Source organism: Durio zibethinus, chromosome 18, assembly GCF_047325235.1.
Source record: "Durio zibethinus cultivar Kanyao isolate XHJ-2024 chromosome 18, ASM4732523v1, whole genome shotgun sequence".
Lineage (NCBI taxonomy): Eukaryota > Viridiplantae > Streptophyta > Magnoliopsida > Malvales > Malvaceae > Durio > Durio zibethinus.
Genome location: NC_143179.1, coordinates 2580431 through 2724609, shown reverse-complemented (window position 1 = coordinate 2724609; position 144179 = coordinate 2580431). Strand labels below are relative to the sequence as shown.

Genomic DNA, 144179 nt, shown 5'->3' with positions numbered 1-144179 from the left:
GTCTTGCATGACAAAAAAAAAAAGTAAACAATCTCGACTTAAAAAAAGCTAAGCATTTTGGCACTAGTAGCCTACAACAAAAAAAAATTCAAAAGTTATGGTCTAGCAATAGGATAGTATGAGAAAGAAGAAGAAAACAAAAGAGAAGTTGATGTTTTGGCCTTTTATATATAACAAAGAGTTTATTGAAAGCCAAGAGGGGAAGAAAAAATTTGAAAAAAAATGAAAGTGAAAAAAAAAAAAAAAAAATATTGAGTTGAAAAGAAAAAAAATTAAAAAAAAAGAAGTGGTTCAAAAAAAAATAGAATGAAAGTTGAAAAGATAAAGAGAGAGAGAGAGGTTTAGCAGCCTAAAAAAAATAGATGAAGGGAAAAGCTTGAAAAAAAAATTAAAACTTGATCGAAAGAAAAGAAGGTTGTAGCTTTCAGGGAAGTTTTATAGAAAAAGGTAGTTCTTTCATTTCCCTTATAGCTTGTTTCCATGTATACGAATACTATTATCCTTCCTATGTAGAGTTTACAATAGAAATACAGCCTTAAAGTTTTTTATATGAGTTTTGTATGCTTAAAAACAAAAGTTCTCTGATTTTTCTTTTAGGGTTTAAGAGCATATATAGGTATAATGTTTTAAAATAATTTATACATGATCATATAAATATGTATTTGCATTTTCACATTGGATGTTATATATAAGAGATTCACAACCTTTTTGTATGTTTGCTAGTTATGATATTAAACAAAACGTGATTCTTATTTGAAAAACCAAAAACAAAGATAAAAAAAAGAAGAAGTGCCTTTAACAAAAAAATGGGTTTTGGCCTTATTCTTGCGTCCATAGAGTTGTCTTTATTTTGTTATAGTTTGGTTTAGGCACCTAGCTTTGTTTTCTCTATATAAAAGCCCTTTTACTTGTTTGAAAGTCACACCCTTTATTAGAAAAAAAAAAGAAGGAAAAATTGGTTAGAAAATTACAGTTGTAAGGTTCCTACTCATTGTTTCTTTCCTGCCGAAGGTGTAGTAAAAATACCAGATTTCAATTTTTTTTTTTTATGTACGAATACTGGTAGAATAGGTTACATATTCCCTTGTTGTCTTTAGGGCTAGTATTTTCCTACTGTTGGCATTAAGAATGGGAGACTTTTGTTAGTAGAAGATTTGGCTTATAAAGACAAAGGTAGATGGAAGTTTATGGGAGGCTCTAGGCTTTGTTTCAATACCAAAAAGTAACATATTTTGTAGTTAAAAAAAAATTCAATCTTTCATCATCAAGAACCTGACCATTTGCAGTTGTTCTTACAAAGGTTTTATCGAGTGTAAAAAGATAAGCTAAAAAATAACCAGTGATTCCCGTGAATTTAACCTATAATATGGATAAATTATCATGGTATTGCATCACAACAGCTACCTCAACATACCACCACTTTAACTCTTCCGTTCTGCCCTCTGTCACTCCTCTATTTATTGTTAATACTTTCAGACCTCTCTTAATATTAAAGCCCTAACATTTTATGATTTTTTTTTGCATGAAATTGATATACAAGAATTTAAAGCTCCATCTCTTGCATACTTCTAGTTTGTCCTGAATATTACGGGTCATTGTCTACATGCCAATATAATAATAATAATAATAATAATAATAATAATAATAATAGTAATGAAAATCTTCGAGAACGAGATTTTAAGTAAGTCCGAGTAGTAATTTCTTAAAATTCCTAGGTGAGAATTTTTTTAAAAAAAAATACTATCAAAGTAATAGAGTATTTAAAAAAATATTCAATATAAAATATTTTCATTCATTCATTTTCCTAGAATTATATTTATAATTAAATGATGGTATAAAAAAAAGGGAAATAATGAAATTAATATAATGATACTTGAATATTATGATTAATTATTTTTTACTTTTCAATAAATTATAATTAATAAAGATAATAATAAAAATTAAAAATTAGAATTAGAATTAGAACAAAAATTAAATAAAAATAAGATGAAAAAAAAAAGTAAATGAAATCTCCAAGGATAGGATTCTAAGGAAGTTCGAGTAGAGATTTATAAGAAATTCCTAGGTGAGAAAGTTTTTCTAAAAATACCATCAAAATATTGGAATATATATTAAAAAAAACTTTCAATAAAAAATTTTCTTTTCTTAGTTCGCTTAAAATTTTTTAATAATAATGATTATTGAAATAATTAGGTGATTAAGGCAAAATTAAAATAAGTAAGGAATAAATATAATATAAGAAAGATAAGTAATGTGTCTTTTAAAATATATATAAAGTATATAATAAAATAAAGTAAAAAAAATAAATGAAATAAAATAAAACAAAATAAAATCATATGCACATTACACTTATCACTTGCATTACATAATCTTAAAAATAGCATGAGTTTCCGATGATAGAATTTCAAAAAATTTGAATAGCGATTCTCGAGAATTTTCTAAGTGAGAAAATCTGTCTAAAATATATTGTCAAAATATTAGAATATTTAGAATAATTTTCAATACAAAAAACTGTTGCTTATTTTTCACTCCTAAAAATGAACTTTTATATACTACAATCGCATCACAAATTAATCCATGTGCATCATATTAAAAATATATATATATAATAAATGAAATTCTTAAGGATGAAATTTTAAAGAAATCGGAGTAGTAATTCTTTAAGAATTTTTAAGTAAAAAAATTTATCTAAAATGCTGCCAATATATTTAAGCATTTAGAATAATTTTCGATAATGATTTCTCATTTTAGTATAAGAAATGAATTTTTAAAAAATATTATGTGATCTTAAATTATAGATATCATATGTTACAATATATTTATTAAATATTAATCTTAAAGATAAATATGAACCACCAATAATGAGATTTTTGAAAAGTTTGAATAGCGATTCTTAAAAAATCTTTATGTGAGAAAATTTCTCTTAATATTGTCAAAGTATTGGAATAGTTTATGGATCTTTTAATATGCAAGATTCTTATTTATTTTTCAAGCAAATAACTAAAAATATGTTTTTTTTCTTACAATAAAAAAATTTTAAGAAAATTAAATTTTAAATACCAAAATTAAGACTTTTTTGTCAAAATTAAAAAATAACATATAATTAATTGGTACTTTTCTTTAAAGGCGTTGTGGATGTGCTAATCTTTCTTTATATATAACCGACTTTCAAATTTAAAACGTTTTCACAAATCTAAAAAGTATATTTTAAATAAATTTTAATTAATTTTAAGATTTTATTAAGAGATTAAGTTTTAATAGATAACTGATAATATTTAACCAAAAAAGATTGGTGATGACTTTTTTTTGTTTTTAAATTCGTCTAACGTTCTCAAAAATTGTTATGACAACTCTGAATAAACTAAATTGGCACAAATACATTGGTAGGAATTATCTAGAGGCTAGTGCTGTAATTTTGGATCTTGGTTAATCAATTTCAATAGAGCTCGCTCTTATAATAATAATAATAACAACAAATAAAATCAAGTTATTAACTATACAATTATGTTAAATTTACAAAATTAAGAAAAATAAATAAACAAATACCTTGAATGAATCGATTACATGACCATTTTACATATTTTCTGTAACATGAGATTTGAGGCATTTTAGGATAGATGTATCCGTCAAGCATCCAGGAAAGGCTCAGACAGCTCCTCCGCATCATCCCCGTCCTTATTATCATGCTCATGGGTAAGAGGTTCCTCCTCAATCAGAATACCATCCTCTAGACGGTCAGCAATTGCCTCAACATCAAGTTGTCGGACTAGCCTTTTCTAATAGGTAGTCGGACGTCTGCGACTTATACTTGGGACCTCCCCCCTCCTCTATGCACGCCACCTCCTCTTATTTATGCCTTATATGTTACATATAACAAAAGGTTAACAGTTTCTCACTCAACCATTCCATTAAAACAAATTCAAAGCTAAAGTACTAATGAACTTTAAACCCTTTTATATTATCTATTATTCATGTAGTTCGTGTGCATATTGAATGTAATTTTACTATTATTGAATAATATATAAATTTAGATCAATACTAGTATCGAAATAATGAATTAAAGAAAGACAGATATGCATATCAGTTTCATGTTGTTACCTACGAATATGCATATCTATGAGGGTTCAAAGACATATGAATATACGTATTTATATATGTTTTGAAACTAACGAATATGTATATCCGTAAACTTTTAAAACTATATGGATATAAATATCTGTCAATTTCAAAACATGAATAGATATGCATATTCATTGGCATTTAACTATAACTAGAAATGAGTTTCTGTAAAGTTTCAAATAAGGATAGATATGCATTTACATCCTCTTTTAAAGTATAACGGAGACATATTTCCGTAGGTAAGAATAACAAACAAAAATCAAAGACAAGTCCAGATTACAATGAAGATTACGTTTGTTTTGAATTGATTTACTTTCAACCGTTGATTTCGTCCAAATGTTGCTCAATATCAAGGGTAATTAAAGTTTTATGATTGAGAGTGAGTTTCTGAGATTGATAAAAGTCCATGAAGATTAAAATTTTTGGAGATCTAAGGTTAAAAGGTGATAAGAGTGTGAAGATAAATGGATATGATGAGATTTTGGCTGTAAAGTGTAAATCTTTTTATTTTGCATTTAAATTTTGGATATATTTAATATACGGGTGTGAAAAGTAAAAGTATGGCTGAATTTAGAATTTTGCATCCAAAAGCTATACGCTAGTCATGCAAAACGGCAGCCTCTCCCAAAGAAAGAGAAATAAAAATCATGAAGTGTTTTAGTGATTAGGATGGAGATTGCACCATCCGATTAAAACCCGCCGAGGGAGCATATGAGAAAAGAAACAGGTTATCTAAAGTACCCTGGATGTAATAAAGATGGGCCCCGTAACGTGGCCTTTGCCAAACGAATATATTCATTTTCAAAGAATAAATTCTCTAAGTACATAAAGATGCTTGAAATTCAAGCAAACATGGCCTTAATACTAAGCCACCCAACTTTTCCGTTAGGCTATGGTTTTGAAACAAAATGAACGAAAAGTTAAAATCAAACTTTGCTTGATTATATTAAAAACGGACAGATATTATACCATACCAGTCTAAAGAACCTCCAAATCTAATTGAAATTCCTCCTTTTCGTGCATATGGATAGAGGGTTTCCAAAATATAAAGCAATTATACATAAGCAATAGGATGGTGGAGGGAAGGCTTGAAGGCGGGTTTGCGATACTAGATCCACATCATTTTGATATTATTATAATATTGTCTCAAACCAGCTTGACTGTATCTTGTTAACAATGATAGATGTATTTATTGATTTTCTCTTGAAGAATTTATTTTGAATTTCATATTCTTTGAGAATTTTATAAATGTATGACCAAATTGATTTTGAGGGTGTCCATAGTCTAAAATGATATAAATGGAGTCCAAATTTGAAAACCCAAACTTGAAACAATATAGTAGCTCTAACAGATGTAAGATTGGCATAACTTCATTGAAGATCTATAATTTATTTTGACTTAAGAATCTTGCTTTGATTGTCAAAGAAGAAAGCATATATTCCCACTAGGATTGGGTAAACATCATGCATTTTTTTCCTTTAGATTTTTATCACCTCCAATCACATTTGACCTCTTTGCATGGGCTTTACATTTGGAAGGAGAAACAGAGAGAGAGAGAGCTTTTACATACATACATACATATATATATATATATATTATTCTTAATAATCTTGATTTACTAGTAGTTCTTTTGCTATAGGTGGGGCCCTGTGCCAATTTGTTGGGTTTGACCCATTGGCATTCCAGTGTATTTTCTTTTATTTGGTTTGTATGGGAGCTAAAATGCATGGGAGAACAATCTTCAGTTCTACAAAAGTGATAAAGGGATCGAGTGAGAGGAGAGGTCCCCTACTCCATTCTTTATGGATCGATGTTCATGTCCTCACATTATACCAACGATACACCATAAAGTTATTGGTTCCTTATTTTCTTCTCCTTAATTTGCTAGTTTCTCATTAATACTCTTATTAGTTACATTTACGTGCTCTATTTCACTTCCTAATTTCTTCAACATTGATATTCAAGCATTTGATTTAGTTGTTGATACATGATTCACTGTCTAAATAATAGAGTTCTATTCCCTCTCTTCTTCGAATAAAAAAATCTTTAAAATTGTTTTTATATATTAGAGATAATGCAATTGGGAATCACATATCAATGTCAGTGATATACCCTTGATTTCAAATTTGAATCTTATTGATTATGGAAAGTACAAAATAGATTTGAATAAATGCAACTTCAAGAAAAAAAAAAGTGTATAATTTGCATAAAATGACGGAAATTGTTTTACTCTATTATTTACATTAATATTATGACTGAATCTAAGTTCACCAACTAGAATCTTCCTTACAAACAATTAGATTCCGTTTATTTTGTAAAAATTTAATTCTAAAATATTTTTTAAAAAATAAAAAATTTTTATTGTTTCAATGAATTAATAAAAAATATTTTTTATTATTTGCTTTTTTTTAAATTCAGTTTTCATTTAAACATTATTGACATATTTATTAAAATATTAAAAATTATTTATTATCAAAATTATTAATATTCAAAAATAGTTATAATTTACAACTAATATTTAATGTTAAAATATAATATTAGCAATAAACACTTAAAACAAAACTGATTATTTTTATACTTTAAAATATTTAAATACTATTGTTGTTCTTAAAATATTATTTCTATTAATATATTAATATTAAAATAGTAATATGTATTATTAAAATATTAAAAATATTTATACTATTAAAATAGTAATATAATATATTTGTAAATAAAATATAAAATAATATATTTTAAATTTAAAATATTAAGAAATGATTAAAAGTATTCATATTATTAAAATAATATTAATTAGTAAAATAACAAAATGTTTTTTACTTTATTAATATTTATTATTTATTATTAAAATTGTAATATAAAACTATTTATTATTCAATATTTAAAATAATTAATATTAAAAATATTAAAAAAATTTAATTTTAATGTTTTATTTTTTTAATTGAAATTAAATGAAAATATTTTTATTAATATAATAATATTTCGGGTGATATAAATTAAGTTTGAGCTTAGCCAATCATGCCCATAACTCGTCTTGAATATAACTATAAAAATATTTAAAATTAAATATTCGAAGACTTTTAATATTGAGATTTTAAAAATTTTCATTACAATTAAAAAAATTATTAGAAAAATATTTGGATAAGATCAAATTAAACCTAAGCTTAAAAACTTATGTTCAATGTCTGATTTGAGTAAAATTATGTCCATAAACTTTATAAATAATCCTACATATAGACAGTTTTTTAATAAAAAAAATTGTTTTGCCCTTTTCAAAAAAAAAAAAAAAAAGTGGACAATTTCTAAAACATGACCTCATTTTCCTTTAACTACTAGAAAGTAATTTTTGTTGATCAATCAATTTTCTAACAAACAAACATAAAAAAAAAAAAAAATACAAAATTTGTTTTTTTGAAAATTATTTTTTGTGAAATATAAGGAAAAAACTTCACAATTTATGGAAAGATGAAATTTTAACGGTCTTGATTTCTAACTAAATATGTAATAAGTAACCAAAAAAAAAAAAAATCCAAGCATACCTCAGTTAAATGGTTGCAATCGGGATAGTATATCTTTTTCTTGCACATGGGGAAAGGTTTTTTTTTTTTGGGTACTACGAACAAAGGAAAGTAGTCCAAGACTCCAAATGGCTGCAATAGATGACTCTTCCAAATTCAAATCGAATAAGTCACATGAATTGCAATACATCCAAATGATGTTCCACTTCCACCCACCAAAACTATATCTGCAGAGCACTACTAGAAAGGCCAAGTGGATTAACACATATTTGAATCACTTGAAATTGATCATCACCGGCCTAATCTGTTTGGTAGAAAATAAAGAAAAGGACAAAGAAAAAGAATTTAATCTAATGCTTGAGTTACATAACATCTGTTATTATACATATAGTTCAATCACTAAATTAAAATTTTTTCTTTTCTTACCCCTTTCTTTTTTTTTTTTTCCAGGCAAATGATATAATTGGTAACAAAAGTTCAAGAATCTAAGAAGTAAATTGTTGCATGATGTCATTAAATTATAATAGGAATTACAACTGCTTTGTCAGTTTCTTCGGATATTTAAGCAAAAGGCCAAAGCTAAAGAAATAAGACATAAAGAGTGGGATATAAAAGGGGAATAATTTATATAAAATTTTTTATATGAAGTTTGTAAAGTTTTTTTTTATTAAAAATGATTTAATAAAAAAATTCAAATCATCGATTTATAAAGTTAAATGAAAAAATCAATAATATATAAAAAAATTATTAAAAATGCAGTTTATAATTAAAATTGATTAATATTTATTTAATAACAGTAAAAATTTTACCAAAAATTTTATTAAAAATGCTTATCTAAAAAAAATATTAAAATTTTTTCAAAATTTGCATTCTTGGTTTATTTAATAAGAACTTTCAATTTATGGGATTTGATTTTTGGGCTTAATTACTGACTGTTTTTTTTTTTTTTTCTCAACCAAGATTTGATTTTATTCATAAAGGAAGAATAATAACAAAGCAGCAACTCGAGCTGCAAAGTGCGACAAACATAGCTCCAAAAAGACAAATTGTTTAAAATATATACTTTCAAAACGAGAATACCTATCTAAATCCAAACATAAAATATCTTCAGTTACCTACTAATTGATTATCGTGCATGACAAAACTTTGGGTAAGAATATATATGTTAATCACAAAATTTTGCTGTCAAGAATGATGACAACTTTTTCATGGTAACGACTTAAAGGATATATATGTCTTTATCTTCCAAACCATCGTTCAAAGCCCATACAGATTTTAAACTTCATTATAATCTAAAAAGGGAATTGTACCATAACCAACAAAATGAGTCATGCATGCATATAATATATGGATATATAGCATATAAGAAGAATTAAATATATATAAATAGTAATTTATGAGAGTGAGATGGGCTGATGTAAGAAGGGTAAAAGAGTATGTCCATGTACATATTGGTCGTCATGATGATTGCATGAGGGGTCTCTGTCATATTGTAATACTCAAAAAGCTTTCACATGGTGTCGAAGAACAACTCCACAAAGTTATACACTTCCTTTGTTGATGACAAAAGATAGATCACTCAGTCTCGGACATTACAGATTTGTGCATTCCATCAATATTTCTGTAAAACTTTCCCACTCATCTTTTCTTGCAATTCGGCAGCTGTACGTAATACCGCTCTGTATGTCTGTCGGTCGGTGAGTGTAAATTGTAATGTAATGTAATATTTTATTGTACGTACGGCGATGATACAATATTTAAAGCTTCTTTTGAGGGGTTTTAAACTTTAAAGGAATGGGCCGCTGCATGTTAGAATAGCTGCACTTTAATGTTTTCTTTGTTTTTGTACCACATAGTTTAGTATTATAAATTTTGCGTTTCTTTTTTATGAAGAGCGAACTTGGGCTTATATTTTCTGCTGTAGTAGAAAAACAACCCAAACCCTCTCTTCTCTTCTTAAAAAACGCACCCCATTCCTCCCTATTTGCATCGCATTTGTTCTTGAATCTATTTGAGTAGTCTCGCTGCCGCTTAGAGAGAGAGAGTTGTGAGAGAATGTTCCAACCCAAGAAACCGTCAACTATGAATTCCCATGATAGACCCATGTGTGTTCAAGGCGACTCTGGTCTTGTGCTCACCACAGACCCCAAGCCTCGCCTGCGTTGGACGGTCGAGCTTCATGAACGCTTTGTCGATGCTGTTACTCAGCTTGGAGGACCTGACAGTACGATAACTTTCTCTATTAACTAACCCTTTTCCTTCAAGTCAGTTCTATTCATATCTTCACATATCATTCTTATGATCAATTAATTGACTTTGACAGAGGCCACACCAAAAACAATCATGAGAGTTATGGGTGTGAAAGGTCTTACACTTTACCACCTCAAGAGCCATCTCCAGGTTTGAATACAACAACCATATTTCATGCTTGCTTTAGCTTTTCTTCCATCCCTTTTACGATCTTCTCGATGTAGGGTTGGCTCGATTTCCCTTTTCTTTTCTTTTCTTTTCTTTTTTCTCAGCCAAAAGATTGTTATTTTATTCATAATTAAAGCCCATACAACGAGCCTCTCCTTGATAGTAGAGGCTATTATTTCTTTTCCTTTTTGTTATTTAATTTCTCTTCCTTTTTGCTTCTTTTGATTACAATAATTATAATTCTTCTTACTGGATTAGAAATTCAGGCTTGGAAAGCAACCTCACAAGGAATTCAATGATCACTCTATAAAAGATGGTAAGAGATCTATAGGATTTTCTTTATCTACACTTACAGTACTGTTTTACGTTCTTTTGTCATCAATTTATTATACTATACAAGTATATATGCAAGAATTTATGTAGCTAAATGCTTTTTTTTTCCTGTTTTCTTGGGAGCTTCGGCGCTAGATCTTCAAAGAAATGCTGCATCTTCATCTGGTATGATGGCTCGTAGCATGAACGAGTACGTATTGATTCTTTTGATTTTAGTTTTTCTTTTTTTTTTTTTTTAATTTGAAATTGTCGATTGAACTTTGTTAACAGGAATTAAAAGTCTAGAACTAATACTCTAATACTAATGTTGTTTTAGTTTCAAGATTCACAACTTGATAACTTTACTAGACAAACATATATTTAGAGGTATTTTAAAAGGTATAATATATAAGAGAAAGAAATCACTTAAGTTTTCCTTTTATTTTTCATTCTTGTTTGGGGGTGTGGGGTTTGGATTTTCTTGTGGAATGTATGTGTGAAACTGTATACATATAAAAAGCTGTAACTCGCACATGGTTGATGCGATTAGGATGCAACTGGAAGTGCAGAGAAGACTTCATGAGCAATTGGAGGTATGCACAGACACTTATCTCAACAGATCATCTTCAATTACTAGTTTGTTCACCAGATCAGTATATAGGAATCTTCTTGGGGCTTTCTGTGTATAAATCCTTAATGGACTTATCGTGCCTGGCAGGTACAAAGACACCTTCAATTGCGGATTGAGGCTCAAGGGAAGTATATGAAGTCCATATTGGAAAAGGCTTGTCAAACCCTGGCGAGCGAAAATATGGCTACTGGAGGCTATAAGGGTATGGGAAATCAAGGAGTTCCTGACATGGGAGCAATGAAAGATTTCGGTCCTCTCAACTTTCCACCATTTCAAGACCTCAATATTTGTGGAGGTGACCAACTTGATCTTCAACACATGGACAGACCATCAGTTGATGGTTTCATGCCAAATAGCGATAACATTTGCTACGGAAAGAGGAGGCCTAGCCCTTATAGTAGTAGCGGGAAGAGTCCTTTGATTTGGTCTGATGAGCTCCGATTGCAGGACTTGGGAACAGCTCCACCATGTCTAGGACCTCAAGACGATCCTTTCAAAACTGAGCAGATTCAAATTGCACCACCTCCTATTGATAGAAGCACTAAGATAGAATCTATATCAGAGATTTACGAAGCAAAGCCGTTGCTTTCCGGTGATGGAATAGGTGAAAAGAAGTTTGAAGCATCGCCTAAGCTGGAAAGGCCATCGCCAAGAGGAGCACCACTTCAGACAGAGAGGATGAACCCTGTGATAAATACTGGTAGTGTGACACAAGGGAGAAATTCACCATTTGGATTATCAATTGCTAACATTTGACTTATTAGACCGCAAGTGACTTAAGATTAATTATGCTCCTGTGAATCTGATATTTCATTAGGTTTTAGAAAATTATAATTACAATGGGGTTCTGTCTCAGGTATAGGATAATGCAAGCCATGCATGCATGCATGGCAATCTTTATTAGTTAAAATTTTTATGAATTTAATACATCAATTTGTACTTCACTTGATCCTTAATTATATGACATCGATAATTTCTACTGTATATATTCTGCACTTTCATAGCTTCTCTATCTTATAGCAGTTTTTTTAGTGCCATGGCTATTTTCACTTAAAGAAGCTGGAAGCATTTTATATATATATATATATATATATATATATATATATATATGTGTGTGTGTGTGTGTGGGGTTACAGGGCGGAGGCAAGTTATAAACTAGGGTGTTCATGGACAAGTTTTAGAATTGGAAAATAATAAAATTTGAATGTTTATTTCTTCATAGACACCTCTAAAATTATGTTTATTTTTTCATAGACACCTCTAAAATTTTTCTGTGGAGACCCTTAAAATTTTTCATTTTTTGTTGAATAATTGATTATTTAAATATATTAAGAAAGATATAATTGATAATGTTAGTAATGATATAATCATGTCTTTTTTCAAAATAAAAGAATTCGTCGTGGACAATTAATGTAATATTATAAGAAAATTTATTTTAATTTTTTATATATTATAAGTAAACATGACATTCTAAAATTATGCCCTCGTCCACCAATTTTAACTCAAATTTACTCATTAATTAAAATTTTTATCTTCAACGCCATTGGCACTAGAGGAGAAGATTTTATGTTTTCATCAATTCAGTATCTACAATCTTTGCAGGTCAAAATTTGAATTTCAAATCTTTTATTTTATTTATTAATTATTTGGATGATTAGGGATAAGAGCTAGGGATTTTAACTCAACTCTTTAAGAAAGGAGATAAATGTACTCACAATTGAATCAAATTTTCATGTGCATGATCTCAAATAAGAATAGAGGATACAACCAAACTACTTGATTAAGGCGTTTGTATTACCCTCTTTGTTCTCAATATTGTTTAATATGCCCTTTCGGTGTATAGCTTTTTGGCTATCACAATAACAGATGGGTTCAAGTTCTTCCTATTGCTTAAGAGCAACTATCACATATTTATGTTTCTGAAAATCATGATGTGAAAGGAAATTTTCAGCTTAAGTTAACTAGTTAGGAATTAGTATGTAAGATTCTGTAATAATTGGATTATTATGATTCAAATCTCTTTCCTTGGATAAAAACTGTATAGCTTAATATTGGGTGACATTATCTTTCAATACACAGTATGGGATCTAAGCCAGAGACCCCACCATTATACATGGATAAATTAATGATCATCTTTGGTCATTGACTGTCTTCTGGGTTCCAGGTTACTCTTGTTACAATGAAGTGAACTTTTAAAACCGTTGCTTTTAGGTTAGTTATTTCCGATCATTGCCGACAAAATCATCGGGAAGAACGAAGCTACGCTAATTAAATAAAAAGGAAGCCTTGATCCCATTAAAGCAAAAGATCAAGGGCTTGGTAGGACATGCCGCAGCAGCAAAAGCAGAATTAACTATATTATTAATGCATTATTGATATAGAATTAATTATATGAACTCTAATTAATTAACTATATTATTAAAAAATGAAAACATTTTAGGAAACGATAAAATGTAATTTATTACAATATATTCTCTCCCTCTATTTATATATATCTTTACTTGAGGACTTGGACAGTGATAAATTCAAGTTTTTCCAAAAATTTTTCATTTTTAATATATATAAAAAAGTTAAATAAAAATTTAAAATGATATATTGCTATATTATTATTATCGTTCACGAAAAATTCTCGTATATTGAAAACATTATAATTGCGATATTATTAATATTATCAAATGCATTATTCTTAAAATATATATATAACCAAATGATCTTTCAACTAAGAACATTGCTAATATTATAAAATAAATTTTATTTCTAATGGATTTACAAATTTTATTGATAAAAAAAGGAGTTTAAGAAAAAATTATGGAGATATCCAAAATAGAAATTGTCAAATTTTATTATTTTTCAATTTTTACATAAGCTCAAGTGACAAAAATAGAGCAAGATACCTATAAAAATTAGTTTAGTTAATAAGGCGTGGAGTTTATCTTTTATTAATGAAGATTTGATTTTATTATAGAATATTTTTAATAAAATCTTAAATGCACTAAATTAATATAAAAGAGTATATTTTTAAAAATATTGAAAAAAAATTAAATTCAAACAAAAATGGAAAACATGTTGATTCTATTACCAAATAAAAAAAATGATAGAGTACGATTGCAGTAGAGATCCTTCTGTTCCGATCATATGATTTTCGTAAAGACAAGATATTTTTGTATATAATATCTATCTATTTATGTTGAATGGTAATCTAAGCTATCAGATCCATGTTGCATAGAGTAGAGGCCTTCTTTTGCCGAGGATATAGAAAAAGATGTTGTTGCCACCTCCCTTTATTGGTTGCAGTGAAAATTTTGGGGACAGCTAGTTGTCGAAAAAGCTCATTGTCTCCTATACATACCCATAACTAAAACACACAATCAGGGAGATAAAGGCGAAAGCCAATAAAGCCTAAAGAAGGGAGGAAGAAAACAACGCACTCCAGCGAGTGCACATATCGAGGAAGCTTCTATCTTTATGTTCATACAATAAAGTAAAAAGATGGTAGGAATTGGAACTGATAATTGCAAATATGTCCCATGCAATTATCAAAATCAAAATAAAAGATGGTGTAGTTCGAGCTAGGCACGTTCTTCCAAGTAATTGTAAATCACTTGCATCTCTGTCCACAGAAAGCGCTTTGGATTCTGTTTGCTTACTCATTTGACAGCTTTAGGATAATTGTGCATTTCACGATTTTCCTGTACAAAAAGTACACTACCCAGTCCAGAAGCTTCTTCTGTCTGACTCTTTCCCCACCCCACTCTTTCTTTCTGCCGTTATCTTTCAAGTAATTTTGCTTTTAAGTTGAATGCCATTGTTCTGGTTTAATTTTATTTTGATAAGAGTTTTCGGGTAGTTTATAACTACCCATTCACACGTTAAGTAACTGAGGCAACAAATTTACTCAGGATGGTTAATTTAAGCATTTGTGGACTGTAGAGTAAGAATACTTAAAAATTTGAATAAAAAATTTCATCTAAACACTTTAAAAAAAAAAAATTTGACATTCTTTCGTAAATAAAATTAATAAATTTATCAGCATTATATATATATATATTGTTAAAAGATATTTTCGAAAAAAATTTTGAATCTCACATTGTACTTAATTGACAAAGAGTTTTTTTTTTTTATTAAGTTCGAATATGTTGAAAAATTATGTGATGAGATAATTTTTTATTTATTTATTAGATTAGACATAAATAAGCTTATTTAAACCAACCCAACAAGAAGAATCAAAATAAATTTTAAATAAAATCTTAAACACAACATCTCCTAAGCAACATCTATGGGTTTTTTTTTTTTTTTTTATATATTTGTTTTGGGCTTATGTAAAGGAAAAGTGGAAGATGAAACAACAATAGTTTTAAAGATTTCAGCGACAGGTAAACTAAAATTTGGGGATTAGGAACAGCAAGAGATTTGGACATTTTTCGTTTAATGACGATAGCTTTTTCATTGATCTTCAGGATCAGAGATTCAAAGTATAACTGATAAAGTTTTTTAAAAAAAATTAATGAAAATAGAAAAATAAGGAATAAGTAAGACGAAGAAAATCGTTTTTTTGTTCAATAGATCTTTCCCCTAATAATCATGAAAAGATTCAAAGAATTTGTATGAATTTTAAAAGAAAAAAATCTTTAACAATAAAGCATAACAAAAAAATGGAAGAGGAAAATAGATGGTTCATCAGGATGAAGGCTGGGGATGAATTTCCCAAAAAAAATGAATTGAATTCAACAATATGAAAGACGAAAGGCATTGAAATACCGTGATTAAAGATTGAATCATTCCCCTAGTACTAAACAAATAGAATTGGAAATTTAAGGTTTAATGAGTGGAATACTAATGGAAATCTAAAATTGAAAAAAAAAATGGAGGCAGAGGGTTGCAGATGTTTTAGTCTTAGAAGCTGACATGTGGAATGCCTATTGACATATGTAGAATCAAATAAATTAATGTTAGATTAACAAACCTATTTCACTAATTATAGTTTGAACGATAAAAATTTTGATAATTTAATCGAACTGAATTGATTTTTAAATTTAAAAATTTCTCTTTTTTCTTCTGTACTCCTATTAAACCTACTGTCAAAAAAACTATTTTGCCTCTTTTTCGTATAATTGTTTATTGACTTTGTCATTAGTGTGTGTTTAGGTGACGTAGACACCTTATAATAGTAAGATCAATTGATCCCACTCAACTTTTAAAAATTAATAATATATAATATATATGATTAGTATAAAAAATTAGTATTTTCTCTATATTGACATCAATAAATTTTACTTAAAAAAGGTCAAAAATAAATTTTATTTTCATTTTAATTTAAAAAATTTAATAATTTTCTTTCACTATAAGTATAAGTCCGAAAAATTTGTTAGTATGTATTTTTATTAATTTTTTTTATTAATCATAATTTTGATTTTTTACTTATATCTTATTGAAAATTTTTTTTCACTTTGTTGTCATCATACTTATCTGTTATAATTTTTTTTCTTATGAGCTTGATCCAATTTATAAATGATTGGTTTCATATACTTGACTTAATAATTATTTCATAAGTAGTTAGTTATTTGATAGTACAAATTTAATCTCAAATAATAAAATATTATATCATTTATCTTTTTGCATTATTATCTAACATTTTGTTTGGCATGATAGGAAAATAAAAAAAAAAAAAGTTTTATGTGGCATAAGTAATAAAATCATAAAAATAAATTTTATTATGAATAAAATGTAAAAAAGTATGTATTTATTTAAAATGATATTATATTATAAACACTTAATTTTATCCAAAATATTTTATTATTTTAATATGAGTTTATTTTTATAATTTGGGCTCGATCATTATTTCTCGGGCTCATTATACAACCCATTTTTATATGGTTTAATACGAGGCCTAATGTGGGCTCCATAAGGAGATCTATTGCTTTAGCCCAATAAAGGACCCATTAAATGGGCTTGATAAAAGTTCATTCTTAAAAGCCCATTAATGCCTCATTGTTGGTCATTAAAAAAAAAATAAAGTAATAAAATAAATAAATAAATAAATAATATAAAAATATAAAAACATATAAAGAATACATAAAAATTTATAAAAATAAATTATATATATAACTATATAATAAATGAGAGCTAGGCAAAATGAAATCATAAAAGTATATGAAACATGACCCAAACCAAGCAAAATAAAGCCCAAAATCACTTTAAAAAAGAAGAATATGGAAAGAGATGAGAAAGCCCGTAAGCTTTGGGTCTCATTTTTGGCCCATAAGTAGAAAACATAAAGAGGGCATATTGAAGATTTCTTGCATCGAATAAGAGAGGCCCGTGTGAAGGTTAAAAGAAAGGTTGAGGGACATGAGCTAGGGAGGTGGAAAACAAAGAAACTGGTGCAAAAAACTAAAGACTATGTGAAGTTCGTCGCTTGGGGTGGTGGAGCGGAAAAAACTTAATAAAAAAAAATTAAAAAACTGGCATGAAAAACTAGTAGAAAAAAAAAGAGGAAGGCAAAAAACTGCAAAGGAGGAAGCACCGGCAATAAAACAAATAGACAAAGAAAGGTGACATAAAAAGCAAAAAAAAAAAAAAAAGAAAACAGAAAACATAAGAGAAATAAGAAAGTTTTCATGCTAGGTGAAAAATACCAACTAGCAGAAGAAAAACTGTGCAAGTCTTGAAGCAGGAAAAGAAAAAAGAAAAGGAAAGCAGGTGGAACCGAACAAAGGGTAGGCAACAAGGAAAAAGAAAAAACTTGAAACGGCAGAATGCAGTAGCGAAGGGCAGTGGCAGAAAATTGAAGAGAAACATGTAGCAAGCAAAAAAAAAAAAAAAGCTGGCGAAAACAAAAGAGAAAAAAAATAAAAGAGTCGTGAAGAGCAGAAAACTGGATGAGAGATGCACAGCAGCCAAAAAAAATTACAGACGAAAAGTGAAAGAGAAGCAGAAGAAAGGAACTAAGAAACTAGAAAACAAAAAACATGCTGAAACCAAAAAATGAAAAAATAGGCAGGAATGAAGGAAACCAGTGGCAGTAGCCGAAAAAAAAAGGAAGAAAATGGAAGCAAAAAAAAAAAAAAAACCAGTGAGCATAAAAAGAAAAACGACAGCAAGAAATGAGAGGTACTCTTTTTTTTTTTTTTCCATTTCTTCTTAACTGCATAAATTTGTGTTTGTGGAGCTTTAAAGCTCCAAAACTGAGTGAATATACCTTTTTTTTTTTATGTTTTGTTTATTTGTTAGCCTAGTGTTTTTATTTATGCTTGGTTTCGTCTTGGCTATGCAAGATTTGCTTAAAGCTTCATATCTTGTTAAGAAAGGAATAGGGCTCGGTCTGATTCCTGGTTTATAGAGTTGTATTCCTTCTGTTTTGGTCGTTTAATGAAAAAGAAAAGGAGATGTTTTAGAACCGAAAGGCGTGAAGGTTTTTGTTTTTAAAAGGAAAAGAGTTGAGGCATTTTTTAAAGGAATGAGAAGCTGTATTTTCCTCTGTTTTGTTTAGTTAAAAAATGAAAACCTTGATTTTGATTCCCATTGCAGCAGAAAAATAAAATCCAAAATAGGAAATGATAATGGTTTGCACGTAAAAAGGTTTAAAGCTTTTGTTTTTCTTTCTTGGTTATTGTTTTTACTTATAAAAATCTAAATAATATAAATAATAATAAAAACATAAATCTTATGAATAGATAGCTTTTTGCATCATTTTGGTTATTATTTTTACTAAAATATAATATTTTTAGCTTATGTTTGATCTTGGTTGCTTAATGGCTTTGCATAGGTATTATGTTATTAATTGACATGTTTATATTGTTTTTTATTATTTTCATGCATCTTAATTGTTATTTACAATTTTAAAATCTCCTAAAAAATAATAATAAAATAAAAAAATGTAAAAAAGATTTTAAAATATCTATCTAAATATTGGAGGAAATAAAAAATTATGTTTTAAAAATATATATATAATAATTCTACCTTAATATTGAGAAATTATTAAATAATAAAAAAATTTTATTAAAAAAGAAAATATATCAAAATATAAAAAATTGATTTTTTAGGAAAAGTACAAAATACGAGTTTATCCTTAATGTTTATTTAAATGTTGAAAATTTTTAAAGAGATTCGTAAATTTTTGAAACTTTAAAGCAAAACTCTAAATGAAAACCTAAATGAAACCCTAAGATTAAAACTTTAGATAAAACCTAAATCTTAAATGAAACCCTAAACTATAAGCAAACCCCAAAACCCTAAAGTAAAACCATAAATTTACTTGAAATCCTAAAATCATCTCAAGATTCAAGGGTTTATATGAAAACCTTTTGTGAAAAATCTTCCATGAAAAAAGTTTGTATGCATGATTGTTTTTAAAGGTGAAATTTTTAATTTCTTAAAATTGAAAACATTATTGTCTTTTATTTAGAGATTATTTGGATTCAATAAATTATAGTTTGAGTTTTCTTTAAAATTGATGATAATTAAGTGTATTCTATGTAATTAATTTATTTTATTATATTAAAATATATAAATTTAAATAAAAATGATTATATAAGTTATGAGTTGTTCATTTGTTTCATAGCTTATATTATCATTTAAAAAATTTTATATTTATATGAAATTTATTGATATATAAATATATTTTCGTGCATCGTACAGATCTAAAGCTAGTTGATTCATAAAATGTGCAAAAGTTAATCTATGAAGTTTTAATTCTATTCCAGAGCCATAATGTTACGTGGACTATTAGTAATTTCTTATGAATTTCCTGCATATTTTCAGATTTCCCCAAAATGCCTTTAGGACTTCCAATACAAAATATCGTATATGTTTTCTTTATACTTGAACCAATTCCCCATTTCATTTTTTTTAAAGAGGAAAATCTATAATGAGTCAGATTTTTATTTCATTTCACCCAGATACGTCTCAACCTTGTAAGGAGCACCACATTGTGAAACTACGGGTAAATTCTGCTATTTTTGGAAGACTTCTTTTAAAGGAAGTACTGCAAAGTTCATAAGAAGTGAGATTTCCCAAGCTTTATAAGAATTTTTCTGTGTCGTTTATCAAAGGTTGATTCAAATAATAAAAAAGTGTGCTTTTATTTTTGTTATCTAAATTCAAATAAGTTAGAAAGTGATAAAAAATAATTTTTTATAAATTCATTAAATTCGATTTAAATGAACCTGTTTGCATCAACCCAAAAAGGAAACAGAGTGGGTAAAGCTCAAGAACCCTTTGTGGTTAAATAAAAAAATTTTGTATCATTTTATTTTTTCATTTTTTGTATTATTGGACATAATATTTCAATGGGTTTTTTAGTACTTGGGTATTTAATTCTATATTTAAAACTGTAAAATTTTTAGTTGATTTGATGTGGACAATAGATTAATTAAATTAAAGAAAAAATTAAAATTATTGTAATTGTGTACTTAATTTAGGAAAAAATTTAAAAATTAAAGCCAGGTTAAAATGTCCATAATTTCTGTTATTTGTTGTCCAGGAATGTGCAGAGTAACATAACATATCAGGGGCCATGCGCGGCTCAAGGCCCTTTTGAAGAAAAGAATTTCAAATTATGTATGTCATATAAATCTCAATAGCTAGCTTTTTATTTATTCAATTTATCTGTTATTGAAATTAATATTGATTTTATCAGTTATTACTATTACAATAAAAAGTATTTTCAACAATAAATGTTCTGAAAATTCATTTGAGCAATTTAATTGGAGATCAATGATCAAATGATAATTTAATTATATATATTAAAAAGATGTATTCAAAATATTAATAGCAAATCTATTATATAACATTTTTAAAATATGAAACCCTTTCAAGTAAAATTATAAAATTTTTAATAATTTTGATTGGATATAATTTTTTTTTATTACTTATATTATTATTGTTGTTGATATTTTTTATTATTTAATATATTTAAATTAAGTCCATACTAGATAAAAATTTTTATTTCGTCACTACCAAAGATATAGTTTCATTTTTTTAAGCTTGAAATGTTAGTTTCATATGTACACCCTATGGCAAAAATTTTATCATTTTTTATATTGACCTCATTAAAATTAAATAAATATCTTAAAGAGGGGTCAAATATGTATTATATTTTTCATTTTTATATTATGAGAATAGCCTTAAAAAATCTTTAAAATTTGTTTTATATATTTTGTATTATAAATATGATCATACATGCATCAAATATTTTATTAATATGTGAACAGCAGCATACTTTAAATTATAATTGTTGTGGACACTTATTTTGTCTAAAATAAATAAATAATAATAATAATAACAAAAAAAAGTAAAAAGTAAAAAAAAAAGAAATTGGTTTCAAATTTGGCAACTGAAATCACACATTGCCAGAATGATTTTCTTTTTTTCTTTTCTGCCACATGCCTAACTTTACAGCACCAAATTCGACGAGTGTCAACCCCAAAAGTATTTCACAATCTCTTAAAACATGAGATTTGAAGACTCAAAAGGGGCTCGATAAATGGAGCCAGAATAATGCAAAAAAGGAAAGAACATAGGAAAGCAAAAGCGAAAAACATTGCAAAAAAACGAACAGAGCGCTTTTTTTGGGCAACTACTGGGTTCAAAAAACACATACAAGTACCAAAGAAACAACACAGTTCTTCAGATGAGGAACTAGCAGCAAAATAAAAAAAAATAAAAAATGAAAAAAGTTTTTTGAAATCCTCGATTCAGGCCATTTAAGATTTTTCTAAAAAAATCTAATTTAGGGAAAGTGTTTAGGAGAACAAAATGATTGTTTTAAAATTTTTTGAAATTTTTTTTTGAATTTTTTTTAGGTCTCTAAAAATTGAAAAAGTTTTAATTTTTTATAGCTGGTTGAATTTTTCAGTCACTGGATTTTGAAAAATTGGTTGGCTTTTAAAAATTTTTGAATTTTTTAGAGTGTTTGAATATTCCAACCACTAGTGCATGGCGGTATCTGACAGAAATTTGGGCTTCAATATGGCAGACGAGTGAAGGGAGGTTTCCAGAAAGAGTAGCTTTGGATTAGAGAGAGAGGAGAAAGGAATATAAAAAAAAAAAATCTGATTTTGAGTCTTCTATAGACCCTTCAAAATGATGCCGTTTTGGTATCCGGATCCACACTAGACCCACACCTAACCCGATCCGTTTGGTAAGTATTTCCTTTTCCTTTTCTTTTTATTTTTTGTTTTGATTTTTATTTTACTTATTTTATGTTGATTTTTTTGTTGTTTTTTATGATATTATTGTTATTATTATTTTATGTTATTACTAATATTTATTCTTTTAGAAATAAGAAAAAAATAAAAATAAAATGTAGATTTGTAAAATAAAATATGCATAAATCTTTAAAAGATAATTATTAAAGGAAAATTGAAATTTTGTTACAAGCAAAATATTTCTTAAATTTCACCAAAGTATTGAAATAATTTAAGAAATAATTTTTATTAAAAAAATAATAAAACATAAAAATAAAAAATAATGAATTGTTTAAATGAATTTTTTAAATATAAATTTTAAAGAAAACTAAAAGAGTTTGATTTTCTTTAATTATTGCAAGTTAAAATAATTTTTTAAATTTCACCATAGAGTTAGGATAATCTAAAATTATTTTTACTAGAATAAAAGTTTATTTAAACAATATAAAATAATAAAAATAAAAGTGCTTCTTTAAATAAATAGCTTAATTATTACCAAAAATATATTTTAAATTTCACCAAAGAGTTGGGACAAAAAATTTTATTTTTTACTAAATAAAAATTTATTTAAATAATAAGAAAAAATGAAAATAATAATAATAAATAAATAATAAAAAATAATTGTTTATTAAATCTCTTGGGTAAAAATTTAAAAAAAATTGAGAAAATCTCATTTTTCTTAATTATTATCAATAAAAAAATAAATTTTAAGATTTTGTGAGAAAGTTGAGATGATCCTAAAATCTATTTAAAATTTTTAAGATTTTGCTAAAAAGTCATGATAATTTTAAAATCAGTTTAATAAAATTTTAAGATTTCACAAAAGAATCGAGATAATCCTAAAATTAGTTTTAATAAATAAATAAAATATCTTATGAAAAAATTTTGAGAATTTTGTGAATGATCAATTTTTTAAATTTATTTTTAAATAAAATTTTTTTATAAATTCTGTCAAAATGTTAGAGAATTTATATAATATAAAAATAATAATAATACTAACTTCACAACAAAAAAAATATTTTTCATAAACAAATTTAAGGAAATCAAATTTAAATATAAAGAAAATTATATCATCAAAATTAAAAGTTTAAACATATTTAATTGATATTGTTCTTCAAATGAACAACGTGAGGGTCCTAATATCTTCTTCACTCATAATCGTACTCTCAAATCCAATTGTGATTTCGTAGACCAAAACGTTTTTTAATAAATCTTAATTAATTTTTAAATTTTTATTAAAAGATAATATTTTTGGGTGATAAATTACATTTTACAAAAAAAAATTGATGACGACTTCAAAATTTTTTTATCAAGTTTAATGATTGAGTCTCTGGATGAAAAATCATTATGACAATTATTTTATATAAAAATTATGCACTTTCTATTATCTGGTTTAAAAGGAAATTAACATGAATTATTGTAAAATTAAAATGAAGGTTGGTATAAATGCATGCCCATATTCAATAACTCTTAGCATGAATCTAAAATATATATATATATATATTCTTTTGTTGTTGAATGATTAATTCCTAATTTTTCATAGATTTTATTTTCATGCAATCTGAACAGAGTAAATAAGAATCAAACATTTTTTAAGGAAAATCTTAAATAGACTGTACGTTCTGATTAATTGGTTAACTAATTAATACTAAAAAAATCAATTTTTTAAGCGACAAGGTCAAAGTTTTAGGCTTTACCTCATATCAATATAAAATGATTTATTTACGTTAAACTTAAAAAATTTATGAAAAATTATTCACTCTTAGTTTCTCAACAGATTTAAATTCAGATAATAAAAAAAATACTCTTCTTTTTTTTTTTTTTTTATAAGAGAAACACGTTCTGTTTATAACTTAAATAAACCATTAGTATTAAAAATTCATTTTTCAATTAAAGCAAGAAATGTTTGTATATTCCCAATTTCCAGCTATTCTAAGTAAGAGAGAAAAAAAAAAAAAAAAGAAAGGAAAAACCCAGGTAATGTTTATGGGCGAAGATGGTAGTTTTATGAAACCTAGCATTATAAAAAATTAAAAAAATAAAAAAAAACCTGGGTAGATTCTCAATAAACCTGACAATTTTTATATTTATATCATATAAAATATTTATAATTTAAGTATTTATAATATATTTTATATAAAAATTATGTATTATAATTTGTATTAATAAAAAAATACAAAATATATAGTTGGTTTTATTAAACACATCTATTATTTTTACTAAAATTTATATTTTTATATTATTTCATATCATATTAATTACTTATCGTGTTTTAGATTGATTGTTCTAATTCTAAAGCATATGAACGCTCTTTTGGAGGAGACTGTTGAAACCTCTTTTATAATGCACTATGGCATTTTCAAAGTCAAGTTCTCATTTCTTTTTCCTTTTATATATATATATATATATATATATATATATATATTAAAAGGAAAAAAGAAAAAGAAAAATTCTTCATGTCAAGCACTCTAATTCTCAAGTTTTTATGGCCTTGAAATGTTGATTCTGCGCTTGTCCACTTGAGATATATAGCTGTAGTGAAGTACTTTTGACTGCCATATAACCATATATTTTTGGTCAGGTCTGAACTTTGGAATTTGTAACCCTGAAACCACTGTAATAATATATATTGCATTTTGATTGGTGAAGTACTTTTGATTACCATAAACCATATATTTTTTGGTGATGCCTAAACTTTGGAATTTATGATGGAGAGCACCTTGGAAGGTCACAGAACTAAGTATGAGAGTAAGAAAAACTATTGGATCCATGTAAAGCGAATGATCAACTCAAGTAGTGACCTCAACCTGCATTAACGCATCCCCTTTTTTCCCATATATGTCACAGTCATTTCCTTTGTCTTTCAACTAAAAAATTATGTCATTCCAATTCCGTTATTGTGGTTTGCAAACGGAAAGCAAAAGGGAAGTGGACAGTAGATTAATTTTACAATAAACAAGAGTTTTGATGCTACTTTTTTAACTTCATCTTGTTCGTTTCTGAAATAGAGGAAGCCTTCAGCATAGCACACTAGATGACATAAGTCAATATATGGCTTCATTAATCTAATTTGATAGAAAACAAGCATTCATTTTCCTCAATTCAATCGATACCGCACACTAGATGTATATAGGTGTGGCAATTTGAAGGGTTAGCTCACATTTGGATGTGAATTATTTCAAGTTTCAAATTTGTATCAAATTGAGTCAAACTGCATTTTCAAGTCAAATCTTATTTTATCGATTTTAATTAACTTATATTTAAGGTCCAATTTGGTGATCTTGTGGAACACCCTTCAATTTTTTATTTTTTTAATTTATTTTTTATGTCATAAAGTTAACAAAAAAATACACTAGTAGAACTTTATATCGACGGCAAGAAAGAGGTCATGCAATCTTTAGAGATTGCATGTAAATTTTATGTTCGCATGTTGATTTTTTTTTTAATACATTCAAGGATGCCACAAGCTTTTCTTGAACCTAATTTTCTCTTAATAATTTTAAGAGCGCACTTCCTACATTGGTTCCCCGTAAATTCAAGATTTTATTTTTGGAGTGCCCTTTGCAAGGATCAAATCTTGATTGACTAAAAAAAAAAGGTTTTTCTCTTAATAATTGGATTAACTTTTTGAATAATTTATTTGTTGATTATTAATTTTTTCTTGAATGTAATATTTATGTCATATGCATATGCATATGCTGCATTAAATAATAATTTTTGCTTCTACATTTTATCTCATAAACAAAATCATTAGATTATATTGAAAGATAAATTTAAAAAGCAATATTATAGTCATATTAAAAAATATTAATCTTTGTTTACTGATTTTGATCTCAAACAAATCATTTAAATTTGGGTTCGATTTGCCATCTTTATGTAAAATGGATAAACCCTCAAACTTTCCTCCTCCTCGTGTTCATATGGATAGTTTTACTCTGAAGTGCTAATGGATCTATAATTTATAAGATTGAAAGGAAGAGGAAGACTGAAAGAAAAAAATAAAGAACAAGAAAAATGATTTTCTAGCATTTAGTTTAAAATATCAAATTGTAATAATTAGGCAGTTTTCTGACTTAATTAAGTCGTAACTTTTGAGTAAAAAGAAAAAGGGACAAAGGGATCGAGAACAAGCACATGAATATGTAGTAAAAAGAACCGCAAAAGGGAAGGGCATCAACAACCAAAATTTAAGCCCATTTGGCCAAGACAGACATGGAAGCTGTCCCAACAAGAAGTGAAACATTTACTCCTAGTTGAAGCCTAACATTGCTTTGCAACCTTGGGCTCATGAAATCCGTAGCTAGTAGGTCAACAAGTGCCATGTAAATCAAAATCCCAGAAGAAGCCGAATTGAAAACTCCTTCAACAATTAGAGCAGTTGGGCTGTTGCCATTGTAGAAACTTGAAATTCCAATACCTATTGCAATTCCCAAAGGGGTCGTTAGGGAGAAAAACGTTCCCATGATCGCCACCGACAGAGATTTAAATTGAGCCTACATGATGAATGGCCAACAAAACTTTTAATTAGGCTAATCAGGTATACCCTCAAGCAGCTAGTATTTGATCAGAAAATTATGGATTAATTATAATTGATTTAGCTTGAAAGTTATGAACTTGAGCTAACTAAAACATCCAAGTTTAGAATTAAATATAAAATTATTTTAGACCTGATTATTTTATTGGTAGCATTGTGTATTTTCCTCAAATAAATAATCAAATATATATATTTATATAAGTGCAGATGTTGCCACAATGACAACATTCTCCATCCTATTTATTCTTACTATAACATTTCATGAAATAAATGCAAAGAACTTAATTTATCCTCTAAAAGTCCTCCCTCATAAAAATTAAAAATAGAAAAGAAAAACCAAGTGGTTGAAGCCTTTGAGCTGTGCTAGATATATATAGCATACTCATACCTGAGATATGCAGCCACCAAGTCCCATTCCTTCAAAAAACTGATGGAAAGACAGGGCTGCCAGGAGTGGCCTTATTGTTTCAGGACTCTCGGAAGCACCTAAAGATATCCCAATAACCACTGAATGAACCACAATTCCTACCTCCAATACCTGTAATATACGCAATCAATTACCTTTAATTTAAATCCAATACCATTTATGAAGGATCAAAAGGGAACTTAAAATTAAGCTTAATTTACTTGGGATATGAGACGCTGACGGATGAGCTCTGATAAAACCAACTCTTGAGATGATGAAGCAGAGCCATGAGAATGACCATGAGTGGCATGTGTATGAACATCTACATAACCTGCATGTTCTTCATCTGCATTAACCTGCTTATGCTTACTGAAATATCGCCTCTTATAATACCCAGTCGCAAATGCATCTGCCATTAACGTCCCTATCGCAGACATCATGGCAACGAAACCTGTAAAAGGAAATTTTCCCCATGTACTTTCTTTAAGGCAAGGTGAAGTTAGGCTTTCAAATGCATCCGGGAGGATATGAACGAACCCTGTTGCTAGGATAACACCAGCAGCAAAAGCCTTGATCGTGAAGAATATGTCATTTTCGGGCCTGAACGCAGGGATTCGCGTCCCTAACAATGGGAGGCTCACTCCAACAGCACCAGCTACAAGAATAGCAGCAATTGCACCGAGCTTATATTTGAGTGCTTCTCCTTTATTTTGTTCTACATCCTCCACTTCACATGAACACTCGCTAGAGACCGTTGCAGGGTAGAGAAGAAGAATGAGAAGAGAAGAAATCTGTAAGATTTTGAATGAACAAACGTTAATATTAGCCATGGCGATGGTGGCTATATGAGAGCTGAGAGAAAGGGGCGAGGTTTATAGAGAAAACTTAGATGTTTTTATATGGAAAGCAAGAGAATTTGTAAAGCAGGTGTTTGAACTTAACCGGATGGCTAATAACAACAGAATCAAAGAAGCATAGACAAAAGAAAATGCAGCAAAGGAAAACCGCTCAATTGTTTATTTATGATAGCATGGGCTAGATGCCCTCGGGCAGCCCACAAGCATTAAATTTTACCTTTTTTTTTTGCCTTTGATCCACTCGATATATATGCTACCATAGTTGATTATTACAAAGATGAATTTCGAATTTGAAGAAACCTGAAGGTGTCTGGACACATTAAAAAAATTTGTTAGATGAGTTGGCCTGCTACATTTGTAAACGACATTTTCTTAATTCATCCTTTTTCTGCACCAACGTCCACTAAATCATGAATTAGTTAATGTTTAGACAACCAATAATTAATTTTTGACTTGAGAGCATTTCTTGTTTTGCTCATCACTCTGGTCTTAAGGGAATTTGTTTGTTTCGCAAAAATCGATTTTCAAAACAATTGAAAAGTAATCTCTCAATGATTGATGGAGTTATAAATATTATTTTACTAAAACTTCGCTAACCTTAAATTTCATTTTTACTATTTATTATTACTATAATATTTTTATATTTAAGTGGGTATATATATATATACTAAATGATTATCTATAGATTGGTATTAGATACTATTAATTTGATTTGCAATTGATTAATTTATCTATTAAGTTCGAATGTCTTCCTATATGTCAATAGATTATTCAATATATGAATGATACTTAAATTATAAAAAAATAAATTTCGTGAATAATCATTAAATTATAATAAAATATTTAATATAATTTTAAAAATTTCTAATGGCATTAATCCATTATGAAAAGATAGCATAGAAGAGTTTTGCATGCAATTGATAAAAAATAAATAAAAAATACTTTGAGATTTGAAAAGTAACCTTTAGTAGACTGTCGAGAAGCATTCATGGATTCATGTAGACACGATGTTGTCATTCAATCACCTTTTAACAAAAGAACTTTCACTTAGATACGAACTTAGAGAGACTTTTTTAAGACGGTCAACATTGAAATGTCGACATAATAATGTTTCAATCTCTCATTAGATCTTTGAATATTAATTGTATTCATATGTCCTTACTGTTTCTTTTTAATTTACATTTTTATCTTTTAGCTGTTCATTCGTAAACACTTACAAGTTACAATGCCAAGGTTACATAGACTCTCGGTTTGGTTTAGGTAGATTTGTAGGTACAGTGAATTATCTTCAGCAAATGAGTTCACAATTACCTAGTTAGAGGCACGGTAGTTTATTTGCCATCTGATAAATGGAGGTAGGCCAACTTGACTATAGGAAGAGACCAAGAATGATACAGATGGTGCTCAATTTTTGTCAATTTTGACTATTTCTTCTTTGCTTATCTAGTGGTTCACTGAAATACGGTCGAGCATCGAAAGAATAAAATGTCGTTTGAAAAAGTTGGCAAACAACAAAGAGCAAGGGAAAATAGAAGAGATACAAAATTTACGTGATTCAATCTTTGAATGACTTATCTTCACGGACGAATGAGGTGTAGCAAACTTCACTTTAGGTGTAGACATTCTATTTAGGTTGATATCCAAATTAATTGGACTTGAATTCGATTCAAGTTCGATTGTTAAATTTTATTTTACATATATATATGTATGTATTTTTTTATTTTCAACTTTATTGTTATATTTATAAACTTTATTTATTTATTTTAATTTCATATATGCTTTTTAATTATTATTGTTGTTTATATTTTAAGTTAATTTAATCATTTGGTTTTATTTATCTTTTTTTTATTGATTAATTATCTAATTATTATTTTAAAAAAAAAAAGAGAAAAGGAAAACCAAAATTTAAAATTTTATTGGCTAGAGTCTTAATAATCTCATGAATTAAAGATAAAATTTTGGAAGATAATTCATGTGTTTTGAAATTCTATTGAATCCTAAACTCTTATTTCTAAAAGATTTTTAACTCTATAAATAGATCTGCATACACAATGAACAGAAAAGTGAGAACAATTGAGAAAAAAATAGTTAGACAATAGGTTTTGGTATAGGGAAATTTATTTTTTTAGGAAATTTTTTGAGAGTTTGATTCGATTTTATTTGGCAAGAATCAATTCTTTTGAAAGATTGAAAAGGTCTAAAAGTGTCAAATTGAAGTTCTAGCATTTTTGTGGAAATTTCTTAAAAAAATTTTAATTTTTTGATGGACTTTGAACTTTTTGATGAGATTTGTAAATTTTGGGAACTTTTTTATGAACACTTAAAATTTTCAGTGTTAATTTTCAAATCATGATGGGACTTGGCGTCACTAGTGATTAGAAGTCTAGAGAGAAAGTAAATAGAAGTAGGAAGAAAAAGAAAAAAAAAAGGAAAAATTGAAGAGAAAGCTTCGTATAGAACATTTATACTGCCACAAAACGATGCCATTTTGCCTTAAAAAACTTTACAAGATTCGCACGTTGACTTGTTAGGATTTGCACACCGACCCATTCTGTTGGTTTTTTTTTTTCTTTTTTAATTTCATTTTATTTATTTATTTTTATGAGCTTTATTTGTCTTTATTTATTTATTTATGATATATTTTGATTGGCTATGGTTTGAGTTAGTTGACCTATTTGGATTTTAAGGTTTTTAATTGATGAGGCTTGGTTTTGAATGGTTACATTGTTATATTGCATTAATTGGATCAACATCTCTTCAAATTTTATTTTCTCTTCTTAGGATGGATTGTATGGTGGTGGGTTTGGGCAAAAGTTTGTATTTTGGGTGGTGGCTTGTTAGTTGGGTTGGTTCTAATAAAAGTTAAGGAGGTTTCTCTAACTTAGGTTGTAAGTGTTACCATATTGGTTATAGACAAGTTTGGATTATTGGGTATATTGGAGTATTTCTATTCTAAATTGGTATTTTTCAAGAGCATGTTGTCCTTCACAAATTGCACAAGTCAAAAAAATGGTTTTGAATAGTATGGATAGGGACGATTTGGGATGAGGTTTGTAAAACATCTATTTTTTAGATAGGCTAGCCAATTGTGAAGTGATTAAGGTGAGAATATAAAGTCTATACACACCATTAATCTTTTTGTGTGCCTTTCTTTTCATACCTCATCAATAGTTGTTAGCCACCATCTCTTCAATCAACTTATGTGCCTCTTCAGCGGTTTTACTTAGTATGGCTCATCTAGTAACCAAATTGAGTGTAGTTATCATGGATGGTGTCAATTTATTGTAAAAAATTTGAATGTGCAACCATTGTGGAAGACCATGATGTGGACACTTACGCAACTATTCTTTAAAACTTTCCCATGCATCATATAGATTCTTATCATCAAATTGCACGAATGTTGTTATTTCATTCTTTAACTTGGCTATCTTGGCAGGTGAAAAAAGTTTAGAAAAAAATTTTCGTATGAAATCACCACATCTTGGTATTGATCTAGATGGTAAAGAAGACAACTAATTCTTTGCCTTGTTTTAAACAAAAAAAAAGTTTTAGTCAGATTGCATCATCATAAACACCATTATATTTAAACGTATCACATAATTCAAGAAAGTTAGATAAAATGATGTTCGGATCATCACTTGGTAACCTTCTAAACTATATAAAAGTTTAGACCATTTGAATAATCAAAGACTTAATTTTAAAGTAGTTTGCTTGGATCGTCAACCTTTGTATGGATGGTTGAAATCCATTAGCATTAAGAACAACATAGTCCCTCAACTTTCTATATCGTTCATTTTTTGTATGTGCCATTTGGATAGGTGTTGATGGTGTTGTTTTCTCTCTTCTTAAACACCTAAAAATTCTTTCAATTTTTTTTATCAAGTGGAGCTAAGTTAACACTTCTAGATTAGTGTATATAAACAAAAACAATATCAAAACAGTTTAAACAAATCAAAGAAAAGTGTTTAGATTACAAAGAAATGAAAAATTCTTATTGATATTCATTTGAACACCGATATAATCCCCTGCATTGGCACTAAAAACTTAATTGTTACTTTTTGTAATACTTGTAAGTGTACTAAACGTAATCAAGTAATAACATGAGTAAGTAGAGTATCAATCCCATGATAACTATATAATTGAATTGTTAGGTGAAATCAATTGCCAAAGATGATCAACTACAAGACTTATATCTAAACTAATAAAAGATTTAATTTGATTGCAATGAAAAATAAATCACGAAAGCAATTTGTGTAGGCCAAGATCTCATTATCCAATTATCTTTTGGATTCATGTATGTAGCCAACTAGACCTAAAGATTAAAGTAAAAGAATTGAAAGCTTAAAGAAAGATTAAGGCTGAAAGTATAAAAGTTTGCATAAAACAAAAAATTGAACAAAGTTTGCATATAACTAAAACTTAATGAAAGAAAGATTGCTTGAATTGCTTGAATGAAAATCAAATACTCTAGATTGTGAAAGATTGATTGCTGAAACTATTATACTTGTAAACAATAATGAAAACCATAAAGAATGTATGAGAGCTTGAAAAGAATAGATCTTGAAAACAAAAAAATGCTTTGAATTAAGAAAAAAATTTAGAAAACAATTTAGTATCGTCTAATCTATCACCTTGATCAAACTACAAAGAAATCTAAAAAGAAACTAATAGAATTGAAACTAAAGAAAAGAAAATAGAGAAGAAAAGATGAGATGTTGTGTGAGATGAACTGAGATGTTTTGAATATAAAATAACTTTTCTATTTATAATGGTGGGCTTAACTAGGATGGGGATTAAGGTGACAAAATCCTAATTTGAATTCTAAGAAATTACACATTATCCTGAACTTATAGAGTTATGGCCAAGTGTAACTTTTTCATTCTTTAAGTGCCTTAGCTAAATAGGACATCTGGGGTTGAATCTTAATCATCCATGTGGTATGTAAATCTTGATCTTTCAATCTTGATAGGTGGTTCAGCTAAGCATGGTTATCAAGACCATGTAATTGCATTTGATTCAAACTATTGAGATACAAGAGTTTTTCTTTTATCTAAACTCTTAGCCTTTACTCTTGTATATTATTTGACTTGTATGAAAACACTTTCAAAATTGATCAAAAAGTCATTGTCTTGCAAAATCTCTCTTGGTCGAATACAATAAGGTATCCATATAAGTCTTCAATCTCTAGTGGCATGTAAGAGTCCTTTGTAATTAAGATAACTGAATGTATTTAGGACTTTTAGTGCCATTAGGATTCCTTAATCCAAGTGAAATTAGGAAACCAAATACAAATGAGATTCAACTATTCTTCTTCTAATATGGCCGAACAAGACAATAATTAGGCTTATCCTAATCTTGCATGGATCTTGCATGAATTTGTACGAAACTCACATTCAAATAAATAAAACTTAAAAACCAAGAAAACAAACATTAAAAACACTAAATTCTATTAAAATTAAACATTTTTGAATTAAAAAGGACTTATAAAGCACTATATATTTTACTATTATCAGTAGCAAACTTCATTATAAGATTGCCAAAATTTACAAAGTTGAGAGAACTTTCAAAGAATCCAATACCCGAATACTCTTACAAGCACTTCAGAATAATTCTACTTAACACTCACCCAATAGATATTTTATTATATCTTTATATATATATATACAATATTAATGGTGTGTTCGGATTGAAGGGAGAGGAGAAAAAGGAAAGGAAAATAAAAAAAAAGTAAAAGAAATGAAATCCCTTCCCTTGTTTAGATAAACTTTTAATTTAAAGAAAGTAGAAGAGGTTGGTTTCCTTTGTAAACCAAATAACTTTTGGTTTCTTTTGTAGACTCAATTTTTTTAATATCTCAATTTAGAGGAAAAGCTACGGAAAGAAAAGTTGATTTTTTTTTTTATAAAAAACCTATTATATCCATTTTTTTATTAATACTAAAAATCTAGTCAAAAAAAATATAACCACATCACAATCATTCTATAATTTTTTCAAAGTCTTTTTTTTTTTCAAGTAAGTTTTACATGTCTCTTTCAATATAAAAATTTTTTTATAATTTTTTAGTGATTTGATTTTGATGAATGTTTGAATATGAATATGCATATTTTTTGAGTTTATGAGATGTCAGACTAACTCAAAATTTTTAATTTTTATATATAGTATATCATAATTTGAGTTTGATTAGTCAACAAAATAATAAAAAAATATACACACTTTTTTCGTCAAAAGATATACATATTTTCTCGTCAAAAAGTACTATTTTGACTAGAGTTTTATATATATATATATATATATATATATGAGACAACTCCAATGGATTGATTTCTTTGGTTAAAAAGTGGTGGTATTATACTGATTTCTTTGGGTCATCTATAAATAAGTGTACAGAATAATTAATTACAACTACATTGCATTAATCATCAATTGCAAAAACTGCTATATATCTTTAACAAAGTTCAACAATTTACTGAACCTAAGAACTAAATATAGCAACCGAAATGTGGGTGATCAATTAAAATATAATAATAAATAAATTTGGATTTCTCTACCAAAGCATCAGAAAAATAATATGGCAATGCCATGATATTATGGAAAGAAAAGTGGGAAAAGGAAACAGCATGAAATGATTTATTGAAATACAATTAACTTGGCTATGATTATAAACATATTTGTATGCTTTTCACACAAATTTAATTCGTAAATATTAATATTATAATAATTAATAGATGTGAGTAATTGATAAATATTAGTATTGTTATTAATAGTAGTATGTATGATTTATTGTTAAATGCCTCATGTCTCAAAATTCTCTAATTCAATTTTGTTTTAATATTATTTTCTTTCATAAAGTGTTAATGTATTTATTTTTACGATAATAATAATAATTGTTAATATTTTATTGTATAGATGGATAAACAAAGAAATGAGACAATGGTTGAGTATTTTTGGAGAGAAAATCATCCAATGATGGTTTTCTACTTTAGGCATTTAGTTGTTTATTGGTATGTACGTAAAAAACGATCACAAAAAAAGTTATTGATCATTGTATAAGTCTAGAAATGATCATAAAAAATATTTTGTTACATAAGTTTTTAATTAGTTAAAATAGTTTTATCTTTTTTAGGATAGAAATATTTATTTTTTATTTTGATAAAATAAATTTATGTTTGACAACTATATGGTAATATGTTATTACTTTTTGTTTGGTGTAAAAAAGGATATATAATTTGCTTGTATATAATGTTTTTATGTGATTGCATTTTTTATATTTAATAATTTTATATGAATATGTCACCAAAATGATAATGTGTTGAAATTTTGGCAATGGCAAAAAATTTTATAAAATATCTTTTTATTTCACTTGATTAAAAACTATTGATATAACAATAATTGTAAGGTCAGACAAGATAATAAACATGTTATGATTCAAGAGTGTTTTAAAATCACAGGTAAAATTATAATTGAAAAAATATATTGTAATGAATCATTTTTTTTCACTTTTTATTCAAATAATAGTTGTTAATTTTTTTTATTAATTTTAATTATCCAAATAAAGGAAATATGTATTTTTTTTATTTTTAATTATCTTTATTTATTAATATATATCTAAATATAACGTAAGAAAATATGATTTTTCTCTTCCATTTGACTTCAAACTCTATATGTTTGTGTTTTACTTAAATTGAATAACCAAAAAAGCTTTGGGTTACCATTGATCAAGTACAAGTAAAATTCTTTGCTGACAATAACTCTGGGAACTAGAAATAAATGGAAAACAAATTTGATTTTAAATTTTAAATCATCATGTAATAAATTTTTACCTTGACTTAAAATTTTTTTTATTATTCAAATAGTGAATTTAACCTTCTCATTTAGCCTAGATAACAATTTTTATTGAGTTGAAATCAAAATTTTTATTGACTTTATATCATCAATTTGTCACTCGTTTCGCTTACTGTTAATAATTAATTAAATACTGATGGTGGAATTCATTGGATTAGTGGAGGATAATGGTTGAGAAAATCTTTTTGTTCTTTTTCTTATGTTGTTGTGTGAAACCAATGCTTCGGTCAAGAGTTAACTTGATATTAACGTGTATGATAATATTTAAGATTTTTTTAAAAGAAAAAAAATAATGCTGACATGTTTTAACTTCTAAATAAATATTTAAAAATGATTTTTTAGAATCATCCTATTCCTAATTTAAGTAAAAAGTTTGCCTTTATTTTTATTTTTTTATGATTTCTTCCCTAGTCCCAACTCTGTCTCCCTAACTGTAATTTTCTTTCTCTTTGTTTTATTTTAACAATAAAAATAAGATGTAATAATTAAAATTAAAAGTTTAATATTATATTAACAAATTAAATAACTATAGGCAATTAATAAAAATTTGCATTATCATATATTTAAGGTTTACTTCCAATCAAAATATCTTCTTGTAAATTGAATAATTTTTGTAGTAAAATAAATTCATTTGATAAAATTTTTTTTAATGAAATTAGTTTTATTTATAAATAAGCTAATTTTATTAATATTTATTTTAATATAAAAAATTAAAAATGATAATTCAAAAATATAATAAACAATATATTCATTTTCATAAATTCAAAAATTTTAACATTTTTAATATAATATATATATCTTTATGAGCAAATATCAATTTATATGTGATAAATTTTAAAAAATTTTACATATTTTTTTAATTATTGATTTTAATTAATTAAAAACTAAACAATAAAAAATAATTTATTTGTTATTCATCATGACACCTTAATTATACTACAAATTTTTACTTCCCCTAGTTTCCTCCATTTTGTTAAAGGGTGATGCTAAATGCATTCTTATTTTTTTCTTTAAATTTTAAATTTAAAAAATTTTTTAAGTAAAATTATTTAATTACTTTTTTCATAATTTTTTGAAGTTTTATAATATAAAAAATTCGAAAAATCATATAATTTTTTAAAAATTAGTTTTCAAAAATCATAAATTTTTTTGAAAATAAATTTTTGAAAAATTATAAAATATTTTGAAAAGTTAATTTTTTGAAAATTTATTTCGAAAGGTTTTATAATTTTTTAAAAATTTATTTTTAGAAAGTTATATAATATTTTAAAAAATTATTTTTGAAAAGGTTTATAATTTTTTGAAAATTTATTTTTAAAAATTTGTATATAAAATAAAAGATAATTAAGTAATTTTATTTTAAAAAATAAAAAAATTGAAGTGTAAAAAAAAAAAATTTGCTGGATGCATCTAGCATCAGTGTTATTTAATAAGATTTATCTTTTATTTTTGGCTTTTCCATCACTCTCTCGTCGGTGCCGGCCCCTCCTTGCGTACCTAGCGATTTGTTTATTTATATGTTATAAAAAATTAAAATTTATATATTTATATCATATTTTATAAAAAAAATTATATGTTAAAATTATATTAATATAAAAATATAAAATATAAAATATTTTATTTTATTAAATTTAAATATAATAATTATTATAATTTTAAGCCTTGCCATTTTTATTTTCCCTTTCATTCCTCCGTCAATCTTTTCCCCTCTATTTTCTATCACCATCGCTCCCTCGCCTCCTTCGTCGGGCCAGCGTGCTGCCTCTGCCTGCTGTTACCTCTTTCTATCTGTCCTTTTTCTTTCTTTTCCAGAAATATCGAAAATGAAAAAGAAAAACTGACAAACCTATAATGCCCAATCGAACAGACGAAAGAAGACGAAAATACCCTTAAACTTTTTAAAATTCCATATTTATTAGACTATATAGGGGATATTAAAAAAATAAAAAAGAAAATTACGTATTATCAGGGGACTGGAGAGTGGTCTTTCTCTTTGATTTCTGCCATTTTAAAGATTTGCAACATTTAGATCTCGGGTTCCTCCAACTCAACCTGATGGATTCTTCGGTTGTGCTTTTAAACCAGCTTAAGGTGATGGTTTCCCCTTTTTGGCTTTTTTTTTTTTTTTTTTTTTTCAATTTTAACTTTAAACTGTAGTCGTTTGTAAATAATTTTTATGAATAAATGTTGAATCTCAGAATGCTGAGCCATTTTTCTTGTTAGCTGGTCCCAATGTGATTGAATCTGAAGATCACATTTTAAGGATGGCTCACCACATCAAGACTATCACTACCAAGTATGATTTTTTTTTTTTTTTTTGAATCATATGTGCAAAAAGACTTGAGATTGATTGCTTTAGTAGAAAATGCACAAAAGCTATGATCCTTCTTTCTCTGAATGATATCTTTGTTTTGTAAATTTTGTAGGCTTGGGTTGCCCTTGGTTTTCAAATCAAGCTTTGATAAAGCTAACCGAACATCCTCCAAATCATTTCGGGGTCCGGGAATGACTGAAGGCTTGAAGGTTCTTTAGATTTTGTGTTTATTATTATGTTATTATTATTTGCTTATTTACATGACATGGCTGCTTTCGTTACAATGAATAATACACGGTTGCCTTCATTGTATTTTGTCTATGGCTCTATGGATACTATCAGTACATAACTATGTGTGTGCAATTGTTTGATGAGGATCTGCAGAGTTTGTTTGTAAGTTTGTTATTGAACTTACAATGTGTTTCTACATTTGTAGTGTTTGTTTTTCCTACTATTCTGTGACAATTTGTTCTGGAATTGCAGATATAATGTCTATAAAATTTGTGCAACTTCGTCTTGGAAAATCAATACATTATTGATATTCATATTTCTGATTTTTTTTTTGGGTGCAGATCCTTGAGAAAGTTAAAGTAGCATATGACATTCCCATAGTAACTGATGTCCATGAAACTATTCAGGTAGAGGAAACCTTGTATGTCATCTATCTATAAACAAACTTTATTATTTATTTTAACTCTAAACAAACTTTATTATTTATTTTAACTCTATGTTAGTGTCTTGTTTGGATACATTGTGCATATGATTTCTTTGGATTATGAAATTTTTTGCTGAAATCAAAATTTCCATGTCGGACTCCATTACTAACAAAACTTTCTAGATGTTTTTCGCGCTTGCTTTTCCATATTATTAATTTTGCTAGGAGCAGAAAAATGACATGTCAAATTGGAAGTGAGCATGTTATGAACTTGTACACTTTTTGCTGGGGCGGTTAATTAGTTCATTATACCTGCCATTTACTCTATAGCTTGCATAACTATCACATATCTGTCTGTTTTATCAGTGTGAACCGGTTGGAAGAGTTGCTGATATTATTCAGATTCCAGCATTTTTATGTCGCCAGGTTAAGCTGACATTTTATTATTAATAGCACCTTTCCATGTTTAAAAAAAAAATGGTTGACCTTGGTGCTTGGTTGACTATTTGTCAATTTTTATTTGACAGACAGATCTTCTAGTTGCTGCAGCCAAGACTGGAAGAATTATCAATATCAAGAAAGGCCAGTTCTGTGCTCCTTCTGTGAGTGTTCTGTTTTTTTCTACTTTCACAAAATTTGAAACTCTACTTATGTATTTTGATTACGACTCAAGTATATGCAAACTCTACTTATTTGTTCTGATTGTACATGGATGTTCATTGTAATTATGCATATTTGTAGGTCATGGAAAATTCTGCTGAGAAGATTAGATTGGCCGGGAATCCAAATGTGATGGTTTGTGAGAGAGGCACCATGTTTGGCTATAGTAAGTTATTCTGGACTTTTTGGCCCAAAAGGAAAGAGGTTATTTTGGATCTATATTTAGGTTCTTTAAGAAGGTTTTCTTGGTTCATACATAGATCTATCATTGATTTGTGTTCCGTGTACACTTTCATGCCAGTGAGTGGAAATAAGGCAATAATAGAGAATGTTAATGGAGATTGGTTCGCAAATCTGTCTATTAATTTTCACACATATGCTTCAAGAACTTATGTAGGAAAGAGTAGAGTTAGGTTGGGTTGGCTAAGAGTAGATAATTTGATTTGTTGACTGATGTTAAAGCATTCAAACTAAAACTAGTTGGTCACAGGTGGTGCTGCTGTCCACCTTGAATGTAAAGCCTCAAGAAAACTCCTGACTAAATGTTATGTAGCATCACTTATCTCTCCCCTCACTTGTAGGCCAATAAACAATTTATAAAAAGGGCCCTATAAAGTGCACATGAAAACAAGGCAATGGATAACATGGGGTCTGGTTTTTTGTTGTGTATCGAACCCAACAGCTAGTTGGCAATAGTTGGACAGGGCCCAATCTCAATATAATGCCATAACTAACCTTCTATACCCATGTGGGACAACACTAGGTAACACATAACAAGATAAGAAAAATGTATGTGTGGACTCAGGAATTCTATTTTTGAGAGGCATATGTACAATCTTAGCACATTTTAAAATTTAACTTGTGAATGCTTATTTTTATACTTTTCTTTTATTCGGTTTCCCACACTTAGACCTTCTCTGGGGGTGGTGATGGGGTTGGGTGGGTTGTGTTCTCCTTTGTCCTATGGATTTATGCTTTAGAAGAAATCTTTGTGATCTTCCCATTTTCTATTCAAGCATCTAACATAACATTGTACCTCCCTGCATGATATTTTGAAGGGGCGCAAGGTATTACCACCAGAAAGTTAATATTATAAGATTTTGTTTGGGGAACATTGCAGGGAGGGTGCAATTGTCCCTGCCTTGCCATCAGCTATTAATGTTTGGAACTTTTTTCTATAGGTACTGGTGGATTTATGTTTCTGCAAAAATTCAAGTGCTCATCGATTTTTCTCTATGATCAATGCTTAAATAAAATATTGATTTTGGTAGTGTTTGGTTTGTAAAATCCATTTCCATTTTTATTTTCTATTTTTATTTTCTAAAAACACTTTTCATTTTTATTTTCGATTTCATTTGAAAATGTGTTTCGTTAATTAAAATAAAGGATCATTTCTGAAATGAAAAAAGAAAATGTGTTTGGTATATTGTACTTTCTATTTGTTAGACCAGACGCTATTGGTCCATAATGGTCCACAAATTGTGGCCATCAAATGGTTGTCCAATAAAGTTAGGACCTGTGAAAAGTGAAAAGCAATGGGACTTGAGCTTTTTTATTAAAGATTTAACATTTGCTTCTATATTTGCTTTTTGGGAGTATTGAACACAGGATGGGAATGAGGTTCGTCAGCTGGAGTTGTTTACTTAAACCAGACAAAGCCTTAGTCTTTTATTTTTCCTTTTGCATTCTAATATTGTATATCAACCCTTGTTTTGGTGTATCGAAATTTAACTGTAATTCAAGCCTAAGATCACCTCTAATGAATATTCAAATTGAACTTATGGATGCCTTAGTTATTTTTGCTTATCCCTTTTGATTGATCTTACAGAATTGGTTTTGATTTACAGATGATTTGATTGTTGATCCACGTAATTTGGAGTGGATGAGGGAAGCAAATTGTCCTGTTGTAAGCAAATAGTTTATGTTGTGTAATTTCTACACTTTCTGATGTTTCTTTTCCCTTGAAAATATTTAAATCATGCACTCATACACTCAGGGGTAGCCCTTATCTTGTCCTTTAATCACTGGAGCTAGGCCTGGTTGACTATAGTCTATGAGTTTTGCTTCAGATTTTGTTCGGTGATAATCTGCCAAGATACTTTCACTGTAAATGAAAAAAAAAAAAAATCTTTGCTAAAATATTCCAGATAACATTAATTTTTTTTTTTTGCATATGCCTTTCAATTGCTGTTTGTCTCTACTATGTTTATGAATGAAGAGACATTCTGCAAATGAAAAGTGATTATTTGCATAATGACTTTTTGTTCCTTTGTGTATAACTTGAACAATTTGTGCTCCATTTGCCTGCCATTAACTGGTGGACTTCACATCTGATTCAAGTATTTCGCTCCAGGTTGCCGATGTCACACATTCCTTGCAACAGCCAGCTGGAAGAAAGGTGGGTATAACTTTACATTTGACTTTTTATTTTCCAAAACTAGAATGTGCTAGAGTGCTCCCTTGTTATGGTTATGGATAGTTTTACTGGTTAACCGATATTCTGATATTTTATATGTTCTTTTAATCTGAATTGTTCAAGAAGTTGGAAAGGACCTGTCAATCTGTCACTGATTTTGAATTGGGATAGTTGACTAACATTATTATTGTTATTGTAAGGACACTCTTCATGGGATAGGCCAAGGTAGATATAATTTTAGTCGAAAGGTCTTTGACCTTAAATCTGCATGCTTCACATTCATTATCATATTTGCTCTTCATTTATTAATCTTTGTTTTTGGGAGGGATGGTTGATAGAAACATTTGGAGCTACTCATTTTTTAATTTTGATGCTCCGAGAGCTGTTTCATACATTCAAGGTCTAGCATATTTGAGCTAAGGGTTAGTTAATTTTAGGGATAAAGTTAAATTTTGCTATTATACTGTTGGTCAATATTGAAAATTTTCCATTATACTTAAATTTCGTTCAATTTGCCACTATTACTTTCAATTTTATTGAATTTTGTCATTGTACTTCCAATTTTGTTGATTATTGGACAAAAAGTAATGGAATCAGAATATTTTACAAAATATGTTGTTAATACAAATAACAAATTTAATCTTCGTAGTTTCAATTTCATTAATTTTTGGACAAAAAATAATAAAATTTGAAATTTTCACATTATACTTTGTTAATAAAAATGAAAATTTCTAGCATTTTCATGACCAAAAATCAACAAAATTGAAAGTACAAAGGAAAAATTCAATTAAATTGAAAATACAGTGGCAAAAATCATTGAAGTTGAAGTGCAGTGAAAATTCAATATTGATCTATAGTAAAATTCACCTTTAGCCCTTAATTTTACTAAAAAAAGATAGTATGGATGCAAAGCATCGTTAGCTGTCTTTTGCTTTCTAGTTTTTATTCTTTTGCCCTATCTTGGACCGAAGGGAAGGTTAGTGCTAACACAAACTCACTTAATGGCATTAATGGAGAAAGCTCCAAAAATTGCAGTAATTCTTCCTATATGTTTTGCATTTCATTGTTGGTAATTCTGTCCATTTGATTTTGTGTTATCAAGTATTGATCAGAAATATTTGTAATATATTAGGTAGAGGATTGACATATCTATGGCAGCTAAGGATTGACATATCATGGCAGCTATTCTTTCTATGCCTCTTTCTCTGCTAAATACTTTTGCTTGCTATTGTTATTGTTCTTTACGAATATAGGTTTCTTGATCCTAGTTTGTTTCCCTTTTTGTTTCTTAGTTCATATCGCTTTTGAGTTTTATTTTCTATAAATAGTTAAATCGCTGCTTTGTTATATAGTTGGATGGTGGAGGCGTGGCCAGTGGAGGCCTTCGTGAGCTGATACCATGCATCGCAAGGACTGCAGTTGCTGTTGGAGTGGATGGAATTTTCATGGAGGTATAGTTTGCTTGATTGCCTGCTGGAAATGTGTAATGTAAAGTATTTAAGAGCTTATAACTGGAGTTCTGGGTTGGCTTTTGCTCAAATTACGATAAACAGGCATTTCCTTTTACTTTGATTATTGAATTGCATGTCTGAAGAATAAATTCTCATATAATTTGCATATTGATTTTATTTTAGTTTGGACATCTAAAAGTTTCTCTTTGATATTTAGGTGCATGATAATCCTCTGAATGGTCTGGTTGATGGTCCAACTCAATGGGTGAGTTGAATTTATAGTTTACACTTGCTTAATACAAGCACACATTGTGTCTTTAGCTCCTCAGAGGGTGGATTCATGTAGACAAGTTTTATTATCAGACCATATTACCAAGCTGTAAACTTATCAAAATATGTTTTGCATGTTACTGGAGATAGCCACTGCGCCATTTGGAGGAACTTCTGGAAGAGCTAATTGCAATAGCTGTAAGTTCTTTTCCCATCCTTGATGTGAATGGTTATGTTATAGTGTTTCCAGTTGCTGCATGGTAAATAAGCAATTACATGTATATGTAAATGGGATGCTGTCAAATTATTTCAATCTCCCAGACATGTCTAAGCATACATCTATTCTTGGAACTTTCTGTTTTACTATCCCCTCTTTTCCTGAGGACCTAAAGAAAAGGAAAAGATATTTTTATGACACTACAATTTGTCTGTTCAAATATTAATACTGTTATTGATACTGAACATTAATATCAATACAGACAATGTGTGAGAAAGGTTTTCTTTCTTTTTTTTTTTTTTTTTTTAAATTCAGATCAGTGATTAAGGCAGTGGGTTTTCTTTTGTGAGATTTTAAGCCTCAGCCTACAAGATATTTGAGGAAACTGAAAAGAAGTGAATGTCTGAGTCTTGGTCCAGGTAAGGAAGGGTAATAATGGCCAAAGAAAGGCTAGTGAGTTCATACGGGAACTGAAAAATTGGTTTTTTATTATGACAAAGGGAGTACAAGGAGGAGGAAAAAAAAGATAACTTGGAAAGGTAGGGATATATTGTAGTTGTTGGAATCTTAAACTGTTATTGAATGTTAGAGAGGCTGAATGGGCCTGTTGGAAGATCTGTCAAAAACTACCTCAAGGGGTGGAAAGCCAATTTGATTTGATTTGCCTTGGTCTGCTTGGAGGTGTTTGCTGTAATATGTTGATGAGAAAATTAGAAGATTAAGAAGGTGCTTGGCCTAGCTTATTGAAGAGTTTATCTATTGCAAAAGCAGAAGCTAGGTGTTTGGCTCTCAAAATTTTAAGAATTTTAGTTTATGTGGAAAACATATTTGAGCTTTTAGGCGAAGCTATAAATCAAAGCTTTTTCACAAAGTGATAATTTTAATTGCAAGTCTTAAATGAAAATTTTTAAATTCTCACTTTACTTTTCAATAGTTTACAAAATTATAAAGAGGATTATTATTTCACATTATTTTTTATTTTGTCCATTTTTCTATTGAATTTATTTATTTTATTATAATTAACAAAATATATCTTTATTTTATTTATTTAAAAAACTTGTGATTTAATTTAATAAAAGTGATTTTCTATTTTATATTAAATATTTATTAAATATATACAAAAATATTATCAAATAGTTTTTTCAACATTTTACAGCATTTATGTATTAAGTTTAATAAACGCTATTTTAGATTCTCTTTACAGGACTTTTAGAGAAGCTTTACTCCAGTAGCACTTCTCATAGAAGCTTCAGCCTAGCCAAACATGCACTACTCCTTTCTTGCAATTTTGTGGATTATGTGGAGGAAGAGTTATAGGAGGGCTTTGAAGGGCTCCTGGATAGTTGGTTTTATAGTGTCACTTAATATTTTTTATTCAAAAGGCAGCAATTCTTGATATATTGGATACCTATGATTTTCTTCATTTATTGCTTAGCAACAATAACTGGCATTGTGCATCGGTTGGAAACCCCTTGGTGCCTTTTAGTGCATCATTTTCTTAATTTATGAAATAAGTAGGAATGTTGGTATTAATCATTTCTTCAATTGATGTTTTCCAGAGGGTAAGCAAAGGGAAGCAACACTTCAACATTGATCTCACACCATATTGTGATTAGGAAGATGTCAAGAGTTCTGTAAGTGAGTAGCAGGTAATTATCATTTCATTCATGGCATTATTAATGTTGAACTAGCGGTTTTATGTCATTACAAAGAACAAAGTAGATGTCTCTTGGCAGTAACTCCACATGCAATGCTATTCTGTTGTTTGATAATGTCTTTTAGCTGAAGGCAAAGATTAGGACTCAACATATATTCCATTTTTAGTCTAGGATGTAATCATAATTTGCTTATACAAGTAAGTACTTGACATCCCATTTTGTTGTAATAATAACATTTAGTACTCTTGCTATGTAATTGACACATTATTTCTAACTTTAGAATCACAATTAAACACAAACGAAGAAGAAAAAACACTGTTCTCCTTTCTTTTTGTTCTCTCTCTTATGTAGCCACATGAGGAGCTTCTGAGTTTGCAAATTCCCTTCACTGACAAAGAGAAGTTAAAAGCAATAGAAACTAGGCGTGCTTTGTGTTACTTAGCATTTAGAAGTTCCTTCTACACAAAATGAAAAGGGAAAATAGGTTCGAAAGGAATCTGAGGCATGCAATCTCCTCTTTATCAATGAAAGATCAGAAGGCTCCTTCACTTGATTTTCTCTATTTTGATTTTTCCTTGTTCTTGGATCCTTGTCTCTTCCCTGCTTCACTTCACCACTGTGCATGGCCAGTCTCTGTTACCAGAGCACTGTTGATGTCTATTTGTTTTATCTTTTTTCTTTTGTTCTCATCTCTTTAATCTTTTCTCATCTTTCTCCCTCAGGCCACAACACTCAATTTTGGAGATTGAAAAAGGTAAGGAAAATACTATTTGCGTGTCCTAATCTTTTTTCCCTAAGTGATGCAAATCTACTTATTTTCTTTCCTTCCTACAATTCTTAATCTTTTTCTTTCATTCTTTTTTTTTTTTAATCTTTTATACCAAATAGTATACACGAGGGAAAAATTATTTTACTTAGGCTATTTTCTTCAATTAGAATTTGGATACAGAATTGTTTTATTTTTAGTAGGGAACAAACAAATTAAAGTTTTCCAAAGAGAAAGATGTAAACAAAAAGAATGGATGGTGGGAGGGAGGGAGTAGTATAATTTAGTTTTTAAAAGATTATGATTAATAATTTGTAAAAGTGATTTAGTTCAAAAAGAAAAAGTAAATTTATCAGTTACATTTTCTATTTTTAACGTAAGTATTTTTAAACATAAATGAGTGACTGACTTAAAAGTTAACCGATTATTTGTCACTTAAATATTAATTTGCTAATATTTCAAAAGAAAATTATGGATACCCTAGCAACCTCAAGTCGAAATTGAAAATCGGGATAATGTCGTAAGCATGATAATGTCATAAGCACGTAGGAGCAAATCATTTATAATAATTATATTATAATTAATCAATTAATATTTAAAATTATATAAGATTTATCAAAATATTATTAAGAGTAATTAGATAATTAAAACATTATATTAGAAAGAATTATAGTTGAAAAATGTTGTCATATCTCCGTGTTCGGGTAAGAATAAAGATTTTTTATATAAAAAAATCCGTTAGGATATATATATATATAAAAAAAAAAACACCTTATAAATAAAACTGCTTATGAAAGCCTTAGGGAGCCGTTTTTTTAAAAGATTGTAGCAAAATTTAAATAGAAACCATTGCAAATGAATTATCATTATGCGCTCCTTTACTACTTTTAAAAGTGTTGGATTTAGTTTGAAACACCCAACACGTTGGCCGGAAGAGCAGCGAATGCAATCCTTAATAGATATTGCCTTCAGATTCATATCAAAGTCGCAGAGGATCGGCCAATAATGATGTATAATTATAGGCTAAAAGAATAAAAAAATTTCAAAATTTATTATTTTATTTAAATAAATTTTTATATTTTTATCGCATTTAAATAAGTTTTTAATATTTATTTTATATTCAAATAAAAATTTTATCTTTTAATTTATATTCAAATATGATTTAACAAAATAAGTATAAACATAAATTAATATTTTGTTTGAAACAAGAATTTATTTAAATATAAATTAAAAAATAAAAATTTCTTTTAACCTATATTGTATCAAAACAACTTTGGCAAAGATGATTTGGCAAAGGGGGCTCGGCAAATGACGGGGCATTTTTTTCGTAGATAACAAATCCAGCTGCTAGTTCTGCCAAATTAGCGCCTAATTCGACGAATAAGAAGGCTCCATTTGGCAAAAGAGCATTAATGACTGTTTCGGATAAGTTTATCACTAACTATAAACCACCATTGGATCAGGAACTGCCAAACTAGTTGCTGATTTTGTGGTAACGGCTCTCTGGCTAGCTGTTGCTTGGGCCAAGTAGAAGGAGGAAATTCCTAAAACGAGGAAGCTCCCATGTGTGTGTGTGGCCTTGTGGTTCAATCTTAATTCGGATTCCACATCCGCTGGGCGCTGGCTGTGAGTATTTTCTATGTTATATGAGATTCCAAGCCTTTCAAAATCACTTCTTAAGATTTACAAATGGTGTTGTATCCTGTCTGCAGTAGAAAAGAAAATGCATTAAATTATGAAGATTTGTTTTATTTACATAAAAAGTTACTTAATTTCTAATTAATTTCAGTCTTTCACAAAAAAATCACATCTAATGACTTTTAATAACATTATATAAGAAACATTCATATCTATATCTTAAAATAGATCCGTTTGAGAGATAGTTGGCACATTTGATTGAAGTACTTTAAATGGGTTGTGAGGGTTTGTTAATAAATTAATAAATTAATAATAAAATAATGATGGGAATTGCTTCTTATGAGTTTTGTATTGAAATTTGATTTTTTTTTGGAGCTTTCATATGTGGTATTTTTTCTTAAAGATTGATAATGATTGTTGAATTAAAAAATTAATATATTGCTAGGTTTATTGGGATCTAGTTATGGATTCGTTGGACCTTGATTTATAACTGTAATTTTATGTTGATTTTTATGAGAAATTGATGTTGGATGCGTGTTAAAACTTATATTTACAAGCACGAAAATTATGAGAAACTCAAACAGACCCAAGTAAAAGCATAACTAATCTTTCATGATGTAATCAGTCTTTTGTTATAATTGATGAATTCTGAAGTATGACATATTGAAAAATGATTTAATACCAAAAGGAGAAAAGGCTAAAACAAAAAAGGAACTAAAGATACACCACCTCTGATAAATTTTAAAGAGAAATGGCCTCCTAATAAATAAAGCTATTTTCAGTTTTAAAAGTTATGATCAAAAGGACAGACGCCAAAATCAGAAGCAATGAAATGTACACTAATTCCGACAAATTTGAAAGAGAAATGATCTTTTCGCAAGATTTGAAGCTATACAAAATTATTAAAAATGTCACGAAAAATTAAAATTGAGAAATTTAAAAAGGAGATAAACAATAAAGATAAGGATTATGAAAAGAAATGTCAAATGAGAAGATAAGATAATGAAAAATGAAGAAAAAATGTGGAAGGCAAAAAAACAAAAAAAAAAAATGTGGGAAAACGATTAAAAAATGGCAAGAAGAACTACGAGATAATGAAACAAAAATTGAAAGAGAAATTGATTGAAACTGTAATGAAAGAGGGCAATAAGAGAAGAAAACCCATCGATAAAAAAAGAGAAGAAAAGTGACGAAATCTATGAGAGAATAAAAGTCAAAGAAAAGAAGAAAGCATGTAAAAGAAGTTTACACGTGAATGTAGCAAATGAATATAAACAAAAAGTCAAAGTTATAAAAATTTAAGTGTTGGATTTTGGAATTTTAAAATTTGGTATTGTAATAATAATTGTTGGATTAAAAAAATTTATTATATTGATATAAATAGTTGAGAAAAGCTAAAATATTGAGTAGTAATACGAGTGCAATTGAAATTTTTTAATTTTATTTTTTTTGGAAAATTTAATCTACTTTTAAAATTTTTATTTTATATTTATTTTATTCAAAAAAAATTATCAAATGAAAATATATTATAATAGTTAAATGGTAAAAATATTATGTAAAATGATGTTATAATTTACGAATGTAAACTTACTAAAAGACAAATTAAATGATTGAATTAAATCAATTGAAAAATTACAACTCTTGAATTTGATCTCTATTTGACAAAAAGTTCAAAAGAATATATATGAATAAGTTCATAAATTAATCATTCCTTTATCTCTTTATTCTTAACCAAAAAGTAAGGCTATGTTTGATTTTAAAAAAATATTTTTGTTTTTATTTTCTACTTTCATTTTCTAGAAAATAATTTTATTTTTACTTTTTGTTTTTTAAAAATATATTTGATAAACGAAAATAAAAATTGTTTACTAAAACTACAAAATTTTTGTTACTATGTTTCTATTATTTTGATCATGATGATATTATGGATGAGCCAATGGTGGTAAACTTGCCAAGTTTTGTATAGTTGCCTTAAATAGATTTCATTGGGAAGGAATTATGGATGATGAGGAATTATTGAGATTTGGTAGAGAAGTTTTAGATATATTTGATCAAATGACTTTTGAAGCTCATAAAAGCATTGGGCCACATGAGGAGATTGGTGAAAATTTTGAGATTGAGGAGGATCCTAAGTATATTCAAGAGGAAGACCCTGAAGAATACATTGAGAATTCAACTGAGGAAGATGAGATGTTGATACAAGTTAGGAGAGCACTTCTTGAAAGTATTCAACCTGATAGGGAAGAGAAAGTTTAGGAAGAAGAAGATTGAGAAGTTAAAGGTCAAGGATGACTTCAATAATGTCAACTCAAAGTCAAACTTTCGAAGTAGCATCACCAACACAAAAGCCAGTACTAAAAGTGCTACTCAAGGAGCTAAAAATGTCACGTTTTTGGAAGAGTGTAGTCTTGTACTTTGATAACTTTTTCCAAACAAGCGAAAAGATCCAAAGAGTTTCTTTATATCTTATAAAATTGGTCATTTAAAATTTGACAAAACTTTTTGTGATCTTGGGTCCAACATTAATCTTATGCTTGTGAATGTTTTTATGCAGCTAGAATTTGGAGCATTGAAACCTTCAACATTCAACATTAAATTTGCTAATAGATTTGCTAAGAAACCATGAGAAATGTTCGAGAATGTTTTAATAAAAGTTAGTAAATATGCATATCCTGTGAATTTTGTTGTTTTGGATATAGAAGATAATGAAGCTCTTCTTACTTTTATGTAGACATTTCCTTTTGACATCCAAAATTTTAATTGATTTGTATAACTGTGATCTGACTTTAAGATTTAAGGACAAAAGAGTACAATTTATAAGTAGAAGATATGGTATTTTTAGAGATGATGAGGATGTGTAAACAATAACTAAAGTTAAGGAAAAGAAAAAACCTAATGTTAAGGACTCGAACTTAATCCATTCAACCAGCCCACTATGTCCTAGTTCTTGCAAGCTCAAAATTGATCCCACCAGCCCGAAGCTAAATGTTCCCGTAATAAATCCAAGACCAACTTATGTTGTACGTGCAAAGATAGTTAGTACACCTCTTAAAGCTAGTTCAGTCTACGTGATACCTTAAAGGAGAGTGTAACAAGGAAAATTCATTCCTAAAAGAATGAGATAATTTTAGAATTTAGGTATGATCAAGCTTGATCAAAACTAGCACTGCTTGGGAGACAACACAAGTTTTACATTAATTGTTTATTTACATATATTTGTTTTTTTTTTTTTGTTATTGTTTATTTTCTTAAGATAGGTATGCTTTGATTCTTTTTATTTTTGAAATGTTTTATAGGGATGAAAGTAATGCAAAGAGATGCCCCATGAAGAATTCAAGATTTGACTTAAAAAGGAAAGCAAAGATAGGGGAGTATTCCTTTACCTTTAATACTTTAATGTTTTGTTTTGAAATATTTTATAACTTAAGTGTGGGGGAAAGGAAAATTTTTGAGGTAAAATATGTTTTTGAGTATGATATGAGGAGAATTATATGTGTAGTGAAGCAATGAAATGATTTCCTAAGCATGTCTTTTTTTAGAGTATGATTTTTATGTTTGTATTTTTAGTCTTAATTTATGATATACATTGATATTGGTAAGAATTATGCAAGATATTATGTTGCTTAGAAATTTGAAGGTAAGAGTATGATTTTGGAATTTACTTATTTAACCCTCAAGGTGAAATTCTAAACTTTATTTGATTTAAAAAATGATCTAGGCATTCTTTGGACAATTTAAGCCTTTTCAAGCCTACCTATAATAATGCATTTGTAGTACCTTTGATTTTGAGCCTTTTTATTTATTTTATTTAACCATTATAATAAGTGTAAGCCTTTTCTTTGAATTATCCCTTTTTTTTGTTGTTGCCTAACCTAATATTGCTTATGCATATTTGGACAAATAAAGAGAACAAATCTATGTATTTGGGAGAAATTGAAAAATAAATTGAAAAAGCTCGACAAAAGAGAAAATAAAAACCAAAATGGCTAAAGCCAAAAATAGTAAGAAAAAAAATGTCGAAACAAAGATGCCTCAAAGTTTTGAAAGTTTCAAAGTTTCCAAAGTTCTCAATCATGAGTCCAACAAATCAATTAAGCCAAAGGGTTTATGAGCCTAAATATTCCTTTTCTTACCTACCCAAGTCTTACATTACAAGCCTAAAACACCTTTTGATCTTGAGTCAAATATATAAGTTTAATATTAGTGGAGAGGGAAGAGGAAAGTGAAAAAATGAAGTATATTGTATCTTTAAATTGATATGTGATATATATGTTGTATTTTTTTTACTTAGATTGTATGTATGGATTAGAGATAGAGTAACTTCACATGTGTAAAAGTTGTGTGATATTGAAAGCTTACTTTGGAATAAGTTTCTTGTTAATTATGTTTATAACTATCTTTGTATTATGATATAGTCCGTGATTGATAATTTATGTAAATTTGACTTTGTGTGCATTTATTTTGATTATTTATATTGTTGATTTAAGAGTTTTTCTTGAAGACAAGCAAAGGTTCAAGTGTAAGGGTGTGATAATATTAAATTATATAAATATTTAATAGTAAGGTCCTTAATCTTCACTTATAATAGGCTGTCAACAGAAAGGGTTTAGTTTGAGTGAAAAGTATTTGGCTAGCTCAAGTGGAGGCATTATAACCTCACAAAAACATACATACTTTCTCTTAAAGAAACAGATTTGGAAACATAGGTATAGAGCTTGTGCATAAATGCAAATGTGTACATTGTCATAACGTGTAGATCCATTGACCCATCACCAGATATAAACTTAGGAGTAACCATTAATTTTTTTTTGTTTAGGTGCAATTGGCCACCTAACTAAATCTGTCCTATTTTAAAGAGAAGTTTCAAGTTTGACTTAGGTATCTTTAAATGGTAGATTCTAGCCCACGAAACTAAATTTCGAGTTCGAAAGTGCGGTTACATGTGAGAAATGTTATAACACATTCACAACGCCCATCTAAACAATGATATTAGTTTGATTTCAAATTATCCAATCTTTAAAATATATTTATAGTTTACTAAATAATTTAATATTAAAAATTTTCCTTAAATTACTCTAATATAATAGTAATAATTTAAGAACATTTTCTCATTACAAGAGTATTCAATAAAACTATTTGTCATACTTTGAAGAAACACTATCGTCAAATTCTAGATATATGTTAAAAATTGTCCGAATATTCATTATATGGATGTTGTTATAGCATCCAAACACTTATCCTAATAATATGCCTTAAAATTGTCTATTTGCCTTTTTGTATTGATTTATTCTTATGTTGAATATGCTTTTCCTTAAACTTACCTTGTTCTTTATCATTTTTCCTATCATAATGGATTTTAATGAATTGCATTTTTCATGAAATTTGAATGTTGAGAAATAATTGATAAAATACATAAAAGATCCCTACATTACTTTGAAAAGAAAATAAGAAATGCCAAGAATGAAGATGAGGAGATGAAAGAAACTTTTGAAAATGTTGATCCTCAAAATTTTAAAAAAAAAGAAGTTTTTCATGATAAGTTCAGTCTTGGTGATTAAATTTGACAAAAAGGCAATTGGTTTATAAAGTAGTTGATAAAAATTATGAAAGTGGCTAGTTTTGGAGATGGAAAAAGAGTCTTGAGAACCTTTTTATCACAATTATGGATACATTCATTGCATTTCATGCATGGCATTCATTATATATAAGTAATTTTAACTTTGGATCCTAAAATTGAAATTAGTAAAATGTTGACAAATTTTCAAGAAAAAAAAATCTCAAACTTGTCAATCCTCAATTGAGCAAAGTTTTTAAAATATAAGATTTTAATCATCGATTGAGGAAATGATGACATGTCAATCCTTGATTAAGAAGGATTTACCAAATGTAAGATCTTAACCTTCATATAAGGGAAACATTTTAAGAGAAAGCTTTTAAAAAATCATTACCATTATCTATAGGAGCACATTTTAAAAGATAAAAATGATTTATAAGACCTTCAAGTATAATCTTTAAGACCTCCAGGCATGATTTATAAGATGTCCGGACAAAAGCTTAAAAACCTTCGACTTATTATTTTCAAGATCTTTTGATTTCATATTTCGACTTAGGCTTAGACTAAGTCATATCACTTTTTACTTTGGTTCAATTTGATCACTTTCATTTTAGATCTTGGTTTAGTCCAATCATTTTTAGTTATGACTTTGGTTTAGTTTAATTGTTTTTATTTTCGACCTTGGTTTTGTTCGATCGCCTTTATTTTTTACCTTGACTCATTTTGATTGCCTTCATTTTTTTTTTATCTTGGTTAAGTTCAATCACTTTCATTTTCAACTTTGGTTCAGTCTAATGACTTTTATTTTTGACCTTCACTTAGTCCAAGTTATTTCATTTTCAAACTTTGGCTCAGACCAAGTCATCTTACTGTTAGACTTAGACTCAGTCCAAGTCATTTCATTTTCAAAGTTTGGTTGAGTGCAAGTTTTCTTATTTTTAGACTTTGGCTTTGTCTAAGTCATCTCATTTTCAGACTTTGATTAAGTCTTATTCATGTCATTTTATTTTTTGACTTCGGTTCAATCTAAGTCATTCTTTTTTACTTTGACTTTGTCCAAGTTATTGACGGAGATTTCAATGATGATTTTTGGTTTCCTTAAGCAACAAGTGATCTGATTCCTTCTATATCATCTAACCTAAAACCTATTACTTGTTGAGCCATTACTGATTCAGGCCGTTAAGTTGAACCAAGTCGCTACACTAGTCACGAGCCAAGCCATTTCTTAAGTCGGACCAAGCTAAAATTTTAGGTACATTTTTATTTATTTATTTAAAAATAAAAAAATTTGAAAATAATTTTTGAAAATAAAAAGTAAAATCTTACCATCATATTAGAAGGTTTTAAAATTAAAAAAATAATTTTAGAAGTAAAAATAAAACCTTAACAACATATCAGAAAACTGTAAACTTTTAAAATTTGATCTTTTGAAAAATGAGGTTTTTAAGAAAATAAAACCTTTATAACATATTAAAAGGTTTGAAGTTTTAAAAACAAAATTTGAAAAGTGAAAAAATCAAACCTTAGCAATGTATTAAAAGGTTTGATTTTAAAGATTTAAAATAAGATTTCACCAATGTATTAAAAAATCTTACTGATAAAAAAATATATATGATTAAAAAAAATAGTTCTTTTGAATCTTACCAATATATCAAAAGATATTCTTTCAAATGGCATCAATTTAGTTGTCAAAAGTGAAAGGCCATGGTAGCCAACCCTTCTTATTGTTTTTACAATAATTTTTTGATTTTTGTTAATTTAATTAATTCTAATAAAATGATTTTAGGCCTTAAAATTTAATTTGGTTTTGGAGATGGAATTAGTACTTCTATTGGGCTTTTCATGCTTAAGTGATTGAATTTTCAATTGACACAAAATTTAATGGAATTGGACTTTGGCTTATGTAAAATGGTTAAAAAATGTTTAATCTAAAACAAGCCCAAATGAACTCAGTTCAATTTAAATGACATGCTTAAGTTCGCCCAATTCAAAACGTTCAAATCAAGTACAAAAATAGAATAAACTCGAATCGTACTAGACAAAATTAGGTGTTTACACAAACCACATGTAATAAAACATATAAAGCCAATTTTAGGTTAGACCATATATACCCATTGTTAGAATGTAACCCTAATTAGGACATATAAGTAAATTTTTTAAGTTTCATTTATATCAATCATATAAAAGGTTGGAAAATTTTGTGTTTGATCGAAATGGACTTTTAAGGCTCATAATGTAGGCTATAGTGAAGAGTTAAGAAAAAATGGGTAAACTAGGCTTAAAATGTGTTTAAAAAGTTATAAACCAAAGGATAATTTCTCATTACCTTAGCATTTTGCCCTATTTCTCATTTTCTTTTTCATTTTCACTTTTGATCTATGTCATTTTTCATTTTCTCAAAATTTTTTTCCAAGAAAGATTCTCACACAAGAGTTTTTTTTCCCATTTTGCCTCAAAAATTATTTGTGATTTTTTTTTATTTTTGACCTTTTACTTTTTTACAATTGGATAATTTTTCCAAAATTTGCCCCCAATGTGGAAGGTAATCTTTCGGTGGGTTTCTTTTTAAAGAAATAATAAGAAGCTCAACAAGTGTAACAAATGAATGATCTTAGTTTGTACGCGAAAGGTAGAAAAAAAGATGATCATTTTTCATTTCAAATGTTAACACTTTCTTTAAAGAGTTTATATTGAATGAAAACAAGCTTGTGGATATAAAGGACCACATTATCATAAAATAGCTCCATATCTACCTTTTAATAGATGAGAAAAACATGCCAACTTTAGTTCACCCCTACAGAATAAGGATTCAAATCATCAATCTTATAAATGAAAATTTCAAAATAGAATTCCAAATTATTGTCATAATTATCTGAACATTCATTACTTGGAATATAGAAATAGCGAAATATTAAGGGATATATAAAAGTAAGGATTAAAAAAAGAATATCTAATGAAATGCCCTTGTTGTTTTATCGAAATGCAAGATAAATACAAGATAAACACATAAAAGACCTCCATAAAGTTACTTTCTAAAAAAACTCTTAATGATAGCTAGCAACCTTAAAAAAACATCTTTTCAAAATTATGCCCCTTGTATTATTAGACAAAGGATTTTTAGGGACACTTGGCCTTCCTTTATCATCAAATTTTATGAAATTAACATTTGTAAGACCTTATACCTTGTGTTTTAAGACCATAATTCTCTATTAAGTGACTTGTAATCCAATATTAGTAGTTATATCAGGCATTAACATCATTCCATTTTAGGTAAGAAGGTTTTATTGGGTTAACATAAACTAGGCACAAAAAATGATTTTTCACTAGATGTGATAACAAATCTATATGTGTTTTGGGAATGGGATAAAAAAAACCTTTTCTTTGTTGTTTCTTAATCCTTTTGAACTACTTTTTTTATTATCAAGTTTTAGGGGTTATTCTTACAATATGAGTTAACTGTTGGAAAGATGGCTAAAAAGCAAGTGAATAAATTGGTTGTTGGATTGACTAGTCAAGGTAAGGAATAAATGCTATATTGCTTACAGTAAGGTAATAGGTTTAGTACATCGATTGAGGATAAGGAGAAAAACTTCCAATTCAATGCCCCTTATAGCTCATAGCTTGAGTTTCATCCTCTTTGCTTTTAGGCACCCTACTTTTCTTTGTATTGTTGGTTTCTTGTTCTTCAAGCTTGCCATTTTTTATGGTATTTTCAATGATCTCCTTTGAGATCATTATGTCAACAAAGTTCTTTGCTGCATTTCCAATCATCTTTTTATAGTAAGGTGCCTTCGGAGTACTCATGAATAGTACTGTAGTCTCATTTTCAGTTACAGGTGGTTGGACTTGAGCAATTATGTCCCTTCCCCTTAGAGTGCATTCCATACTTTGCTATACTCTTTTTTTTCTCCATACTTTGCAATAAAAGATAATCTGAGGCTAAATATATAATATGTTTGTACTAGGTGGTAAATGCCCTTGCCAGTTCTTTCCACAAATGGATATAGTACTTATCCAGTTAGACATACCACATAGTAGCAAAGCTAGTGATGATAATTTAAAATACGTGTATTAATAGCTTTTCATGATGTGTGTAGGTTGTTATATTTTTATAATACATAGTGACATGAGCTATTAGACATTTAGTACTGTCATATTTTTTAAATTCTAGCAGTTTAAACTTCGGCCAAATCATCATATTTGATACTAAGTAGAGCCGAGCTGCATCAATAGAGCCATAAAAACTTATCATTTTGATAGCTTGCAACCTTTATTCTAACAAATTCATTTTTTTTTTTTTTTAGATTTAGAGTCTGTCATAACATCTAGATCCAGAGATCTATCGCTAGACATTGACTTGAAGGAGTTGCCATCAATCCTTTTTATCTAGGTGCGATTGGCCACCTAAAGAATCTATCCTTTCAAAGAACACCTAAGTTTAAGGGTCCCTAAAAGAATAGATTTAGGTCTACTAACCAGAACATGATTTGAAAGTACGGTTACATGTGAGAAAGGTTATAGCACCCTCATAACGCCCATCGAAAGATGGTACTGGCTTAATTTTGTGTTATCCAATAAGCCTTAAAAATTTATCAAGTAATTAATTATTAGAAATTATTCTTAATTGACTTTAATAATTTTAGCAAAAAATTAAGAAAATTCTCTCACCTCAAGAGTATGTAATGAGACTACTATTTTACTTGCAGAGGCTCTATCATCGGATTATTTAACATTAAAAAAAATTTAAGAAACAAAAAAAAAAAGAAATAAAATGACAAAAAATGATTCAGCTTTAGATATAAATCCTTTTCCCTTCAAAAACTCATTGCTTTTGTACAAGAAAAATTGATACTTTTAACTTTTCTTAGAAAATATTTTCCTGAAACTTTAATTTCGAGAAAAATTGATACTTTCAACTTTTCCTCGAAAATATCTTTTTTTGAAAACTTATTTTTAAGAAAAATTAATACTTTCAACTTTTCCTAAAAAATATATATATATTTTTGAAAACTTATTTTCAAGGAAAATTGATATTTTCAACTTTTCCCCAAAAATATTTTTTTTGAAAACTTATTTTAAAAAAATTGATATTTTTAACTTTTCTTCAAAAATATTTTGAGAAAAAACTTTATTCAAAGAAAATTAAAAAAAATAAAATAAAAGAAAAATAAAATAAAATAAGAAATATTAAATAATTCTAATCTAATCAATAAATAATAAAAATAAATAAATAAATAAATAAACAAATAATAAATGAAAAAAAACCTTGGAACGGCTCGGCTTAGCGGCTCGGCTCGACTTGAGGAAGAAAACGGCTGGAAGACGCCGCTCGGGAGTACGCGGTTTGGCTCGGCTTGACTCTAACCCAGGTGAAGAAATGGGTAGCTGGATCAGGTGCGCTACGGGTCGAGTCGCCCGAATTGGAACGCGCGGATCCTGGGGTTTTCTTAAGTGTAAAACGACGTCGTTTCAACAGGGTATAAAGGGCTCTAACCTCTATTTTTCAGCAGACCGCTCATTCCCTCTCTCTCTCTTCCCTTCTTTTCCTCTTCTCTCTTTCTAAACAAACCCAGATTCTAGTTGAATTTCTACCAGAATTTGGAAAAGTCACCAGAATCTTCAAATCTGACCGAAAAACTCGTCGAAAAATTCAAAGTTCGTTGAAAAATTTCGTTAGATTTTGGAAAATTTTCAAAAAATTTCCCAAAAAAATGCCAAAAATTCAAAAAAACTTCTCACCCATTCCTAGAGTTGTTCTAATGCACGAAAACCCTTTTTTAGTTTCTGTTTTCTCTCTGTGTGTGTTTTTTGTGTGTTTATTCCAGCACCTATTTATAAAGATTGATCAGAAGAGTTTCTGATCAATCCCAATTCTCTCTTAAATTGGGATTCAATCTTTGAATCCAATCTGGACTCTGATTGAATCCCAAATTTATGGTAGAACTCTTAATTTTTATCCTAATCCCAGCTGAATAAGAAGAAAAAAAATAAAAATAAAAATAAAAATAATATAATAGATAAATAATAATAATAATAGATAAATAATAAAAAAATATATAATAATATATGTTAATAGATAAATAAATATATATGTATATTAATAAATAATAATAGTAATAATAAATAATAATAATAATAATAGATAAATAATAAAATATATAATAATATATGTTAATAGATAAATAAATATATATGTATATTAATAAATAATAATACTAATAATAAATAATAAAAATTTAGAAAAAAAATAAAAATAAAAATAATAAAATAATAAAAATAAAAATGGGCCTACCCATTTAGATCAAGCCTAATTGATCCGGGCCTGGACCAAATTGGGTATTTACAGCTGCCCTTCTTTGCACATTTTTTGTGAAACAGAAATTGCGCAAAGACGTAGACACCCATTCAAGACTCCACTCATCTTTTTCTTTTTTTTTTCACTTTTTTTGTGTTAAAATTTGATTAAAGCTCCTCTAAGCAGAAGCTCAACGACTTTGAAAAACATAAACAAAGCTCCTCTAATCAGAGGCTCAACAACTTTGAAAATAAATAGCTCTTCTAATTAGAGGCTCAACGATTTTTGAAAAGTAAATTGCTCCTCTAATCAAAGGCTCAACGATTTTGAAAGATAAATGGTTTCTCTTATCAAAGGGTCAACGACTTTGGAAAATAAACAAAGCTCCTCTAAACAGAGGCTTAACGACTTTGGGAACAATGAATTTCTCTTCTAAACGGAGGCAACCATGACTGTTGAAAAATAAATTGTTCCTCTAAACAGAGGTACCATGACTTTGAAAATAAAATAAAATAATACATTGCTCCTCTAAACAGAGACAACCATGGCTTTAGAAAAATAAATTGCTCCTCTAAACAGAGGCAACCATGACTTTGAAAATAAATGCTCCTTGACGATTAAGTCCAAAGGAGTTAAAAATCGTGTTTGAAGGAATTTCAAGAGATTATGCCCAAAGGTCTTACAACTCAATCTTGATACCGAGAAATATCCTATTTTAAAGATTAGAAACTTACCTGACAATCTTTTTCTCAAATTTGAAAATGTCTTTACATATGTCTTCTCTATGTGGGATTTTGGAATACCATTACTTCTTGAATTTATGCACTATATTTTCTTGAATGTAGTATATGCTATGCAATGCGTGTGAAATTCAATACATACTATGCAAATGTTGGCTAATTGATTCCTATTCAATTGTGGTACTCAAGTTTCTCAAGCTCTTTTCTTGGCCATCAAACCCTTTGATTCTTCAAAGACCAAGTTGTGCTATTCTTCCAAGATTGAGCCAGTGTAACTCTAAACCATCTATTCTATTTAGTTTTCACATTCTTTTTGTAAGAAAATCTCTTTCCAAATTCAATGTCCTTATTAAAAATTGAACATCTCGATTCTGCCTTTATCACTTTTGACTTCTTCAACGTAATGTAAAAATCTTTCATGCCATTATTCATTTATCAATCATTATTTCAAACTTAAAAAGTAAGAATGCATTTGCACATTTCTTCCATTGTAGAGTATTAAGAAGAAAAGAATAAGAATGGTTAAGAAATAGTCACCAGAAGAGGCACATAAAGAGTAAACTAGAATGTCTTTTATTAGTAAAATATTAGCAAACTTTGGCCAAGAAAGAATTACAAGGATAAGTATAGGGAGACAAAGCCCAAAAATGAACAATCAGACAATCATGATAACACATTTTAAGGTTTTTTTGAAAACCCAACCATCTGACGCATTCAACAACTTAGAGCTCATTCTAATTTGCTAGTCTCTATGCCAATGAATTTTTAAATTTGATGCTGTATTCTCCTTATCTAAGCTGCCTTTTCAGGTTTTCAACTTAGATAAATCCCCTATGACTCAAACCGCCCTTTTAGGGTTTTTGCCTTGAGTCCTCCTTTTTCATTCACTTTTTCTTTCCCTGTTCCTTTTTCTTTTCATTTTCATTTTTTATTTTTTATTTTTCATTTTTTATTTTTCATTTTTTTCATTTCATTTTTCTCTTTTTTTTTCAAGCATAGTATTTTTTCACAGCATCAAAATTTATAGGGTAGGGTAAATCATTTTCATCCATCTCAGTTAGTATCAGTGCTCCACTCGAAAAAGTTCGTTTTACCACATACGACCCTTTCTAATTCGGAGTTCATTTTTTTCTGTTATCGTGCTGGGTTGAGAGGATTCTCTTTAAGACCAACTCTCTTTCTCGAAAGTAACGGGGTCGAATCTTTTTGTCATGAGCCTTTATCATTTTTTTTATATAGCTGACCATGGCACAATGCAGTCAATCTCTTTTCTTCTATGAAATTTAACTATTCATAGCGTTCTCAAATCCATTTAGCTTCTTCCAATCCAACTTATTTTAGAACCCTCAAGGATGGGATCTCCACTTCCACTGGTAGCACAGCTTCCATCTCATAAACTAAAAAAAATAGGGTTACCCCAGTAGAGGTGCGAACTGACGTTTGATATGAATGCAGTGCAAATGGCAATTTTCATACCAATATTTATAAGTCTCGATCATCTTTTCAAGAATTATTTTATGTTCTTATTGGCTGCCTCAACTGCCTCATTCATTTTCAGACGGTATGGTATTGAGTTATGATATTTGATCTTGTATTGAACACATATTTCTTGCATATCTTACTATTTAGATTATTGGCATTGTCTGAAATAATTCTCTTTGAAAGTTTATATCTACAAATGATATCTCTCTTTATGAACATATAAACCACAGATCGTATTACATTTGCATATGATGCTATCTCTACCCATTTTGTGAAGTAATCTATCATCACAAAAATAAATCTATGCCCATTAGAAGCCTTTGGAGTGATAGGACCAATGACATTTATGCCCCACATTGAGAATGGCCAATGTGGTGCCATAACATGTAAAGCAGATGGCAGAGCATGGATCTTATCAGTATATATCTAGCATTTATGGCATTTACGAGCATAGTCAATGCAATCACTCTCCATTGTCAACTAGTAGTATCCTGCTCTCATGATTTATCTCACCATCATATATCCACTGGCATGTGCCTCATATATTTCATCATGTACCTCTTCAATGATTTTTCTTACTTTAGGCTTACACATCTTAGTAATACTTGATCATGACTTCTTTTGTACAGACATCTCCATCCAGGAAAAAACTCATAGCTAATTTTCGGATAACCCTTTTATCATTTTTTGTTGCTTGAACTGGGTATTGCTGATCTTTAATATACTATAAGATATCATAATATCAGGGCTTCCCATTCTCATCTTCTTCTACATTGGAGTAATGAGCTGGCATATCCTTAACATTTAGCCTGATGGGCTGAATGTCAGTATTGTCATTAATTCGAATCATTGCGGCTAGAGTAGCCAAGGCATCGATAATCAGATTCTCTTCTCAAGGTAAATGATCAAACTGGATATTTTCAAATTACTTTATCAACTCTAAAATATACTTATGATATGGAACGAATTTTGAATCTCTCGTCTCCCATTCTCCTTTCAATTTATATATAACTAGAGCAAAGTCCCCAAACACTTTTAATGCTTTCGCTCTTCTATCTATAGCAGCTTGTAAACCCATGACACATGCCTTATATTCAACAATGTTATTTGTGCAATTAAAGTTTAACCTCGCTGTTACATGACAGTATTATTCTTCTGAAGAGATCAGAATCGCCTCAATTCCATGTCCCAAGGCATTGGTAGCTCCATCAAAATACATTCTCCAACACTTTTCTTCATGCTTTCCCTTCTCCAGTTGGGAAATGGTCATTAAATCTTCATCAGGGAATTCCAACCTTATTGGTTCATATTCTTCAGTAGCACGATCTGCAAGGAACTCCGCTATAACACCCAATTTTATTACCTTTTGGCTTACATATATAATATCATATTTCGAAAGCATTACTTACCATCTATCAATTCTTTCAGACAAATAAGGCTTCTCAAAAATGTATTTAATTGGATCCAGTTTTGCTATGACCATGTGGTATGATAGAGCATATATTGTTTAAGTCTTTTGACAGTCCATGCTAATGCACAACACATTTTTTCTAATGAGGAATACTTGGATTCATATTTTGTAAACTTTTTACTCAGATAGTAAATAGTTCTCTAATTTTGACTAGACTCATCTTGCTACCTTAGCACATATCCCATTGAATTCTCATACACTATCAAGTATAAAATTAAAGGTTTTCCTAGAACAGGTGGCACCAACACTAGAGGATTTGACAAGTATTGCTTAATTTTATCAAAAGCCACTTGACATTTCTTATTTCATTTTTCAGGATTATTCTTACAAAGAAGCTTAAATATAGGATCACATTTGTAGGTAAGCTAAGAGATGAATCGAGAAATGTAATTTAATCTTTCCAAAAAACCTCGAACTTCTTTTGGTGTACTCAAAGGTGATAAATTTTGAATGGCTCGTATCTTGTCTGGATTGACCTCAATCCTTTTTTCATTGACCACAAAGCCTAGTAACTTTCCTGACTTTACCCCAAAGGTGCACTTGACTAGGTTTAACTTGAGCTGAAATTTTCTCAATCTCTTAAATAACTTTTTAAGGCTGGTGACATGATCTTCATTCTTACAAGATTTTACAATTATATCATCTACATACACCTCAATCTCTTTGTGCATCATATCATGGAAGAGTGTTACTATGGCCCTTTGATATATTGCCCCAGTATTCTTTAATCCAAAAGGCATGATTTTGTAATAAAAAGTTTCTCACATGATCACGAAAATGGTTTTTTCCATATCATTTGCAGCCATTTTTATCTGATTATACCTTGAGAACCCATCCATAAAGGAGAAAATTGAATACCTAGCTGTGTTATCTACCAGTGTGTCAATGTGAGGCAAAAGAGAGTTATCTTTTGGGTTAGCCCTATTCAAATCATGATAGTCTACACACATTCATACATTTTCATCTTTTTTAAGAACTGGTACTATGTTAGCTACCCACTCTGGATACTTAGCCACTTATAGAATACCTGCATCAAATTATTTCTTCACCTCTTCTTTGATTTTTAGTAGCATTTCAAGCTTCATTCGCTTCAGTTTCTGCTGGACTGGCTTACATTCTGGCTTTATGGGTAATCTGTGCTTTATTATCTCTGTGTTCAGCTGTGGTATATCCTGGTAAGACCAAGTAAACACATCTACGAATTCTCAAAGTAGATCTACCAAACATTGCCTATCTCTTAATGAAAGTGAAGTGTCAATTCTGACATCTTTCTTATTCTCTTCATCTCTCAGATTCACTGAGTCAACTATCTCCTGATGAGGCTCAATTGACTTATTTTCTTGTTCAATCAATCTCATTAGGTCTAGAGGCATAACATATTCCTTAGAATTCTCTTTATTTTTAAGTTCATCAGTGTTAATTGAATTCTCAAAACTAACATCTTGATTGTTATCATAATTATCTTCACGTTCATTTAAAGACTTGAAATTGAATGAAATGAGATATGTTGGCAAGATGTGTTTGGAAAAATGGCAATAATGAAGACACAAGAAGAAATAAATGAAAATGCATCATTCCTAATCTTTATTAAAATAATAAAAGATAAATGACCCAAACAAGAAAGATCACCCCAATGCCTTGGGTAATAACTATTGGGATGTACAATTACATTGAATTAGTTTCAAAAGTCAAAGGCACTCCAATTGTTCAGCTCATAATCTGGCAGACAAAGGTAGACCCATCCTTCTTGATTAAGCCCCACTTCATCTTCAATAGCATGAATGGTTAACTAGGTAAAAGTTCTTTTCATGCTTTTTCTTGTATCTAGGTACATGAATCCTTCAGGTCTAAAAGTCTCGTACAGATATGAGATAACCATTAGTCTTGTTATTTTACCTGTTGGCCTTATCTTGATCTCTCATTCTGCTACTTCATAGCCTAGGCCTAACCTTCCACTATTGTCTACCACTATCGGGGGTTTCTTTATTCCCTGCAAGTTTTTGCCTAGTTCTAATCTTGGATACTAGCCCTTATTGATAACTTGGCTCATCATTATCTTTGAAAAAGGTTGATTTCTAAATCTTTCACGCACAGAGTTGACAAATTTAAAAGATCGATAGGAACATTCCTCTACTTCTTCGACAGCTTCCACATATGGGGCATTTAAAGGTTGGGTCACTAGCATGTCTTCTTCTCCAAACACTACCACTAACTGGCCTTTCATATTAAACTTAATTTTTTAGTAAAGAGTAGAAGGAATAGCCCCTATCATGTGAATCCATGGCCTTTCTAGTAGACAACTATAAGACGAAGAGATATCTATTACTTGAAATTTCATATTAAAAGTGCATGGCCTAATTTGTAATGGCATCTCGATATTTCTCAAGACTTCTCTTCTGGTCTCATTAAAAGCTTTCACGATCATTTGACTACCTTTTATATGAGAGTAGTCCATGGGTAGCCTTGCCAAAGTTGATGTAGGCATGACATTGATAGCGGAGCCATTATCAATAAAGACCTTGGCTATGATATGGCTCTTATACTTGACCATAATATACAAAGCCTTAGCATTTTTCCTTCCCTCCGAGGGAATCTCATCATCACTGAATGAAATATAATTTGGCATGACTAGATTTCTAGCCAGGTGGTTCATATATTCAACAGATACATTATGTGTCATGTATGCTTGGTTCAATACTTTTAACAAGGCATTTCGATGTAGTTTTGAATTCAATAGCAGTAATAATAATGAGATTCATGCTGCCATTTTGTTCAACTGTTCAACAATTGAATATTCACTATGTTTTACCAACTTTAAGAATTCATAAGCCTCTTTTTTTGACACCGATTTTGGGCAATCTTCTTTAAGTTTTACTTCAAGGTTATTTCATCTTTCTCCTACCTTGACTTTCTCTCTTTTAGCCTTCTCTAATATTTCTGGAGTGTAGCATCTTCCACTTCAGGCAATGCCTCCTACATAAGTTATATTGGAGGTGTCAACTTTAGAGACATCCCCTTCTTGTCCTTGAATTACTAGATCGCAGCCATATTTTTAGAGTACAACTTTATCATTCTTATATGGGAATGGAGTCGAAACTTTAAAAGTTACCGACTTGGGAATGAGTTTATCTAGGATTGACTTTGGCTTATTCCCATAATGAATCGTCATCGATTTTGAAAACAGCTTTGCAAGCTTATCTGTCATGGATACTTCAACATTTCTTGAAACTTTTCCTTATTCATGAACTTTCAACTGGTATAAATCTAAGAGCTTTTGCACCTCTTAGAGAAATTGCTCACAAGTTTTGATAGGGTGACCAATTACCCCATTATGATATTTACAACTAGTGCCTGCTATATATACTCCATGATAGCTGTGCAGACTCACTGGTTGTATCATGTCAGCTTTTCATAAAATATCAAACAGCTGACTAAGAGGTGTCTTAATATCTGCCATTTTTTTTTAGATATCACTCATGTTCATTACTCAAGGCATTCATATTGTGATTAGGCAAAGGATTGCCACTAACATTTGGTGCAGTTACCCTTTCTGTATCAAAACTAATCATTTCATTCTTGATCAGTTATTGCACTTTGTGTTTCAAAGCAGTACAATTTTTAGTGAAGTGATCAGCGATCCCATAGTGATAGTCACAATGGGCTGTGAGATCATACCGCTTAGGGTAAGGTGGCTTGAGTGGCTCTAATTTACTAGAAGTAATCAGATGACTATTTTAAAGCTCACGATATAACTCTGTATAGGTCATAGAGATTGGGTCAAATACAGACTTTTTACGAGTTGTTCATTGCTCTTGAGAACCTCTCATTGGGTTAGCTGGATGGGTCTGAGGTCTTGAGGTAGGTTGAGTGTTGGGACTGTATGTGGTATTCTGAGGTTTGAAAGAAGGTTGATATGTTTAGAGGTAGGATGGCTATGGGATGGGTTGGTATGGATATGGAGAGGTGTTTTTCACATCAGGATAATATAGGGGGTATCCTTGTGATGGGTAGGGTTGATAACCCCTAAATTTTTACCTATCAAAGTTCATAGCTTAAGCTTCAGTCACTTTCTTTTTTGGGGCCTATTTTATGGATGCCTTACCTCCTTTTAGTTTACCATTCTTGATAGCACTCTAAATAATTTCTTCTGAAATTATCATATCAGTAAAATTTTTGGTTTCATTCTCTATCTTCTTTTCATAATAAGAAGATTTTAAAGTGCTAACAAACAACACTGTAATCTCTTTCTCAGTTAAAGGAGATTGTACTTGAGAAGCTATGTCCCTCTATCTTTGGGCGTATTCTTTAAAAGACTCATTTACTTTTTTTCAGGTTCTGTAAGGACAAACGGTTAGGAGCCAGATCCATAATATATCGATATTGACTAATAAAATTATGAGCCATATTGCTCCAAGAATGAATGTGAGTTCTGTCTAGCTGGACATACCACCTGGCAGCAAAGCCTGTAAGGCTGTCTTGAAAAACATGCATTAGTAATTTTTCATTATGGGTATGGGCTGTCATCTTTCGACAATATATGGTGATATGGGTTTTTGGGCACTTCGTACCATCATTTTTCTTAAATTTTGGTACTCTGAAATTATGAGAAATGACCACATCAGAGACTAAGCAAAGCCCAGCAGCATCAACTGAACCATAGAAATCAATTCCTTCCACAGCCCGTAGCTTTTGTTCTAGCATACGGATTTTGAAGTTTTTCTGAGCTTTCACTTTTATCTTTTCCTTGTCTTTTTCTTTCAGTTTATCTAGATCAGGGACTTGAATTGGTTCTACTACATTTTCAATAAAGATAAAATTCACATAGCTATAGAAATGCCCTGGATTGAAGGCTGATGGCATTCCAAGATATATAGGGTATGTGAATTCTTGTAGTGGAACCTCTTGTGTGGACTGAGCTTGAGGCGGACCAAAACTAGGTGGATATAAGGGGTCAGTCATTTCTTGTGATAGAGGGCCTTGTTGGCTTGTGTTCTCTTCTACCCCTTTTCTCTTATTCAACTTGTTGAGAGCATCTAGAATCTTCGCCAACTCACTCTCAATCTTTTCTTGAGCTTTTTTTAATTTTTCAAATCGGTGAGAGTTTTCTTGCTCCATTTGTCTAGCTCTGGCTCTTATGTTATATTGATGGACAAGGTTCTCGCTAGATGGAGCTATCATTGAACCTTGAATATCATATCTTAGAATTAACAAATTTATATGATTATTTCATGGTTACTTTGTTAAGTACAATGAGTGAAAATGCAATGAATGAAAATGCATGTATGCAAAGAACATTTGCCTTAAGATGGTATTTAACTAAAATATTTCATTTATTCCAAAAAAAAATTATTTACATTGAGTTTATCATCCTAAAATTATAACCATAAAATTGATTGATCTGTTCATACTGGGCCTTGGCTTCTTCAATGAAGTTTAATAGACGCTGCCCATGCTCTCCTACTGGGGTCACCACTTGTTTCAATGCCTCTGCCTGTTTCACCATCTCTCTTACCTTGCATACCTCTTTACAAATTTGGGTCGTTAGGTGCTCAATGTATTTTTATCTTCCTAAGTTCTCTCTTTTATCACACCAGACTTGGTATGATAACTCTTTATGCTCTCTAACCAATGCAGTAATATGGTCTTCTTATTCATTCAACTTTTGTCTCAACCTGCTTAGATAGCTATTCAGCATGTTATTCTCTATTTGTACTTATGTACTTTCTTATTCCAATTCAGCATATTCTTACTTCAATCTTGCATTCTCTTCAGTCAGCTCAACAATGGTTATCTCTTTGACCCTTTCTCTCACACATAACCTTTTATGTTCTTGGTGTAGCTCTGCTAAGTCTTCAACAGCTCTATCGCGTTCTCTAGCAATCTTGCAAACTCTGGCTTTATGACTTTTAGCTCTATCTTTCCACTGATCTTTTTCTTCTCGAAGCTTCTGGATTTTTTACTTTAACTTATCCTTTTCAGACTCAAGCTCTTTTGTCGCAAGCTCTAATTCTGATGGTGTCTTTTCAAGCTTTCCTCCTGTTGGTGGTTGAAAGCTTTCATAAGTGAATACCATTTTTTATCTTTATTTTGCTCTCTAAGGTAAATACCATAGAGTGACTTTATCAGTAAACAGTCAAGGACTCACTCTTCGAGAATTTTTTCATGCTTTAATCATCTCATTCATCCTTTGAAATGCTTTTAGCTCACTGTAAGAGAAATCTAACTGATGAAGCCCATGTGTCATAGGAATGAACTGTTCTACCCCAAACTGCCTTCTCACTAGGAGTGGTGCATAATTTGTCACTCCCCATAAACTTAAAAGTGGGACCACTATATTATCCCTATATTGATACAACATAGGTTCACGATTCATCCATGGGGCCAACCATCTTACTTCAACACTGGTCAATTTTTGTAGGAAAGTTATCCATTCCTTTTTAGACTTTTGTTTTGACCATCCACTTTCATAGAATTCCTTGATCGAAGCTCGATTGCGGACATAAGGCTTCGAGAAAGCACCTTTTCTCTATTCGAAATGGCTTTTCATCCATAAGTATAGTAACTGTATGTAGCCTACAAAGTGCCCTCCATTTTGATGATAGTAACTTAAAGATCTGATAGTCTCTGCTAATATTACCGTTGAAGGGTTATAGCTATTGATCACGCTCTCGAAAAAGTCAATCACCGTTATCTCAATATAACACAAAACTTTTAAAAATATCACCATTTCATATATAGCTAAGGCAAATACATCTAACCCCTATTCTTTGTTAGCATGTTACACTAGAAACTCATGACAGAACTTCCAAGGTAGGCAAACCTGTTCTTGTTTCTTCTTTGTATGAGAATCTATAATTTTTTTGTTTATCCCTATGAGTCGAGCCAAACCCTTACGAAATCCTGACTTGTGTTTTTTGACATATATCTTATTAGGAGCCTTGAGGTGTAAACCTAACAAAGTCAAATATTTTTCGATGGTTGGTGTCATATTAGCTTTATTGAAGATGAAACACTTGTATGCAGGATCCCAGAATTGTGCTACAGCTATGATTAGTTGATCATCGACAACTACTGTGAGAAGGTGTGTGTCTTTGGCAAAACTGCTCTTGTCTTGACGGACTTATCTTCTTCCATATATCAACCAAATCCTTCAGATTATTTTATTTGAGGAGGATAGATGTTTTTTGAGATAAGGTAGAATTATATTCGATTGGTAAGCAATCTTCCATCTTCAGTTGAATCTTTTCTGATTGGACCCTTACTTCGTTGGGTGACTCACAAAGTGCTAATATAGATGAAGAACAAACTAGTCGTTCTATGGAGTCCATGAAAAATTTTTGTTGAAGACCGTCTTTCAAGCAAATGTTTCTTATGCAACTTTATGACATAAGCATGAACCAATACAAAAGAATGAGAGAAAAGGTTAGTATGCCCAGAAAAAAGAAATAAATAAACAACTAAGTAAATTAAAGCATCACACAGAATAAGAGGAATGAATCCTATGCTTTTGGTCAATTCTAAAAAGGAAGAATGATGGCTCTATCTATAAGTTAGGCAGTCTTAAAGTTCACTATATGTGGTTTAAGGTTAAAGTCTAAAGGTTCTCAAATTACTTCTTACATCATTGTCCATCATAGACTAGTAAGGCACCATAATCCTCACCCATTACAGCTACAAGCGAAAAAGGTTCAATTTGAGTGAGAGTATTTCGCTAGCCACTGCAGAGGCATTAAACCTCACGAAAGCAATAGGTACTTTACCCTCTCCTAGAGGGACGGAGCTCGGGTATAGAGCTCATGTTATGCATATGCATATGAATGACATAATTAATAAAGTAAATAAATATGAATGAATAAAATAATCTATACAAAAGGTTCAATTTTATTAGGCTTTCGGATAACACAAATTTATTTGCTGGCCTGACTCTTAGCTATCCCCAGCGGAGTCGCCAAGCTGTCATAACGTCTAAATCTGGGGATCTATCGTTAGACATTGACTTGAAGGAGTCGCCACTAATCTTTTTTATCTAGGTGCGATTGACCACCTAAGGAATCTATCCTTTCAAGGAACACTTAAGCTTAAGGTTCCCTAAAAGAATAGGTTCAAGTCTACTAACCAAAACATGGTTCGAAAGTACGGTTGCGTGTGAGAAAAGTTATAGCACATTCACAACGCCCATCGAAAGATGGTACCAGCTTAATTTTGTGTTATCCAATAAGCCTTAAAAATTTACCAAGTAATTAATTATTGAAAATTATTCTCAATTTACTCTAATACTTTTAGTAAAAAATTAAAAAAATTTCCTCACCTCAAGAGTATGCAAGGAGACTACTATTTCACTTGCAGAGGCTCTATCGTCGGATTATTTAACATTAAAAAAAATTCAAAAACAAAGAGAAGAAGAAATAAAATAAAAAAAATGATTCAGCTTTAGATATAAATCTTTTTCTCTTCAAAAACTCATTGTTTTTGTACAAGAAAAATTGATACTTTCAACTTTTTCTCAAAAATATCTTTTTTTGAAAACTTATTTTTAAGAAAAATTAATACTTTTAACTTTTCCTCAAAAATATTTTTAGAAAAAAATTTCAAAGAAAATAAAAAAATAAAAATAAAAATAAAAATAAAATAAAAAGTAAAATAAAATAAAATAAGAAATATTAAATAATTCTAATCTAATAAATAATAATAATAATAATAAATAAATAAAAATAAAAAATAAATGAAAAAAAACCTTGGAATGGCTCGACTTAGCGGCTCGGCTCGATTTGAAGAAGAAAACGGCTCGAAGACGAGGCTCGTGAGTACGCGGCTCGACTCGGCTTGACTTCGGCTCGGCTCGAACCTAGGTGGAGAAACGGGTCCTTAGGTCGAGTACGCTACGGGTCGAGTCGCCCGAATGGGAACGCATGGATCCTGGGATTTTCTTAAGCGTAAAACGACGTCGTTTCAACAGGGTATAAAAGACTCTAACCTCTGTTTTTTAGCTGACCGCTCCTTTTCTATCTCTTTTTTCCCTTCTTTTCCTCATCCATCTCTCTAAACAAACCCAGATTCCGATTGAATTTTTATCAGAATCTGAAAAAAGTCATCGAAATTTTTAAATATGATCGAAAAACTCGTCAAAAATTTAAAGTTCACCAAAAAATTTCGTCGGATTCTGGAAAATTTCTAAAAATTTTCCAAAAAAAAAGCTAAAAATTCAAAAAAACTTTCAACCAATTCCTAGAGCTGTTCTAATGCACAAAAACCCTTTTTTAGTTTTTATTTTCTCTATGTGTGTGTTTTTTGTGTGTTTGTTCAGGCACCTATTTATAGGAATTGATCAGAAGAGCTTCTGATCAATCCCAATTCCCTCTTAGATTGGGATTCAATCCTTGAATCCAATCTGGACTCTGATTGAATCCCAAATTCACGAACTCTAAATTTTTATCCTAATCCCAGCTGAATAAAAAGAAAAAGAAAAAATAAAAATAATATAATAGATAAATAATAATAATAATAGATAAATAATAATAAGAAAATATATATAATAATATATGTTAATAGATAAATAAATATATATGTATATTAATAAATAATAATAGTAATAATAAATAATAAAAATTTAGAAAAAAAATAAAAATAAAAATAAAAATGGGCCTACCCATTTGGACCAAGCCCAATTGATTCGGGCTTGTACCAAATTGGATGTCTACAGAGTCCTCTATAGCTTCAATTACCTTTATCTTTAGCTTCTCTTTCTCTTTTGGGTCATCTAAGTTAGGAATTTGAATTGGTTTAGCAACATTTTTTGTGAAGATAAGATTAATGAAACTTTGAAACTACCCTGAGTTGATGTATAAGGCATCTTAGGATAGGTATATCCTATAGGAAATGCAAATTGTTATGAAAGAATCCCTTAAGAGGATTAGGTCTGTATGAGCCATACTCGAAAGGATACAAGGGATCAACAACATCCATTGATGGATGGTCTTATTAAGTAGAATCTTTTTCAACAGCCTTTCTTTTATTCAACTTATTCAAGGTCTCTAATAATTTATTTGTTCTCTTTTAAGCTTATTGGCCTTTTCCATTTTCTTAAAGAGGCTGGCATTCTCTTGCTACATTCGTTTGGCTTGGGCTCGAGTATTGTATTGATGGTGAGTAAGTTAGATTGGATTGTTAGACCGTCAAGTTATCCTTGAACCTTGTGTACCATAATTAGCATGCATATATTACTAAATGCTTGTGCAAAGAGGTTTTTATGATTATCTTAACTTGCTTAAAAATCCTATCTGCAAGAATGAATGTAAGCATTGAAATGCTAGAAGCATTGAATAGCCACAAAAATTTTCAACCTTTCATAGGGTTCACACAAATGAAACTCGATAAGTTCACTCACATGTCCTAATTAAGGTTACAGTCAAACAATGGGTAGGTTTGGCTCTAACCTAACATTGGCTTCATATGTTTTACTACATGTGATTTGTGTAGACATCTAATTTTGTCTGGAATGATTTGAGTTTGTTTGATTTTTATGCTTGATTTGAACATTTTGTTTGGGCTAGCTAAAGCATTTAAATTGAATTGAGCTTGTTTGGGCTTGTTTTAGATTAAGCATTTTTTTACCATTTTACATGAGCCAAAGTCCAATTCAATTAAATTTTGCATCAATTCAAAATTCAATCTGTTAGGTGTGAAAGCCCAATTGAAGTACTAAGTTTAACTTCGAAACCAAATTAAATTTTAAGGCCAAATATCATTTGATCATAATTAATTAAATTAATAAAAATTGAAATAATTATTGACAAAAACAAGCGGAAGGGTTGGTTGCCATGGCCCTTCACCTTTGACAACTAAATTGATGCCACTCTATTCATAAAACCAAACTTAATCAGAATTTTTACATATGATATAAACTATTTTGTCAAATTTATTTTGATATAAAAAAAGTTTTTTTTAAAGTGATATTTCTTAACACTAAAATATTTGATATTTCAATCTTGGATTATAGAGTAAATTATTTCGTGGGGTGAGTCTTTTTTCAATCACATGTCATATCATGAATCCTCACATTCTTTCAATTTTTCTTCAAACACTATTACATTTCATTTCAGTTGAAAATTCAATACAATAAAGTTTAGACTTTGATTTCCATTTGGCATTGTTTCATTGTCCCCACTAGTCTAGGATTTACTTAAAATTGATTGATTTGCTACAGGAATGAAAAATAGGTGCTTTATTGCACTGGTATATTTATAATTCTTTTTTTTTTTTTAAGAAACCATGGATATTGAAAACTATGTATGCACTTTTTTACTTGTACATATTACTAGTTATAATTGTCACTCAAATTATGTATTGGTTTATAAGTATTTTTATTTTTAAATCATTAAAAATAAAAATTTTTAATAGATTAATATTTGAATTCCTTTGATAATTTATTTTAGAAATATATCAATCAAATTATTTAATATTTTATTTAAAAGAATATCTTTCAATATATTAATAAGATTTTTTTTAAAATATATTTTCGAGTATGTTGATAAGATTCAAGAAAACTATTTCTTTTCAAAAAATATATTTTTCTATCAATAATATGTTGATAAGATTTAAAGAAGGGTTGGCTGCCATGGTCCTTCACCTTTGATAACTAAATTGATGTCACTTTATTCATAAAACCAAACCTAATCAAAATTTTTAAAGATGGTAAAGATTATTTTGTCAAATTTATTTTGGTATTAAGAAATTGTTTTAAAGTGATATTTCTTAACAACGAAATACTTAATATTTTAATCTTGAATTATAAAATAAATTATTTTGTGGAATAAGTCTTTTTTCAATCACATATCATATCATGAATCCTCACATTGTCTCAACATTTTTCGTACACTCACATTTCATTTTATTTCATTTGGAAATTAACAACAAAAATGAAAACATTAAAGTCTGGACTTTTATCTCCGTTTGGCATTGTTTCATTGTCCTCGCTAGTCTAAGATGTACCTGAAATTGATTGCTTTGGTATGAGAATGAAAAGTAGGTGCTCTACTGCACTAATATATATATATAATTTTTTTTTGTAGAAACCAGCGATATTGAAAATTATCTAAGTGCTTTTCTATTTGTACGTTTTTTTAGTTATCATTGTCATGTATTGATTTGAAAGTATTTTTATTTTTAAATCATTAAAAATAAAATTTTTTAATAGATTAATGTTTTGAATTCTTTTAATAATTTATTTTAAAAATACTTCAATCAAATTATTTTTTGAAAAAATCTCGAATTTATCATTTTACTAAATTGAGAGCTTATATATATTTATCATCATTTTTTTTTACCATTCTATTATTTTTTTTTTTTAATAAATCCATCCACTATTCTTTACTACTATGTACTGCTGACATGGTAAAAATTTGTATTTTTTATTGTAAAAAATACTACACAAGAAAATATAAAATAAAAAAATAAGATAAATTCATTATGCCAAAATAATAATAAGTTTTCTTCGCCAAATATTTTTTGCTTACCACCCCCGTATTCCTCTCTTATAAAGAAATTATTTCAAACGTTAATGTGCTTGCCTCATTCTTATTATTTTGACATACAAAGTTGGAGTACTGCCATTTGAAAAGATATTTACGATTTGAGAGGATAAGGCTTCATACTTTTTTCAGTGAACATCCTTACAATGGTTTATGGGTTTTCAAGAATCTTAATATATTTTTTTTCCAAGTCGAAAAACTTTTTATTAAGGAATAAAGGCATGGTACAGAACCATGACACAACCATACTACCATAATGTGAGTAATCATCGTCAGAACACATAAAAACAATTCAAAAACAGATACACACCACACAATTCCTATACCACTAAGCAATAAACAATTCTTTTAGATCCACTCACATCTATAGGCTAATCATCTGCCATCCACTGTCATTTCAAATCTACAGTTTTGAAGTTTATTACTCTTTTTATATGATATGAATGTATCCACAAATTTCAAAGGCTCAACCAGCATAATATGGATTCGAGAAGAACAATCTCATTATCTTCCCCCATTTAACAGCAAAAATTGGAGTTCAAATCCTTCATAAAATTTACTTCCCCTATTTAATCTCAAACATCAATATAGGCTAATTTCCAAGCGAAACAATCTGTCGTCCTCAATATTATCTTCAGCCAACCAAACAAGACTCCAAATAAACTCACTTGCAAATCCAGTCACAATCAAAACAAATACCAAATCCCCCTTCCATTCAAAGATGATTATCAATTTCAAGCCCCAAAGCATCACTTACAAAACTTCTACCAGTTCAACTCATATTTGTACCTTAGAAAACCTTAGCCCAACGAGACAACTGCAAAACCTGAAAAGAATAACACAAGAGATAACAAGCCAAAAAGAATCCCCTATTTTATGAACAAACTTTCAAAACGCTCAATCCAAAATTCCATTCTTTTTTTCAAGTATGATAAAAAAATAAAAAGCAGTAAAAAACAGCCTGGGAACATATCTTTGAAGGACTTGCACAGCACCATTGATCAGACCAAAATAGCACATCACACCTATTTCCAAACATCCATCTTCATGAATTTGACTTGATAAAATCTTTACCCATTCCTCCAACCTTTTCTCTCCACACCACAGTTGTTATCCACCCGAACAAAGTTATTGAGCCTCTGCTGAAAGGAGCTTTTCCAAGATGAAAGATTTTTAAAGTTGTTGAGCTTTTGCTGAAAGGAGCTTTTACAAGATAAGAATTTTAAAGTTGTTGAGCCTCTACTGAGATGCGCTTTTTCAGACGAAATTTTTCAAGTTGTTGAGCCTCTGTTAAGAGGAGTCTTTTAAATTTTCAAAAATATTGATTGAACCTCTATTTATAGGAGCCCTTTTAAAAAAAATTTGTTCAATTTTTCATCTTTTCAAATAAAATGGTTGTTTGTTTGTCTTTGCCTTATTTCTGATTCTCAAAAATAGGCAAAGAGGGGCAACTATAAACATAATTTTTTTAATAATAATTATTATTATTATTTATTTATTTAATTTTTTTTTTCTTTCTTCTTTCTTTTTCTTTCTTCTTCTTTCTTATCCGGTTCAAATCTAGTGCATTAAATGCACAATCCTTAAAGTTCAAAATCACCACCGCTAGCTACCAGCGACTGACCGACAAGCCGCTATCACGCATGACAAGAGTGAATTTTTAGTTGAAAAAAAAAAGGGATTCGAATCCAAAAAGCTCTAGGATTTGAATCTCAAAAAACTCTATAAATAAAGCTTGTTATCTACAAACAAAAAAAGGAGAAAAAATAAAAAAAAAATGGCAAAAAAATTTTACAAAAAAAAAAGCTTTCTGTCGAAAAAAAAAGTTCTGCAGAAACAAAAAAAAAAGTAGAAACAGTCCCCTGGAACGAGGAACCCAACACCAAAATACACCTACAAAAACACACAAAAAAGGCAAACCAGAAAAACACAAAAAAAAAATTTTTTTTGGCCAAAACTTTGAAGGCCGATCTGAGTCATTTGGGATAATTTCGAGAGAAACCAAGCCCAGATCTGTGTTTAGGCGGACGAGGAGGATTTTTTAGGTTTTTTTAGGATTTTTCGACCATCGGTGACCGGTGAATTTCTTTGATAATTTTTTTTAGTAGATTAATTATTTGAATTTCTTTGATAATTTATTTTAGAAATACTTCAATCAAATTATTTAATATTCCATTTGAAAGAATACTTTTCAATATATTGATAAAATTTTTCATCTAAATATATTTTTGAATATGTTGATAAGATTCAAGAGAATTATTTCTTTTGGAAACATATATTTTTCTATCAATAATACGTTGGTAAGATTCAAGGAAAGATTGGCTGCGATGGTCCTTCATCTTTGAAAACTAAATAGATGGCACTTTTTTTATAAAACCAAACTTAATTAGAATTTTAAAATATTATAGACTATTTTGTCAAATTTATTTCAGTAGAAAAATAGTTTTTTTTGAAGTGATATTTTTTTAACATTGAAATACTTGACATTTTAATCTTAGATTATAGAGTAAATTATTTCGTGGGATGAGTCACTTTTCAATCTCATGTCATGTCATGGATCCTCACTTTCTCTCAATGTTTCTTTAAACACTACTACATTTCATTTCATTTCATTTTAACTGGAAATTAACTACAATAAAGTCTAGACTTTGATCTTCATTTGGCATTGTTTCATTGTCTCCACTAGTCTCAGATTTACTAGAAATTAAATGATTTTGTACATGAATGAAAAGTAGGTGCTTTATTGCACTAGTATATTTATAATTTTGTTTTTAAAAAATTAAGGATATTGAAAATTATGTATACGCTTTTTTACTTGTACATATTTCTAGTTATAGTTGTCACTCAACCCATATATTGATTTGGATGTATTTTTATTTTTAATTCATTAAAAGTAAAATTTTTTAGTAGATTAATGATTTGAATTCCTTTGATAATTTATTTTATAAGCACTTCAATCAAATTATTTAATATTTCATTTGAAAGAATATCTTTCAATATGTTGATAAAATTTTTTATCTAAATATATTTTTCAATATATTGACAAGATTCAAAAGAACTATTTCTTTTCTAAACATTTTTTTTTTATCAATAATATGTTGGTAAGATTCAAAGAAGTGTTGGCTGCCATGATATTTCACCTTTGACAACTAAGTTGATGCCATTCTACTCATAAAAACAAATTCAATTAGAATTTTTAGATATGATAGAAACTATTTTGTCAAATTTATTTTGGTATAAAAAGTTTTTTTAAAGTTATATTTCTTAGTAGTGAAATACTTGATATTTCAATCTTAAATTATAGAGTAAATTATTTCATGGGGTGAGTCATTTTTCAATCACATGTCATGTTATGGATCCTCACATTATCTTAATGTTGCTTTAAACACTGTTATATTTCATATCATTTCATTTCAAATGGAAATTAACAACAATAAAGTCCAGTCTCTGATCTCTGTTTGGCATTGTTTCGTTGTCCCCACCAGTCTAGGATTTTTACTTGAAATTGATTGATTTGGTGCAAGAATGAAAAGTATGTGTTTTATTACACTAGTATATATATATATATATATATATATATTATGAAAACCAGGGATATTGAAAACTATGTATGCACTTTTGTTTTTATACATCTTCCTAGTTATAATTGTCACTCAACCCATGTTTGATTTGGAAGTATTTTTATTTTTAAATCATTAAAAATAAAATGTTTTAGTAGATTAATGATTGGAATTCTGTTGATAATTTATTTTAGAAATACTTCAATAAAATTATTTAATATTTCATTTGAAAGAATATTTTTCAATATATTGATAAATTTTTCATCTAAATATATTTTCAAATATTTGATAAGATTCAAGAGAATCATTTCTTTTCAAAACATATATTTTTCTATCAATAATATGTTGGTAAGATTCAAGGAAGGGTTGGCTACCATGGTCTTTCATCTTTGACAACTAAATTGATGTCACTCTATTCATAAAATTAAACTTAATTAGAATTTTTAAATATGATAGACAATTTTGTAAAATTTATTTCGGTATAAAAATAGTTTTTTTTTTTGAAATGATAATACTTGTTATTTTAATCTTAGATTATAGAGTAAATTATTCCATGGGATGAGTCACTTTTAAATCTCATGTCATGTTATGGATCCTCATATTCTTTCAATGTTTCTTTAAACACTATTACATTTCATTTCATTTTAACTAGAAATTAATTACAATAAAGTCTAGACTTTGATCTCCGTTTGGCATTGCTTCATTGCCCCACTAATCTTGGATTTACTAGAAATCGATTGATTTTATACATTAATGAAAAGTAGGTGCCTTATTGTACTAGCATATTTATAATTTTCTTGGTTTTAGGAAACTGGGGAAATTGAAAACTATGTATACGCTTTTCTACTTGTACATATTCCTAGTTATAATTGTCACTCAACCCATATATTGATTTGGATGTATTTTTTTTAAATCATTAAAAATAAATTTTTTTCGTAGGTTGAATTCCCTTGATAATTTATTTTATAAGCCCTTAATTCAAATTATTTAATATTTCATTTGAAAGAATATCTTTCAATATGTTAATAAGATTAAAGAGAACTATTTTTTTTCTAAACATATACTTTTTTATAAATAATACGTTGGTAAGATTCAAGGAAGGGTTGGCTGTTATGGTTCTTCACCTTTGACAACTAAATTGATGCCACTATACTCGTAAAAATAAACTCATTCAAAATTTTTAGATATGATAGAAACTATTTTGTCAAATTTATTTCAGTATAAATTTTTTTTAAAAGTTATATTTCTTAACAATGAAATACCTGATATTTCAATATTAAATTATAGAGTAAATTATTTCATGAGGTGAGTCATTTTTCAATTACATGTCATGTCATGGATCCTCACAATCTTTCAATGTTTCTTTAAACACTGTTATATTTCATTTCAAATGGAAATTAACTACAATAAAGTCCAATATTTTATCTCTGTTTGGCATTATTTCATTGTCCCCATTAGTCTAGGATTTTTACTTGAAATTGATTGATTTGGTGTAAGAATGAAAAGTGTGTGTTTTATTACACTAGTATATATATATATATATATATATATATATGCATATATTATGAAAACTAGGGATATTGAAAACAATGTATGCACTTTTGTACTTATATATATATATATATATATATTCCTAGTTATAATTGTCACTCAACCCATGTTTGATTTGGAAGTATTTTTCTTTTTAAATCATTAAAAATAAAATTTTTAAGTAGATTAATGATTTGAATTCCTTTGATATTTTATTTTAGAAATACTTCAATCAAATTATTTAATATTTCATTTGAAAGAATATTTTTCAATTATTGATAAAATGTTTCATCTAAATATATTTTTGAATATGTTGATAAGATTCAAGAGAATTATTTCTTTTTAAAACATATATTTTTCTATCAATAATATGTTGGTAAGATTCAAAGAAGCGTTGGCTACTATGGTCTTTCATCTTTGACAACTAAATTGATGCCACTCTATTCATAAAATCAAACCTAATCAGAATTTTTAAATATGATAGACAATGTTGTCAAATTTATTTTGGTATAAAAATAGTTTTTTTTTTCAAAGTGATATTTTTTAACAATGAAATACTTGATATTTCAATCATAGATTATAGAGTAAATTATTTCATGGGATGAATCACTTTTCAATCTCATGTCATGTCACGGATCCTCACATTCTCTCAATGTTTCTTCAAATACTATTACATTTATTTTCATTTCAACTAAAAATTTATTGCAATAAAGTTTAGACTTTCATCTCCGTTTGGCATAGTTTCATTGTCCCCACTAGTCTTGGATTTACTAGAAATTGATTGATTTTATACATGAATGAAAAGTAGGTGCTTTATTGCACTAGTATATTTATAATTTTGTTTTTTTTTTAAGAAAATTGGGGATATTGAAAACTATGTATGTGCTTTTCTACTTGTACATATTCCTAGTTATAATTGTCACTCAACCCATACATTGATATGGATGTATTTTTATTTTTAAATCATTAATAAAATTTTTTAGTAGATTAATGATTTGAATTCCTTTGATAATTTATTTTGAAAATACTTTAATCAAAGTATTTAATATTTCATTTGAAGGAATATCTTTCAATATGTTAAAATTTTTTATCTAAATATTTTTTCAAATATGTTGATAAAATTCAACAGAACTATTTCTTTTCTAAACATATATTTTTTTATCAATAATATATTGGTAAGATTCAAGGAATGGTTGGTTGCCATGGTCTTTCACCTTTGACAACTAAATTGATGCCAGTCTATTCATAAAACCAAACTTAATCAGAATTTTTAGATATGATAGAAACTATTTTGTCAAATTTATTTCGATATAAAAATAGTTTTTTTTTTTTGAAATGATAATACTTGATATTTTAATCTTAGATTATAGAGTAAATTATTTCATGGGATGAGTCACTTTTCAATCTCATGTCATGTTATGGATCCTCACATTTTCTCAATGTTTCTTCAAACACTATTACATTTCATTTCATTTCAACAAGAAATTAACTACAACAAAGTCTAGACTTTGATCTCCGTTTGGCATTGTTTCATTGCCCCACTAATCTTGGATTTACTAGAAATCGATTGATTTTATACATTAATGAAAAGTAGGTGCCTTATTGTACTAGCATATTTATAATTTTCTTGGTTTTAGAAAACTGGGGATATTGAAAACTATGTATGCACTTTTCTACTTGTACATATTCCTAGTTATAATTGTCACTCAACCCATATATTGATTTGGATGTATTTTTATTTTTGAATCATTAAAAATAAAATTTTTTAGTAGGTTAATGATTTGAATTCCCTTGATAATTTATTTTATAAGCACTTAAATCAAATTATTTAATATTTCATTTGAAAGAATATCTTTCAATATGTTGATAAGATTCAAGAGAACTATTTTTTTTCTAAACATATACTTTTTTATAAATAATACGTTGGTAAGATTTAAGGAAGGGTTGGCTGTTATGGTTCTTCACCTTTGACAACTAAATTGATGCCACTATACCCATAAAAATAAACTCAATCAGAATTTTAGATATGATAAAAACTATTTTGTCAAATTTATTTCAGTATAATTTTTTTTTTTAAAGTTATATTTCTTAACAATGAAATACCTGATATTTCAATATTAAATTATAGAGTAAATTATTTCATGAGGTGAGTCATTTTTCAATCACATGTCATGTCATGGATCCTCACAATCTTTCAATGTTTCTTTAAACACTGTTATATTTCATTTCAAATGGAAATTAACTACAATAAAGTCCAGTATTTGATCTCTGTTTGGCATTATTTCGTTGTCCCCATTAGTCTAGGATTTTTACTTGAAATTGATTGATTTGGTGTAAGAGTGAAAAGTGTGTGTTTTATTACACTAGTGTATATATATATATATATATATGCATATATTATGAAAACTAGGGATATTGAAAACAATGTATGCACTTTTGTACTTATATATATATATATATTCCTAGTTATAATTGTCACTCAACCTATGTTTGATTTGGAAGTATTTTTCTTTTTAAATCATTAAAAATAAAATTTTTTAGTAGATTAATGATTTGAATTCCTTTGAAATTTTATTTTCGAAATACTTCAATCAAATTATTTAATATTTCATTTGAAAGAATATTTTTCAATTATTGATAAAATGTTTCATCTAAATATATTTTTGAATATGTTGATAAGATTCAAGAGAATTATTTCTTTTCAAAACATATATTTTTCTATCAATAATATGTTGGTAAGATTCAAAGAAGGGTTGGCTACTATGGTCTTTCATCTTTGACAACTAAATTGATGCCACTCTATTCATAAAATCAAACTTAATCAGAATTTTTAAATATGATAAACAATGTTGTCAAATTTATTTTGGTATAAAAATAGTTTTTTTTTTCAAAGTGATATTTGTTAACAATGAAATACTTGATATTTCAATCATAGATTATAGAGTAAATTATTTCATGGGATGAATCACTTTTCAATCTTATGTTATGTCATGGATAGTCACATTCTCTCAATGTTTCTTCAAACACTATTACATTTATTTTCATTTCAACTAAAAATTTATTGCAATAAAGTTTATACTTTGATCTCCATTTGGCATTGTTTCATTGTCCCCACTAGTCTTGGATTTACTAGAAATTGATTGATTTTATACATGAATGAAAAGTAGGTGCTTTATTGCACTAGTATATTTATAATTTTGTTTTTTTTTTAAGAAAATTGGGGATATTGAAAACTATGTATGTGCTTTTCTACTTGTACATATTCCTAGTTATAATTGTCACTCAACCCATACATTGATATGGATGTATTTTTATTTTTAAATCATTAATAAAATTTTTTAGTAGATTAATGATTTGAATTCTTTTGATAATTTATTTTGAAAATACTTTAATCAAAGTATTTAATATTTCATTTGAAAGAATATCTTTCAATATGTTAAAATTTTTTATCTAAATATTTTTTCAAATATGTTGATAAAATTCAAGAGAACTATTTCTTTTCTAAACATATATTTTTTTTATCAATAATATATTGGTAAGATTCAAGGAATGGTTGGTTGCCATGGTCTTTCACCTTTGACAACTAAATTGATGCCAGTCTATTCATAAAACCAAACTTAATCAGAATTTTTAGATATGATAGAATCTATTTTGTCAAATTTATTTTGATATAAAAATAGTTTTTTTTTTTGTTTGAAATGATAATACTTGATATTTTAATCTTAGATTATAGAGTAAATTATTTCATGGGATGAGTCACTTTTCAATCTCATGTCATGTTATAGATCCTCACATTTTTTCAATGTTTCTTCAAACACTATTACATTTCATTTCATTTCAACTAGAAATTAACTACAACAAAGTCTAGACTTTGATCTCCATTTGGCATTGTTTCATTGCCCCACTAATCTTGGATTTACTCGAAATCGATTGATTTTATACATTAATAGAAAGTAGGTGCCTTATTGTACTAGCATATTTATAATTTTCTTGGTTTTAGAAAACTGGGGATGTTGAAAACTATGTATGCGGTTTTCTACTTGTACATATTCCTAGTTATAATTGTCACTCAACCCATATATTGATTTGGATGTATTTTTATTTTTGAATCATTAAAAATAATATTTTTTAGTAGGTTAATGATTTGAATTCCTTTGATAATTTATTTTATAAGCACTTAAATCAAATTATTTAATATTTCATTTGAAAGAATATCTTTCAATATGTTGATAAGATTCAAGAGAACTATTTTTTTTTTTGTAAACATATACTTTTTTATAGATAATACGTTTGTAAGATTCAAGGGTTGGTTGCTATGGCTATTGACCTTTGACAACTAAATTGATGCCACTATACTCATAACAATAAACTCAATCAGAATTTTTAGATATGATAGAAACTATTTTGTCAAATTTATTTCGGTATAATTTTTTTTTAATGTTATATTTCTTAACAATGAAATACCTGATATTTCAATATTAAATTATAGAGTAAATTATTTCATGAGGTGAGTCATTCTTCAATCACATGTCATGTCATGGATTCTCACAATCTTTCAATGTTTCTTTAAACACTGTTATATTTCATTTCAAATGGAAATTAACTACAATAAAGTCCAATATTTGATCTCTGTTTGGCATTATTTTGTTGTCCCCATTAGTTTAGGATTTTTACTTGAAATTGATTGATTTGGTGTGAGAATGAAAAGTGTGTGTTTTATTACACTAGTATATATATATATATATGCATATATTATGAAAACTAGGGATATTGAAAACTATGTTTGCACTTTTGTACTTATATATATATATTCCTAGTTATAATTGTCATTCAACCCATGTTTGACTTGGAAGTATTTTTCTTTTTAAATCATTAAAAATAAAATTTTTTAGTAGATTAATGATTTGAATTCCTTTGATATTTTATTTTAGAAATACTTTAGTCCAATTATTTAATATTTCATTTGAAAGAATATTTTTCAATTATTGATAAAATGTTTCATCTAAATATATTTTTGAATATGTTGATAAGAGTCAAGAGAATTATTTCTTTTTAAAGCATATATTTTTCTATCAATAATATGTTGGTAAGATTCAAAGAAGGGTGGCTACTATGGTCTTTTATCTTTGCCAACCAAATTGATGCCACTCTATTCATAAAACCAAACTTAATCAGAATTTTTAAATATGATAGACAATATTGTCAAATTTATTTTGGTGTAAAAATAGTTTATTTTTCAAAGTGATATTTGTTAACAATGAAATACTTGATATTTCAATCATAGATTATAGAGTAAATTATTTCATGGGATGAGTCACTTTTCAATCTCATGTCATGTCATGGATCCTCACATTCTCTCAATGTTTCTTCAAACATTATTAAATTTATTTTCATTTCAACTAAAAATTTATTGCAATAAAGTTTAGACTTTGATCTCCGTTTGGCATTGTTTCATTGTCCCCACTAGTCTTGGATTTACTAGAAATTGATTGATTTTATACATGAATGAAAAGTAGGTGCTTTATTGCACTAGTATATTTATAATTTTATTTTTTTTTAAGAAAATTGGGGATATTGAAAACTATGTATGTGCTTTTCTACTTGTACATATTCCTAGTTATAATTGTCACTCAACCCATACATTGATATGGATGTATTTTTATTTTTAAATCATTAAAAATAAAATTTTTTAGTAGATTAACGATTTGAATTCCTTTGATAATTTATTTTGAAAATACTTTAATCAAAGCATTTAATATTTCATTTGAAGGAATATCTTTCAATATGTTAAAATTTTTTATCTAAATATTTTTTCAAATATGTTGATAAAATTTGAGAGAACTATTTCTTTTCAAACATATATTTATTTATCAATAATGTATTAGTAAGATTCAAGGAATGGTTGGTTGCCATGGTCTTTCACCTTTGACAACTAAATTGATGCCAATCTATTTATAAAACCAAAGTTAATTAGAATTTTTAGATATGATAGAAACTATTTTGTCAAACTTATTTGAGTATAAAAATTGTTTTTTTTTTTGAAATGATAATACTTGATATTTTAATCTTAGATTATAGAGTAAATTATTTCATGGGATGAGTCACTTTTCAATCTCATGTCATGTTATGGATCCTCACATTCTCTCAATGTTTCTTCAAACACTATTACATTACCAGTCGAAATGGAAATTCCTTTGTTGAGAGTCCTGATGAAGGTAGAGTTAGAGGAAGCAGAATGGAATCAAAATCGCTACGAACAATTGAACCTCATTGAAGAAAAAAAGTTCGTGGCACTTTGTCATAGTCAATTATATCAAAAGAGGATGATGAAAGCACATTACAAGAAAATCCATCCCTATCGCTTTAGGGAAGGAGACTTAGTGCTGAAAAAGATCTTTCCAAATCAACATGACAATAAAAAAAAATGGACACCAAATTGGGAATGTCCATACGTGGTGAAAAAAACCTTTTTTCGGTGGGGAATTAATTTTAGCAGAAATGGACGAATTTAATTTACCTATTCCGATAAATTCAGATGCTGTGAAGAAATATTTTACTTAAAAAAAAGAAAAAAAAAGTCAAAATAATGAAAAATAATGACTCATCTAAGCTGAAAACCTGAAAAGACAGCTTGGATATACTTACAACATTGGGGCAAGTGTAGTTTAATGAACTCTGAAGAATCAAGGATGTCATTTGATTTAGTTTTAAAAAAAGAATCTGAGAATATTTTGTTCATAATTGTCTTGTGATCATTATTTAGGCACCTTTGTTTCAACTCAAACACTTTGCCATGCACTTATTATCAATCTAATGAAATATGCTATCTTTCTTTTGAAAATAACGCCTATCCATTCCTTTATCTTCATCTGATATTTTTGTTCACCATACAAATGAATGAGAGAAATGTGTGATTGCATTTTGTTTGTCTTGAACTTAAAATGATAAAAAAAAAAAACAAACTTGAAAGATCTCAACATTACTTTTTAAAGTTGATAAAGGCAAATAAAAAAAGATGAGAAAAGCATGACAAGACATTGATCTTGCAGACTTTAGAAGAAGAAAAATGAATAATACAATGGTCAGAGGTTAAGAACAGATTGGTCATATGGCAATTGTTGAGAATTCTAATAAAAGAAACAAAAAATGAGAGATTTCGATGATCTTTTTACTATAATGGATAATTTTGATTGCATTAAATATATTGCATTTAGAGCACTTAGTACAAGCATCCATGAGCAGTTATGATAAAGATAGAGAATTTTCATTTTCTAATGAAAAACAAGATTTTGATATTTAGGTCAAACAAAAGATTTCAAAATAAAGAAATTTACTTATTCAAAGATGAGAACTCAATTTTTTTCAAGATGAAATTTTAAAGTTGTTGAGCTTTTGCTAAGAGGAGCTTTTCCAAGATAAGATTTTTAAAGTTGTTGAGTCTTTGCTGAGAGGAGCTTTTTTCAAGATAAGAATTTTAAAGTTGTTGAGCCTCTACTTAGATGAGCTTTTCCAAGATGAGATTTTTAAAGTTGTTAAGTCTCTGCTGAGAAGAACTTTTTTCAAGATGAATTTTTAAAGTTGTTAAGCCTTTGCTGAGAGAATCTTTTTTCAAGATGAAATTTTAAAGTTGTTGAGCCTCTGTTGAGAGAAGCTTTTTCAAGATGAGAATTTTAAAGTTGTTGTACCTCTGCTGAGATGAGCTTGTCCAAGATGAGATTTTTAAAGCTGAGAGGAGCTTTTCCAATATGAGATTTTTAAAGTTGTTGAGCCTCTGCTGAGAGGAGCTTTTTCAAGATGAGAATTTTAAAGTTGTTGAGCTTCTGCTTAGAAGAGCTTTTTCAAGATGGATTTTAAAGCTGTTGAGCCTCTGCTCAGATGAGCCTTTTAAATTTTTAAAAATGTTATTGAACTTCTAGAGCCTTCAAAAAAAAATTTTTTTTTGCTTAATTTTCTTCTTTTAAAACAAAATAGTTGTTTGTTTATCTTTGCCTTATTCCTGATTCTTAGAAATAGGCAAAGAGGGGCAGTTGTAAACACTATTTTTAAAAATTTATTATTATTATTATTATTCTTTATTTTTCTATTTTTTTCTATTTTTTTCTTTTCCTTTTTCTTCTTTCCTTATCTAATCCAGCTTGACAAGATCTAGTGCATTAAGTGCACCATCACCAAAGTCTAAAATGCCAGTCGTCGCCACACCGACAGTGGCCCGATTTTGGGTTGAAATTATAAGATTTGATTCCAAAAAATCTGGAATTTGAATCCTAGATTTTTCTATAAATAGCCCAAATTTTTCTATAAATAGAGCTTATTACCTGCAATATAAAGGGGGAAAGGATCGATTGAAAAAAAAATGAGGGACGGCTCTGCTGAAAAAAATAGATTAAAAAAAAAGGGTTTGCTACATTAAAAAAAAAAAGCAAAAATCCAGAAACACAGTCCCCTGAAACGGGGAACCCAACGGCAACACAAAAAAAAATTTGACTGAAACTTCCAAGTTAGATCTGCACCATTTAGAGCTTTTTTTTCCAAAGAACTAAGCTCAGATCTAGACTTAAGAGGCCATAAAGAGTGTTTTGGGAGATTTTTGAATTTTTTGACATCGATGATGATGATCGGAGCTCGTCGACGGTAAGGAACATGGCGGTCGTCAAGGCGGATGGCCACCGACCCTAATCGGCCTAAAAAAAAAGAAAAAAAGGTATTTTTTCTCAGATAAGGAGAAATGATAAAAAAAATTTTGGGACCTTTTATATAAACTACCAAAACCATAACAGCGTCATTTCAATAAAGGCTCAAAACGACACCGTTTTAAGCACCTAGGATCCGTGTGTCAACTAGTTGACCCGACCCAGGGTCTGCGCAATTGACCCAATGACCCATGTCTCCTTCAACCTTTGACCGGTCTAACCGAATAGTCAAACCAAACTAGATCGAACGGTTAAATTGAACCGCGCGTTGACCAGACTGTTAACCAGTCCAATTCAAGTAAAATTTTTTTTAATTATATATATATATTATTTTTGTTATTTTAACTATTATTCTTGATATTATCGCATGTTAAATTGTTTAAATTTATCAAAATAAATTTTTATTATTTTATAATAATAATTAATTAATAATAAAATATAATAAAAGTTTTTGATAATTTTGAATAAACCTTATAAAATAATTGGTAAAAAATTTTTAATTAAATAAAATTAATAAAAAATGAAGGAAAAGGAAATTTTTATCCGTTGAAGAGATTCAAAGGTACTCCGAGTAATGATGCCTATGAAATCTCTATGTGAGAATATTTTTTTTAAAAATACTACCAGTGTATTCGAATATTTATAAAAAATTTTCGATACAATAAAAATTTCTTTTTATTAAAACTAGTAAAATAAAATTAACGTTTATAAAAAAATAAAATAAAGTAATAAAAAAAAGAAAAAAGAAAATTTTACCCAATGATGGAATTTTAAAAGTATTCCGAGTAATGATACTTTACGAAATTTCTAGATGAGAAGATTTTTTAAAATATTAACAATGTATTGGAATATTTATAGAAAATATTCAATATAATAAAAATTTCTTTTTCATTAAAGTTTAAATTAAAAATAAAATATCAAATAAAAAAATTAATAAAATTTTTAAAATAATAATAAAATGCGTGCATTAACATGGTAATATTCTGCATTGCATGCACAACATAAATTTTTTACGAAAAATAAATTTGAGCCTCAAGGATAAGATTCTAAGGTATTCCGAGAAGCGATGCTTCAGAAATCCCTATGTGAGAAAAAGTTCTTCTAATGTTACCAATGTACTAGAATATTTTAAGAATTATTTCAATTAAAAAGTTCTGATTTCTTTTTCTTTTTCTCAAATAAAATTTGAACAAAAAATGAAACAATAAATAAAATAACAAATAAATTTCCAATAAATGAAAAAATCAAGAAAATTATTTTTCAAACATCGAAATAAGATTGTTTTTATCAAAATCAATGGATAACACATAATTAATTGGTACCGTTTTTAAATAAGCATTGTGGGGGTGCTAATCATTCCCCACACGTAACTGACTTCTGAACTCAGACTGTTTTGCAGACTATAAAATTATCTTTTTAATAACTTTTAATTAATTTAAAAATCTTATTAAAAGGATAAATTTTAATAGGTAACCAATCGCACCTAGCCAAAAAAAGATTGGTGGTGACTCCATTATGTTTTTATTTCATTTTCAAATTCGTCGGGCAGACAAAAACTGTTATGACAATATTTAAAAAAAAAGTTTAAAGAATTTTACCCTCTAAAGCATACATTAACATATGTACTCTTTTTCATCGGGATGAAATGCAACAATATTCAACAACTCACAAAAATGAAACGTGAATGTATGCCTAATCGATAGTGCACATGAAACGTAACAAGTTGTATAGTGAGGAATTATGTGTATGCCTGTTTGACGATGTACATCAATTGCAATATTTACAATGATGGGTCATTATATGCAAGATTGGTAGTGCACTTAAAATACAACAACATTTATAATGACGATGCAAACATATTGATTGTACTAAAATTTTAGCATTTTTTTACTCATGTTTAGTGCAATTTCTCTTAATTTTTAGCTTGATCATTGAGAATTTCTGTACATGAAATACAAGTGGCATCCATAAGGACTCTTGGGCAACATGGTCATAATGAACATACCTTAATTACTTGCCCTCGAGATTCCATGCCTAGTACTATAGAGTCAAAACTTTATTGGGAGGAAAATGAGGAGCAAGCATTAGGGAAACATTTGATGAGAGGAGGTCTGATGTGGATTAATGATGATGAAAAGCCTATTATGGTGGAAATGCTAAAAGTTGTAAAACTTGTAGAGGAAGAGCTAGTGCAGCCATAGGACAAGCTAATGGCTTAAAAAGTTGATGATAGTGGTTCATTTAAAGAAGTTAAGACAGAGAAGAACATTCAAGAAAAAGTTGAGCTTAATATTTCACTCATGCCATTTCTTGAGTTCTTTGAATATCGCTTACCTGATTGTGTGAAAAGGTATGAGGTGGATAAATGTGTTGATAATGTGAGCCTATTAGCTAAATCACTTAAACCCTTAGACATATTTCTTCTTGAATCTAGTATCAAGCTTAAGAATGATAAGAAACTCATTAGAAAATAACTTACTTGTCTAGTAGCTTTTCCACTCCTTGATCTTATGCCCGAAACTATAAATACCTTGTTCTTAGAGTCTTTTTTAGATAGACCACTTATGGAGAAAAAAATGAGTGAAAATGATTTTGGAGAAGATGGCTCAATTCCTTACATTAAACTGTAAGAAGGTCTTAGCAATGATCCTAATCAAAAAGAATTTAAACCACATAGTATAACCATGCATTTTTCTTTATGCTTTGAAAATCCATTGGATGATGATTTGGAAATGCATGTGGTTGAAAGCTCACTTTTTTACAACTTTGATAAGCCAAGTGAAAAGGATGAGGATATAATAGAGGAAACCTCAAAAAAAATGTCAAAAGTTGATAATATAGAAGAATTGGATTATGATGATATAAAAGGATTCTCTACTTGTTTAGAAATTTTCCCAACCTCTACTTCTTAACTTGATACCTATGACTTCTCATCCTTTATGCTCACTCGATTTATACCATCCATAGAGAAATTTTTTATTATAAATCTAAAACCTATGTTCTCCATTGCGGTACCCATATCATTGGCACTGAAGCCAACGACCCCTCTATTAGTCCATATTGCAATATGCTTAGAACATTCATAGAGAAGGGATGCATGTCTACCATAGCATACCACATTCACTTAGAGTTTATCATTACATATTTGGTGTTAAAGAAAAGAATGAAATGTGTAGATTTAGGAACAAAGTGTGGTGTAATTCTCTAACACCAATGAAAGTCAAGCTTTTGAATTTAAACAAATTTTGCTTAAAAGGCAGCCTAAGTTTTGCTTTACATGTTGTTTATTTTTTTTCATGTTTGTACATAAATGTTGTTTCTTTTTGTTGACACATTCTTTTATTCTTTCAATTATGTTGCTTAGTTTTTCCTTATTCAATTGTTTATTATTCATTGGTTATCTTTTTTTGTACATATTGATGTAGGTTCTTTGTGTAGTTATTTTTTTTATTTTGTAGCTTAAGTAAGAGCTTGAAGAAAGGTTGTAGTAGTTCAGCCAAAGCTAGATGGGAGATTTAGCCACCATGCCTCCATGATGTTAGGAAATTTTTCTTGTTCATCTTTTATGGTTTATTTCTTTTTGCTTACACATTAAGGACAATGTGTTGTTTAAGTTTAGGGATATAAAAAAATTGCTTAAAATTTTGCAATTTTTTTTTTAATTTTCCTTGAGTTATGCCTTGAAATTAAGCTTGACTTGTTGTAGCTTGAATTATTAGTATGCTTTTGTTTATTAGTTCTTTATTAAGCCAATGATAGGTAGAGACTGAAAATAAATGTAGCTTTATGAAAAGATTGAATATTGTGTGAAATATGAGATGATGCTTAGGTTTAGTGACTTCTTGAGTATAAGTTTTAATTTGTGAGTTAATACTTTGATCATTGAATTACATTTTTTATCTAGTGAATGATTATGTAAGCATGAGAATTTTTTTTCATAGGTCTTTGAGTTGTGTTTAATGTTTTAGCATTTGTTTTAATCATCTTTCAAGGTAAAATCTTAGAGAAGACATGATTAGGAAAATGATATAAGCCACTTTTGGGTTATTTGAGCATTTTCAAGCCAACCTTGATATAATATTTCCATAGTCACTCCATTTAAGCCTAATAAAACATTTTCTTTGTTTTGAAACCACATTATAAGCCCAAGCCTTTGATTTGGTATTTTTTTTTGGTCCCTTGCCCTATATTTATTAGGACATTCATACATCATTTTTAAGCTATGCATTATTTGGGAGGAAGGTTGGAGCTTGAAAAAAATGGAAAAACAAAAAAAAAATTGTAAAAAATGAAAAAAATGAAAAAAAATTCTAGCTAGCTTGAAAAAGAAAAAAGAAAGAAAAAGAAGAGGAAGAACAAAAAAAAAAAAAAATAAAGAGGTGAAAAGCAAAGAAAAAAAGAAAAGAAAAAAAAGTGGGCAAGAATAAAGTTTAAGGGGTGATTCTTTAGGACAATCATAAGCTTATTTCTCTTGAAAGCTCAATGATGAATGATCTTAGACAAAATAATGTTGGTTAAGGTACTTGAGCCTAAAATGTCTTGCACTATACCTTAACCCAAGCCTTACATTATAAGCTTATAAAACTCTTAAATAATCAGGGTTATGCATTTATCTACATTAGTAAATAGAGATATGATGAGCAAACATATGAAATGTAATCATACTTTATTGATCTTTGTTTTTGAATTTTCATATTTTGCATAACATTACTAGATTACATGAAAGGAGTTATGAGAGGTATTGCTTGCTTTTGGGAACCATAATTAGGAATGAGCTTAGCCTAGGTTGATTTTTATATATTAACATATGTTCATGATTTTACTTTAGTTATATCCATTGATCAATTCGTGAGGCATTCATGTTGAATGAAGCATTAAAGTAATTGAGAATTCTTGCTCAATCTTGTTTTGCTTGAGGACGAGTAAAAGCTTGAATTTTGAGGTTTAATTGCACTAAAATTTTAGCATTTTCCTTCTCATTTTTAATGCAATTTCTCACTTTTTTTTAGCTTGATCTTTGAGAATTTTGGCAAAAATACTTCTAAATGCATAATTGTCCCATGTGTAGGAGGAAACATAGAAAATGAGGAATTTCGAAGTATTTCAACTTATTTTCGAGGATTTTTTATGCTAAAAGATAGAAAAGACCAAAACTAGCGTGTTTATGCTACATTGCCTTTTTATGAGAGTTTTCTTAACCCTTTCTTCTATGATTTCTTTAGCTCAATAAAACTTAATAAAATCTTATTTCAAGTCTTAATTTTTATAGTTTCATTCAGAAATGTTATTTTTAGCTTAGTAGTGCATATTTACCTTTGTAGTGTTTTTACAAGTGTTTGAAAAGTGATATATGCACTATTGTAGTTGGAAGCTAACTTAGGACTTTTAATTTTTCAAAAATTTTCCAAGGTTTATAATGCATAATTTATCCATTTAATGACTAGAAATTTGGTAGTAAAATGAATAGGGACTTTGCTAAAATAGGCACCAAAATACTAAAAGCAATTGCAAGTGAGCTGTTGATGCAAACACCATGGGATCAAATGCATATTGGCATCACTCTTAGAGATTCAAAGCAGACCAATTAGAGTTGCTGAGTTGAATGTTTTAAGGCCTCCCATTGGTTATAATTTTGACTTTTTGGAGTTAAAAGATCATGAGAACAAGCCTTAAAAGAAAGGGGAGCTAAATGAACCAAACAAGCAAGCAAATGCTAAGAAAAAAAGAATGAAGAATGGTTTAAATGGCTGGTGGTTACTTAGATATTTTTGTTGCATTTTTATAGGTTGAAGCATTTCCCATTTTCCTATAAATAAGAGAGAGTGGCCAGCCATAAAAGAGCTTTTAGATAGATTTTTAGTTTTAAATTTTTACACTCTATTTTCTTTGCACTTTTATTTTCTTGCCTTCCAAATAAGGCTATTTGGCAACCAATTTGCTTTACTTTCCATGAAAATTTAACTTTCTTACATTGATTTTCAATGTACTTTTAGATTTTCTCAATGAAATTTTAAGAATCTTAGGTTTTTACCTTCAATTTCTAGTGATTTCACATGATCATCACTGCCATTTGGTAGTTTTGGTTTTTGACCTCCATAAAATGTTTTGATCAAATCTTGACGAAATCTAGCTTGTTTTAGCAAAAATTTTTTTCTTAGATTCTAAATCTTTAAATCTGGAAAAAAAATTTGTTAAAATACCATCTATAAAATTCCAAAAAATTTTTCGAAGTTTTGGCTAAACTTGGTTGGCAAATTTGAATCTTGAATGAATGATAGCATATCAAGGGACTTCTTTCCATCTTGGTATTTGGTTTGTATCTCTTGCACTTTATACTTTTAAATTCATGTGTTTACTTGTTAATTCTTATTTAATTGCATTTAATTTAATGTTTTTACATGATGTTTGGATAAATTTCTTTAAAATGGCTCTATTTTTCCATATTTGTACTTGGTTTTAATTTGTAGTTCAATGAGCTGGAATTTCTTTTGCGTGATGCAATTTTTTTGCTGAATCATGTAGCAAACTTGTTGATGTAACTTACCTTAGCTCAGTTCTAGTTTGTTCTTCCTAGAAAATTTTAGATCTAATTTTTACTTTCCTTAATAAATTCCTACTCTAACTTAGTTTCACTTTTTATTTTTCTTTGTTAATTCTTGTAGCACTTTTTAGTTTTTTTTTCTTCAATTTGATCTTTGTTATAGTTCTTTAAATGTTTTTTCAATTTCCAATTCATGTTCAATTGATTTTGCATAATTTAAATCCATATTTCTAGCTTAAAGTTTTGGTTTCTAAATTTGATGATATTTTCAATTTTCAAGTTTTTAGCTTAACTCTTGCTATTTTCTTCATTTAATTGTACTGAAATGTTGTTCTTTTCTTAGTTCACTCATTGCTTTTGCATTGACAATTCTATTTCATATAATTTGCAACACATTAGAATAGAAATTCTTGTTTAGTTGCCCTTCTTTTTAACATTGTATCTTATTTTCAGTTTTTGCATTTTCATTTGTGTTTTGTAGTTTTGTAGTTTTGTTCTTTAATCTTTAATTTAATTTTGTTACCTAGTTAAGCTACTATTTTTTACAATTTATAGTTTGTTTGGTTAATTCCTAAGATTTTTTAAGTAAGCTCTTTTGTTAAAAGTTGAAGTTAGTTAAGGTAGCTTAGTTGATGTTAGTTATTTCAGTTATACTTACTTAGCTCTTGTTTATGTTAAATCTTCTACTTGTCATTTCATTCTTAGCTAAAGTTTACATTTTAATTCATGTTCATGTTGACTTTTGTTTGATTAAGCTAACTTTGGATATGTTGTGGGGATAAAAGGTACTTAGGCTACAAATCTCTTCAATTAATTCTCTTGGAATCGACATCTAGATTTTTTAGCCTCTGTTATTACTTAAATGGCCTATATGCTTGCAGAAATCCCCAATCATGTATTCAAGATCGATGGTGCATATGAAATACAACAACATTTACATTGATCTATGCAACAATGATATATATTCATACAAAATGCAACATATCTACAATGTAGACAACATGTAATCAATTTTTTTTTAAAAAAAAATCATGTTATTTATAAAAACGAAGGATCTCAAATTTAAATCCTTATTTTTGTTGTTTTTATCTTACGCCCTTTTTTTATACCCTTTTTTTAGATTACACTTGCAAAGAATTTTTTTTTAAAATGAAATAGACGTAAAGAAAATAGCTCGTTGCTAATTTTTTTTTTTTTTTTACAATGTAGCATTATTTTGAAACAAACATTGAAAATACTAAAATTGAAAAAGCAAAAAAAAACTTAGATTAAACATTAAAAGGATCATAAGAAAAAAAGCCTTGTAGATGAAAGCAAAATTTTTTCTTTTATTTTCATTTTCATTTTTTTTACATTTTTTTGGTGCAAAAATCAAAAGAAAAAATATATTCCTAAAAAAGAACACTTTGTTTAGTGAAGTAAGAAATTTAATTTCTTCTATGTCTTAGGAAAATTAAAAATTTTGATTTCTAAAAATGTAATATGAAAGTGATAATGCAATGTATAATAATTTTTTTCTCATTTTTAAAAGAAACTTTACACAACCACCAAGAAATTTACAATTAATTCTACAATAAAGACAAGAAAATGCAAACAATTTTCTATTTTATCACTTTATTGACAATCTCTAACAAAGGTACCAAAGGTTCCCTTATATGTCCTAATTTAGGGTATAATATACAAAAATGGTATCATTCTATCTAACATTGATTTTCTAAGGTTCACTATATGCAAGGCTTGAAATTTAATAAAGGTTAAAAGGCTCCTAAATGGATCCTTACTAACATCCATTCTAGACTAGTAAGGCCTCTGATCTTCACCTATAACGGGTTGCCAATAGAAAGATATCAACTTGAGTGGAAGTATTTCGCTGGGCAATGCGGAGGCATTATAACCTCACAAAAGTGTATATACTCTACTTCATCCTAAAAGGACAGATTTGGTAGCCTAGGTATAGAACTCGTGCATGAATGTAAATGTATATTTGTTCAAGGGAACATAACAATTATTAATCGAAATAAAATCAACAATATAAATATTTCATAATTAATAGCAATATAAAAAATAACATAATTAATCATAACAAAAGAACTAAAATTATTATTATTATTATTATTGTTGTTGTTGTTGTTGTTGTTGTTGTTATTTATCATTATGTGATTATCTAAATAAATATTTCATTTGTAAAAGTTGATTTTAAGATTATCCTTACTCTTTGGAAAAATTTCAAAATTGCTTTTTCTTGATAATAAGTAAAGAAAATAAGACTTTTCTAATTTTCTTTAAAATTTTCATTTAAAAGGTTTACTTTTTTTGTTTAAGGGAGGGCATAGCCCCTACAAAAGGGAAAGGGAAAGGAAATTTTGGCTCGAAACGAAGATCTCTATGTCCTCATAAAGCCTCCTTAGTCATTAAACCAAAAGGTGGAGGACATTTAAGAGAATTATTTAAATTAACACTTTTTTATTATTTATTTATATTGAATTATTTAAATAAACCTTTATTTAGAAAAATAACTTTTAGATTATTTCAACTTTTTGGTGAAATCAAAAATTATTTTTTCGTATAATAATTAAAGAAAATTGAACTCTTTCAATCTTTCTAAAAAAATTACATTTCAAATGACTTATTTAAACAATCCATTAATTATAACTAGTTTATTTGAAATTTTTTTATTTTTAGCAAAAAAAATTTAATGAATTATTTCTACACTTAGATGAAATTCAAGAAATATTTCTTACTCATAAAAAAATAAGGAAAAAAAGAACTATTTCAATTTTCCTTAATCATTATTTTTTTAGAATTTAATCATTTTTGGTTTTTTGAAAAAATTATTTGTTTCTTATTTTGCATCTTTATTAAAATTATTATTTATTTATTCCAAAATAATTAATATTTTAAATTAATTTTTTAAAAAATTAAAAGTAAAACCTAAAAAAATAAAAAAATAAAAAATAAAAAGCAAAACTTACAAATATGTTAGGTCAGAGTGCAAGTTGGCACGTAGGTCTATTAACACTAAAACGACGTCATTTTGAACATTTATATAAAGCCTAAATCAAATAATTTTTCACTTTTTTCTTTTCTCTCTTTTCTTCCCTCATAGCTTCTCTCTCTAGAACCCAAAAACCCCTCACTGGCCGCTTTGCAATCCCAATTTTCAGCCTCTTCTTGCCTTGTCGTCATCAGAAACTTCAACTTAGTAGGACTTTCCTAGTTTTAGACCATATTTCCAAATTTTGGTTGTCAAAAGATTTAATTGGTCATCGAAAAAATAAAAAAAAAAAATTTAGATTCCGACAACCTTTAAAAAATTCAAAAAATTTTCAAAACATCTCAAAATGTTCCCTTTGATCTCCTAAATACAATTCCTCAAATAGTTTTCTTAAAAGGAAATCTCAAATGCTCTAGATTCAAGTTTTTGTTTTTGATTTTTTTTTGTGATTTTTTTTGGTGATGATTCTCATTGGAGATGTGGATATTGAATTTTTTTTCTTGTTTTTGCTTGTTTTCATGTGTGATGGGATTTTAACAAAATCGCAATGAGCATTTTTTGTTGATCCCTCTGTATAAATTACTCACTTTATGTGTTGGATTTACAGAGTTTGCATAAGAAATTAAATCCCAAGAAATCTAAGATTAAGGGACGTTTTTCAAAGCTACCAAAGGTTTTGCTGCAAATTTTGACAAAATTTGGTATTGGTAGGTGTGAGCAATGCAAATTAAAGTGGTAGCCGGTTGGATCTTGACTTTAGTTCCATACAAATTCTACCATTTCTACAGTAACTCTTTTTTACCTTTTTTTTTTCTTATTTTGTTGACTTTTCTTTTTTGGTTTTTATAAGATTAATTAATAAAATAATCTATAATTGAATTCAACATGCAATAAATATGATCAAAATATCTAAATGAGTTTAAATTGGATACATTAAAATTACGAATACAATTTGGATTCTATTTCAATTAATTCGAATAAAATTAGGTGTTTATAATTTTAATACTTGATAATTGATAAGTGAATAATAATTGTATATATAATATAATATTTTGATTATTTGTGTTGTGATACCTGAAAAGATAAAGTGTATCCATTAATTATCTGTTGTTGACATTAATATTAATTCTATGAATAACTATTGTCACAATAGAGAGTGCATTTTCAACAATGAACATATTACAAATTTATTTGTGTAACTAAATGCGAGATCAATGGTTGATTGATGGCTTAGTTGCATGCAGTCAAAAAAATGTGTCAAAAAATATTAATGATGAAGTTATTATATAATATTTTCAAAATATAAAATCATGTCAAGTATAATTTTAAATTTTTTAATAATTACAACTAGATAAAAAAAATTTAGTCTAAGTTTTGAGCAAACATTTTATTACAGAAGACACATTCAAAGTACACACCTAAGTTTTGCGATTCGACTTTCCTGACATTTAACTTAATAGTTCTATAATTAACATCACTTGTGGTAAGAGTCAAGAAAACGTTTTTGTTATGAGTATTTTTGGATCTAAAAGGTAATTAGTTATTTTTTTCGTTAAAAACTGTCAATAAATAATTAAAAATATTTTTAATTTTTGAATCGATTTGATATGTTAAATTAACCTAATACGTAAAGAGTGCTATATTAATTAGGCACCACTATTTTACCTCATAAACCCCTCAGATTTTACCTATACAGTTATCTAAATATTATCTATCCATTTTTTTTACTATTCTTACTATCCACTCTTCTTCTGACGTTTTCTAACCGACCTCAACGTCATAGTACAAATCCAGGGAACACTTCTAACCTTTGCCCTTAATGGCTTTTTTTTTTTTTTTTGTGATTTCACGATTTTGACCCCCAGCTCGGAGCTCAACACCAACAGTTACTTTCCCATTTTTGTTTTTGGCTCTATAAATACAGCCAGGGAGCTGGGAAGCCAAGCATAGCAAAAATAAGACTTGTCTGCTTCTTCGCCAATATTCTGGAAAAAAAAAATGTCTTATAAAGAAGAGTGCGATGTTTTCCGTCCAGTGGCAGCATTCTCCAAAAATATTTGGAGAGATAAATTCCCGTCCTTTTCTTCAATGGATGACTCGGTAATCTTTGCATCTCCTCACGTATTGCATATTCTTTGCACTTGCATTATTTTTTCATGTTACTGAAACAGAGTTTCAAGCTTTATGGCTGCTGGCTTGTCTTGAAAAGTTACTTTAAACATAGTTTCAACACCTCAATCAAAGTAATGAACTGTTTTCTTGTCGCAGCAGGTATTTGTTTCTTTAACGAAAGAAATAGACACATTGAAAGAGAAGGTGAAGGATATGTTAATGGCTTCTACAGCTGATCCCATTCAGAATGTCAAATTGGTAGACACACTGCTTCGCCTTGGTGTTTCGTATCACTTTGAGAATGACATTGAAAACCAATTGGAAAGGATTTTCGATTCGCAACGAAATCTTGTGGCTGGAAATGACCATGACTTAAACTCTACTTCAATTGTTTTTCGAGTTTTCAGACAATATGGTTTCAAAATGTCTTGCGGTAAGAACAATGATAAATGGATAATCTAAAATAAATTAGTTATGGACATCGAGGCAAGTGCAGTTACTGCTAGCAACCCATGTAAACTCTTGTTTAAGTTAATCTTATTACTGCTCTCCAACATTTGGCTCAATGAACAACACATAATTTTCATGTTTCAAAAAGTAGAATTCGAATCCTCTATCTTTAAAATTAAAAAAAAAAAAGTTAATCTTAATACTAATTAATTACATTCTTTATTTGATATGTATTTAATTAATTTAAAAGCCACCTCCTCCAATTTATATAAATGGTGCTTATATATTCCATCATAATTCATTACAAAGAAGTGATAATATATATGTGAATCAGGTGTTTTTGACAAGTTCAAGGACAATGATGGTAAGTTCAGAGAAACACTTATCGATGATGTTAGGGGAATGCTAAGCCTGTATGAAGCTGCCTACTTGAGAGTTCATGAAGAGAGCATATTAGAGGAAGCCCTTGCATTCACCAAAGCCAACTTGAAGTCTTTGGCAACGAAGCCAAGCCCTCATCTCGCAAAGCAAATAACATTTGCCCTTGATCAACCATTGAACAAATGCCCTCCAAGACTAGAGGCAAGGACCTATATCTCTTTCTATGAGGAGGAAGAAACCAGAAACGAGACCCTACTTAAGTTTGCAAAACTGGACTTTAATCGAGTTCAAGTACTTCATAAGCAAGAGATAAGCCATATTGCAAGGTACAAAAGAAATTAAGGAACGGATTCCTAGCAAAATTTTGTGGATAGAATTTTCCGTGACTTTCAAGGGAATTTTGATTTTGCAGGTTTTGGGAGGAGTACAACTTTTCATCCGAGCTTTCTTATGCGAGAGAGAGATACGTGGAGGCGTACACATGGATGAATGTTTTGAAGTTTGAACCACACTATTCACGTTGGCGGGTACTTCTTACTAAGACGATGATTCTTATATCAATTCTAGACGACACATTTGACGCCTATGGGACAGCAAAAGAACTTCAATGGTTAACTGATGCATTAAAGAGGTTTATTCTTACCGGCCCTTATCATATGATTTTCCATCTAAGACGTGGTCAATTTCGTTATGTTAAAAAAGGCACATCATTCGCCACAAGTACAAAGAATGCTAGTTTAAGATCACATATCACTTGATTCGCTTCCCAACAAACTCAAGGGTTAATTTGACTAAAAATAATAGAATAGATACTTTTCGAGTGTAATAGAAAGAAATTTTTTTGAAACAAAAAACGTTAAGATGGTTGAACAACATATTTAATATTTTAAGTTTAGTTCTTTTTTTGTTCAAGTTATCTTTTCTAATAAAACTTTATTTGGCTGAGAAAATGTGTCTATACATATTTGTAAGTATGTATGTATGCATGAATGTGTTAATTCACTAAAAATTAAATATATTTATACAAGCAAATGTTTTATTTTCAGATGGGAGATTGGTGCTCTTGATGAGCTGCAAGATTACACTAAAGTTATTTGCAAGGCTGTGCTAGACGTTTTCAATGAAATAGATGAGCAGGCTAAAAAGGAAGGAAGATCCTTTAGTGTTCCTTCTGCACAAGATGCTGTAAGAATCGTCAAACTATCATTTCCCTTAATGAGTATTAATTTTTCATGTTTTAACATGTTTTTCATTTTAGTTCATTGGACTAATAAACAACTACCAAGCTGAGGCGAAATGGTCTAAGGATAGTCATGTACCAACATTCGAAGAGTACATGAGGGTTGCGATGAAGACATCCACTTTTGATCCTTTAATAACAATAGCATTTATAGGAATGGGAACAATCGCAAGGTTAGAGGCATTTGAGTGGCTGGAATCTGAACCAAGAATTATAAAGGCTATAAATATAATCGGCCGTATCATGGATGATATAGCATCACATGAGGTATAATTATATATCTATAGTGACTTAAAAGGAAATGATTTCAAATGAAAATTAAGATTATTAGTTTATAAATATTCTAATGATCATTTGCACATATCCGTCATTCAAAAAAAGTTCGAGCAATTGAGAGAGCATATCCCTTCTAGTGTTGAATGCTACATGAAGCAACAAAACCTGTCAGAGAAGGATGCGTTGGAGGACTTGGAGAAACAGCTTGAGGACGCCTGGAAGGATATAAATGAAGAACGCATGAGACCAACTACAATCCCCCGAGATCTCCTATCACTACCTTTGAACCTAGCTCAAGCATCATATTTGTGTTACAAGCATGGAGATGGATACACACATCCTGATCCATATATGAAAGATAATATTTGTCTCTTGTTCGTTGATCCAATACCCATTTAAAGATGATCCTCTCTTTATGCTTCGCTAGCTATGTTTAATTATTAAGTGGGCTTTTAGTGCTTGTCTTCTAGGTTCATAATTAAGACTTAACAATAAGAACCAGATGGTCTCTGGTGATGGTTTCTCATATTATGTACTCTATGTCAATCTTATGTTATTTTAAGGTGAGCTATGAAATAAAATAAACTTGTGGTTTGTCATCTATATATTTTCATAATTAACAAATGGAATTGGTAACATAAAGCAAACTTCCTGGTTATGATTTTTGGTTAAGTCTTTGCTACACAGAAAATACTTAGAAGGAAACAAGATCGATACTTTAAATGTTTTTAAAATATATTAATTATTAATGAATTAATTCAAACCTAAATATTTATTATGGTTTTTTATTGTGGCCATAATGGTCCACAAATTGTGGCCATCAAATGGTTGTCCAATAAAGTTAGGACCTGTGAAAAGTGAAAAGCAATGGGACTTGAGCTTTTTTATTAAAGATTTAACATTTGCTTCTATATTTGCTTTTTGGGAGTATTGAACACAGGATGGGAATGAGGTTCGTCAGCTGGAGTTGTTTACTTAAACCAGATAAAGCCTTTGTCTTTTATTTTTCCTTTTGCATTCTAATATTGTATATCAACCCTTGTTTTGGTGTATTGAAATTTAACTGTAATTCAAGCCTAAGATCAACCCTAATGAATATTCAAATTGAACTTATGGATGCCTTAGCTATTTTTGCTTATCCCTTTTGATTGATCTTACAGAATTGGTTTTGATTTACAGATGATTTGATTGTTTATCCACGTAATTTGGAGTGGATGAGGGAAGCAAATTGTCCTGTTGTAAGCAAATAGTTTATGTTGTGTAATTTCTACACTTTCTGATGTTTCTTTTCCCTTGAAAATATTTAAATCATGCACTCATACACTTAGGGGTAGCCCTTATCATGTCCTTTAATCACTAGAGCTAGGCCTGGTTGACTATAGTCTATGAGTTTTGCTTCAGATTTTGTTCGGTGATAATCTGCCAAGATACTTTCACTGTAAATGAAAAAAAAAATCTTTGCTAAAATTGTGGGAAAATACTTATTTACAGCTGATTGTAATCTTGTAATCTATATATTTATATTTGTATCTCTAGAATTAAGTATTTGTATCCCTAAAATTAGGATAGACAATCCCTCAATTATAGGATTAGTTTTTTAAAAAGATTTAGTTTCCTAGTTTAACCCCTAATTAGTTGTATATAAACTTAAGATTCTTGTATAATTTTGAATAAACAATTTTTCAACATACATTCAGTTTTCACACTGATTTATTTTTTAGTTTTTTCACATAGTATCAGAGCTTTAGGCTCTTCTTGAGAAGCAAAATTTTCAGCTTTCATTGCCGAATCCTGTTTAGGCTTTCATTGCCGAACCCTTTCAAATAAAGATATCACTACCACCTAATTTGAGGAAATGTTAATTGAAAAAATCACTGAAGTACTACAGATGTCTCAGAAAAAGGAGAGTTCGACAGGGAAGAGATTGAAAAGTTGAGAAACTTATTGAAAATCTTTGAAAAGCCTACTGTGGTATGTTTTCTAGGTAAGGTTTCTAGTTCAGGTAAAGCTTTCGGTTTTTATGGATTAAATATCTCGGCTAAGCCTATTACGAGTTCTTGGATCATTGACTCAGGAGCCACAGACTACATGACACATTCCTCACAAAAGTTTAGTACATATAACCTGTATCCTAGTAATAAGAAAATTGTTGTTGCAAATGATTTACTTACTACAATGGCAGGATTAGGAGATGTTCAAGTTAATCTCTCGTTTGTTCTCAAAAATGTTCTTCATGTTCCTGGATTGTCTACTAATCTGATATCTATACAAAAACTTACTAGAGATATGAATTGCAAAGTAATTTTTTATCCCTTTTATTGTGAATTTCATGACCAAAATTCGGGGAAGATGATTGGACTTACTAAGGAGAAGGATGGACTATACTATCTTGAGACATCAAATAACACAAGTAGTATCAAGAATAGTTTACCTTTGTCATTTCTTTCTGAAAAATCTTCCAATAAAGACAAAATCTGGCTTTATCATTTTCGTCTTGGACATCATTTTTTTGGAACCTTAAGAAACATGTTTCCTTCTTTGTTCAAAGGATTAAATATCGAAGATTTTCATTGTGATGTTTGTGAACTTGTAAAACGTAGACGTGTGTCTTTTTCAATCAATAACAAAAGAAGTTTTACTCATTTTTACTTGATTCATAGTAACATTTGGGGTCCCTCTACTATTCCTAATATTTTTGATGCGTGATGGTTTGTTTCATTCATAAATGATTGTACTAGGGTCTTTTGGGTTTTTTTACTTAAATCTAAATCAGATGTGAGTAGTGTGTTTTTAAGCTTCCAAAACATGATCCAAAATCAATTTGGAATGAGAATCAAGAGATTTAGGTCTGATAATGCAAGAGACTACTTCAACTAGAGTCTATCTACTTATTTTTAAAAAGAGAGGATTATCCATGAGTCATCTTGTATTAATACTCCACAGAAGAATGGAGTGGCAGAGAGAAAAAATAATCATTTACTAGCCACAACCCGAGCCTTTCTTTTTCAAGCAAATATACTTAAATTTTACTGGGAGAAGTTGTTTTTATTGCCACACATATTATAAATAGGTTACCTTCAAGGGTTTTGGGATTTAAAACTTCTATGGAACTACTTTCACAATTTTATCCCAACCTCAATACCACAAACAATCTCACACCTAAGATATTTGGTTGTACATCATTTGTTCATATTCACAGTCATAACAGGGGAAAGTTGGATCCAAGAGCGATTAAGTGTATTTTTGTGGGGTATTCTTCAACTCAAAGAGGATATAAGTGCTATCATCCTCATACCAAAAAAATTTATGTGTATGTAGATGTCACTTTTAAAGAAAATAAATCATTTTTTACTCAACCTTATCTTCAGGGGGAGACTTCATTCATGAAAAATAAGGATAAAGACTTCTTTTTACTTGATTTGCCCCCTTCTTCAATATTTACACCCATTAATTCTTTTGAGTCGAAACCTGTTTCTGCTGAGCCCAAATCAAACACTGAATTTGAGTCTGAACCCATTCCAAATACGGAAGATGTGACAAAGGATAATATTGTTCTTGATTTTATGAAAGAATTACAGGTGTACTCGAGAAAGAAAGTTTCAAATCCTGAACTAGTGCCAGTCTAAGAACCTGATCCTAACTCTGGAAATGAGGTAACTACAGTTTTTGACTTTGTTTCTCAAAATGAGCATGAATCTCCTAAAATTATAATTAGTGATTATGATCTGCCTATTGCCATTAGGAAAGGAACTAGAGAATGTACCAAACATCCACTATACCCAATCTTTAATTTTGTGTCATTTGAAAAATTCTCACCATCCCACAAAAATTTTCTTGTGAGCTTAAACACTATTTCTATTCCAACTACATTATTCGAGGCATTATCTAATGAGAAATAGAGGCAAGCCATGAAAATAGAAATGAAGGCCTTAGAGAAAAATCAGACATGGGAACTAATAGAGTAGCCTAAAGGAAAAAATCCAGTGGGATGTAAATAGGTTTTCACTGTAAAATACAAGGTAGATGATACTGTTGAAAGGTATAAAACCAGGTTAGTGGCTAAGGGCTACACTCAAACCTATGGAGTGGATTACCAAGAAACCTTTGCTCCAGTTGCCAAGATGAATACGGTTAGAATTTTTTTATCATTGGCTGCAAATTACAATTGGCAGCTTCAACAATTTGATGTAAAGAATGCTTTTCTACATGGTGATTTGGAAGAAGAAATATATATGAAGGTTCCACCGGGATTTAGAAGTCATCTAGAAGCAAAGAAAGTATACAGACTGAAAAAAGCTTTATATGGCCTTAAACAGTCTCCTAGAGCTTGGTTCTGGAGATTTGCCAAAGTGATGCTAGCAATGAGATATAAACAGAGTCAAGGAGATCACATATTGTTTATCAAGCATTCTGATTCAGAGAGAGTCACAGTTCTATTAGTGTATGTTGATAATATAATTGTAACTGGAGATGATGAAAAAGAGAGAGAATCCCTAAAACAGTGTTTGACTAGAGAATTTGAGATAAAAGAGCTAGGGAGATTGAAGTACTTCCTAAGAATTGAAGTAGCTCACTCACGGTATGATATTTTCATCTCACAACAGAAATATGTGATGGATCTTCTGAAGAAAACTGGGAAGCTTGTATGTAAACCTGCAAATATCCCTATAGATCCTAATCATAACATTGGAGAAGTTAATGAAGATGCTGCTATAAATAGAGAGATGTACCAAAGATTAGTTAAAAAACTCATTTATCTCTCACATACTAGACCTGATATAGCATATGCTGTGAGTATGGTAAGTGAATTTATGCATAGTCCTAAAGAAGTGCACCTATAGACTGTCTACCGTATATTGCATTATTTGAAGGCCAATCCTGGAAGAGGTATCTTATTCAAAAAAAATTCAAGGTTAGTTCTAGAAGCATATACAGATGCTGATTATGTAGGTTCAGTAACTGATAGAAGATCTACCTCAAGTTATTGCACTTTTTTAGGTGGTAATCTTGTGACTTGGAGGAGTAAAAAATAGAAAGTGGTGGCAAGATCAAGTGCTGAAGCAGAGTTCAGAGCAATGGCTCAAGGAATTTATGAACTACTTTGGTTAAAGATTATCCTAGAAGATTTGAAGATCAAGTGGGATGGACCAATGAGACTCTACTGTGATAACAAGTCTGCAATAAGCGTTGCACATAATCTTGTGCAACATGATAGAACAAAACACATTGAAGTAGACCGGCATTTCATAAAGGAGAAACTAAACATTGGGTTGATTTGTACACCTTATGTATCAACCAATGGTCAACTTGCAGATGTGTTGACTAAAGGTCTCGGTAGTGCAACATCTCAAGAAATTATTTCCAAGCTGGGAATGGAAAACACCTATTCACTAGCTTAAGGGGGAGTGTGGGAAAACACCTATTTGCAGCTGGTTGTAATCTTGTAATCTGTATATTTATATTTGTATCTCTAGAATTAAGTATTTGTATCTCTAAAATTAGGATAGACAATCCTTCAATTATACGATTAGTTTTTTAGGAAGATTTAGTTTCTTATTTTAACCCCTAGTTAGTTGTATATAAACCTAAGATTTTTGTATAATTCTTAATAAGTAATTTTCCAACATACATTCAATTTTCACATTGATTTATTTTTTAGTTTTTCCACAAAAATATTCCAGATAACATTAATTTTTTTTTTTTTTGCATATGCCTTTCAATTACTGTTTGTCTCTCCTATGTTTATGAATGAAGAGACATTCTGCAAATGAAAAGTGATTATTTGCATAATGACTTTTTGTTCCTTTGTGTATAACTTGAACAATTTGTGCTCCATTTGCCTGCCATTACCTGGTGGACTTCACATCTGATTCAAGTATTTCACTCCAGGTTGCAGATGTCACACATTCGTTGCAACAGCCAGCTGGAAGAAAGGTGGGTATAACTTTGCATTTGACTTTTTATTTTCCAAAACTAGAATGTGCTAGAGTGCTCCCTTGTTATGGTTATGGATAGTTTTACCGGTTAACCAATATTCTGATATTTTATATGTTCTTTTAATCTGAATTGTTCAAGAAGTTGGAAAGGACCTGTCAATCTGTCACTGCTTTTGAATTGGGATAGTTGACTAACATTATTATTGTTATTGTAAGGACACTCTTCATGGGATAGGCCAAGGTAGATATAATTTTAATTGAAAGGTCTTTGAGCTTAAATCTGCATGCTTCACATTCATTATCATATTTGCTCTTCATTTATTAATATTTGTTTTTCGGAGGGATGGTTGATAGAAACAGTTGGAACTACTCATTTTTGAATTTTGATGCTCCGAGAGCTGTTTCATACATTCAAGGTCTAGCATATTTGAGCTAAGGGTTAGTTAATTTTAGGGATAAAGTTAAATTTTTCTATTATATTGTTGGTCAATATTAAAAATTTTCCATTATACTTAAATTTCGTTCAATTTGCCACTATTACTTTCAATTTTATTGAATTTTGTCATTGTACTTCCAATTTTGTTGATTATTGGACAAAAAGTAATGGAATCAGAATATTTTACAAAATATGTTGTTAATACAAATAACAAATTTTATCTTCGTAGTTTCAATTTCATTAATTTTTGGACAAAAAATAATAAAATTTGAAATTTTCACATTATACTTTGTTAATAAAAATGAAAATTTTCTAGCATTTTCATGACCAAAAATCAACAAAATTGAAAGTACAAAGGCAAAATTCAACTAAATTGAAAATACAGTGGCAAAAATCATTGAAGTTGAAGTGCAGTGAAAATTCAATATTGATCTATAGTAAAATTCACCTTTAGCCCTTAATTTTACTAAAAAAAGATAATATGGATGCAAAGCATCGTTAGCTGTCTTTTGCTTTCTAGTTTTTATTCTTTTGCCCTATCTTGGACCGAAGGGAAGGTTAGTGCTAACACAAACTCACTTAATGGCATTAATGGAGAAAGCTCCAAAAATTGCAGTAATTCTTCCTATATGTTTTGCATTTCATTGTTGGTAATTCTGTCCATTTGATTTTGTGTTATCAAGTATTGATCAGAAATATTTGTAATATATTAGGTAGAGGATTGACATATCTATGGCAGCTAAGGATTGACATATCATGGCAGCTATTCTTTCTATGCCTCTTTCTCTGCTAAATACTTTTGCTTGCTATTGTTATTGTTCTTTACGAATATAGGTTTCTTGATCCTAGTTTGTTTCCCTTTTTGTTTCTTAGTTCATATTGCTTTTGAGTTTTATTTTCTATAAATAGTTAAATCGCTGCTTTGTTATATAGTTGGATGGTGGAGGTGTGGCCAGTGGAGGCCTTCGTGAGCTGATACCATGCATCGCAAGGACTGCAGTTGCTGTTGGAGTGGATGGAATTTTCATGGAGGTATATTTTGCTTGATTGCCTGCTGGAAATGTGTAATGTAAAGTATTTAAGAGCTTATAACTGGAGTTCTGGGTTGGCTTTTGCTCAAATTACAATAAACAGGCATTGCCTTTTACTTTGATTATTGAATTGCATGTCTGAAGAATAAATTCTCATATAATTTCCATATTGATTTTATTTTAGTTTGGACATCTAAAAGTTTCTCTTTGATATTTAGGTGCATGATAATCCTCTGAATGCTCTGGTTGATGGTCCAACTCAATGGGTGAGTTGAATTTATAGTTTACACTTGCTTAATACAAGCACACATTTGCTTAATACAAGCACACATTGTGTCTTTAGGTCCTCAGAGGGTGGATTCATGTAGACAAGTTTTATTATCAGACCATATTACCAAGCTGTAAACTTATCAAAATATGTTTTGCTTGTTACTGGAGATAGCCACTGCGCCATTTGGAGGAACTTCTGGAAGAGCTAATTGCCATAGCTGTAAGTTCTTTTCCCATCCTTGATGTGAATGGTTGTGTTATAGTGTTTCCAGTTGCTGCATGGTAAATAAGCAATTACATGTATATGTAGATGGGATGCTGTCAAATTATTTCAATCTCCCAGACATGTCTAAGCATACATCTATTCTTGGAACTTTCTGTTTCACTATCCCCTCTTTTCCTGAGGACCTAAAGAAAAGGAAAAGATATTTTTATGATACTACAATTTGTCTGTTCAAATATTAATACTGTTATTGATACTGAACATTAATATCAATACAGACAATGTGTAGAAAGGTTTTCTTTCTTTTTTTTTTTTTTAAAAATTCAGATCAGTGATTAAGGCAGTGGGTTTTCTTTTGTGAGATTTTAAGCCTCAGCCTACAAGATATTTGAGGAAACTGAAAAGAAGTGAATGTCTGAGTCTTGGTCCAGGTAACGAAGGGTAATAATGGCCAAAGATAGGTTAGTGAGTTCACACGGGAACTGAAAAATTGGTTTTTTTATTATGACAAAGGGAGTACAAGGAGGAGGAAAAAAAAGATAACTTGGAAAGGTAGGGATATATTGTAGTTGTTGGTATCTTAAACTGTTATTGAATGTTAGAGAGGCTGAATGGGCCTGTTGGAAGATCTGTCAAAAACTACCTCAAGGGGTGGAAAGCCAATTTGATTTGATTTGGCTTGGTCTGCTTGGAGAGGTTTGCTGTAATATGTTGATGAGAAAATTAGAAGATTAAGAAGGTGCTTGGCCTAGCTTATTGAAGAGTTTATCTATTGCAAAAGCAGAAGCTAGGTGTTTGGCTCTCAAAATTTTAAGAATTTTAGTTTATGTGGAAAACATATTTGAGCTTTTAGGCGAAGCTATAAATCAAAGCTTTTTCACTAAGTGATAATTTTAATTGCAAGTCTTAAATGAAACTTTTTAAATTCTCACTTTACTTTTCAATAGTTTACAAAATTATAAAGAGGATTATTATTTCACATTATTTTTTATTTTGTCCATTTTTCTATTGAATTTATTTATTTTATTATAATTAACAAAATATATCTTTATTTTATTTATTTAAAAAACTTGTGATTTAATTTAATAAAATTGATTATTTATTTTCTATTAAATATTTATTAAATATATACAAAAATATTACCAAATAGTTTTTTCAACATTTTACAGCATTTATGTATTAATTTTAATAAACACTATTTTAGCTTCTCTTTACAGGACTTTTAGAGAAGCTTTACTCCAGTAGCACTTCTCATAGAAGCTTCAGCCTAGCCAAACATGCACTAATCCTTTCTTGCAATTTTGTGGATTATGTGGAGGAAGAGTTATAGGAGGCCTTTGAAGGGCTCCTGGATAGTTGGTTTTATAGTGTCACTTCATATTTTTTATTCAAAAGGCAGCAATTCTTGATATATTGGATACCTATGATTTTCTTCATTTATTGCTTAGTAATAATAACTGGCATTGTGCTTCGGTTGGAAACCCCTTGGTGCCTTTTAGTGCATCATTTTCTTAATTTATGAAATAAGTAGGAATGTTGGTATTAATCATTTCTTCAATTGATGTTTTCCAGAGGGTAAGCAAAGGGAAGCTACACTTCAACATTGATCTCACACCATATTCTGATTAGGAAGATGTCAAGAGTTCTATAAGTGAGTAGCAGGTAATTATCATTTCAGTCATGGCATTATTAATGTTGAACTAGCGGTTTTATGTCATTACAAAGAACAAAGTAGATGTCTCTTGGCAGTAACTCCACATGCTATGCTATTCTGTTGTTTGATAATGTCTTTTAGCTAAAGGCAAAGATTAGGACTCAACATATATTCCAATTTAGTCTTAGGATGTAAGTCATAATTTGCTTATACAAGTAAGTACTTGACGTCCCACTTTGTTGTAATAATAACATTTAGTACTCTTGCTATGTAATTGACACATTATTTCTGACTTTAGAATCACAATTAAACACAAACGAAGAAGAAAAAACACTGTTCTCCTTTCTTTTTGTTCTCTCTCTTATGTAGGCACATGAGGAGCTTCTGAGTTTGCACAATTCCCTTCACTGACAAAGAGAAGTTAAAAGCAATAGAAACTAGGCGTGCTTTGTGTTACTTAGAATTTAGAAGTTCCTTCTGCACAAAATGAAAAGGGAAAATAGGTTCGAAAGGAATCTGAAGCATGCAATCTCCTCTTTATCAATGAAAGATCAGAAGGCTCCTTCACCTGATTTTCTCTATTTTGATTTTTCCTTGTTCTTGGATCCTTGTCTCTTCCCTGCTTCACTTCACCACTGTGCATGGCCAGTCTCTGTTACCAGAACACTGTTGATGTCTCTTTGTTTTATCTTTTTTCTTTTGTTCTCATCTCTTTAATCTTTTCTCATCTTTCTCCCACGGGCCACAACACTCAATTTTGGAGATTGAAAAAGGTAAGGAAAATACTATTTGCGTGTCCAAATCTTTTTTCCCTCGTGATGCAAATCTACTTATTTTCTTTCCTTCCTACAATTCTTAATCTTTTTCTTTCGTTCTTTTTTTTTTTTTTAATCTTTTATACCAAATAGTATACACGAGGGAAAAATTATTTTACTTCGGCTATTTTCTTCAATTAGAATTTGGATACATAATTGTTTTATTTGTAGTAGGGAACAAATAAATTAAAGTTTTCCAAAGAGAAAGATAAACAAAAAGGATGGATAGTGAGAGGGAGGGAGGGAGTAGTGTAATTTAGTTTTTAAAAGATTATGATTAATACTTTGTAAAAGTGATTTAGTTCAAAAAGAAAAAGTAAATTTATCAGTTACATTTTCTATTTTTAATGTAAATACTTTTAAACATAAATGAGTGACTGACTTAAAAATTAACCGATTATTTGTCACTTAAATATTAATTTGTTAATATTTCAAAAGAAAATTATGGATACCCTAGCAACTTCAAGTCGAAATTGAAAATCGAGATAATGTCGTAAGCATGATAATGTCATAAGCACGTAGGAGCAAATCATTTATAATAATTATATTATAATTAATCAATTAAAATTTAAAATTATATAAAATTTATTAAAATATTATTAAGAGTAATTAAATAATTAAAACATTATATTAGAAAGAATTGTAGTTGAAAAATGTTGTCATATCTCAATGTTCGGGTAAGAATAAAGATTTTTTATATAAAAAAATCTGTTACGATATAAAAAAAAAAAAAAACACCTTATAAATAAAACTGCTTATGAAAGCCTTAGGGAGCCGTTTTTTTAAAAGATTGTAGCAAAATTTAAATAGAAACCATTGCAAATGAATTATCATTATGCGCTCCTTTTCTACTTTTAAAAGTGTTGGATCTAGTTTGAAACACTCAACACGTTGGCCGGAAGAGCAGCGAATGCAATCCTTTATAGATATTACCGTCAGATTCATATCAAAGTCGCAGAGGATCGGCCAAGAATGATGTATATTATAGGCTAAAAGAATAAAAAAAATTTCAAAATTTTATTATTTTATTTAAATAAATTTTTATATTTTTATCGTATTTAAATAAGTTTTTAATATTTATTTTATATTCAAATAAAAATTTTATCTTTTAATTTATATTCAAATATGATTTAATAAGATAAGTATAAACATAAATTAATATTTTGTTGGAAACAAGAATTTATTTAAATATAAATTAAAAAATAAAAATTTATTTTAACCTATATTGTATCAAAACTACTTAGGCAAAGATGATCTGGCAAAGGGGGGCAATTAATTAGAATTTGGCAAGTGGCAGAATAAAGACACGTCAACCGCTACGAATTTGTTGACAGCTGGGCAAATGACGGGACAATTTTTTCGTAGTAAGATAACAAATCCAGCTGCCAATTCTGCCAAATTAGCGCCTAATTCGACGAATAAGAAGGCTCCATTTGGCAAAAGAGCATGAATGACTGTTTCGGATAAGTTTATCACTAACTATAAACCACCATTCGACCAGGAACTGCCAAACTAGTTGTTGATTTTGTGGAAACGGCTCTCTGGCTAGCTGTTGCTTGGGCCAAGTCGAAGGAGGAAATTCCTAAAACGAGGAAGCTCCCGTGTGTGTGTGTGGCCTTGTGGTTCAATCTTAATTCGGATTTCACATCCGCTGGGCACTGGCTCTGAGTATTTTCTATGTTATATGAGATTCCAAGCCTTTCAAAATCACTTCTTAAGATTTACAAATGGTGTTGTATCCTGTCTGCAGTAGAAAAGAAAATGCATTAAATTATGAAGATTTGTTTTATTTACATAAAAAGTTACTTAATTTCTAATTAATTTCAGTCTTTCACAAAAAAATCACATCTAATGACTTTTAATAACATTATATAAGAAACATTCATATCTATATCGTAAAATAGATCCGTTTGAGAGATAGTTGGCACATTTGATTGAAGTACTTTAAATGGGTTGTGAGGGTTTGTTAATAAATTAATAAATTAATAATAAAATAATGATGGGAATTGCCTCTTATGAGTTTTATATTGAAATTTGATTTTTTTTTTGGAGCTTTCATATGTGGCATTTTTTCTTAAAGATTGATAATGATTGTTGAATTAAAAAATTAATATATTGCTAGGTTTATTGGGATCTAGTTATAGATTCGTTGGACCTTGATTTATAACTGTAATTTTATGTTGATTTTTATGAGAAATTGATGTTGGATGCGTGTTAAAACTTATATTTACAAGCACGAAAATTATGAGAAACTCAAACAGACCCAAGTAAAAGCATAACTAATCTTTCATGATGTAATCAGTCTTTTGTTATAATTGATGAATTCTGAAGTATGACATATTGAAAAATGATTTAATACCAAAAGGAGAAAAGGCTAAAACAAAAAAGGAACTAAAGATACACCACCTCTGATAAATTTTAAAGAGAAATGGCCTCCTAATAAATAAAGCTATTTTCAGTTTTAAAAGTTATGATCAAAAGGACAGACGCCAAAATCAGAAGCAATGAAATGTACACTAATTCCGACAAATTTGAAAGAGAAATGATCTTTTCGCAAGATTTGAAGCTATACAAAATTATTAAAAATGTCACGAAAAATTAAAATTGAGAAATTTAAAAAGGAGATAAACAATAAAGATAAGGATTATGAAAAGAAATGTCAAATGAGAAGATAAGATAATGAAAAATGAAGAAAAAATGTGGAAGGCAAAAAAACAAAAAAAAAAAATGTGGGAAAACGATTAAAAAATGGCAAGAAGAACTACGAGATAATGAAACAAAAATTGAAAGAGAAATTGATTGAAACTGTAATGAAAGAGGGCAATAAGAGAAGAAAACCCATCGATAAAAAAAGAGAAGAAAAGTGACGAAATCTATGAGAGAATAAAAGTCAAAGAAAAGAAGAAAGCATGTAAAAGAAGTTTACACGTGAATGTAGCAAATGAATATAAACAAAAAGTCAAAGTTATAAAAATTTAAGTGTTGGATTTTGGAATTTTAAAATTTGGTATTGTAATAATAATTGTTGGATTAAAAAAATTTATTATATTGATATAAATAGTTGAGAAAAGCTAAAATATTGAGTAGTAATATGAGTGCAATTGAAATTTTTTAATTTTATTTTTTTTGGAAAATTTAATCTACTTTTAAAATTTTTATTTTATATTTATTTTATTCAAAAAAAATTATCAAATGAAAATATATTATAATAGTTAAATGGTAAAAATATTATGTAAAATGATGTTATAATTTACGAATGTAAACTTACTAAAAGACAAATTAAATGATTGAATTAAATCAATTGAAAAATTACAACTCTTGAATTTGATCTCTATTTGACAAAAAGTTCAAAAGAATATATATGAATAAGTTCATAAATTAATCATTCCTTTATCTCTTTATTCTTAACCAAAAAGTAAGGCTATGTTTGATTTTAAAAAAATATTTTTGTTTTTATTTTCTACTTTCATTTTCTAGAAAATAATTTTATTTTTACTTTTTGTTTTTTAAAAATATATTTGATAAACGAAAATAAAAATTGTTTACTAAAACTACAAAATTTTTGTTACTATGTTTCTATTATTTTGATCATGATGATATTATGGATGAGCCAATGGTGGTAAACTTGCCAAGTTTTGTATAGTTGCCTTAAATAGATTTCATTGGGAAGGAATTATGGATGATGAGGAATTATTGAGATTTGGTAGAGAAGTTTTAGATATATTTGATCAAATGACTTTTGAAGCTCATAAAAGCATTGGGCCACATGAGGAGATTGGTGAAAATTTTGAGATTGAGGAGGATCCTAAGTATATTCAAGAGGAAGACCCTGAAGAATACATTGAGAATTCAGCTGAGGAAGATGAGATGTTGATACAAGTTAGGAGAGCACTTCTTGAAAGTATTCAACCTGATAGGGAAGAGAAAGTTTAGGAAGAAGAAGATTGAGAAGTTAAAGGTCAAGGATGACTTCAATAATGTCAACTCAAAGTCAAACTTTCAAAGTAGCATCACCAACACAAAAGCCAGTACTAAAAGTGCTACTCAAGGAGCTAAAAATGTCACGTTTTTGGAAGAGTGTAGTCCTGTACTTTGATAACTTTTTCCAAACAAGCGAAAAGATCCAAAGAGTTTCTTTATATCTTATAAAATTGGTCATTTAAAATTTGACAAAACTTTTTGTGATCTTGGGTCCAACATTAATCTTATGCTTGTGAATGTTTTTATGCAGCTAGAATTTGGAGCATTGAAACCTTCAACATTCAACATTAAATTTGCTAATAGATTTGCTAAGAAACCATGAGAAATGTTCGAGAATGTTTTAATAAAAGTTAGTAAATATGCATATCCTGTGAATTTTGTTGTTTTGGATATAGAAGATAATGAAGCTCTTCTTACTTTTATGTAGACATTTCCTTTTGACATCCAAAATTTTAATTGATTTGTATAACTGTGATCTGACTTTAAGATTTAAGGACAAAAGAGTACAATTTATAAGTAGAAGATATGGTATTTTTAGAGATGATGAGGATGTGTAAGCAATAACTAAAGTTAAGGAAAAGAAAAAACCTAATGTTAAGGACTCGAACTTAATCCATTCAACCAGCCCACTATGTCCTAGTTCTTGCAAGCTCAAAATTGATCCCACCAGCCCGAAGCTAAATGTTCCCGTAATAAATCCAAGACCAACTTATGTTGTACGTGCAAAGATAGTTAGTACACCTCTTAAAGCTAGTTCAGTCTACGTGATACCTTAAAGGAGAGTGTAATAAGGAAAATTCATTCCTAAAAGAATGAGATAATTTTAGAATTTAGGTATGATCAAGCTTGATCAAAACTAGCACTGCTTGGGAGACAACACAAGTTTTACATTAATTGTTTATTTACATATATTTGTTTTTTTTTTTTTTGTTATTGTTTATTTTCTTAAGATAGGTATGCTTTGATTCTTTTTATTTTTGAAATGTTTTATAGGGATGAAAGTAATGCAAAGAGATGCCCCATGAAGAATTCAAGATTTGACTTAAAAAGGAAAGCAAAGATAGGGGAGTATTCCTTTACCTTTAATACTTTAATGTTTTGTTTTGAAATATTTTATAACTTAAGTGTGGGGGAAAGGAAAATTTTTGAGGTAAAATATGTTTTTGAGTATGATATGAGGAGAATTATATGTGTAGTGAAGCAATGAAATGATTTCCTAAGCATGTCTTTTTTTAGAGTATGATTTTTATGTTTGTATTTTTAGTCTTAATTTATGATATACATTGATATTGGTAAGAATTATGCAAGATATTATGTTGCTTAGAAATTTGAAGGTAAGAGTATGATTTTGGAATTTACTTATTTAACCCTCAAGGTGAAATTCTAAACTTTATTTGATTTAAAAAATGATCTAGGCATTCTTTGGACAATTTAAGCCTTTTCAAGCCTACCTATAATAATGCATTTGTAGTACCTTTGATTTTGAGCCTTTTTATTTATTTTATTTAACCATTATAATAAGTGTAAGCCTTTTCTTTGAATTATCCCTTTTTTTTGTTGTTGCCTAACCTAATATTGCTTATGCATATTTGGACAAATAAAGAGAACAAATCTATGTATTTGGGAGAAATTGAAAAATAAATTGAAAAAGCTCGACAAAAGAGAAAATAAAAACCAAAATGGCTAAAGCCAAAAATAGTAAGAAAAAAAATGTCGAAACAAAGATGCCTCAAAGTTTTGAAAGTTTCAAAGTTTCCAAAGTTCTCAATCATGAGTCCAACAAATCAATTAAGCCAAAGGGTTTATGAGCCTAAATATTCCTTTTCTTACCTACCCAAGTCTTACATTACAAGCCTAAAAGACCTTTTGATCTTGAGTCAAATATATAAGTTTAATATTAGTGGAGAGGGAAGAGGAAAGTGAAAAAATGAAGTATATTGTATCTTTAAATTGATATGTGATATATATGTTGTATTTTTTTTACTTAGATTGTATGTATGGATTAGAGATAGAGTAACTTCACATGTGTAAAAGTTGTGTGATATTGAAAGCTTACTTTGGAATAAGTTTCTTGTTAATTATGTTTATAACTATCTTTGTATTATGATATAGTCCGTGATTGATAATTTATGTAAATTTGACTTTGTGTGCATTTATTTTGATTATTTATATTGTTGATTTAAGAGTTTTTCTTGAAGACAAGCAAAGGTTCAAGTGTAAGGGTGTGATAATATTAAATTATATAAAGATTTAATAGTAAGGTCCTTAATCTTCACTTATAATAGGCTGTCAACAGAAAGGGTTTAGTTTGAGTGAAAAGTATTTGGCTAGCTCAAGTGGAGGCATTATAACCTCACAAAAACATACATACTTTCTCTTAAAGAAACAGATTTGGAAACATAGGTATAGAGCTTGTGCATAAATGCAAATGTGTACATTGTCATAACGTGTAGATCCATTGACCCATCACCAGATATAAACTTAGGAGTAACCATTAATTTTTTTTTGTTTAGGTGCAATTGGCCACCTAACTAAATCTGTCCTATTTTAAAGAGAAGTTTCAAGTTTGACTTAGGTATCTTTAAATGGTAGATTCTAGCCCACGAAACTAAATTTCGAGTTCGGAAGTGCGGTTACATGTGAGAAATGTTATAACACATTCACAACGCCCATCTAAACAATGATATTAGTTTGATTTCAAATTATCCAATCTTTAAAATATATTTATAGTTTACTAAATAATTTAATATTAAAAATTTTCCTTAAATTACTCTAATATAATAGTAATAATTTAAGAACATTTTCTCATTACAAGAGTATTCAATAAAACTATTTGTCATACTTTGAAGAAACACTATCGTCAAATTCTAGATATATGTTAAAAATTGTCCGAATATTCATTATATGGATGTTGTTATAGCATCCAAACACTTATCCTAATAATATGCCTTAAAATTGTCTATTTGCCTTTTTGTATTGATTTATTCTTATGTTGAATATGCTTTTCCTTAAACTTACCTTGTTCTTTATCATTTTTCCTATCATAATGGATTTTAATGAATTGCATTTTTCATGAAATTTGAATGTTGAGAAATAATTGATAAAATACATAAAAGATCCCTACATTACTTTGAAAAGAAAATAAGAAATGCCAAGAATGAAGATGAGGAGATGAAAGAAACTTTTGAAAATGTTGATCCTCAAAATTTAAAAAAAAAAGAAGTTTTTCATGATAAGTTCAGTCTTGGTGATTAAATTTGACAAAAAGGCAATTGGTTTATAAAGTAGTTGATAAAAATTATGAAAGTGGCTAGTTTTGGAGATGGAAAAAGAGTCTTGAGAACCTTTTTATCACAATTATGGATACATTCATTGCATTTCATGCATGGCATTCATTATATATAAGTAATTTTAACTTTGGATCCTAAAATTGAAATTAGTAAAATGTTGACAAATTTTCAAGAAAAAAAAATCTCAAACTTGTCAATCCTCAATTGAGCAAAGTTTTTAAAATATAAGATTTTAATCATCGATTGAGGAAATGATGACATGTCAATCCTTGATTAAGAAGGATTTACCAAATGTAAGATCTTAACCTTCATATAAGGGAAACATTTTAAGAGAAAGCTTTTAAAAAATCATTACCATTATCTATAGGAGCACATTTTAAAAGATAAAAATGATTTATAAGACCTTCAAGTATAATCTTTAAGACCTCCAGGCATGATTTATAAGATGTCCGGACAAAAGCTTAAAAACCTTCGACTTATTATTTTCAAGATCTTTTGATTTCATATTTCGACTTAGGCTTAGACTAAGTCATATCACTTTTTACTTTGGTTCAATTTGATCACTTTCATTTTAGATCTTGGTTTAGTCCAATCATTTTTAGTTATGACTTTGGTTTAGTTTAATTGTTTTTATTTTCGACCTTGGTTTTGTTCGATCGCCTTTATTTTTTACCTTGACTCATTTTGATTGCCTTCATTTTTTTTTTATCTTGGTTAAGTTCAATCACTTTCATTTTCAACTTTGGTTCAGTCTAATGACTTTTATTTTTGACCTTCACTTAGTCCAAGTTATTTCATTTTCAAACTTTGGCTCAGACCAAGTCATCTTACTATTAGACTTAGACTCAGTCCAAGTCATTTCATTTTCAAAGTTTGGTTGAGTGCAAGTTTTCTTATTTTTAGACTTTGGCTTTGTCTAAGTCATCTCATTTTCAGACTTTGATTAAGTCTTATTCATGTCATTTTATTTTTTGACTTCGGTTCAATCTAAGTCATTCTTTTTTACTTTGACTTTGTCCAAGTTATTGACGGAGATTTCAATGATGATTTTTGGTTTCCTTAAGCAACAAGTGATCTGATTCCTTCTATATCATCTAACCTAAAACCTATTACTTGTTGAGCCATTACTGATTCAGGCCGTTAAGTTGAACCAAGTCGCTACACTAGTCACGAGCCAAGCCATTTCTTAAGTCGGACCAAGCTAAAATTTTAGGTACATTTTTATTTATTTATTTAAAAATAAAAAAATTTGAAAATAATTTTTGAAAATAAAAAGTAAAATCTTACCATCATATTAGAAGGTTTTAAAATTAAAAAAATAATTTTAGAAGTAAAAATAAAACCTTAACAACATATCAGAAAACTGTAAACTTTTAAAATTTGATCTTTTGAAAAATGAGGTTTTTAAGAAAATAAAACCTTTATAACATATTAAAAGGTTTGAAGTTTTAAAAACAAAATTTGAAAAGTGAAAAAATCAAACCTTAGCAATGTATTAAAAGGTTTGATTTTAAAGATTTAAAATAAGATTTCACCAATGTATTAAAAAATCTTACTGATAAAAAAATATATATGATTAAAAAAAATAGTTCTTTTGAATCTTACCAATATATCAAAAGATATTCTTTCAAATGGCATCAATTTAGTTGTCAAAAGTGAAAGGCCATGGTAGCCAACCCTTCTTATTGTTTTTACAATAATTTTTTGATTTTTGTTAATTTAATTAATTCTAATAAAATGATTTTAGGCCTTAAAATTTAATTTGGTTTTGGAGATGGAATTAGTACTTCTATTGGGCTTTTCATGCTTAAGTGATTGAATTTTCAATTGACACAAAATTTAATGGAATTGGACTTTGGCTTATGTAAAATGGTTAAAAAATGTTTAATCTAAAACAAGCCCAAATGAACTCAGTTCAATTTAAATGACATGCTTAAGTTCGCCCAATTCAAAACGTTCAAATCAAGTACAAAAACAGAATAAACTCGAATCGTACTAGACAAAATTAGGTGTTTACACAAACCACATGTAATAAAACATATAAAGCCAATTTTAGGTTAGACCATATATACCCATTGTTAGAATGTAACCCTAATTAGGACATATAAGTAAATTTTTTAAGTTTCATTTATATCAATCATATAAAAGGTTGGAAAATTTTGTGTTTGATCGAAATGGACTTTTAAGGCTCATAATGTAAGCTATAGTGAAGAGTTAAGAAAAAATGGGTAAACTAGGCTTAAAATGTGTTTAAAAAGTTATAAACCAAAGGATAATTTCTCATTACCTTAGCATTTTGCCCTATTTCTCATTTTCTTTTTCATTTTCACTTTTGATCTATGTCATTTTTCATTTTCTCAAATTTTTTTTCCAAGAAAGATTCTCACACAAGAGTTTTTTTTCCCATTTTGCCTCAAAAATTATTTTTGATTTTTTTTTATTTTTGACCTTTTACTTTTTTACAATTGGATAATTTTTCCAAAATTTGCCCCCAATGTGGAAGGTAATCTTTCGGTGGGTTTCTTTTTAAAGAAATAATAAGAAGCTCAACAAGTGTAACAAATGAATGATCTTAGTTTGTACGCGAAAGGTAGAAAAAAAGATGATCATTTTTCATTTCAAATGTTAACACTTTCTTTAAAGAGTTTATATTGAATGAAAACAAGCTTGTGGATATAAAGGACCACATTATCATAAAATAGCTCCATATCTACCTTTTAATAGATGAGAAAAACATGCCAACTTTAGTTCACCCCTACAGAATAAGGATTCAAATCATCAATCTTATAAATGAAAATTTCAAAATAGAATTCCAAATTATTGTCATAATTATCTGAACATTCATTACTTGGAATATAGAAATAGCGAAATATTAAGGGATATATAAAAGTAAGGATTAAAAAAAGAATATCTAATGAAATGCCCTTGTTGTTTTATCGAAATGCAAGATAAATACAAGATAAACACATAAAAGACCTCCATAAAGTTACTTTCTAAAAAAACTCTTAATGATAGCTAGCAACCTTAAAAAAACATCTTTTCAAAATTATGCCCCTTGTATTATTAGACAAAGGATTTTTAGGGACACTTGGCCTTCCTTTATCATCAAATTTTATGAAATTAACATTTGTAAGACCTTATACCTTGTGTTTTAAGACCATAATTCTCTATTAAGTGACTTGTAATCCAATATTAGTAGTTATATCAGGCATTAACATCATTCCATTTTAGGTAAGAAGGTTTTATTGGGTTAACATAAACTAGGCACAAAAAATGATTTTTCACTAGATGTGATAACAAATCTATATGTGTTTTGGGAATGGGATAAAAAAAACCTTTTCTTTGTTGTTTCTTAATCCTTTTGAACTACTTTTTTGATTATCAAGTTTTAGGGGTTATTCTTACAATATGAGTTAACTGTTGGAAAGATGGCTAAAAAGCAAGTGAATAAATTGGTTGTTGGATTGACTAGTCAAGGTAAGGAATAAATGCTATATTGCTTACAGTAAGGTAATAGGTTTAGTACATCGATTGAGGATAAGGAGAAAAACTTCCAATTCAATGCCCCTTATAGCTCATAGCTTGAGTTTCATCCTCTTTGCTTTTAGGCACCCTACTTTTCTTTGTATTGTTGGTTTCTTGTTCTTCAAGCTTGCCATTTTTTATGGTATTTTCAATGATCTCCTTTGAGATCATTATGTCAACAAAGTTCTTTGCTGCATTTCCAATCATCTTTTTATAGTAAGGTGCCTTCGGAGTACTCATGAATAGTACTGTAGTCTCATTTTCAGTTACAGGTGGTTGGACTTGAGCAATTATGTCCCTTCCCCTTAGAGTGCATTCCATACTTTGCTATACTCTTTTTTTTCTCCATACTTTGCAATAAAAGATAATCTGAGGCTAAATATATAATATGTTTGTACTAGGTGGTAAATGCCCTTGCCAGTTCTTTCCACAAATGGATATAGTACTTATCCAGTTAGACATACCACATAGTAGCAAAGCTAGTGATGATAATTTAAAATACGTGTATTAATAGCTTTTCATGATGTGTGTAGGTTGTTATATTTTTATAATACATAGTGACATGAGCTATTAGACATTTAGTACTGTCATATTTTTCAAATTCTAGCAGTTTAAACTTCGGCCAAATCATCATATTTGATACTAAGTAGAGCCGAGCTGCATCAATAGAGCCATAAAAACTTATCATTTTGATAGCTTGCAACCTTTATTCTAACAAATTCATTTTTTTTTTTTTTTAGATTTAGAGTCTGTCATAACATCTAGATCCAGAGATCTATCGCTAGACATTGACTTGAAGGAGTTGCCATCAATCTTTTTTATCTAGGTGCGATTGGCCACCTAAAGAATCTATCCTTTCAAAGAACACCTAAGTTTAAGGGTCCCTAAAAGAATAGATTTAGGTCTACTAACCAGAACATGATTTGAAAGTACGGTTACATGTGAGAAAGGTTATAGCACCCTCATAACGCCCATCGAAAGATGGTACTGGCTTAATTTTGTGTTATCCAATAAGCCTTAAAAATTTATCAAGTAATTAATTATTAGAAATTATTCTTAATTGACTTTAATAATTTTAGCAAAAAATTGAGAAAATTCTCTCACCTCAAGAGTATGTAATGAGACTACTATTTTACTTGCAGAGGCTCTATCATCGGATTATTTAACATTAAAAAAAATTTAAGAAATAAAAAAAAAAAGAAATAAAATGACAAAAAATGATTCAGCTTTAGATATAAATCATTTTCCCTTCAAAAACTCATTGCTTTTGTACAAGAAAAATTGATACTTTTAACTTTTCTTAGAAAATATTTTCCTGAAACTTTAATTTCAAGAAAAATTGATACTTTCAACTTTTCCTCGAAAATATCTTTTTTTGAAAACTTATTTTTAAGAAAAATTAATACTTTCAACTTTTCCTAAAAAATATATATATATTTTTGAAAACTTATTTTCAAGGAAAATTGATATTTTCAACTTTTCCCCAAAAATATTTTTTTTGAAAACTTATTTTAAAAAAATTGATATTTTTAACTTTTCTTCAAAAATATTTTGAGAAAAAACTTTATTCAAAGAAAATTAAAAAAAATAAAATAAAAGAAAAATAAAATAAAATAAGAAATATTAAATAATTCTAATCTAATCAATAAATAATAAAAATAAATAAATAAATAAATAAACAAATAATAAATGAAAAAAAACCTTGGAACGGCTCGGCTTAGCGGCTCGGCTCGACTTGAGGAAGAAAACGGCTGGAAGACACCGCTCGGGAGTACGCGGTTTGGCTCGGCTTGACTCTAACCCAGGTGAAGAAATGGGTAGCTGGATCAGGTGCGCTACGGGTCGAGTCGCCCGAATTGGAACGCGCGGATCCTGGGGTTTTCTTAAGTGTAAAACGACGTCGTTTCAACAGGGTATAAAGGGCTCTAACCTCTATTTTTCAGCAGACCGCTCATTCCCTCTCTCTCTCTTCCCTTCTTTTCCTCTTCTCTCTTTCTAAACAAACCCAGATTCTAGTTGAATTTCTACCAGAATTTGGAAAAGTCACCAGAATCTTCAAATCTGACCGAAAAACTCGTCGAAAAATTCAAAGTTCGTTGAAAAATTTCGTTAGATTTTGGAAAATTTTCAAAAAATTTCCCAAAAAAATGCCAAAAATTCAAAAAAACTTCTCACCCATTCCTAGAGTTGTTTTAATGCACGAAAACCCTTTTTTAGTTTCTGTTTTCTCTCTGTGTGTGTTTTTTGTGTGTTTATTCCAGCACCTATTTATAAAGATTGATCAGAAGAGTTTCTGATTAATCCCAATTCTCTCTTAAATTGGGATTCAATCTTTGAATCCAATCTGGACTCTGATTGAATCCCAAATTTATGGTAGAACTCTTAATTTTTATCCTAATCCCAGCTGAATAAGAAGAAAAAAAATAAAAATAAAAATAAAAATAATATAATAGATAAATAATAATAATAATAGATAAATAATAAAAAAATATATAATAATATATGTTAATAGATAAATAAATATATATGTATATTAATAAATAATAATAGTAATAATAAATAATAATAATAATAATAGATAAATAATAAAATATATAATAATATATGTTAATAGATAAATAAATATATATGTATATTAATAAATAATAATACTAATAATAAATAATAAAAATTTAGAAAAAAAATAAAAATAAAAATAATAAAATAATAAAAATAAAAATGGGCCTACCCATTTAGATCAAGCCTAATTGATCCGGGCCTGGACCAAATTGGGTATTTACAGCTGCCCTTCTTTGCACATTTTTTGTGAAACAGAAATTGCGCAAAGACGTAGACACCCATTCAAGACTCCACTCATCTTTTTCTTTTTTTTTTCACTTTTTTTGTGTTAAAATTTGATTAAAGCTCCTCTAAGCAGAAGCTCAACGACTTTGAAAAACATAAACAAAGCTCCTCTAATCAGAGGCTCAACAACTTTGAAAATAAATAGCTCTTCTAATTAGAGGCTCAACGATTTTTGAAAAGTAAATTGCTCCTCTAATCAAAGGCTCAACGATTTTGAAAGATAAATGGCTTCTCTTATCAGAGGGTCAACGACTTTGGAAAATAAACAAAGCTCCTCTAAACAGAGGCTTAACGACTTTGGGAACAATGAATTTCTCTTCTAAACGGAGGCAACCATGACTGTTGAAAAATAAATTGTTCCTCTAAACAGAGGTACCATGACTTTGAAAATAAAATAAAATAATACATTGCTCCTCTAAACAGAGACAACCATGGCTTTAGAAAAATAAATTGCTCCTCTAAACAGAGGCAACCATGACTTTGAAAATAAATGCTCCTTGACGATTAAGTCCAAATGAGTTAAAAATCGTGTTTGAAGGAATTTCAAGAGATTATGCCCAAAGGTCTTACAACTCAATCTTGATACCGAGAAATATCCTATTTTAAAGATTAGAAACTTACCTGACAATCTTTTTCTCAAATTTGAAAATGTCTTTACATATGTCTTCTCTATGTGGGATTTTGGAATACCATTACTTCTTGAATTTATGCACTATATTTTCTTGAATGTAGTATATGCTATGCAATGCGTGTGAAATTCAATACATACTATGCAAATGTTGGCTAATTGATTCCTATTCAATTGTGGTACTCAAGTTTCTCAAGCTCTTTTCTTGGCCATCAAACCCTTTGATTCTTCAAAGACCAAGTTGTGCTATTCTTCCAAGATTGAGCCAGTGTAACTCTAAACCATCTATTCTATTTAGTTTTCACATTCTTTTTGTAAGAAAATCTCTTTCCAAATTCAATGTCCTTATTAAAAACTGAACATCTCGATTCTGCCTTTATCACTTTTGACTTCTTCAACGTAATGTAAAAATCTTTCATGCCATTATTCATTTATCAATCATTATTTCAAACTTAAAAAGTAAGAATGCATTTGCACATTTCTTCCATTGTAGAGTATTAAGAAGAAAAGAATAAGAATGGTTAAGAAATAGTCACCAGAAGAGGCACATAAAGAGTAAACTAGAATGTCTTTTATTAGTAAAATATTAGCAAACTTTGGCCAAGAAAGAATTACAAGGATAAGTATAGGGAGACAAAGCCCAAAAATGAACAATCAGACAATCATGATAACACATTTTAAGGTTTTTTTGAAAACCCAACCATCTGACGCATTCAACAACTTAGAGCTCATTCTAATTTGCTAGTCTCTATGCCAATGAATTTTTAAATTTGATGCTGTATTCTCCTTATCTAAGCTGTCTTTTCAGGTTTTCAACTTAGATAAATCCCCTATGACTCAAACCGCCCTTTTAGGGTTTTTGCCTTGAGTCCTCCTTTTTCATTCACTTTTTCTTTCCCTGTTCCTTTTTCTTTTCATTTTTATTTTTTATTTTTTATTTTTCATTTTTTATTTTTCATTTTTTTCATTTCATTTTTCTCTTTTTTTTTCAAGCATAGTATTTTTTCACAGCATCAAAATTTATAGGGTAGGGTAAATCATTTTCATCCATCTCAGTTAGTATCAGTGCTCCACTCGAAAAAGTTTGTTTTACCACATACGACCCTTTCTAATTCGGAGTTCATTTTTTTCTATTATCGTGCTGGGTTGAGAGGATTCTCTTTAAGACCAACTCTCTTTCTCGAAAGTAACGGGGTCGAATCTTTTTGTCATGAGCCTTTATCATTTTTTTTATATAGCTGACCATGGCACAATGCAGTCAATCTCTTTTCTTCTATGAAATTTAACTATTCATAGCGTTCTCAAATCCATTTAGCTTCTTCCAATCCAACTTATTTTAGAACCCTCAAGGATGGGATCTCCACTTCCACTGGTAGCACAGCTTCCATCTCATAAACTAAAAAAAATGGGGTTACCCCAGTAGAGGTGCGAACTGACGTTTGATATGAATGCAGTGCAAATGGCAATTTTCATACCAATATTGATAAGTCTCGATCATCTTTTCAAGAATTATTTTATGTTCTTATTGGCTGCCTCAACTGCCTCATTCATTTTCAGACGGTATGGTATTGAGTTATGATACTTGATCTTGTATTGAACACATATTTCTTGCATATCTTACTATTTAGATTATTGGCATTGTCTGAAATAATTCTCTTTGAAAGTTTATATCTACAAATGATATCTCTCTTTATGAACATATAAACCACAGATCGTATTACATTTGCATATGATGCTATCTCTACCCATTTTGTGAAGTAATCTATCATCACAAAAATAAATCTATGCCCATTAGAAGCCTTTGGAGTGATAGGACCAATGACATTTATGCCCCACATTGAGAATGGCCAATGTGGTGCCATAACATGTAAAGCAGATGGCAGAGCATGGATCTTATCAGTATATATCTAGCATTTATGGCATTTACGAGCATAGTCAATGCAATCACTCTCCATTATCAACTAGTAGTATCCTGCTCTCATGATTTATCTCACCATCATATATCCACTGGCATGTGCCTCATATATTTCATCATGTACCTCTTCAATGATTTTTCTTACTTTAGGCTTACGCATCTTAGTAATACTTGATCATGACTTCTTTTGTACAGACATCTCCATCCAGGAAAAAACTCATAGCTAATTTTCGGATAACCCTTTTATCATTTTTTGTTGCTTGAACTGGGTATTGCTGATCCTTAATATACTATAAGATATCATAATATCAGGGCTTCCCATTCTCATCTTCTTCTACATTGGAGTAATGAGCTGGCATATCCTTAACATTTAGCCTGATGGGTTGAATGTCAGTATTGTCATTAATTCGAATCATTACGGCTAGAGTAGCCAAGGCATCGATAATCAGATTCTCTTCTCAAGGTAAATGATCAAACTGGATATTTTCAAATTACTTTATCAACTCTAAAATATACTTATGATATGGAACGAATTTTGAATCTCTCGTCTCCCATTCTCCTTTCAATTTATATATAACTAGAGCAAAGTCCCCAAACACTTTTAATGCTTTCGCTCTTCTATCTATAGCAGCTTGTAAACCCATGACACATGCCTTATATTCAACAATGTTATTTGTGCAATTAAAGTTTAACCTCGCTGTTACATGACAGTATTATTCTTCTGAAGAGATCAGAATCGCCTCAATTCCATGTCCCAAGGCATTGGTAGCTCCATCAAAATACATTCTCCAACACTTTTCTTCATGCTTTCCCTTCTCCAGTTGGGAAATGGTCATTAAATCTTCATCAGGGAATTCCAACCTTATTGGTTCATATTCTTCAGTAGCACGATCTGCAAGGAACTCCGCTATAACACCCAATTTTATTACCTTTTGGCTTACATATATAATATCATATTTCGAAAGCATTACTTACCATCTATCAATTCTTTCAGACAAATAAGGCTTCTCAAAAATGTATTTAATTGGATCTAGTTTTGCTATGACCATGTGGTATGATAGAGCATATATTGTTTAAGTCTTTTGACAGTCCATGCTAATGCACAACACATTTTTTCTAATGAGGAATACTTGGATTCATATTTTGTAAACTTTTTACTCAGATAGTAAATAGTTCTCTAATTTTGACTAGACTCATCTTGCTACCTTAGCACATATCCCATTGAATTCTCATACACTATCAAGTATAAAATTAAAGGTTTTCCTAGAACAGGTGGCACCAACACTAGAGGATTTGACAAGTATTGCTTAATTTTATCAAAAGCCACTTGACATTTCTTATTTCATTTTTCAGGATTATTCTTACAAAGAAGCTTAAATATAGGATCACATTTGTAGGTAAGCTAAGAGATGAATCGAGAAATGTAATTTAATCTTTCCAAAAAACCTCGAACTTCTTTTGGTGTACTCAAAGGTGATAAATTTTGAATGGCTCGTATCTTGTCTGGATTGACCTCAATCCTTTTTTCATTGACCACAAAGCCTAGTAACTTTCCTGACTTTACCCCAAAGGTGCACTTGACTAGGTTTAACTTAAGCTGAAATTTTCTCAATCTCTTAAATAACTTTTTAAGGCTGGTGACATGATCTTCATTCTTACAAGATTTTACAATTATATCATCTACATACACCTCAATCTCTTTGTGCATCATATCATGGAAGAGTGTTACTATGACCCTTTGATATATTGCCCCAGTATTCTTTAATCCAAAAGGCATGACTTTGTAATAAAAAGTTTCTCACATGATCACGAAAATGGTTTTTTCCATATCATTTGCAGCCATTTTTATCTGATTATACCTTGAGAACCCATCCATAAAGGAGAAAATTGAATACCTAGCTGTGTTATCTACCAGTGTGTCAATGTGAGGCAAAAGAGAGTTATCTTTTGGGTTAGCCCTATTCAAATCATGATAGTCTACACACATTCATACATTTTCATCTTTTTTAAGAACTGGTACTATGTTAGCTACCCACTCTGGATACTTAGCCACTTATAGAATACCTGCATCAAATTATTTCTTCACCTCTTCTTTGATTTTTAGTAGCATTTCAAGCTTCATTCGCTTCAGTTTCTGCTGGACTGGCTTACATTCTGGCTTTATGGGTAATCTGTGCTTTATTATCTCTGTGTTCAGCTGTGGTATATCCTGGTAAGACCAAGTAAACACATCTACGAATTCTCAAAGTAGATCTACCAAACATTGCCTATCTCTTAATGAAAGTGAAGTGTCAATTCTGACATCTTTCTTATTCTCTTCATCTCTCAGATTCACTGAGTCAACTATCTCCTGATGAGGCTCAATTGACTTATTTTCTTGTTCAATCAATCTCATTAGGTCTAGAGGCATAACATATTCCTTAGAATTCTCTTTATTTTTAAGTTCATCAGTGTTAATTGAATTCTCAAAACTAACATCTTGATTGTTATCATAATTATCTTCACGTTCATTTAAAGACTTGAAATTGAATGAAATGAGATATGTTGGCAAGATGTGTTTGGAAAAATGGCAATAATGAAGACACAAGAAGAAATAAATGAAAATGCATCATTCCTAATCTTTATTAAAATAATAAAAGATAAATGACCCAAACAAGAAAGATCACCCCAATGCCTTAGGTAATAACTATTGGGATGTACAATTACATTGAATTAGTTTCAAAAGTCAAAGGCACTCCAATTGTTCAGCTCATAATCTGGCAGACAAAGGTAGACCCATCCTTCTTGATTAAGCCCCACTTCATCTTCAATAGCATGAATGGTTAACTAGGTAAAAGTTCTTTTCATGCTTTTTCTTGTATCTAGGTACATGAATCCTTCAGGTCTAAAAGTCTCGTACAGATATGAGATAACCATTAGTCTTGTTGTTTTACCTGTTGGCCTTATCTTGATCTCTCATTCTGCTACTTCATAGCCTAGGCCTAACCTTCCACTATTGTCTACCACTATCGGGGGTTTCTTTATTCCCTGTAAGTTTTTGCCTAGTTCTAATCTTGGATACTAGCCCTTATTGATAACTTGGCTCATCATTATCTTTGAAAAAGGTTGATTTCTAAATCTTTCACGCACAGAGTTGACAAATTTAAAAGATCGATAGGAACATTCCTCTACTTCTTCGACAGCTTCCACATATGGGGCATTTAAAGGTTGGGTCACTAGCATGTCTTCTTCTCCAAACACTACCACTAACTGGCCTTTCATATTAAACTTAATTTTTTAGTAAAGAGTAGAAGGAACAGCCCCTATCATGTGAATCCATGACCTTTCTAGTAGACAACTATAAGACGAAGAGATATCTATTACTTGAAATTTCATATTAAAAGTGCATGGCCTAATTTGTAATGGCATCTCGATATTTCTCAAGACTTCTCTTCTGGTCTCATTAAAAGCTTTCACGATCATTTGACTACCTTTTATATGAGAGTAGTCCATGGGTAGCCTTGCCAAAGTTGATGTAGGCATGACATTGATAGCGGAACCATTATCAATAAAAACCTTGGCTATGATATGGCTCTTATACTTGACCGTAATATACAAAGCCTTAGCATTTTTCCTTCCCTCCGAGGGAATCTCATCATCACTGAATGAAATATAATTTGGCATGACTAGATTTCTAGCCAGGTGGTTCATATATTCAACAGATACATTATGTGTCATGTATGCTTGGTTCAATACTTTTAACAAGGCATTTCGATGTAGTTTTAAATTCAATAGCAGTAATAATAATGAGATTCATGCTGCCATTTTGTTCAACTATTCAACAATTGAATATTCACTATGTTTTACCAACTTTAAGAATTCATAAGCCTCTTTTTTTTACACCGATTTTGGGCAATCTTCTTTAAGTTTTACTTCAAGGTTATTTCATCTTTCTCCTACCTTGACTTTCTCTCTTTTAGCCTTCTCTAATATTTCTGGAGTGTAGCATCTTCCACTTCAGGCAATGCCTCCTACATAAGTTATATTGGAGGTGTCAACTTTAGAGACATCCCCTTCTTATCCTTGAATTACTAGATCGCAGCCATATTTTTAGAGTACAACTTTATCATTCTTATATGGGAATGGAGTCGAAACTTTAAAAGTTACCGACTTGGGAATGAGTTTATCTAGGATTGACTTTGGCTTATTCCCATAATGAATCGTCATCGATTTTAAAAACAGCTTTGCAAGCTTATCTGTCATGGATACTTCAACATTTCTTGAAACTTTTCCTTATTCATGAACTTTCAACTGGTATAAATCTAAGAGCTTTTGCACCTCTTAGAGAAATTGCTCACAAGTTTTGATAGGGTGACCAATTACCCCATTATGATATTTACAACTAGTGCCTGCTATATATACTCCATGATAGCTGTGCAGACTCACTGGTTGTATCATGTCAACTTTTCATAAAATATCAAACAGCTGACTAAGAGGTGTCTTAATATCTGCCATTTTTTTTTAGATATCACTCATGTTCATTACTCAAGGCATTCATATTGTGATTAGGCAAAGGATTGCCACTAACATTTGGTGCAGTTACCCTTTCTGTATCAAAACTAATCATTTCATTCTTGATCAGTTATTGCACTTTGTGTTTCAAAGCAGTACAATTTTTAGTGAAGTGATCAGCGATCCCATAGTGATAGTCACAATGGGCTGTGAGATCATACCGCTTAGGGTAAGATGGCTTGAGTGGCTCTAATTTACTAGAAGTAATCAGATGACTATTTTAAAGCTCACGATATAACTCTGTATAGGTCATAGAGATTGGGTCAAATACAGACTTTTTACGAGTTGTTCATTGCTCTTGAGAACCTCTCATTGGGTTAGCTGGATGGGTCTGAGGTCTTGAGGTAGGTTGAGTGTTGGGACTGTATGTGGTATTCTGAGGTTTGAAAGAAGGTTGATATGTTTAGAGGTAGGATGGCTATGGGATGGGTTGGTATGGATATGGAGAGGTGTTTTTCACATCAGGATAATATAGGGGGTATCCTTGTGATGGGTAGGGTTGATAACCCCTAAATTTTTACCTATCAAAGTTCATAGCTTAAGCTTCAGTCACTTTCTTTTTTGGGGCCTATTTTATGGATGCCTTACCTCCTTCTAGTTTACCATTCTTGATAGCACTCTAAATAATTTCTTCTGAAATTATCATATCAGTAAAATTTTTGGTTTCATTCTCTATCTTCTTTTCATAATAAGAAGATTTTAAAGTGCTAACAAACAACACTGTAATCTCTTTCTCAGTTAAAGGAGATTGTACTTGAGAAGCTATGTCCCTCTATCTTTGGGCGTATTCTTTAAAAGACTCATTTACTTTTTTTCAGGTTCTGTAAGGACAAACGGTTAGGAGCCAGATCCATAATATATCGATATTGACTAATAAAATTATGAGCCATATTGCTCCAAGAATGAATGTGAGTTCTGTCCAGCTGGACATACCACCTGGCAGCAAAGCCTGTAAGGCTGTCTTGAAAAACATGCATTAGTAATTTTTCATTATGGGTATGGGCTGTCATCTTTCGACAATATATGGTGATATGGGTTTTTGGGCACTTCGTACCATCATTTTTCTTAAATTTTGGTACTCTGAAATTATAAGAAATGACCACATCAGAGACTAAGCAAAGCCCAGCAGCATCAACTGAACCATAGAAATCAATTCCTTCCACAGCCCGTAGCTTTTGTTCTAGCATACGGATTTTGAAGTTTTTCTGAGCTTTCACTTTTATCTTTTCCTTGTCTTTTTTTTTCAGTTTATCTAGATCAGGGACTTGAATTGGTTCTACTACATTTTCAATAAAGATAAAATTCACATAGCTATAGAAATGCCCTGGATTGAAGGCTGATGGCATTCCAAGATATATAGGGTATGTGAATTCTTGTAGTGGAACCTCTTGTGTGGACTGAGCTTGAGGCGGACCAAAACTAGGTGGATATAAGGGGTCAGTCATTTCTTGTGATAGAGGGCCTTGTTGGCTTGTGTTCTCTTCTACCCCTTTTCTCTTATTCAACTTGTTGAGAGCATCTAGAATCTTCGCCAACTCACTCTCAATCTTTTCTTGAGCTTTTTTTAATTTTTCAAATCGGTGAGAGTTTTCTTGCTCCATTTGTCTAGCTCTGGCTCTTATGTTATATTGATGGACAAGGTTCTCGCTAGATGAAGCTATCATTGAACCTTGAATATCATATCTTAGAATTAACAAATTTATATGATTATTTCATGGTTACTTTGTTAAGTACAATGAGTGAAAATGCAATGAATGAAAATGCATGTATGCAAAGAACATTTGCCTTAAGATGGTATTTAACTAAAATATTTCATTTATTCCAAAAAAAATTTATTTACATTGAGTTTATCATCTTAAAATTATAACCATAAAATTGCTTGATCTGTTCATACTGGGCCTTGGCTTCTTCAATGAAGTTTAATAGACGCTGCCCATGCTCTCCTACTGGGGTCACCACTTGTTTCAATGCCTCTGCCTGTTTCACCATCTCTCTTACCTTGCATACCCCTTTACAAATTTGGGTCGTTAGGTGCTCAATGTATTTTTATCTTCCTAAGTTCTCTCTTTTATCACACCAGACTTGGTATGATAACTCTTTATGCTCTCTAACCAATGCAGTAATATGGTCTTCTTGTTCATTCAACTTTTGTCTCAACCTGCTTAGATAGCTATTCAGCATGTTATTCTCTATTTGTACTTATGTACTTTCTTATTCCAATTCAGCATATTCTTACTTCAATCTTGCATTCTCTTCAGTCAGCTCAACAATGGTTATCTCTTTGACCCTTTCTCTCACACATAACCTTTTATGTTCTTGGTGTAGCTCTGCTAAGTCTTCAACAGCTCTATCGCGTTCTCTAGCAATCTTGCAAACTCAGGCTTTATGACTTTCAGCTCTATCTTTCCACTGATCTTTTTCTTCTCGAAGCTTCTGGATTTTTTACTTTAACTTATCCTTTTCAGACTCAAACTCTTTTGTCGCAAGCTCTAATTCTGATGGTGTCTTTTCAAGCTTTCCTCCTGTTGGTGGTTGAAAGCTTTCATAAGTGAATACCATTTTTTATCTTTATTTTGCTCTCTAAGGTAAATACCATAGAGTGACTTTATCAGTAAACAGTCAAGGACTCACTCTTCGAGAATTTTTTCATGCTTTAATCATCTCATTCATCCTTTGAAATGCTTTTAGCTCACTGTAAGAGAAATCTAACTGATGAAGCCCATGTGTCATAGAAATGAACTGTTCTACCCCAAACTGCCTTCTCACTAGGAGTGGTGCATAATTTGTCACTCCCCATAAACTTAAAAGTGGGACCACTATATTATCCCTATATTGATACAACATAGGTTCACGATTCATCCATGGGGCCAACCATCTTACTTCAACACTGGTCAATTTTTGTAGGAAAGTTATCCATTCCTTTTTAGACTTTTGTTTTGACCATCCACTTTCATAGAATTCCTTGATCGAAGCTCGATTGCGGACATAAGACTTCGAGAAAGCACCTTTTCTCTATTCGAAATGGCTTTTCATCCATAAGTATAGTAACTGTATGTAGCCTACAAAGTGCCCTCCATTTTGATGATAGTAACTTAAAGATCTGATAGTCTCTGCTAATATTACCGTTGAAGGGTTATAGCTATTGATCACGCTCTCGAAAAAGTCAATCACCGTTATCTCAATATAACACAAAACTTTTAAAAATATCACCATTTCATATATAGCTAAGGCAAATACATCTAACCCCTATTTTTTGTTAGCATGTTACACTAGAAACTCATGACAGAACTTCCAAGGTAGGCAAACCTGTTCTTGTTTCTTCTTTGTATGAGAATCTATAATTTCTTTGTTTATCCCTATGAGTCGAGCCAAACCCTTACGAAATCCTGACTTGTGTTTTTTGACATATATCTTATTAGGAGCCTTGAGGTGTAAACCTAACAAAGTCAAATATTTTTCGATGGTTGGTGTCATATTAGCTTTATTGAAGATGAAACACTTGTATGCAGGATCCCAGAATTGTGCTACAGCTATGATTAGTTGATCATCGACAACTACTGTGAGAAGGTGTGTGTCTTTGGCAAAACTGCTCTTGTCTTGACGGACTTATCTTCTTCCATATATCAACCAAATCCTTCAGATTATTTTATTTGAGGAGGATAGATGTTTTTTGAGATAAGGTAGAATTATATTCAATTGGTAAGCAATCTTCCATCTTCAGTTGAATCTTTTCTGATTGGACCCTTACTTCGTTGGGTGACTCACAAAGTGCTAATATAGATGAAGAACAAACTAGTCGTTCTATGGAGTCCATGAAAAATTTTTGTTGAAGACCGTCTTTCAAGCAAATGTTTCTTATGCAACTTTATGACATAAGCATGAACCAATACAAAAGAATGAGAGAAAAGGTTAGTATGCCCAGAAAAAAGAAATAAATAAACAACTAAGTAAATTAAAGCATCACACAGAATAAGAGGAATGAATCCTATGCTTTTGGTCAATTCTAAAAAGGAAGAATGATGGCTCTATCTATAAGTTAGGCAGTCTTAAAGTTCACTATATGTGGTTTAAGGTTAAAGTCTAAAGGTTCTCAAATTACTTCTTACATCATTGTCCATCATAGACTAGTAAGGCACCATAATCCTCACCCATTACAGCTACAAGCGAAAAAGGTTCAATTTGAGTGAGAGTATTTCGCTAGCCACTGCAGAGGCATTAAACCTCACGAAAGCAATAGGTACTTTACCCTCTCCTAGAGGGACGGAGCTCAGGTATAGAGCTCATGTTATGCATATGCATATGAATGACATAATTAATAAAGTAAATAAATATGAATGAATAAAATAATCTATACAAAAGGTTCAATTTTATTAGGCTTTCGGATAACACAAATTTATTTGCTGGCCTGACTCTTAGCTATCCCCAGCGGAGTCGCCAAGCTGTCATAACGTCTAAATCTGAGGATCTATCGTTAGACATTGACTTGAAGGAGTCGTCACTAATCTTTTTTATCTAGGTGCGATTGACCACCTAAGGAATCTATCCTTTCAAGGAACACTTAAGCTTAAGGTTCCCTAAAAGAATAGGTTCAAGTCTACTAACCAAAACATGGTTCGAAAGTACGGTTGCGTGTGAGAAAAGTTATAGCACATTCACAACGCCCATCGAAAGATGGTACCAGCTTAATTTTGTGTTATCCAATAAGCCTTAAAAATTTACCAAGTAATTAATTATTGAAAATTATTCTCAATTCACTCTAATACTTTTAGTAAAAAATTAAAAAAATTTCCTCACCTCAAAAGTATGCAAGGAGACTACTATTTCACTTGCAGAGGCTCTATCGTCGGATTATTTAACATTAAAAAAATTCAAAAACAAAGAGAAGAAGAAATAAAATAAAAAAAATGATTCAGCTTTAGATATAAATCTTTTTCTCTTCAAAAACTCATTGTTTTTGTACAAGAAAAATTGATACTTTCAACTTTTTCTCAAAAATATCTTTTTTTGAAAACTTATTTTTAAGAAAAATTAATACTTTTAACTTTTCCTCAAAAATATTTTTAGAAAAAACTTTCAAAGAAAATCAAAAAATAAAAATAAAATAAAAATAAAATAAAAAGTAAAATAAAATAAAATAAGAAATATTAAATAATTCTAATCTAATAAATAATAATAATAATAATAAATAAATAAAAATAAAAAATAAATGAAAAAAAACCTTGGAATGGCTCGACTTAGCGGCTCGGCTCGATTTGAAGAAGAAAACGGCTCGAAGACGAGGCTCGTGAGTACGCGGCTCGACTCGGCTTGACTTCGGCTCGGCTCGAACCTAGGTGGAGAAACGGGTCCTTAGGTCGAGTACGCTACGGGTCGAGTCGCCCGAATGGGAACGCGTGGATCCTGGGATTTTCTTAAGCGTAAAACGACGTCGTTTCAACAGGGTATAAAAGACTCTAACCTCTGTTTTTTAGCTGACCGCTCCTTTTCTATCTCTTTTTTCCTTTCTTTTCCTCATCCATCTCTCTAAACAAACCCAGATTCCGATTGAATTTTTATCAGAATCTGAAAAGGGTCATCGAAATTTTTAAATATGATCGAAAAACTCGTCAAAAATTTAAAGTTCACCAAAAAATTTCGTCGGATTCTGGAAAATTTCTAAAAATTTTCCAAAAAAAAAGCTAAAAATTCAAAAAAACTTTCAACCAATTCCTAGAGCTGTTCTAATGCACAAAAACCCTTTTTTAGTTTTTATTTTCTCTATGTGTGTGTTTTTTGTGTGTTTGTTCAGGCACCTATTTATAGGAATTGATCAGAAGAGCTTCTGATCAATCCCAATTCCCTCTTGGATTGGGATTCAATCCTTGAATCCAATCTGGACTCTGATTGAATCCCAAATTCACGAACTCTAAATTTTTATCCTAATCCCAGCTGAATAAAAAGAAAAAGAAAAAATAAAAATAATATAATAGATAAATAATAATAATAATAGATAAATAATAATAATAAAATATATATAATAATATATGTTAATAGATAAATAAATATATATGTATATTAATAAATAATAATAGTAATAATAAATAATAAAAATTTAGAAAAAAAATAAAAATAAAAATAAAAAAAATAAAAATAAAAATGGGCCTACCCATTTGGACCAAGCCCAATTGATTCGGGCTTGTACCAAATTGGATGTCTACAGAGTCCTCTATAGCTTCAATTACCTTTATCTTTAGCTTCTCTTTCTCTTTTGGGTCATCTAAGTTAGGAATTTGAATTGGTTTAGCAACATTTTTTGTGAAGATAAGATTAATGAAACTTTGAAACTACCCTGAGTTGATGTATAAGGCATCTTAGGATAGGTATATCCCATAGGAAATGCAAATTGTTATGAAAGAATCCCTTAAGAGGATTAGGTCTGTATGAGCCATACTCGAAAGGATACAAGGGATCAACAACATCCATTGATGGATGGTCTTATTAAGTAGAATCTTTTTCAACAGCCTTTCTTTTATTCAACTTATTCAAGGTCTCTAATAATTTATTTGTTCTCTTTTAAGCTTATTGGCCTTTTCCATTTTCTTAAAGAGGCTGGCATTCTCTTGCTACATTCGTTTGGCTTGGGCTCGAGTATTGTATTGATGGTGAGTAAGTTAGATTGGATTGTTAGACCGTCAAGTTATCCTTGAACCTTGTTTACCATAATTAGCATGCATATATTACTAAATGCTTGTGCAAAGAGGTTTTTATGATTATCTTAACTTGCTTAAAAATCCTATCTGCAAGAATGAATGTAAGCATTGAAATGCTAGAAGCATTGAATAGCCACAAAAATTTTCAACCTTTCATAGGGTTCACACAAATGAAACTCGATAAGTTCACTCACATGTCCTAATTAAGGTTACAGTCAAACAATGGGTAGGTTTGGCTCTAACCTAACATTGGCTTCATATGTTTTACTACATGTGATTTGTGTAGACATCTAATTTTGTCTGGAATGATTTGAGTTTGTTTGATTTTTATGCTTGATTTGAACATTTTGTTTGGGCTAGCTAAAGCATTTAAATTGAATTGAGCTTGTTTGGGCTTGTTTTAGATTAAGCATTTTTTTACCATTTTACATGAGCCAAAGTCCAATTCAATTAAATTTTGCATCAATTCAAAATTCAATCTGTTAGGTGTGAAAGCCCAATTGAAGTACTAAGTTTAACTTCGAAACCAAATTAAATTTTAAGGCCAAATATCATTTGATCATAATTAATTAAATTAATAAAAATTGAAATAATTATTGACAAAAACAAGCGGAAGGGTTGGTTGCCATGGCCCTTCACCTTTGACAACTAAATTGATGCCACTCTATTCATAAAACCAAACTTAATCAGAATTTTTACATATGATATAAACTATTTTGTCAAATTTATTTTGATATAAAAAAAGTTTTTTTTAAAGTGATATTTCTTAACACTAAAATATTTGATATTTCAATCTTGGATTATAGAGTAAATTATTTCGTGGGGTGAGTCTTTTTTCAATCACATGTCATATCATGAATCCTCACATTCTTTCAATTTTTCTTCAAACACTATTACATTTCATTTCAGTTGAAAATTCAATACAATAAAGTTTAGACTTTGATTTCCATTTGGCATTGTTTCATTGTCCCCACTAGTCTAGGATTTACTTAAAATTGATTGATTTGCTACAGGAATGAAAAATAGGTGCTTTATTGCACTGGTATATTTATAATTCTTTTTTTTTTTTTAAGAAACCATGGATATTGAAAACTATGTATGCACTTTTTTACTTGTACATATTACTAGTTATAATTGTCACTCAAATTATGTATTGGTTTATAAGTATTTTTATTTTTAAATCATTAAAAATAAAAATTTTTAATAGATTAATATTTGAATTCCTTTGATAATTTATTTTAGAAATATATCAATCAAATTATTTAATATTTTATTTAAAAGAATATCTTTCAATATATTAATAAGATTTTTTTTAAAATATATTTTCGAGTATGTTGATAAGATTCAAGAAAACTATTTCTTTTCAAAAAATATATTTTTCTATCAATAATATGTTGATAAGATTTAAAGAAGGGTTGGCTGCCATGGTCCTTCACCTTTGATAACTAAATTGATGTCACTTTATTCATAAAACCAAACCTAATCAAAATTTTTAAAGATGGTAAAGATTATTTTGTCAAATTTATTTTGGTATTAAGAAATTGTTTTAAAGTGATATTTCTTAACAACGAAATACTTAATATTTTAATCTTGAATTATAAAATAAATTATTTTGTGGAATAAGTCTTTTTTCAATCACATATCATATCATGAATCCTCACATTGTCTCAACATTTTTCGTACACTCACATTTCATTTTATTTCATTTGGAAATTAACAACAAAAATGAAAACATTAAAGTCTGGACTTTTATCTCCGTTTGGCATTGTTTCATTGTCCTCGCTAGTCTAAGATGTACCTGAAATTGATTGCTTTGGTATGAGAATGAAAAGTAGGTGCTCTACTGCACTAATATATATATATAATTTTTTTTTGTAGAAACCAGCGATATTGAAAATTATCTAAGTGCTTTTCTATTTGTACGTTTTTTTAGTTATCATTGTCATGTATTGATTTGAAAGTATTTTTATTTTTAAATCATTAAAAATAAAATTTTTTAATAGATTAATGTTTTGAATTCTTTTAATAATTTATTTTAAAAATACTTCAATCAAATTATTTTTTGAAAAAATCTCGAATTTATCATTTTACTAAATTGAGAGCTTATATATATTTATCATCATTTTTTTTTACCATTCTATTATTTTTTTTTTTTAATAAATCCATCCACTATTCTTTACTACTATGTACTGCTGACATGGTAAAAATTTGTATTTTTTATTGTAAAAAATACTACACAAGAAAATATAAAATAAAAAAATAAGATAAATTCATTATGCCAAAATAATAATAAGTTTTCTTCGCCAAATATTTTTTGCTTACCACCCCCGTATTCCTCTCTTATAAAGAAATTATTTCAAACGTTAATGTGCTTGCCTCATTCTTATTATTTTGACATACAAAGTTGGAGTACTGCCATTTGAAAAGATATTTACGATTTGAGAGGATAAGGCTTCATACTTTTTTCAGTGAACATCCTTACAATGGTTTATGGGTTTTCAAGAATCTTAATATATTTTTTTTCCAAGTCGAAAAACTTTTTATTAAGGAATAAAGGCATGGTACAGAACCATGACACAACCATACTACCATAATGTGAGTAATCATCGTCAGAACACATAAAAACAATTCAAAAACAGATACACACCACACAATTCCTATACCACTAAGCAATAAACA

At 29.3% G+C, this 144179-nt stretch overlaps 5 protein-coding genes, 1 long non-coding RNA gene and 1 other non-coding gene across 14 annotated transcripts; 6 read left to right on the top strand and 1 right to left on the bottom strand.

Moving 5' to 3' along the window:
* The first annotated feature begins 9533 nt into the window (after positions 1 to 9533).
* LOC111300257 (myb family transcription factor IPN2-like) lies at positions 9534 to 11982 on the top strand. Of its 2 annotated transcripts, none has more exons than XM_022895892.2 (6): positions 9534 to 9861; positions 9961 to 10037; positions 10314 to 10371; positions 10524 to 10578; positions 10918 to 10960; positions 11086 to 11982. In XM_022895892.2, exons 1-6 carry the CDS (start codon positions 9693 to 9695, stop codon positions 11752 to 11754), a joined length of 1071 nt encoding a protein of 356 aa, XP_022751627.1. In that variant the 5' UTR covers positions 9534 to 9692; the 3' UTR covers positions 11755 to 11982. The 2 variants fall into 2 exon arrangements, with proteins under 2 accessions (XP_022751627.1, XP_022751626.1); XM_022895891.2 differs by having other exon boundaries at positions 10512 to 10578.
* Positions 11983 to 26192: 14210 nt separating this feature from the next.
* ZIP1 (zinc transporter 1 precursor) lies at positions 26193 to 28097 on the bottom strand. The gene is made up of 3 exons (XM_022895890.2): positions 27346 to 28097; positions 27107 to 27256; positions 26193 to 26677 (listed from the first exon to the last, which is right to left on the bottom strand). The coding sequence occupies exons 1-3, from the start codon at positions 27952 to 27954 to the stop codon at positions 26372 to 26374; spliced, it is 1065 nt and encodes a 354-aa protein (XP_022751625.1). The 5' UTR covers positions 27955 to 28097; the 3' UTR covers positions 26193 to 26371.
* Positions 28098 to 31296: 3199 nt separating this feature from the next.
* Positions 31297 to 31403, top strand: LOC149513608 (small nucleolar RNA R71). The gene has a single exon (XR_016330170.1). It is a non-coding gene; the product is annotated as a small nucleolar RNA R71 (small nucleolar RNA).
* Positions 31404 to 37473: 6070 nt separating this feature from the next.
* LOC111298947 (2-dehydro-3-deoxyphosphooctonate aldolase-like) lies at positions 37474 to 119428 on the top strand. Of its 6 annotated transcripts, none has more exons than XR_016329587.1 (16): positions 37475 to 37914; positions 38047 to 38119; positions 38250 to 38346; positions 38710 to 38775; positions 39159 to 39218; positions 39320 to 39394; positions 39534 to 39618; positions 41300 to 41358; positions 41806 to 41850; positions 43221 to 43319; positions 43537 to 43584; positions 43740 to 43787; positions 45366 to 45455; positions 46187 to 46218; positions 47694 to 47856; positions 51165 to 51509. XR_016329587.1 is itself a non-coding variant. In XM_089746978.1 (14 exons), the coding sequence occupies exons 1-13, from the start codon at positions 37879 to 37881 to the stop codon at positions 45420 to 45422; spliced, it is 873 nt and encodes a 290-aa protein (XP_089603104.1). In that variant the 5' UTR covers positions 37476 to 37878; the 3' UTR covers positions 45423 to 45455; positions 46187 to 46423. The 6 variants fall into 6 exon arrangements, 1 of the variants encoding a protein (XP_089603104.1); XR_016329583.1 differs by having other exon boundaries at positions 38022 to 38119; XR_016329586.1 differs by lacking the exon at positions 38710 to 38775 and having other exon boundaries at positions 37474 to 37914; positions 38022 to 38119.
* LOC149513607 (uncharacterized) lies at positions 61891 to 63514 on the top strand. Its single transcript, XR_016329490.1, has 2 exons — positions 61891 to 62836; positions 63085 to 63514. It is a non-coding gene; the product is annotated as an uncharacterized LOC149513607 (long non-coding RNA).
* LOC111300254 (putative terpene synthase 6) lies at positions 101149 to 104310 on the top strand. Of its 2 annotated transcripts, none has more exons than XM_089746794.1 (7): positions 101149 to 101353; positions 101522 to 101798; positions 102150 to 102522; positions 102609 to 102827; positions 103243 to 103381; positions 103455 to 103703; positions 103818 to 104310. In XM_089746794.1, the coding sequence occupies exons 1-7, from the start codon at positions 101252 to 101254 to the stop codon at positions 104109 to 104111; spliced, it is 1653 nt and encodes a 550-aa protein (XP_089602920.1). In that variant the 5' UTR covers positions 101149 to 101251; the 3' UTR covers positions 104112 to 104310. The 2 variants fall into 2 exon arrangements, with proteins under 2 accessions (XP_089602920.1, XP_022751623.2); XM_022895888.2 differs by having other exon boundaries at positions 101150 to 101353; positions 101525 to 101798.
* On the top strand, positions 104860 to 114212 carry LOC111298946 (2-dehydro-3-deoxyphosphooctonate aldolase). Its single transcript, XM_089746979.1, has 7 exons — positions 104860 to 104950; positions 109602 to 109646; positions 111018 to 111116; positions 111334 to 111381; positions 111558 to 111605; positions 113181 to 113270; positions 113632 to 114212. Exons 1-6 carry the CDS (start codon positions 104927 to 104929, stop codon positions 113235 to 113237), a joined length of 321 nt encoding a protein of 106 aa, XP_089603105.1. The 5' UTR covers positions 104860 to 104926; the 3' UTR covers positions 113238 to 113270; positions 113632 to 114212.
* Positions 119429 to 144179: the final 24751 nt, after the last annotated feature.

Bases quoted from the DNA above. Each gene is read 5' to 3' on its own strand.
- LOC111298947 (XM_089746978.1), top strand. From the start codon at position 37,879: ATGGATTCTTCGGTTGTGCTTTTAAACCAGCTTAAG. The intron at 39,619-41,299 runs GTAAGTTATTCT...TTTGATTTACAG, and splicing joins AGGCACCATGTTTGGCTATA to ATGATTTGATTGTTGATCCA. The intron at 41,851-43,220 runs GTGGGTATAACT...TTTGTTATATAG, and splicing joins AACAGCCAGCTGGAAGAAAG to TTGGATGGTGGAGGCGTGGC.
- ZIP1 (XM_022895890.2), bottom strand. From the start codon at position 27,954: ATGGCTAATATTAACGTTTGTTCATTCAAAATCTTACAGATTTCTTCT. The intron at 27,257-27,345 runs GTAAATTAAGCT...CGTATATTACAG, and splicing joins GTCAGCGTCTCATATCCCAA to GTATTGGAGGTAGGAATTGT. The intron at 26,678-27,106 runs GTATGAGTATGC...TTCATCATGTAG, and splicing joins TTGGTGGCTGCATATCTCAG to GCTCAATTTAAATCTCTGTC.
- LOC111300254 (XM_089746794.1), top strand. From the start codon at position 101,252: ATGTCTTATAAAGAAGAGTGCGATGTTTTCCGTCCAGTGGCAGCATTC. The intron at 102,828-103,242 runs GTTTATTCTTAC...TTTTATTTTCAG, and splicing joins TTAACTGATGCATTAAAGAG to ATGGGAGATTGGTGCTCTTG. The intron at 103,704-103,817 runs GTATAATTATAT...ATTCAAAAAAAG, and splicing joins ATGATATAGCATCACATGAG to TTCGAGCAATTGAGAGAGCA.
- LOC111298946 (XM_089746979.1), top strand. From the start codon at position 104,927: ATGAGGGAAGCAAATTGTCCTGTT. The intron at 104,951-109,601 runs GTAAGCAAATAG...ATTTCACTCCAG, and splicing joins GGGAAGCAAATTGTCCTGTT to GTTGCAGATGTCACACATTC. The intron at 111,117-111,333 runs GTATATTTTGCT...TTTGATATTTAG, and splicing joins TGGATGGAATTTTCATGGAG to GTGCATGATAATCCTCTGAA.
- LOC111300257 (XM_022895891.2), top strand. From the start codon at position 9,693: ATGTTCCAACCCAAGAAACCGTCAACTATGAATTCCCATGATAGACCC. The intron at 9,862-9,960 runs GTACGATAACTT...TGACTTTGACAG, and splicing joins TCAGCTTGGAGGACCTGACA to AGGCCACACCAAAAACAATC. The intron at 10,961-11,085 runs GTATGCACAGAC...CGTGCCTGGCAG, and splicing joins GACTTCATGAGCAATTGGAG to GTACAAAGACACCTTCAATT.